General features: G+C 50.8%; 2 protein-coding genes across 2 annotated transcripts; one reads left to right on the top strand and one right to left on the bottom strand.

The window, feature by feature from the left end:
• Positions 1 to 19,723: 19,723 nt before the first annotated feature.
• On the bottom strand, positions 19,724 to 69,537 carry Abcc6 (ATP binding cassette subfamily C member 6). The gene is given in 36 exon segments (XM_028880202.2): positions 19,724 to 20,339; positions 20,639 to 20,832; position 22,511; positions 22,596 to 22,762; positions 22,847 to 23,005; positions 23,609 to 23,755; positions 24,800 to 24,901; positions 26,178 to 26,304; positions 27,647 to 27,846; positions 28,459 to 28,769; positions 31,684 to 31,891; positions 32,804 to 32,930; positions 35,843 to 35,876; positions 35,879 to 35,917; positions 38,415 to 38,589; positions 40,146 to 40,313; positions 41,994 to 42,170; positions 42,288 to 42,414; positions 43,921 to 43,993; positions 45,676 to 45,723; positions 45,726 to 45,762; positions 47,583 to 47,729; positions 47,902 to 48,105; positions 49,875 to 49,967; positions 53,349 to 53,510; positions 55,158 to 55,335; positions 56,476 to 56,673; positions 57,169 to 57,300; positions 58,109 to 58,170; positions 59,366 to 59,425; positions 59,427 to 59,492; positions 60,825 to 60,953; positions 61,083 to 61,126; positions 61,129 to 61,207; positions 68,382 to 68,564; positions 69,426 to 69,537. Coding segments are annotated over 36 exon segments (4,521 nt in total). The 5' UTR covers positions 69,480 to 69,537; the 3' UTR covers positions 19,724 to 20,230.
• Positions 69,538 to 72,490: 2,953 nt separating this feature from the next.
• LOC114700538 (nodal modulator 1) lies at positions 72,491 to 136,395 on the top strand. Its single transcript, XM_028880201.2, has 31 exons — positions 72,491 to 72,657; positions 77,207 to 77,296; positions 78,077 to 78,122; positions 81,519 to 81,619; positions 82,778 to 82,884; positions 85,085 to 85,157; positions 87,289 to 87,441; positions 87,901 to 88,038; positions 88,955 to 89,044; positions 91,525 to 91,633; positions 91,803 to 91,953; positions 97,155 to 97,329; positions 99,236 to 99,377; positions 100,317 to 100,448; positions 101,316 to 101,452; positions 103,499 to 103,586; positions 105,122 to 105,185; positions 105,692 to 105,787; positions 109,110 to 109,307; positions 109,387 to 109,469; positions 110,498 to 110,657; positions 110,771 to 110,897; positions 115,103 to 115,216; positions 119,744 to 119,871; positions 121,741 to 121,882; positions 126,642 to 126,725; positions 128,334 to 128,444; positions 129,847 to 129,948; positions 131,285 to 131,404; positions 135,421 to 135,513; positions 135,818 to 136,395. The coding sequence occupies exons 1-31, from the start codon at positions 72,508 to 72,510 to the stop codon at positions 135,947 to 135,949; spliced, it is 3,636 nt and encodes a 1,211-aa protein (XP_028736034.1). The 5' UTR covers positions 72,491 to 72,507; the 3' UTR covers positions 135,950 to 136,395.
• Positions 136,396 to 141,271: the final 4,876 nt, after the last annotated feature.

The following is a 141,271-nucleotide window of genomic DNA, read 5'->3' as shown; positions in this document are numbered from 1 at the left end:
AGTACTGACCACGAGAAAAGTGGAAGGTGACTGGTGGATAAACACAAGGTGGCCGTTGGTAGAGGGGAGGACTCCTCAGTGGATAAAAGGTGAAGCACCAAGACAGACTAAGACAGGAATGTGCCTTGGCAGCCTCTGCCCCACGAGAGAGCAAGCACAGAAGGCCACGCAATGCCCAGTCCACTCTGTGAAATGTCAGGAGGAGCAAATCCAGGGACACATTTTTTTCCTTTCTTCTTCTTCTTCTTCTTCTTCTTCTTCTTCTTCTTCTTCTTCTTCTTCTTCTTCTTCTTCTTCTTCTTCTTCTTCTTCTTTTTGGTTTTTCGAGACAGGGTTTCTCTGTGTAGCTTTGGTGCCTGTCCTGGATCTCACTCTGTAGCCCAGGCTGGCCTCCAGCTCACAGAGATCCGCCTGGCTCTGCTTCCAAGTGCTGGGATTAAAGGCGTGCACCACCACTGCCCAGTGTAAATTAAATCTTTTTTTTTTTATTTTTTTATTTGAGCTGAGGACTGAACCTAGAGGGCCCTGTGCTTGCTAGGCAAGTGCTCTACCACTGAGCTAAATCCCCAATCCTAAACAATACTTTTTTTTTTTTGTTTGGTTATTTTCAAGACAAGGTTTCTCTGTGTAGCTTTGCGCCTTTCCTGGAACTCACTCTGTAGACCAGGCTGGCCTCGAACTCACAGAGATCGCCTGGCTCTGCCTCCTGAGTGCTGGGATTAAAGATGTGTGTCACCACCGCCCGGCAGGGACAAATTCTTGATTGCCAGAGTCTGGGTACTTGCTGGTGTGGTATCTCCTGTGGGGCACTGAGAAGGTTCTGGAACTGGACAAAGAGGCTGAACAAAACCGAATGAAACCAAGGCTTCAGGGTAGTACACTCCCATGTGGTTAAAGTGGTAAATGTTGTGTTATATGTCAATTAGCAAAAACTCCAGCCAGGGGGTGCAGTGTGGGAAGAAGCTTAGGAGCCAGTGAATGAAATGACTGTTACCATAATTTTTGGAAATCCAAAGAAATGATCAATTGTAGTTTGAGGCTGTCATGGCCACTGTCCAGAACTATTGAGGATGCCATTTCATTCTCAGGGGTTTTAAACTTTCTTCTTGAATTTTGTTACAAAAGTCACTCTTTTGAGGATACATTTCTACAAGGGTTTAGTTTCATTTTCTTCTTTCTTTTCTTTTTTTCTTTTTTCCCAGTTAGAGGACTGGGAACGGAACTCAGTGTGGTGGTCTGAATGAGAATGGCCCCCATAGGCTCACACATTTGAATGTTTGGCCCCTGTCTTAGTCAGGGTTTCTATTGCTGTGAAGAGACACCGTGACCACGGCAACTCTTAAAAAGGAAAACATTTAATTGAGGTGATGACTTACAGTGCAGAGGTTCGGTCCATTATCATCATGGTGAGGAGCATGGCGGTGTGCGGGTAGGCATGTTGGCTACATTTTGATCACAAGGCAACAGGAAGTGGACACTGAGGGAAGCTTAAGCAAAGGAGACCTCAAAGCCCACCCCCACCATGACACACTTCCTCCAACAAGGCCACACCTCCCAAGAGTGCCACTCTCTATGAGCTTATGGGGGCCAATGACATTCAAACTGCCACAGGCCCCAGTAAGTGGAGCTGTTTGGAGAAGTGGCCTTGTTAGAGTAGGTGTGACGCTGTGAGAGGAAGTGTGTCACTGAGGGTGTGAAGTTTCCAAAGCTCCAACAGGCTCAGTCTCACCCTCTCTGCCCACTGCCTGAGGATCAGGCTGTCAGCTTTCAGCTACTGCCCCAGCGCCTTGCCTGCTTGCCGGCTGCCATGCTCCCCGCCGTGATGCCGTGATGGCCACAGACTAACCCTCTGCAGCTGTGAGCCAGCCCCCAGTGAAATACTTTCTTTTATGAGTTGCCTTGGTCATGGTGTCTCATCAGAGCAGCGGAACAGTGATTACGTCACTCACAGACGTTCACATGCTAGGCAGGTGCCTTACCACGATCCGCACTGGGCGTGGGGTTCTAGGCAGGGGCTCTAGAGCTGAGCATTGACCCTAACTCCATTTCTATGAGTTCTGACAGAATTATCACCACACTCGGTACTGTGGGTGTAGGTTGGGTTCCATTTCTGATGCAGTTCTCTTAAACTGGCTGGCGGTCACACCCTGCCCTGAGCTCTGGCTGTTGGGGGTTGTGTACTCCCTGGAATTTTTTTCTAGAAGGTCGTGTGAGTGGAGCCCCAGAAGTGCCTCTTCCTCTATGTGCCCACGTCCTCTTGTGTGAGACATGTCCATGGTGGAAGAGTCAGCAGTTTGTTTCTGGGTACCACTTCTTTTCAGGGATGCAGGGGATTGCTTCTCCATGTGTCCACTGAAGGTCATTGGGTAACTCTTCCAGTTCTAGGAACAAAGCTGGATTTGAATGTACATTCATTTTCAGTTCTCCAGAACCTTCTACCTCCCAGAGGCTGAGGCAGGAGGATTGCTAGAGTTTAAGGCCAGCCTGGACTACATGTCTCAAAAAGAGAATCAGATGCCTTGTTAGGGAGGATTATGCAGGATTGGGAGGACAGAGAGATTTATCTCTAATTCTAGAGACCCCAGAAATGCAGTGGGTTCTTCTGGCTCCTTCCAGAGGCTGTGCATACCCACCCACTCCCAGCCCCCAGAACAGATAGGGGTCTCAACAACAGAACAGACAGGGTCACAGCCGAGAGAACCCTCGGGGCCACTGCTAGTCACACTGAAGGCTAGCAACATGAGGGCTGGGTCAGCATCCTCACTTGTGTTGAGGTACACCAAACCCATGGCCTTCAAGTCATCTTTCATGTAGAAAGAGCTCTTCCCTGAGAATGTTGCGCATCTTAGCATTGGACAGAATCAGTTTGTGGCACTGAAAAAAAAAGTTCGCACTCTAGTCTCTGACAGGCAGGGTGTCCCCAGCAGCGAGGACACCCTTTTCCCTGTAGCATACCAGCCACTTTGCAGACCTCTTCCAGGGAAACGGAAGAGGCTGTTTGCTGTGTCCTAGTTTCTGAGAACTGGTCTTAAGTGCTCCTGCCACGGAAAGACAGCCACGCTGTTACAATCCCTTGTAAGCTGCTTATAGCCTTCAGTCTTTTAGATGAACTTTCCTTACACTCACCCTGTGGTACTAGGAGTAAGCTGCCACAGTGGCACAAAGCATATTGCGTTTGGGAATTCCTTTTCATTCTCATGAGAGGCATTAAAAACCACACCGATGGCTGGGCGGTGATGGCTGTGGCGCACACCTTTAATCCCAGCACTCTGGAGGCAGAGGCAGGTGGGTCTCTGTGAGTTCCAGGTCAGCCTGGTCTACAGAGTGAGTTCTAGGATAGCCAGAGCTACACAGGGAAATCCTGTCTTGAAAAAACCAAACCAAACCAAGCCAAACCAAAACCAACAAAACCAAAACAACACTACCGATGAATGCCAGGTACAGAGGCATGAGCCTGTACCGAGTGCTTGGGAGGCTGAGGCAGAAGGGTTGATGTGAAGCCAGCCTGAGCAATTTAGTAAGACCCAGACACAAAACAAAAAGCTAACTCTGCCTCTCCCCCTACTCGTGTGCACCCCTTCCCTTCTAAGATGTTAAGCAGCTCTTTAAGGTTTGGGGTTTTTTTTTTTGGCAATTGGAAATTAAGCCCATTTCCCATCAAGCAGCCTCAGGCTGCCCTTAAATTCACTTTGTAGTCCATGTTGGCCCCCAAGTAGTGGCAATCCTCCTGCTCCAGTCTCCAGAATGCCCGTGCCACCGGGTACAGCCTTTCATTCTTCCTTTCACACACACTCACCTATGATGAGGGAGCCAGACAGGCTCGTGGATGTCTGCCCTCGGAGGGCTCCCACTTCGCAGGGGGAATAAAGTAAGGAGTTAGTGAACCGGCCTTAAAGGCAGACCGGGAAGAAGTGCAGTACACTGGCATCATGAGCTGCTGGAGAGGTCTGCTCCAGGAGCTGCTCAGGACCGCCAGGCACGGTTCCCATCACTGCGCCACAGGGCTGACAGAAGCAGCCCGGGAAAGCAAGGGTCTCTTGGCTCACAGTTTGAAGATACAGTCCAGCATGGCGGGAGTCAGGGCTGCAGGAGGCTGAATCCCATGGTTATGCTGGATCCAGTCAGGAGGCAGAGCAGTGAATGCTGGTGGTCAGTTCGTGGTCCATTTTTCCCTCTGTATTTGGTCCGGGACCCCAGTCCATGGGATGGTGCTGGCCACATTCAGGGTGGGTCTTCCCTCCCCCCACTTAATAACCTGGAAATGCCCTCACAGACATCCCCACAGTTGTGTCTCCTAGGATTATAAATCTAGTTGGGTAGAAAATAAAGATTAACCAGCACAAATCCACCCGTCCTGAGCTTGAAACACATCACCGCAGACTTTAACATTCTGCCCAGGCACTACAGTCTCACGATCACAGTGCAGCGAGGCATTTAGTCTGTCTCTAACAATCTCCGGCGTCTTAACCTTTCTAACACTTCAAAAGTTTAAGTGCAGAGTCTCTGTGAGACCTGGGCAAGCTCTTAACTTTAGCCTCTACACATCCAAGCTAATATTTTCAGTACGCGGTGGTATAGTGTTGGCATTCAGTTCAAAGGGGGGATGTGAGCACAGCAAGGAAAGATCAGGCCAAAGCAAGACCAGAACCCAGCAACGTGAATACCAGCCCTGCAGCTCCATTCTTTATCCGGGCTCCAAGTCTTCGGTACCCTCCTCCCCCACCCCCCAGCTCAGTTATCCGCGTACAAGAGACCTCTCTCTCGGGCTGGCTCCACTTCATGCCTGCAGCTGTTCTTGGCAGATGTTCCACATTCCTAGTACCTCCGACATCCTTGGATTTCCACTGCAATTTAGGTTTCACTTTCCTTAACAACTTCATGCAGTGAACTCCCAGGCCACCTTATGGAGACTCTAAGTCTGCCACTTATTGCTTGGCCTCAGCAGCTTTCTACAACCTTGCCTTAAGCCTCCACGACCCATGTATATTCCATTCCTGTGAGACGAGCAGTATGTGGATGACTCTGCCATGTGGTGATACATTGTGTACCCTAATAAACTTGCCTGAGGATCAGAGGACAGAGTGGGCCACTAGATTAAACAAAGAGGTCAGGCAGTGATGGCATATACCTTTAATCCCAGCACTTGAGACCTCATGCCTTTGCTTGGGAAGCACACAGCCTTTAATCCCAGGAAGTAATATGGCAGGGCAGAGAAAGGTATATAAGGTGTGAGGAAACAGGAACTCACTCTCTTTAGGCTGAAGATTATGAAGAGGTAAGAACTGGTGGCTGGCTGTTCTGCTTCTCTGATCTTTCAGCTTTCACCCTGGCTCTGTTTTTTTTTTTTTTTTTTTTTTTAAATTAAAAGACCTTCTAAGATTTGAACAATACTGCCCAGTTATTTTTATTTGTTTTTGAGACAAGGTCTCACTATCTAGTCTGGCTGTCCTTGAACTCATAGAGATCCACCTGTCTCTGCCTTCTGCCAAATTCTGCCACCAGCTCCAGATAGAGTCTGGTGCAATGTTCCCACAGCTGTAGTGGCCTTGGTGCATCTCAGCAGCTGCATTAGAGTTCTGTGGAGGAAGAGAATCGACAGAATGAATATATTATAAATTTATACAGATATAGGGACATAAGTTACATCATATAGCTTATAATTCAGGTTACTAGTCACATTGAGTGTAATTGTTTAGAGGTGTGATAGGATATGTTGGTTTCCAGAAACCAAGTGGTGTTTTTTTTTTTTTAAAGATTTATTTATTTATTACATATACATCATGTATGACTGCAGGCCAGAAGAGGGCACCAGATATTACTGCAGATGGTTGTGAGCCACCATGTGGTTGCTGGGAATTGAACTCAGGACTTCTGGAAGAGCAGCCAGTGCTCTTAACCTCTGAGCCATCTCTCCAGCCCACCAAGTGGTGTTTTATTTTATTTATTTATTATATTAAAAAATTGTTTTGCAGCAGGGTTTCTTTGTGTAGTCCTGGTTGTCCTGGAACTCGCTTTGTAGACAGACCAGGCTGGCCTCAAGTTTACAGAAATCCACCTGTCTCTGCTTCTAAATTGCCAGATTAAAGGCACACGCCACCACTGCCCAGCATCAAATGTTTTAATCAGACAGAACTTCAAGATGGGTGGGATGTGGTGATGCACACCTTTAGCCCCAGCACAGGAGAGACAGAGGCAGGTGGATCTCTGTGAGTTCAAAGTCAGCCTGGTTTACATAGCAAGCTCCAGGTCAGCCAGAGCTATATTAGCCATATTAGTTGAGACCCTGTCTCAAACAAACAAACAAACAAACAAACAAACAAACAACCACACAAAGAACTTCCAGTGGTGCTTCTGCCATCAGTTTAGAGACCTTGGCCCCTGCACCTCATCTCAGGCATGTCAGGACATTTGCAGACACCACAGCCAAAGCCCTTTCTGCATCCTGTGCAAACCAAGTCAGCCCGATGCAGCTGTGCTCTGTGAACTTTAACAGAAGCCGAGGCTCCAAGATGGGCCCTGACGTTCAGAGGGAGACAACTTGCTGGTCCCAGGTCCCAGCCGCTGTGTCCTGGAAGATTCACTAGCCAGGCTTTTGCCCCTGGCTGAGGTGTCTTCCTGACTCAGCTGCCCTGTAACAGACTTGACCAGCAGCCTGTGGCATGAGGACAGATGTGTGCACCAGCTGGTCAGGCAAGGCGTGGCTGCGCTTCATCTCCCAACCTCTCCTCAGGACACTTGTTTGTACACAACGCTGGGACCCCGGGGAGCCTTCCCTCTTCGGTTCCTATCTACCCTCCTTCCCTTTTCTGCTTCTCTCTTTCATAGACTGCCTTAATAATAGCTTTTCTTTCTTAAATGTTATTTTTATGTGTGTGTGAGTGTTTTGCCTACACGTATGTATATGCACCGTATGCATGCCTGGTTCCCTCAGAGGTCAAATGAGGGAGTCAGGTCCCCCAGAACCGGCATTATGGATGGTTGTGAGCCACCATGGGAGAGCTGGGAACGGAACCTGGGTCCTCTGCAGGAATAAGAAGTGTTCTTAACCACTGAGCCAGCTCTCAGCCCCTCCTGTTTCTTGTCTTCTTTCCTAGTGAATTCTGTTGACGGAGACTTCTTTAGAGATCAATCGACCCGACAGGGAGCTGAGAGGCAGAGGGAAGACAAAGGGTGCAAAGAACAAGGACAGGAAGGCGATAAGAGAAAGACGTCTGGACATAAAGCAGAAATGCTGAGCAGCAGAACTTAGGCTGTTACCGGACAGGGAAATGAATAGGAAGAAGCTGCGGTCTGGAGGTGACGCTGCAAACACCGACCGAAGCCTGTTGCCAGGTTGGTGTGACTCATTCCCACCTTTGGTTGTTGTTGTTGTTGGCAGAAAACACAGTCGGCCACTCATCAGGCTGTGGTCAGAATTCCAGAAAACCCCAGTGACTCCACGGATGTGAACCATGAGTCAAGTGGGTTCTCAGTACACAAGATGTCACACAGTGCGAAAGGGTGCCACACAGGGCAAGACAGTGCATGCAGAACAGGAGAGGCAGTATCACAAGGGCAAGGCAGAGCCGTGAGGACAAGGCAGAGCCGTGAGGACAAGGCAGAGCCGTGAGGACAAGGCAGACAGAGCCGTGAGGACAAGGCAGACAGAGCCAGAGCATGAGGACAAGGCAGAGCTGTGAGGACAAGGCAGACAAGCAGAGCCGTGAGGACAAGACAGACAGAGCCGTGAGGACAAGGCAGAGCCGTGAGGACAAGGCAGACAGAGCTGTGAGGACAAGGCAGACAGAGCCGTGAGGACAAGGCAGACAGAGCCGTGAGGACAAGGCAGAGCCGTGAGGACAAGGCAGAGCCGTGAGGACAAGGCAGAGCCGTGAGGACAAGGCAGAGCCGTGAGGACAAGGCAGAGCCGTGAGGACAAGGCAGAGCCGTGAGGACAAGGCAGAGCCATAAGGAGAAGGAAGCACCGTGCAGGGTAAGACTGTTTTCAGGAACCACAGTAGACAGCTCTGTTGATGGTTAAAAATAACTGTTCCCATGAATATTTTGACACTTAGTCATTATTATCATGGTGGATATGCTATTTTATTGCTATTACTGAATTTCAAGATAAGCATAGATCTTAAACAAGATTATCTATGGGACGTATAAACAGAAATTATATTCCATGTAGCTTTCCAAAAATAAATAAATGAATGAGTAAATAAACAAATTTGGGCCACCTTGGTCATAGACCTGCTTACAAATCACCTAAAGCTCTAATTCCTACTTTTATGCTGGTAGAATCTAGCAAGTAAGCATGTTTAGTATGTTTTTTAAAAACACACAGCCCCATTATATTGTTGTTTTGAGTCAGGGTCTCTTTACATAGCTCTGTGTGCTAGCTAGTTTTATGTTAACTTGACACGGGCTAGAGCCATCACAGAGGAGGGAGCCTCAATTGAGTAAATGATTCCAGCTGGGCGTGGTGGTACATACCTTTAATCACAGGCAGAGGCAGGCGGATCTCTGTGAGTTCAAGGCCAGCTTGTTCTATATAGGAGTTCCAGGACAGCCAGCCAGGGCTACACAGAAACCCTGTATTGAAAAAAACGAACGAACGAAAACAAACAAACAAAAAAACCCAAAACCAAATGAGAGAGAGAGAGAAAACTATGTTTTTATAAGATCTAACTGCAGGCAAGCCTGGAGGTCATTTTGATTAGTGATTAATTAATTAACCTGAAGGGCCCAGCCCACTGTGGATGGTGTTATTCTTGGGCTGGTGGTCCTGGGTTCTGTAATAAAGCAGGCTGAGCAAGCCAGTAAGCAGCACCCCTCCATGGCCTCTGCATCAGCTTCTGCCTCCAGGTTCCTGTCCTGGGTTGAGTTCCCACCCTCACTGCTTTTGATAATAAATTGTTATATGGAACTTCAAGTGAATAAACCCTTTCCTCCCTAGCTGCTTTTGGTCACAGCAATAGTAACCCTAACTAAGACACCCTGGCTGTCCTGGAACTCACTTTGTAGACCTGGCTGGCCTCAAACTCAGAGATCCAGCTGCATCTGCCTTTGAGTGCTGGGATTAACGGCATATGCCACCACCTCCAGCACAGACCCACCATATTAACGTTAATATTTTTTCATATAAAAAGTGAGGATTGGATGATCACAAAGCTGCTAGTCCCACAGCAGGCTGGACCTCAGGGATCTGAACTGAGCTGAGCTCTGCACAGACACACAGCTGATATGAAGAGCACAGGCATTCTGGGGAGACATCCCCCTCGTCTGCCTTTGGGAAAGTTTCTGAACCTACATGAGCCTGTTGCTTATTTCTCTAACAACGAGAGTGGTCCAGTCACCTCTAATGATTATGAGACACAAGTAGATTACTGAACGGAGAACCTGTATGAGGCGCCTGGAGCACCCACCCATGACTGAGAGCGGCGACTGTCGGTATCACCACCATAGCAGCAGTGACAATGTTGAAGCATGAGTGCAACATTTGCCAGCCCACTGCGGTCACACCTCACCTCACAACAAGGACATGCCTTCATCACGGTGCAGAAGTCACAGAGCGTATTTACACTAAGGGAGATGCTTCAGTGTTAATAGGAAGTGTAATCTCATCATCACACACACATGAAGCTGTGGACTGGAAGTACAAGTGTGCAGGTGGCTGTGTGGCTGCACGATTGTACACTATGTGACCTTGTGATTGTGAAACAGTGTCCTGCATGACTGTAAGTGTGTGGCTACATGACATGTTCACTGTGTGACTGTGTGTCTGTGGTGCTGTGTGGTTGTGACTGTGTGTCTATGGTACTGTGTGCCTGTGACTATGTGTCTATGGTACTGTGTGGTTGTGACTGTGTGTCTACGGTACTGTGTGTCTACGGTATTGTGTGGCTGTGACTTTGTGTCTATGGTATTGTGTGGCTGTGACTGTGTGGCTGACTATGACAGTTTGTTTGACTGTGGCTGTGTGTCCTAGTTAAGGTTTCAATTGCTGTGAAGAGACACCATGACCATGACAACTCTTACAAAGGAAAACATTTCATTGGGGCTGGCTACAGTTCGGAGATTTAGTTCGTTATCAACAGGGCCCGGAAGCATGGCGCATGCAGGCAGACAAGGTGCTGGAGAGGCAGCTGAGAGTTCTACATCTGGATCTGCAGGCCTGAGGGAGGGATCGTCACAGTAGGCATGGCTTGAGCATCTGAGACCTCAAAGCGTGCCCCCAGTGAACACTTCTTCCAACAAGTTCACACCTACTCCAACAAGGCCACACCTCCCAATGATGTTACCCCCTAGGGGCCTATGGGGGCCATTTTTATTCAAACCACCACATTCCACTCCCAGGCCTACATCAGCTCCTGCCTCCAGGTTCCTGCCCTGTTTGAGTGCCTGTCCTGACTTCCTCCAGTGATGAACAGCGATGTAACTGCCCAAGTTACTTTGGTCATGGTGTTTCCTCACAGCAATAGTAACTTTAATTAAGACACCTCCCTCAAGCTGCTTCTGCAGGAGTGACAGAGCATCTCCCCAGGCAATCTGCAGAGTAATGAATGATATGTGTTCTAGTAAAGCAGCAGTCACGGATATTCAAGTACAGATGCACACCGATGGATTATTATAGAAACATATGAAATGTAATACTGCGGCAGGACTAAGGAGTATAAGACATCCGCATTCATGGAAGTACTAGCCAGGAGCACACAAAGATACTCTAGTACAGCTGTCCTCAACCTGTGGGTCATGAGCCCTTTGGGGGGATCGAACATCCCTTTCATAGGGGTCTCCTAAGACCATCAGAAAACACAGCTATTGTGATCCATAGCAGTAGAAAAATCACAATTATGAAATAGCAATGAATTAATTTTAGGGTTGGAGGTCACCCATGACATGAGGAACTGTGTTAAAGGGCTGCCGCGCTAGTTACATCTCTGCACATGAATGTACTAGTCGAGCGGCACAAGCTCATCTATTCCTAGAGCACCACCCAATGGTGCAATTGCAAATACCGATGGATTGCTAGGGCAGCGTCAACAGTGCATTTACAGCAGCCGGATGTATTTTGTATGGCTCTGCACATGCTGAATTTGAACGGCAGCAAATGCACTTTTAGGAGTAGAACAGTAGACCAGGATGGACAAGTACACAGTGTGCAAGTAGAATTAATGGTGCAGCAAAGAGAATGGCTGTATTATAACACACCACACACAGACGTGCTGTACCAGAAGGGACCATAGGTTTGCTACACAGCAGTGTGCATGAGAGTATTATTATAGCGGTACACCTGGACACTGTAGGACCTGTGCAGGAACGGAGCGGTGCAAACTGATGTCCTGCTATCTGTATGTGGTGTATTTACTAGCACATCAGAACAAATGGGCTTCCGTGAAAAACAGTACACATGGGGTACTAATTCAGGAGCACACAGGGATTCGATATCACAGGATTGGTCACACACGTTCTCTAAAGCAGCACACATGGATGTCTCAGGACAGCCCTACACAGATGTACTGTTACAGAGACACACAAATCGAGTCCCACCGCAGGACTTATGGATGTACACTTTCAGTACTCATGGAAGTACAAAACAGGAGCACACAGGATGTACGAGCACATCACTACCCACGAATGTACTAGCAGAGCACTGCACACACTTCTGTTACTAAAGCCCTACACATGGCAGATTTACACAAGAGTACACTACTACAGCAAGCTACAAACTGGTGTGCATTTACAGCATGCACAGCTGATCTAATAGCAGTGTGTCTGTGGTCATATGTAGTTTGTGCTGAAATATGGTGATATTTTATTTGCACTTTGATAGATAGATAGATAGATAGATAGATAGATGATAGATAGATAGATAGATGATGATGATGATGATAGATAGATAGATAGATAGATAGATAGATAGATAGATAGATAGATAAAAATTTGTGCTTGCCTGGAGATCAGAGGAAATAGCAAGCCATTTTAAGTAAACAAAGAAGTCAGGCAGAGGTAGCACATGCCCTTAATCTTATCACTTAGCAGGCAGGGTCTCTGTGTGTTCAAGGCCACACTAGGGAACAGAGCCAAGCGTGATGAGTTCTGGGGGTCTGTACAGACAGGAAGTGACAGAACTGGCCAGGAAGAGGAAGTGATGTAGCTAGACAGAGAGCAAATCAGATGGCAGAACAGCAAGGCATATAAGCCTGGGTAGACAGGAAGTCGCTCTCTTTGGAAGCTGCAGAGTTGGTGAGATGAGGTTAGCTCGTGGTTTGTCCTATTCCTCTGATCTTTCTCTCGAGCTTTAACCCAAATTTCTGGCTCTGTGTTTTTTATTTATTAAGACCATTTAGAAATTCGTCTACATGTGTCCATGTATTTACTAGTAATCAGAGCGCACGGTTGTCTGTAAAGCAGCATTCATGGAAATACAAGTAAGGAGTACACACGGACTCAGCATCACAGCAGTGATCACTTGTGCTCTCCAGCAGCACACATGGAGTGATGGCACAGCTGTGCACAGATGTGCTAACACAGAAAAGCACTAGGCAGGAGCCCAAAGGACGTGCTATCACATCACAGCTGTGCACAGATGTGCTAACACAGGAAAGCACTGGGCAGGAGCCCAAAGGATGTGCTATCACATCACTGTTTGTTAGTGGCCGGTAGCACACTGTTCGCGCATCTCTTACTAACATGCTATACAATGGCACCTTTGCAAATACCAGTGTACTACTCACTGCTGCAGCGTCAGCTCGTGCGTTTACAACAAAGCAGACATGCACAGCTCCGCACATGTCTGAACTAGAGCAGTGGTGCACCCAGACGACAAGTACACAATGCAAGTGGGAATAACGGTGCAGCAGCAAGGGCAGTTGTGCTGTACCAGAAGTGATCAAGGATTCACAAGCGGGCAGCACACATGGGATATTATCACAGCAGTGCGACTGGACACCGAAGTTCTAGCGCGTGAGCACAGCAGATGTTGTGTGTCCTGATGCCGATGTCCTGGTATCAGGATGTCTAGGTGCATATATTACTAAAGCACCACACAATGGCCTGTTTAGAACAACCGGTTTACTACTGCTGCTGCCTACACTGACGCATATTGACAGACAGCAGAGCAGACAGATGTGCAGCTCTGCACTGTGCGAACTACAATAGCAGCACAAACGATTTTAGGAGTTGAAGCAGTGCACCGGGATGGACAAGCACAGGCATACACAGATGTGCTATTACAGACGTGTGCCCACATGCCATTCAACAGCAGGACTCAGGGATGAGTGAAATCAGCACTCATGAAAACACTAGACGGGAGCACAGGAGATACATTAGTCCATCGCTGCACGTGAATGCTCTTGTAGAGACTGCAGACACATGCATTACTAAAACACTCCACAATGGCGTCTCTGCAAAATCAATGGACTACTACTGCAGCACACACTGGCGTGTATCGACAGCAAAGCAGATGGATGTGCTTGTTTAGTTCTGAACTCCAATCAAGTAGAACAGCAGTGCACACGTTTTTTAGCAATAAAGCAGTGCACCATGACACACAAGACCACAGTGCAAATGGAAGCAGCATCCAGCAAGAACAGTTTCCCTAGCAATGCACCATGCTCAGCTGCGCTGTAACAAAAGTGGCCATAAGCTCACTATAAAGCAGCATGCATGGGAATGTTCTCAGAGCACAGCCTAGTGCAGAAGCAGACAAATGCACACCAATGTCCCAGGATCAGTGTGTAAATGTATTTACTAGCACATCCGAACACATGGGTGTTTGTGTACATTGCTTGAATATGGGTGTACTAGTACAGCCATGCACACAAAAATACAAGTAAAGTGGCATACATGATTTTTAAACTGTAGGAATGACCATGCATTGTGGTGATATATTGGGTATCAAATAGAGCTTGCCTGAGGATCAGAGGACAGAGCCAGCCACTAGATTAAACACAGAGGCCAGGCAGTGATGGCGCACACCTTTAATCCTAGCACTCAGGAGGCAGAGATCTGTCTGGATCTCTCTGAGTTCAAAGCCACCCTGGACTACATGAGATTGATTCAGTCTAGGAGAGAAACAGAGCCAGGCAGTGGTGGCACACACCTTTAATCTCAGTATATGGGAGTCATATGCCTTTAATTCCAGCACTTGAGATTTCATGCCTTTGCTACAGTATTTGGGAAGCACACACGCCATTAATCCCAGCACTAGGAAGGAAGTGAAATGTCTGGGTGGAGAAAGGCATATAAGGCTTGAGGAGACAGGAACTCAAGCACTTTTTGTCTGAGGACTCAGAGGATTTCAGTCAGAGGATTTGTGGAGTTGGTGAGGTGAGAAGTGGTTGTGGTTTGTTCCTTTGTCTCTCTGATCTTTCAGCATTTACCCCACTATCTGGCTCTGGGGTTTTATTAAACCAATTAGGATTCGTGCAACAATGCATATTCTCATAAAGCAGCACACGTGGATGTCCAAGTACAGGCGAACGCAGACATACTGTTAAACGCCCACACACGTAAAACTACGGTAGGAATCGTGGTAAAAGGACTAAAGGTGTGCGCCGCCGCCACTGCCACCACCACCCGTCAATGCATCTACTTCTAAAGACTACACAATAGTGTCTTTGCGGACATATTACGTCCATGTGTAAACCGATGGCATTTACAGCAGAACAGGTGTGCGGCTCGGCATGCTTCCGACGTAAAACAGAAGCACACACAGTTTTAGAAGTAGAGCAGGCCACCTGGGTGTGCAAGTGCTCAGTACAAACGTAAGCGACTGCACAGCATCAAATACGGTTGTGTTCATCACGCACTGAACACAACAGCTGCACTGTAACAGGAGTCATCGTAGACTCCCTAAAGGCAGTGCATACGAGGACGATGCCGCAGCAAGGCACGCGGATACGGAAGTCGCTGTCATATTACCGGTGTGTCTGTGTGTTCACTACCACACCTGAGTGCATGAATGCCGGTGAACAACAGGCATTCATGTAGTGATACCACACGAGGGTATCACTACAGCACACACCTGGAGATACGACATTACAGGAGTCGACACATGTCCCCGTAAAGCAGCACAAATGGATGTCCAGTGCAGCTGCACACAGGAGTAGGCTTGCAGACTCGTGCACTGGAGAACTACAGCAGGAAGGACTCACGGAGGTATGGTGTCAGCACTTAAGGTGTACTAGACAGGACACACGGGCATCCCGACACATGAAGGTACAAGTAGAGCTCGGCACACACATCTGTGACTGAGGCACTTTTGTCTTTGTAAAAACCCACACACTACTCCTGCACATATACTGATGTGCCCTTACAATTCGGCAAACAGCTGGACTTGTACAGACCTAGGCGAGAACACCAGTTCACACGTTTTCAGGAGCAGAGCGCCGCGCAGGGATGAACAAGGACAAGGTGTAAATGGAAGCATTGGTCCAGCAGCGAGGAGGGCTGTGCTGCCATTGCACTGCTTACAGATGCACTGTAACAGAATGTATCATAGACTCCCTGCACAGCAGCCCCATTGAGAATATTATCACAGCAGTGACCTGGACACGGAAGTAGAGGAGAGCTCACTGCTGTCCTGTTATTGGTGTGTAGCTCACTGCTGTCCTGTTATTGGCGTGTCCGCACATTTACTAGCACATCAGAACATGTGGATGTCTGTAAGCAGCAGTCCCACACCATGGGTGCAGAATTACAGCAGCACACATAGAAATGTATGTAAAGGAGCACGCAAGGATTCAATATTAAGTGAATGAGCAAGAATGCTCTCATAACGCAGCTTGTAAGGATGTTACTGTACACAGTGCACAGATGTGCTGTTACAGAAACATACCCAAATGTAACAGTACAGCAGGACTAATGAACGCACAGCATCTGCACTCAAGGACATGCTAGACAAGAGCACACAAAGACATACTAGAACATCACTGCAAATGAATGACTAGTGGGACATTGAACACACATTTGTACTAAATCCCTACACAGTGGCCTGTTTTCAACCACTGATGTAATACTACTGTGGTGTAAACTCATGTGATTTACAACAAAGCAAATGGATACACGTCCTGCTCTGCACATGCCTGAACAGAACTGCCACGAACTAAGGGTAGATCAGTGTCCGTTGTGGACAACTACACATTGAAAATGGAAATGTTGGTCAGCGAGCATCAATAGCAGTTGTAATCCCAAGGCACTGCACACAGATCTACTTGATAGAGTGGTCGTAGATTGACTCGAAAGCAGCACACAGGAGGATATTATTACAGCAGTGTGACTGGAATGGAAATAGCAGTACAGAGTCGGGCCGCGCCCAGTGATGTCCTAGTACTTGTGTGTCCGTGTATTTACATCATAACGCATGGATGTTCGTGAGCATCAGTCCATACTGATGTACTATTACAGGTGCACACACGGAAAGAGAAGTAAAGGGGTGCACATGGATTCAATATTAAAGCAGTGGTCACGCATGTCCTCGTGAAATGGCACAAAGACCCTGAATACAGCCACAAACTGCCCTCTTGCCTCTCGCTACCTTTAGCTATCCATCGCCAGGGCAACCAGCCTCCGTTCTGCTCCCATGCTAGGGTGGCCAGCCAGTGGCTGTGCTGCTGATCTTGGTTGGGTGTGGGGTGGGGGTGGGAAGAACAGCTAGCTGTTGGCTGATCTACTTGGCCTCAATGAGACCAATGCCTATATTTTCCACCCCAGAAGACTGGCCAAGCGTGTTGTCATGGTGATGGGAGATGTATAAGAATGAGCATGCTCAGAGTTCATTCTCTCATCAGGCCTCTACCAGCATCCCATTGGCCAAGGCCAGGCACACATCTGAGCCCAGCTGGTGCTGCAGCCCCTTCAGTTCCTTGAGATGCATGGATACTGGGCACTTTTGCTATCCTTTGTCATCTGTACCATACTGGGCTGATTCTTCGAATATCACCTCTGAACCTTGATCTGGGAATGATTCTAAGCTCATTTTCTGCTCACCGGGAAGGGTAGTGTGATCGATTAGTAATGTCTGCCATGGGCATGGCTATGAGGAATGGATTTGTTCCCCTGCCCAAAGCCTCCCAAACTGTCTGCTAGCCTTTTCCCACCCAAGACCCGGTTCAAGATCAGAGTAGTTCGAGGCCCTGTCCTTGTGCTTTTCTCCCTTTCTAGCATCAGGCAGTGCCAGCTCGTGTGCCTGGCCTGGGCTCTACCGAGCAAGACAAACGTTCTAGTGTTGGATGGGGCCACAGCAGCTGTGGACCTAGAGAAAGTTGACCTCATTCATTCCATCATCCAGACGCAGTTTGAAGGCTCTGCTATGCTCACTCTTGCCCACCAGCTCAATACCATCATGGACTATACAAGGTGAACCTGTGGACCTACAGGGTTGACCCTGTTCACACACATGTGGGGTGTGTTTCTGAGTTCCAATACCAGGCCTCAGAGTGCTCACTGAGGAGACAGCTGGGATGGGCACTGGGTGCCGGGGTCCAGTTTAATCTGCTCTGTGAAGAAGCAGTTTGGGGAAGCAGCAACCAAATTCTCAGATGAGGAGAGAAGGGGCTATCTCTTCCTCAGGGCTCCCAACTTCTGTCCTTGACATCACTCAGTCACACAGTCTGTCGTCTGCCCAGCAGCCACACTGACCCCATGAACACGAGTCAGTGGTATAACTGTCACAACCCTCCTGTGTCCTCTCCCAGGTCTGTTTCACCGGCCTCTGCTATCTGTTCATTCCAGGCCATTTCCTCCTCTAGAGAGCCTCACACAGCTCCCACACAGAGCCAGGGTTCTCAGATGGGACAAAACATAGGCCTGTTGTCACCAGGGCCTCTTGAACCTAACCATTTAGGTACTGCAGATCCTGCATTGGTACCACAGAGGTCATCACACGGCACTGGCGGGGGTTTAATGAGTATGCAACAATTCAGAAAAAACCACGTGGTACAGGGCCTGGACCCTGAGACCACCTGCCGATGGATGTGCTGTATTCACTAGTCCCTGGCTCACCCATCGGTGTGCATTGAATAACCGTGCTGTGTACTGGGCAGGCTCTGGAAACACACGGTAGACAGACCTACAGCTTCTCAAGCAAGTCTCTCGGTTTAAGGAGGGAAGGAAGCTCACCCTTAGCCTCTGCCCTTGAGGGGGGGGTCTAGGCTGGAAGTCAGTTCTGAGCACATGCTGAGGAGGCAGGGAGGCCTGCTGGCTGGGAAGCTGGGCAGAGATTGGCACTAAAATGCCCAGGCCTCGGTTTTCTCTTCTGTCAAAGGGATTCAGTGACTGTCAAATACATCCACCAGGGGATATAGGAGGGATGGGGGCCGAAGGCCAGCGCCTGCCTCCTCTGAGTCACCCGCATTCACAGCCATGCCTGGTACACAGCTGTATTTGCAGTGAGGAGGAAGACTCTGGTACAGCTGAGACACCTTCAGTGTCAGGCAGGGGGGTGCATGGATCAGGAATAGTGTTTGCCAGGCATGGGTTCCATCTTCATCACTACAGAAAAGCAAAAGGCCGGCAGGGACAGCGAGAGGCTGAAGATGTGTGCCTGCGGCCTGCTGGAGCTGATTTCTGTTCCTCCCGCAGGCTGGACCCTGCTGGCAGGTGACCTTGGCGGAGGGACTGATGGGCTGGATCACCCTGCCAGCCTGCCAGGTGTTCCCATGTGATGGCCACCCTGTGAGCCAGGCTCTATTCCCAGACCAAGGCAGGGCCTCCACAGAGTCTCTCCAGCATCCCAGACACACAGCAGCCTGGGTCCCAGGCCAGACAGCTGAAGGGCGGCAGGTCAAGTGCTGTGTGGCCCATCTCTGGTTCCTCCAGCGCAGAACTGCCCACAGGACCACTCAGCCTGGGCGATGAGAAGCCTGGGGTAAGTTGTCACTTGGCCACTGGGTACCCCATGTCCCCACTTTTCAACTTCAGTTTCTTCTATTGCACAACAAAAGTGGCCCTGGTGCTGAGACTGGTCCTTGCCATGTGGAAGCCTCGGAAGGAGCTGCAGGCTGTACGAGCAAAGGGGATCACTGTGGGCTGAAAGGAACCCCCCAAACCCTGTATCAAGGCGGCCCATCAGGGAAGGCTCAGGATACAGGGAAGAACAAGCCCTGTATCCTAGAATCAGGTAGGAGTCCTCTCCTCTCCTGACCCAACATAGCCATTGACCATGTATCAGGGAGTCATGGGTGGTACTGGGGCCAAGTAAATCAGTGATGCAGCCCCCCCAGGGGGGACCATGGCCCTAGCTTTGCCACTGCTATAGAAGGGCATCTCTGAGCAGAAACCAAGGAGATTGCTCAACCGCTATCATCACAGCCCTGGCCCACAGCCAACAGTGGCAGTAATGTTGCTAGGTAACCGTGAGGAGTCAAGGTGAGTATGGTGGCACATGCCTGTCCTTCCAACACTCTGGAAACGGAGACAGGAGGATCCTGAGTTTGAGGCCCCCACACAGTGAGAGACCCTTCACCGTAACAATTCTAAATAGGTGTAGAACTGAATCCAGAGCTGGGGGTGTCATGCAGTTACTAGAGTGTTTGTCAAGCACGCATAAAGCATTTGGTTTGGGACCCACAAAGAGGGTGTGGTGACACAGACCTGTAATCCCAGCACTTGGGAGGGAGGCAGGAGCATCACGAGTTCAAGCCATCCTCAGCTACAAATAAAGCTCAAGGCCAGCTTGGGCTATGGGAAATTTTTCTCAAAAAACAGTAAGAAAAAGTACTGGACCCATACACAGACACACAGGCAACAGAGGAAACGTGAGCAGACTGTTGGAGTCAGTCAGTGTCAGTGTGCTGCTTGATCTTGTCCTAGGGTTGGACAAGGTGTCACCTCCGGAACAAAAAGGGCAGAGGGGCCACAGGTTCTCTGTGTGGTTTCTTAAAACTGTGTGGAATCTACAATGACATCAAGATAAGGAGTTAGGGGAATGTGCACACCATCACCCAGGTCCAGGGCGTCCAGCCTAATCGGCCTGGGGTGGGTGTGGCCTTGAAGTAGAACTTGAGCTGAGAGTCACTGTCCACTTTGGCTGCAGAGTGACCATGGCCTTGCTCAGGCCAACCTGGGCATGCTGGGTTCTTCTGGGTCTGGTATTCCAATCTTCTGTCACTTTCTCTGCCATCTTTCTCCTAGAGAGGAGTCAAGATTGGACATCCTGCAGAGCCCCAGGGGCCCCTGGGTCTCTGGCTTTCCCAGCCACTGCAGGCACTATGGCTGTCTCCAAGGAGGCTGTCAAGAGTCCCGCTCAGGCAAGGCCTGACTCCTGGGCTAGCCTGTAAAACAGGCCTTGCTGGGCCAGCAGCTGGGCTGGACTGCCGCTCTCGGCCACCTGGCCCTCATCCATGACCAGAACCCTGCAAAGAGGACAAGGAGCAGTTCTTGTGACAGTAGCTGAGGCCCTCGTCAGCTGAGAACCTTCTCCACTTTGAATTTACACCCCAGAAGTCTTGACTTTCCAAGCTGTTTCCTGACCCTCCCAGGTCCCTGGGTGCACACACAGTTCCTGGGCCCAATGCCTTTCCCTGGGGACTTGATCATGCCCCCCCCCCAGACAGTGGGCCCTTCATGGTCCATCTCAGGACACTTGCAGATGAACACACTGTGTACCTTCTTGTGCCTCCCAGGCCCTGTGCGTCACTGAGGGGCGCCTTACCTGGCACAGTCCATCACAGAGCGCAGGCGGTGAGCAATGAGCAGTACTGTGCACTGAGCAAACCAGCGCTCAAGGGCTGCCTGCATCTGCGTCTCCGTCCCTGGGTCCACAGAGGCGGTGGCCTCATCCAGGATGAGGATCTGGGTTTTCCGGAGAAGAGCACGTGCCAGGCAGAGGAGCTGTTTTGACCCACGCTGTGAATGAGCTGCATGGTTAGGCTAGGTAGGTGTCATCAGAGTAGGCCTGTCTACAGCAGGCCCTGCGGACAGCAGCTGACACTGTCTGTATGTGTTGTCCCCACCACGAGGGTCAAAGTCTACAGGGTTTGGGGCAATTCCGGTTCTGCTGTCTTGGCATAGGCCAACTGTGGACAAGTCATTCACACCTTCTGTGCCTTGGTCTCTCTACCTGTGAAAGCCTGTTTTCCTTTTTTTTTCCCTGCATGTGCATTGTGGGGACATGTGGGCACTTGTGGGGACACACATCTGCAGGTGCATGTGTGTGCACATGTGTGTGGAGGCCAGAGGATGGCATCAGGTGACATTCTCAGTTACTCTCCACCTTAGCAACAGAAGTGGAGTGTTTCCCTGGACCCAGCCTGGGCTGTCATAGCTAGCATGGCTAGCCAGCTTGTCCTGGGGGTCTCCTGTCTCTGCCTTCTGAGCACTGATATTATAGGCTAAGTCCACCTAGCATTTGCATGGGTTCAGGGGATCCGAACTCTGGTCCTCGTACTTGTCCATGGAGCATCTATCTCCCCAGCCCCCATAATGAGTATTTGAGTAGATACCAGCCACAGAAGGTGGCTATTGACTCTTTTTTGTTTTATTTGTTTGAAACGGGGTCTTATTATGTAGCCCTGGCTGGCCTGGAACTCACTATGTAGACCAGGCCTCACGCTCACAGAGATCTGCCTGCCTCTGCCTCCTGAATCCTGGGATTAAAGGTGTGGAACACAGTCTTACTTGGTTTTGGTTTTTTGAGACAGTGTCTCACTATGTAGCCCAGGCTGCCCTCAACCTTGAACTCTTCTTGTTGCAGCCTCGTGAGTGCTGGGATCCCAAGGCCGCACCTCCAGGACCAGCTGTGCACAACTGTGCTTCACGCTGCTAAGCTGCACATTCAGGAAAGGCCAGGGCTGGACAGCAGCGCTGGAGTACTTCTCAGCATGTGCACAAGGCCCTAGTGAAGGCCGGGCTCTGAAAAAAAGCACGACGCATCTCCCCAGCCCGTTTATGTTACGAGTGTTTCATCCTTAAAATACTTTAGCAAAAGGCATTACTTGAGAGATGCCTCAGTCAGGAAAACGCCTGCTGGACAAACACGAAGGCCTGAGTTCAGATCCCCGGAACCCTCCTAAAAGCTGGGCGCAATGGATCTGTAATCCCAGCTCCAGGAAGGCAGAGACAAGAGGATCCCTGGGAGCCTATTGAACAACCAGCCTAGGAGAATCAGCGAGCTACAGGCTCAGTGAGAGACCCTGTCTCAAAAAATAAGGTGGAGAGTGATGGAGGAGGACACCCAAAGTGGACCTGGCCTCCACACACACACACACATTTTAGGGAAAGAACACACATTCTCACTTAGCTGCAATGAATCTGAGATCAGTGTCAAACATCAAGCACGATGTTTTTTGCAGCAAAATAAATACTGAGTGGGACAGAGTCTAGGCTGGGCTTTGCCATGGGAAAAGGAACACAAACACAAGAGAAAAAAAAAAAAAAAGGAAAGAGAGAGAGATCCTGTGGCTTGGGACTGCAGGGAAGGACTGTGACCTGTATTAGTAGATGGGGATGGGTGTGGGGGGTAGGGTGGGGGGTGGGTGGGGGGGACTGGGTGGGTGGGTGGGGATGGGTGGTGTTAAGAGAGTACACTCAGAGTCTCAGATGCTCAGAGCCCAGACTGCCCCTGCCCTTGCCCGCCTCGCTCTGACCCTGCCACTGGCGGATGGCCATACCTCAGGTCATCTCCCTGGCCTGCACACTCGTACTGCAGCTGGCCGGGCAGGCTGGCCACAAAGGCCTTGAGCTGCACCGTCTCCAGCGCCGCCCAAATGCCTTCATCTGTGTGTTCCTGAAGCAGGTCCAGGTTCATCCGCAGAGAGCCTGGGAATAGGACAGGGTCCTGGCCAGAGGGACACTGGGTCAGAACAGGGCCATGCCGTAGCTCGCTCCTCTGCCTCCCCTTTCCCATGGTCCTAGGCCTCACCTGAGGGATGATGGTGATTCGGGACCGCAGCGTGTGCAGTCCCACGTGGGCGATGGGGACTCCGTCGATCCAGATGTCACCCTCAGCGGCCTCCTGAAGCCGCAGCAGGCCCCATGCCAGGGAGGACTTCCCGGCCCCTGTCCTGCCCACGATGCCCACCTGCCAGGTAACAAGAGTGAGGCCCACACCAAGCAGGTCTGCCCCAGCCCTGGGGTTCGTGGATACCTATTTGAAAGGTCTTTTTTTTTTTTTCCTGCACAAGACTTGTCTCTGCTGAGCCTCCGCTGAGCATGCCCCCTCAACACAACTGCTCATCCTTCCATTCCACCTTCCATCTGTGCTCGCTCTAGCTCCTCCTCCTCCTCCCGACATTTCTGCCCCTTGCCTTTCCTCTATGTCCTAGCCACCTCCATCACTTCCCATCCCTCCAGGTGAGCCCTCCCAGTTCCCAGAATCCCCTTCTACATCCTGTCCTACCTGTGTCTTCTCCTTCCAGTCCTTATTCTCTCTTCTACCCACTGATCAGTTCATCCATCTTTTCTTTAATTCACCCCACCCAGTCTCATCCTTCCCCACACTTCATCCTCTGTTCCTTAGCCATCCTTCCAGGCAGCCCAACACGCCCCTCATTCAGGGACGTCAAGGTTTATAGGAAGCCACCCCCAGAGGCAGATCAGGACCTGGGAGATGGAAGCTAAGAGCTGGGCAGGGTCTCAGACGTGGAGACTGGTGCCCACACAATGCAGTGGGAGGGCTGCTCACCTTCTCTCCTGCGTGGATCTTCAGGGTCACGCCCTGCACAGCCAGCGGCAGCTCTGGTCGGTATCTGAGCCCAAAGTCCCGGAACTCAATCTGTCCCCCGCTAGGCCAAAGAGGTCGGGCTGCACAGGTGGTCAGCTTCCAGGGAGCCTGGGGCAGGGGGCAGGCCTGAGCTCACAGGTCAGAGGAGCTGTCCTCAAGCTCTTCATGGGTGCCTGCCCCCCAGACCTCAGCTTCCCACGTAACACACTACACTCTTCATTTGGAAATTGCTCCAGCGCATTCTAGCAGCGTTTCATTGTTTTAGAACAAGGTCTCAGTATATAGACAAGGCTGGCCTCTAACATGCTACATAGCCAAGGCTAGCTTCTAACTTTCCTGTAACCCAGACTAGCCTCCAACTCACTATTTAGACCAGGCTGGCCTCCAAATCACTATTTATCCCAGGCTATACTCCAACTCTCTATGTAGTCCAAAAATAGCCTCTACCTTTTTATGTAGCTCAGGCTAGGCTCCTGCTTGCTTTATATAGCCAAGATTGGCTTCTAACTTACTATGTAGCCCAGGCTAGCCCCTAACCTACTATGTAGCCCAGGGAAACTTCAAATTTTCTACCCAGAGTACCTTCTCACCGTGGAGCTCAGAGTAGCCTTAAACTCACTACCCAGACCAGGATGGCTTCCACCTAGCAGTAATCCTCCTGCCTCAACTTCCTGAGTGCTGAGGTTTAGTTGTGAGCTGCTGCACCCAGCTTGACGCCATGTCGTTCACCTTGCTGCTCTGTTCCTGACGTGTCATGTGCCCCCGGTCTGTCCTGGGCACACGGCAGCTGTGTGGCTGTTCTGTCCCTGGCTTGCTGTATGTTAATATGTCACCCCAGCACCACTGGCCTGGGTGGCAGTCTGGGCCCTGTCCTGTGCCCTGCTGCGTGGCTGGAGCCCGGCTGCCCCCTTAGTGCCATCCCTAGGCTGGGGCAGTGCCCTTCCTGCCGCTGCAGTGTGACAGTCACTCTTGCTTGGCATCGGAGGCGTAGCCTGGCTGCTCCAGCAAGAGAGCAGAGCTCTACGCTCTTCGCTCTCGCCGTCACCCTGGCTGTGACTCCAGCCCACAGGGATGGGGACGCTGCTTGTGGGAAAGGAATGGGCGGGCGCCGCCCTGGACCCACCGTCCCCCATCCCGTCTCCCTTTTATCACCTCTTTGGGGATGTGAGCGTAGTCCTGCACACGCTCCACCGCCACCATGCTGTTCTCCAGATCCGTCCAGCTGCGGACCACCCACTGCAGGGTCTGTGTCACCTGGTTTGAAAAGACACCTCAGAGGGGCTCCTCCCCAGACACGTGCCCGGGAAGGCAAAGAAAGACGGGCTGTAGGGACAGGGACGTTGAGGACCTGGGCCCTCAGGGGTGGGACTTGGCTTCAGCCAGTAAGACAGCGAAGAGAGCAAGCGGGTGGCACTCTCCCACACCTACTGGCCCAAAACAGAGAGGCAGGACCAGAGAGGGTGCCTGGCCTTTCCGGACACACAGAGACCTGGGTCTGTGGGTTCCATTCAGGTAGCTTCCACAGAGGGGCTAGGCCTCCCCTGGTTCCCATCCCACAGAGCCTCCAGGTGCCTTGCCAGGACCCAGGAGCAGTTCCACGGCGGCCCTGCTTTCCTTTCTCTCCCTCTTCTGGCTCACCCTCTCCAGCTGTGCCTGCCCGCCACACCCCCCACGGCCTTTCCTGCTGCTGATTCTGCCCAGGGCGCTGACCCCAAAGGAGATGATCAGCAATGTATGAAGAACCTTCTTCAACTGATGCTGCTGTGTTAATGAGACAGTGTGTGCATGTGTAAGAGTGTGCAAGATACAGTGTAAGACTGTGTATAAGAGAATGTGTGTGTAAGAGTGTAAGTGTGTGTAAGAGTGTGCAAGATACAGTGTAAGACAGTGTATAAGAGAATGTGTGTGTGAGAGTGTAAGTGTGTGTAAGAGTGTGCAAGATACAGTGTAAGACAGTGTATAAGAGAATGTGTGTGTAAGAGTGTAAGTGTGTGTAAGAGTGTGCAAGATACAGCGTAAGACAGTGTAAGCGAGGTGAGAATGTGTGTGTAAGTGTAAGATGGTATGTGTATGTGTGAGTGTGTAAGAAAGTGTGCAAGAGAGTTAAGAGTATGTATATGAGAGAGGAGAGAATGTGTAAGAGTGTGTGTGTGTGTAAGAAAGAGTATGTAAGAGTGTGTATGTATGTGTGAGAGAGTGTATGTGAGTGTGTGTGTTTGTGGATGTAGATATTCTAACCCAACACTGCATTATTATTATCAAGTGCTAACAACCAACACTCCACTGGAAACCCGCTCTCAGCATCCTTCGCCTGTCTCAGCTAATCAGAAGCGGCAGAGTGCTGGCCCATTACTTGGATGAGCACACAGAGGGTCTTGAGCCACTTGCTTGAGGGCACACAAGGTTCCCCGTGAACCGTACTTCCCCAGTGCTGGGCAGTAGAGACTCAGAGCCATTGGAAATACTCCAGCAGGAGTCCATCTGTTTCGGTTCTGCCACACCTCCAGCCAGGGGTGGGGTGCTGGAGTACCTGGAGGGCAGCGGAGACTGAGAAGCCCACGAGGCCGGCGCTCAGGTGAGCCTTGCTCAGCACAGCACACATAGTGGCCACGAACACCAGGCCATTCCCCAAGAGCTCCAGGTTGGCAGCCAACCACCTGTAAAGAGAAGCAGGGCTCAGCAGGGCCAGCAGGACCAGCAGGACCCACTTCTCTGGTCATGGTAAATGCTCAGCACCAGCGGGGGGCCCACAAGGGGACCTAACTGTAAGAGGAGAGGTAACGCTCTTCTGTCTTGCCTAATGACCCTGACAAGGGCCTGGAACATGCCGGGTGTTCCAGAGAGCTTCCTGTTTTGGAGATGTGTATTTTCTAGCCTGTCCCCTCCCTGGTGGGTATGTGGCTACATGTATACATGTGTGTGCAAGCCAGAGGACAATCTCAACTGTCATTTATTGTTTTACCTCTGGCTGCACCTTAATCCACTGCTACTTCAGCCAGCAACTGAGACTCCATGGTTACTGGCCTGCTTCTGTGTCAGTGGCCTGGCCACTCAGGCTGCAGTCTGGTGGGAAATCTGTTCCCGCAGGCATGGGCTCTGCCTCTGCTAACGGTAGCTTTAACTAAATCTCCATCATTCTATTTACAAATAAAACTTGAGATTCAAAGGCTGGGGTGAAAACCTGCTAGCTCAGAGGCTGAATAGCAACTAGCTAAACTTTTCTCCCAAAGAGAGCCTCCTTCCACTCGGCCAAACAAAACTGCCTCACCACTCCAAACCCCTCCCTACTTCTGGGGTCTCTCTCTCTCTTCCAGATGCCCTGGGATGCTCTTTGGTCACTGTCTGTCAACCAGTCCATAACTCAGCCTCCTGGCACAAGGTTAATTTTGTTTATTCATCTAACGGATAGCGAGCACGTATTCAGAGTCCGGCATGCTCAAGGAGCTCGGGACCTAGACTGAACAAGTACCGATCATGTCACTGGGAGCCTCACATGTCCTGTCCTGCTGCTGCAAGGGAGAAGATACTGTTTCCATTTGACAGCTGGGGAAACTGAGGCTCAAGAAGGGCTGGAGCAGTACCAGGCATGGGATCAGCATGTTACAAGTACTCCCTGTAACAATTTAATCCGTAGAGCCACCTTGAGTATGACAGCAGTTGAAAAAAAAATGAGGATCAGAGAGGTCATGTAACTTGTCCAGGGTCTAACAGCTTGAAAATGGCAGAGTAGGAAGTTGAACCCACATCTTGCTCTTGCTTAGTCCCCAAGGGAGATTAAGGATGCTTGACATCAGTTGCCTTGTCGCCAAGAAAACAGAGGTTGGTACTATGGTCTGGCAACCATACTTCTCTCTGTACCTTCAATCCACTGGATGTCAGGGACTCTGGCTGTTCTGTGCATCCAGATGCTCTGAGTGGGACTCAGCCTCAGACTGTCCCCAGCTCAACTCTTGGGGGGAGGGAGGTTCCAGGTCCACTCTGGTCCCTGGCTCTTCCTACCTGTCAGCCACCAGTCGTGGGAAACTGACCCTCTGGTTCTCATCCATAAGGGCGTCATGCTGTGCCGTGAAGGGTCCCTGGGCCCGGAAGGCCCTGACCACCAGACTGCCCTGGAAGGTCTCCGCCATATGGGAACACACAGCTGAGTAGCTGGCCGACTCCAGGCGTCTCAGCTGGCAAGAGGTGGCCACATAGAGGCTCTGTGGTGGGAGAGGGGAGGAGGGACAGAGACAAAGAGGGAGCACTCAGAGAACAAGGCACAGCAAGTGTCCTCTGCTGTCAGCCTGCTTGGCCCGCCAGCTTGGTGGTGAGGCAGAGCAGAGGTCAACTGAGGTGAGTCCACTTGTCCCCTGGCAAAAGTGTGTATAAACTGAGGTCTGGCTGAGCTGCTCTGAGCTTCTCAGCAACCGGCAGGCAGAGTGTTCTGTGCCGCCCAGACTGCCAAGGCTGTGGTGCCCACTCGGGCAGCAAAGCTCTGGAGCCGGCCTCCTGGCTCAGGTTCTGATCTTGGCATTAGGCCAACTTCAGGAGGGCCTCTGGCCCTGGCAAAGGAAAGCAGACATCTTAACACAACATAATCGGCCCCCTGCAGTACTGTGCCTGCCAGTGCGCAAACGTGAGGCCGGAAGTTGGACGTGACGAACTCTAGGGAGTGACTGAGAGAAGACAGGGACAGCTGTGGGTTCTACAGGGCGGGGCAGGGCTTCTAGCCCCCCTCATTCCATGCAGACCCTCTCCCACCAAGCCTTGCCCAGAGGCAGGGAACTGACAGAGGAGACCTCAGCTCGACCTGGGCTCTGACCTCGCCATACCTGAAACCCGGCGTAGAGGACCACGAGCGGCAAGATGGCCACAATGGCCAGAGGCGTGGCCATCGACACCGCCAGGCCGACCTCCAGGAGGCCGAAGGCATAGGTCAGCAGGGACCTCAGCTTGTCCGGGATGTCCACGTCCACCGTGTCCGTCTCCTTGGAGAAGCGGTTCAGCAGTCTCCCGACAGGTGTGCTCTCGAAGAAGCCGATGGGAGAGCGAGCTACATCCCACAGGAGGCTCCGGAAAAGCAGGCCTGAGGCCCGAGCGCCACCCAGGAACACCGCAGCCATGGAGGCAAAGAGTCCGATGGCTGCAGAGGGGGGGTCGGAGTGGAGCCTGCTGCTGGGCTGCGGCAGGTCTCCCAGCACCCAGTGACCACGGTGACCACCGTAGGATGTGACAGACCCACTGCTGGGGGCGGGGGGTGAAGAGTGTCTCCCCGAACTCAAGCCCACCTCAACCTCCAAATGAAACCTTATTTAGAAATACGAGTTTCATGGGTACAATAAAAGCGTATGGGCCGGGTGAACCGTGGCGCACACCTTTAATCCCAGCACGCGGGATGCAAAGCCAGGCAGATCTCTGTGAGTTCGAGGCCAGCCTGGTCTACAGAGTGAGATCCAGGACAGACACCAAAACTACACAGAGAAACCCTGTCTTGAGAGAGAGAGAGAGAGAGAGAGAGAGAGAGAGAGAGAGAGAGAGAAGAGAGAGAGAGAGAGCCCAAAAATAGAAAAAAAATTCTAGATTTTGGGTGGGGACTACACCTGTATCCTTCTAAGAACTGGGCACAGACAGGAGGCAGATGCGCAAAGACTGGAGTGGCCACAGCTAAGGGGAACGAGGGGTGCAGAAGCCACCACAAACGGGGAAGCCGTGGCAAGGAGAGGTCCTGCCAAGGGGACACTACTGTCAACCATGGTCCCAGTGTAGCGTAGGCAGTCACATGACCCAGCTAGCCAATCAGAGCACACCAGCGATGGGGCTCACTGTGATTGGCTCACGATGGCCGCCTAACTTGTAAAGGGCCAGTCAGAACCTTCCCTGGTGGGTGAAGCCTGAGCTAGAGCAAAGTGCTGTGTTACAGGGATAGGGGGGTGGTCTGCTGCAAGCAAGGTGGTCTCCTCCAGTCTCCTCCAGGAACCAATTCCTGTGGTTGCTGGGTTTAAGATATTGCGGGGAAAATCTGTTTCTGTGACTCTAGAGACAGTCCAGTTCACAGATGTGTTTTGTTTCTTTTGAGATGGGGTGTGTGTGTGTCTCATGTAGCCCAAGCTAGCCTTGAACTTGTAATGTAGCAGAGGATAACTTTGAACTCCTGATTCCCCTGCCTCCACCTCCAGAGTGCTGAGACTTCAGGGGTGTGCCACAACCCCAGCCTAGCTCGAGGTAACCAGCATGCAGCTGTGTGCCACCCAAATGGGAGTTCAAGTTCATTCCAGCTTGGCTGACTGACAGCTCACTGTGGTGGATTAAGTAGCCATCTGCGTTCAATCAGCTTTTCCCAGCTAAGGCAGCCAGGTCTGCAAACTCCCAGGGTCCCTGAGGTCAGGGGGCTCGTGGCATCTTGCTGATGTGGCTATAGTCGTAGTGAATCAGGCTGCCGGTGCCTTTTGTTTGCAGTGCTGTGGACCCAGGGCCTCACACATCTAGGCAAGCATTCTACACTAAGCTACATCCTCAGATCCCCCCTCCCTTTACTTAAAAATTACATGTTTAAAGTAAAGAAAGTCCTTTAAGTAAGTGTGTGTGTCCGTGCCATAGCATGTCTGGAGAAGTCAGGAGACAACCCGTGGGAGTCTGGTCTCTCTTACCACACGGCTCCCAAGAGTTAAACTCAGGTCAACAGGTTTGGTGACAGGTGCCTTACACGGAGCCTTCTCCCCAGTCTGCTTTAACTTATTTCCAGATGGTACCTCACTAAGTTACCCGGGCTCTCCTTGAGCCCAGGGTGGTCATAAACTTGCAACCGTTCTATTCTTCAGCCTCCCGAGTAGCTGGGGTCACAGGCACGCGCCACTATCTCTGGAGAACTCGAAGAACTTTGATGATGGGGCCCAAAACCACAGTTCAGCGGCATTTCCCTTTCACTGTGGCCATATTTGAAATGTAGTCAGGGGCTGAAGACAGTGGGGAGGCTGACCTAGGGCGGATGAGGCTGTACAAGGGCGCCACAGATGATCTGGGCAGGGACATGAATGCTCAGGAGCCTGAGTGTGGAGGTGGTGAGGACATCTCCATAAACCACAGAAGAGTGCCACTCCACATCAAGTCCCGGGACTGGCCTAGTCAGCATCCCTGATGCGATATGGCAGTATCACTTTGCAGCCTGGTGTCCTTGGCAGAGGGCACTTGGGAGCCCTTTGCACCTTGCCTTATGGCAGAGGTGAGCCTGCAATCACTTCAGGAATTATTGTTATTTTAATAGAAGGGGTTGAGTGTGGTGGTACACACCTGCGATCCCAGGACTTGGGAGAGATGTCGGGGGATCTTGAGTTTGAGGTCAGCCTGGACTCTGAGGAAAGACTGCCCTGAATGAACAATAACTTAAGTTGGGCGGGGAGCAGGCTCAGCAGGAGGACTTGCTGCAGGGCTAATGGCTGAAGCATCCCCACCCTGGGATCTGCACAGGAGAAGGAGAAAACTCACTCCTGCAGGTGTGATCACACGTGTGCTGTGGTGTCCATGCACACACCAAAATAAGTAAATAAACAAATGTTTTGTTTGGTTTTTCGAGACAGGGTTTCTCTGTGTAGCTTTGCACCTTTCCTGGAACTCACTTGGTAGCCCAGGCTGGCCTTGAACTCACAGAGATCTGCCTGCCTCTGCCTCCTGAGTGCTGGGAGTAAAGGCGTGCACCACCTCTGCCCGGCTAAACAAATGTTTTTTAAAAGTAACTGAGAGAGAGAGAGAGAGAGAGAGAGAGAGAGAGAGAGAGAGAGAATGGGGGCAGTGAAAGAGAAGTAGAGTGCATTGGGGAGGGGGTGTGGCCTGGGCTGAGGTCTAAGTCTGGCTTTGTCTGGAGGTTTGGGGCGAGAGACTGAGGTTATTAGCTAACTTCACTGATACCTTCTTAGTAGGAAGGAACTGTCCTCAGGCCCTCATTCCCTCCAGGCCACTTTAAGGACCTAGGGATGGTTGGTCCTAGGATGTTCTGGGCAGACATTCAAGGACAGGAGGGGGTTGGGCAGGAGGCAGAGCTTGAGCTCCCTGACACAGGTTACCTTGGAGACAGCCAAGGAGTCCAAAGACCCAGCCACGCAGGGCTGCGTGCATCTGCCGTCCATCCACGACCGGGTCGTCGGCCCAGAGGCTCAGCCAGTAGCCCTGGCAGAAGGATGCCACTTGCTGGCAGAGGAAGAGGAACAGGGTGTAGGTGCAGAGGGGTGTGCCCACTGCCTGCAGGTAGCTCAGGTATGTGGCGGCCTTCACCTGTAAGACATGTAGAGGAAGGGTGGCAGAGAAGGGGGTCAGAGGAGAGTGAGTTGGGTCTAGGTTAGGTCAAATTCCCAAAGGCATCATTAGCAGAGTCTCACCGGGCACGCCCTCTCCCCTACAGATCCCTGCCTCATTCCCTTCTGCTAGAGACCCATGGAGGTCATAGGAAGCTGCAGCTACCAGTTGATCTGGGTGGGCAGGTGAAGAAAGAACAGGTGAGGGGACCCACACATGGGTTAAGGACAAAGGCAAGGCGGTATGGAAGAAGAGAAACGGTACTATGTAGTTCAGATTTGGGCTTCCCTAGACTGGAGTGTTGGTCTGGAAGGTCAACTCTATACACCCTGGCTCCTTCATCTTTAAAATGAGGCTGTTGCCGGGCAATGGTGGCGCATGCCTTTAATCCCAGCACTCAGGAGGCAGAGCCAGGCGGATCTCTGTGAGTTCGAGGCCAGCCTGGGCTACCAAGTGAGTTCCAGGAAAGGCGCAAAGCTACACAGAGAAACCCTGTCTCGAAAAAAAACAAAAAACAAAAAACAAAAAAAAAAAAAAAAAAATGAGGCTGTTACCACCAGGCGGTGGTGGCACACACCTTTAATCCCAGCACTCAGGAGGCAGAGGCAGGCGGATCTCTGTGAGTTCGAGGCCAGCCTGGTCTACAGAGTGAGTTCGGGCAGCCAGGGCTGCGCAGAGAAACCCTATCTCAAAAAATAAAAAAAAAAAAAAAAAGAGAGAGAGAGAATAAAAGAGGCTATTGCCATCTAGCTTTCCGGGAAGTGGGGGGTGAGGTGGGAGATTGTAAGGATTAAGAAACAGGAAGGTTAGAAGCCCATTCGGCCCATACATAGTAGGTGCTGAGAAAGGTGCGTGCCTTCCCCAGGCTGAAGCAGGAGCTCTGGTGGTTACCCGGCCAGGCTGCACGCTGTCCTCGCCTGCTGTCAATCCTGTCCCCTTAGGGTCACCCAGAGAAGGCTCCGTCTGTCCCTCTGAAGTGGTGCTGTCCTTCACAGGGGCTGACTCGATGGGCCTGCGCCTGCCATTTAGAGGAAATCAAAACATGTTATTGTATCTTCCTGTGGGGGACCATGAGCTTCTTCAGGTGGCAGCCTATGAGCTCTGTAGCATTCTTCCTAGCTCTTCATTCATTCACCCAGGAAGGAGGGAGGGAGGTATGCAGTCATGGAGGTGTGGGTGGATAGATACATGGATGGATACATGGGAGGATACATGGATGGATACATGGGAGGATACATGGATGGATACATGGGAGGATACATGGATGGATACATGGGTGGATACATGGATGGATACATGGGTGGATACATGGATGGATACATGGGTGGATACATGGATGGATATATAGGTGATACATGGATGGATACATGGTGGATACATGGATGGATATATAGTGGATACATGGATGATACATGGAGGATACATGGATGGATACATGGATGGATACATGGGTGGATACATGGGTGGATACATGGATGGATACATGGGTGGATACATGGATGGATATATAGGTGGATACATGGAAGGATACATGGGTGGATACATGGATGGATACATGGGTGGATACATAGGTGGATACACAGATGGATACATAGGTGGATACATGGGTGGACACATGGTCTAGGCACCATACTTCCTTCCTACATGGTACCCAGCTCCGTCACTCTAGAGTCAAAAAAGCCTGTCCCCTGATGCCATTTTGTGAAATGAATGATCGTCCAGACAGGAAACTGTCTTCTGGTCTCACTTTGGCCTAAGCTTTGTTCCAGCTGTTGACCCTCAGACTCATCAGTCCAGCTTGTCTGAATGTCAGTTTTTCACACTTGTGATGCTAAAGATATCTATCTGTATTCCTGTCATCTTTGGAAGTTTAGACTGATTTAGCTGTTCTATGCCTCAGTTTCCCCAGCTAAAAATGGGAATATCTATCATTTAATACCTGTTTATTGTCTCCCTAGCATCATCAATCATTTATATTCACCCATCCTTTCTTCTGTTCATCCACCCCTGCTTCTTTCCTCCCCTCCACCATCCACCTCAGCATCCTTCCATCTGTCCATTCATCCATGTACCTAACCATCCATCCTGTTCATCTGTGTATCTAACCATCCTCCTCCTGTTCATCCATGTATCTAACCATCCTCCTGTTCATCCGTGTATCTAACCATCCTCCTGTTCATCCATGTATCTAACCATCCTCCTGTTCATCCATGTATCTAACCATCCATCCTGTTCATCCGTGTATCTAACCATCCATCCATCCTGTTCATCCGTGTATCTAACCATCCTCCTGTTCATCCGTGTATCTAACCATCCATCCTCCTGATCATCCGTGTATCTAACCATCCATCCTCCTGATCATCCGTGTATCTAACCATCCTCCTGTTCATCCACGTATCTAACCATCCATCCTGTTCATCCGTGTATCTAACCATCCATCCATCCTGTTCATCCGTGTATCTAACCATCCATTCTGTTCATCCGTGTATCTAACCATCCTCCTCCTGTTCATCCGTGTATCTAATCATCCTCCTGTTCATCCGTGTATCTAACCCTCCTCCTGTTCATCCGTGTATCTAACCCTCCTCCTGTTCATCCATGTATCTAACCATCCATCTTTCTGTTCATCCGTGTATCTAACCCTCCTCCTGTTCATCCGTGTATCTAACCCTCCTCCTGTTCATCCATGTATCTAACCATCCATCTTTCTGTTCATCCGTGTATCTAACCATCCATCCTGTCCATCTGTGTATCTAACCATCCATCTTGTTTATCCGTGCATCTAACCATCCTCCTGTTCATCCATGTATCTAACCATCCATCCTGTTCATCCATGTATCTAACCATCCTCCTGTTCATCCGTGTATCTAACCATCCATCTTGTTCATCCGTGTATCTAACCATCCATCCTGTTCATCTGTGTATCTAACCATCCTCCTGTTCATCCATGTATCTAACCATCCATCCTGTTCATCCGTGTATCTAACCATCCTCTTGTTCATCCATGTATCTAACCATCCATCCTGTCCATCCGTGTATCTAACCATCCATCCATCCTGTTCATCCGTGTATCTAACCATCCATCTTGTTCATCCGCGTATCTAACCATCCTCCTGTTCATCCGTGCCCCTTTTCATCTTCCCTTCCACACATTCGTTCATCCAACCATCCGCTCTTTCATTCTCTTTTCATTCTACCCATCCATACACCTGTCAGTTCATGCTGAACATTTCCCCATCACACATCCATCTCTCCATGCATCCCCACATCTACATACGCACTTCTACCTGATCTTACTCAGGTTCCTGTGCATCACCCTGCAGCTCAGGAGCACTCTCAGGGTGGCCAGCCAGCATGATGTCAGAGGATCCGACCCCATCCTCAGTATCCACAAGGCCCAAAGACCCTCAGCTTCCCTTGTATGCTCTCCCACCTGCTGGTATAGAAACCCACACTGCCTGGCACATGGTGACCTGTTGTCAAAGTCCAGGTCCACAGTGGGTCCACATGTGCCCCGGATACAGAGGATTGGTAGGAAAGGGGGACAGTGAACTCCCTCTTGGTGCTTCTACCTGTGTGCTCGGCCAGACTCCAGCCCAGCCTGCCCTGCAGAATGGAAGCTGTACTGTCTAGCACAGTCATTTCCAGCCATGTTGAGGAGCTTTCCTGGAAGCCAGCCTGCCCTGCTCTACTGACTGGCATTGACCCATTTGAAGTACTTGTCTTAGAACTGACCACGTGGCTTACCACTGTCAGTTAACTGATGGATCATTTGGGGTGAATGACTTATCCATCACTGAGCCCATAGGGCTCTTCAGCAGGCACCCCATATATGAGTTTGGCCGTCCTCTCTGCTGAGGCACGGTAGCCATAGCAGATCCTGTTTTGGCCTCAGCCTGGCCCTCCCTTGCTCAGCACCAGGGAACCCACCTCTCTGGTGTGTGCTTGGGCCTCCCACTTCCGGAAAGCCTCCAAGGTCATCACTGGTGGCCTCAGCGTGTGTACCTGCAAGGGTCAAGGATATCAGTGAAGGCGACACCAGCGATTCCAGATGTGGGCTCTGACACTCACTGCTGCGGTGCCTCCTCTCGGAACAAACATTTCCTAGCATGGTTCCTGCAGCTGCTCTAGCAACCTTTCTCTGCTCTCACCCTTTCCCCTGGGGTCACTCAGAAGCATCATTCATTCATCCTTATTCACTCATTCATTCAGAAATACTGGCCACATGCTATGGATTTGGAAAAATAGCAAGTTGCTTCAGTATCCCCAACAGACTTGCTTAGGCAGTTCATTGTGCCTAGAATGTCCTGTCCTCACTAACTCACATGAAATCTCAAGTGCCAGATCCCCCAAGAATAATCTCCTATCTGATGTTTCCCAGGTTGGGCCAGAAATCTAAGCAGAAATATAATTGCTTATCCCCAGACCTGTGAACAAGAAGTAACTGTTATTACAAACCACTGGAATATGGGTGCTGTTTGTTATGCAGCATGGATGGTCACAGTAAAAGCTGTCCAATACAAATGTGCAAGCTCCGTGCTCAAGGTCTCATCTTCACGCTCAAAGGCAATAACACAGTGGGTCAACAGCTAAGTGTTGTGGTGGTTTAAATGAGAATGGTCCCCAGAGACGTGGCATTTGAATAGTTGGCCCCCAGCTGTTAGAACTATTTGGAAAGGATTGGGAAGTGTGGCCTTGTTGGAGGAGGTATGTCACTGAGGGCAGGCTTTGAGAATTTTCAAAGCCCAAGTCATTCCCAGTCTGTCTGTCTCTGTCTGTCTCTCTGTCTCTACCTCATGATTTATGTCTCAAAATGGAGCTTTTTTCAGCTGTCATGCCTGCCTGCCTGCTGCCATGCTCTCTACCACAATGGTCATGGACTCTAACCCTTGGAATTGTAAGCCTCAAATAAACTCTTTCTTCTGTAAGTTGCCTTGATCCTGGTATCTTATCATAGCAACAGAAGTAACTAAGACAGTTTTTTTTTGTATCTGTATGTATGTGTAGTCGTGTGTGTGTGTGTGTGTGTGTGTGTGTGTGTGTGTGTATACACATATGTGTGCATGCATGTGTATTTGTGTGTGCACACATGAGGAGGCTAGAGGACAATCTTGAGTGTCATCTTCAGGAATGTTGCCTACCTTGTTTTGTGAGACAGTCTCTTACTGGCCTAGAACTCACTAATTAGGCTAGGCTGACTGGGCAGCAAGTCCTACAGATAGATCCTCCTGTCTCGGTCTCCCCAAAGCTGAGATTACAGGTGTGTGCTACCATGCCCAGCATTTTACCGGGGTGTGGAGAATTGAACTTAGGTCCTTCTGCTTGCAAGGCAAACACTTGGCCAACTGAGCTATCTCCCCAGTCTATCACTTAGGGCCAATGCTGTGCAGATGTTTCTAGAAGAGGCAGAGCCCTAGACCAGGGGTAACATTAAAGCATGGCTTGAGGACATGGGGAACATGAAGGACACCAATGGCCGACGAATTCAAAAGCATGTTCTCTGGCATCTTGTAGCTTGGCTTTGTGGCCCAGCACGGTTGCCTGTGAGTCAAGATGTAGGACTCTCAGCTCCTTTTCCAGCACCATGTCTGTCTGCATGCCACCATGTCCTACCATGATGGCAATGAACTAAACCTCTGAAAATGTGAGCCACACCAATTAAATGTTTCCTTTTTAAGAGTTGTCATGGTCATGGTGTCTCTTCACAGCAATAGAAACCCTGACTAAGACAATGTTTATGGGCGATGTTACTTCCGGAAGTTTGTTATTTACCCTCTTGAGTGCAGAGGGACCCTAGGATCAAATGCTCCCTGAGGTGTCTTCATGGCATCTTTGAGTATAGACACTGGGTGGGACGCCCTGAATTCTGCTCTGGGACCACAGACAGAGGCCTCAGTTTGCTCTGTACAAGAACAGTTGGGGTAGCCCCCACCTCAGAGGACTCTTATGAGGATCAAAAGAAATAAAGTACAGTTAGGGCTGAGGAAAAGGCCAAGTCAGTCAAGTGCTTGTCTCACAGGTCTGAGGACCTGAGCTCCACCCCCAGAACCCACATAAAAAGCCAGGCAAGGTAGTGCATGCCAGCACCGGGAAGGTGGGGGCCAAGGGTCCCTAGAGCTCACTAGTCAGCCAGCCTAGCTGAATCACTGAGCCCTGGGTCCCAATAAGAGACCTTGGCTCTAAAAGCAAGGTGGACAACTCCAGAAAATGAAAGCTGAGATTGACCTCAGGCCTCCGACCACACATGCATGCACACTGGCGCATATATGTGCACCTACACACACAAACACACAAAGAGAACCAAAAGTATGAGGAGAGACACTGTGAGCCCCAGGCAACGTCCTTGGCTCTTCATGGGGGTGGGGTGGTCTGTCTGCAAGGCCAGCGGTTGCAGGCAGGCCCTCAAGATGGGTGTGGTCAGCACACTCTACCTACATCAGAGGGACCCTTGCAGCCTTCTCCCAGAGCCGGGCACAGAGATTCAGTGATGCCCAGCCAGTACCTCCTTCTCCTCCACCTGCCGGCTGTCTGGCTCCATCCAGAAGACCCACCAGGGCTCCGTTCCTGTGCAGAAGGTCCTGGTAAGAGCCCATCTCTGCGACGGTCCCATTGGCCAGCACCAGGATCTGGTCAGCCTGGGGCAGGACGTGCAGCGTGTTCGTCACCAGGATCCGAGTCTGGGCAGGAGAGGGGCAGAAGTGACATGTGCTGGAGTGTCCCCAGGTCAGAAAGAGGGGAAGGCGCCCCTTCCTGTGCACCTGCCCTTGTTCTGGAGAACACCATATCCAAAGAGAATAGTGGGGTATCTCCAATCGAGAAGATGTGGGTTAGAGTGAACCTTTGGGAGCCTCTCCTTCTGATGGTGTTGTGGGGTGATCTGAGAAACCCACGTTAAGACCAAAATAGAACAAGTGGAAATACATTAAAAAATCTTTTTTAAGACAGGGTCTCATGTATACCAGGCTAGCCTTGAACTCACTCTGTAGCCAAGTGTTCTCATTTCATTTCTGTTGCCATGACAAACGCCAGGACCAAAAGTTACTTAGGGAAGAAAGGTTTTATCTGGCTTACACTTCCAGGTCACAGTCCATCACTGAGGGATGTCAGGATGGAGCTCGAGGCAGGAGCCTCAAGGCAGGCCTACTTGTTCCTCCATGTGGTGTTAGCTCCCATTAGGGAACTCACAGCCCAGGAAGTACAGCAAGATCCACGAGGATGCTGCTTATCGGATGGCTCCATCACAGCACCATGCTTAGCCAGCTTCACTGTACAGCCCAGGTCCACCTGCCTAGGGATAGCAGTGCTGGTGTCCACACTGGGCTGGGCCCTCCTACATCAATTAATAGACACGCCCACAGGCCAATCTTACCTAGGAAATTCCTCAGTCAAGGCTTTCCTCTCAGATGACTGGGCTATGCTAAAAGTTAACAGTTAAAGCTGGCCAAGACCCAAGGATAACCTTGAATTTCTGACCATCCTGCGTTCATCTCACAAGGGGTAGTGTTACAGGCATGCACTGTGGCTACTCATGAAGTGTTGGGGGTGGAACTCAGGGCCTTGTGTGTGTAAAACCACCACTGAGCGGCACCCTGATAGGGGAATACATTACATGTAACACATCGAGCATCAGAGCTCAACTGTAAAGTGCTTCTCAGAGCTGGATTTTTCCTCCTCAAGATCACACAGCAGATGGAACCATGGTCCATGACCACCAACTAGCACTATGATAAAATATTGCTTCCCAGGAAAAGATTAAAATCTTTAAAAAAATAAATCTTAAAAAATTAAATGTGGCTGGAGAGATGGCTCAGTGGTTAAGAGCACTGACTGCCCTTCCAAAGGTCCTGAGTTCAGTTCCCAGCAACCACATGGTGGCTCACAACCACCTGTAATGAGATCTGGTGCCCTCTTCTGGCCTGCAGGGACACATGCAGGCAGAATGCTGTATACATAATACATCTTAAAGAAAAAAAAAACACAAAAAAAATTAAATGTGGACCACTTTTAGATCATCATAAAATTGAAACATTATAAATAGTTTAACTACAAATCCCCTAAGAAAGAAGTAAGGGTAAGTCAATAGGATTTGAGGAGCTGTTTGTTACACAGCATTGTTGCAGGAAAAGCTGATTGATACAAAGAAGATAATTGACTCAAGAAGAGCTGATGAGGCAATGCTTGGTTAGGACAGAACTCTCAGGACTTTCCCAGCTTCACCCTGACACTCACTTACCGTACCCCGGAGCAGTCCACTGGGCCCGATGACCTGTTTGAAGACATGCTGGCTGACGTGGGCATCCAGGGCCGCCAGGGGGTCATCCAGCAAGTACACAGCAGCCTTTCTGTACACAGCCCGAGCCAAGCTCAGCCGTTGCTTCTGGCCCCCGGAAAGATTCATGCCCTGGGAACATGAGACAGGGACTCAAACACACATCTGCTGGTGACATCAGAATGACCAGGTGGTGGTGGTGGTGGTGGTGGCACCCACGCCTTCAATCCAAGCACTCTGGGTAAGGGCCAGAGGCAGGAGGATCTCTGTGAGTTCAAGGCTAGCCTGGCCTACAGAGCAAGTTCCAGGACAGCTAGGGCTACACAGAGAAGCCCTGTTTTGAAAAACAAACAACAATAACAACAAAACCAGAGTGACATGGGTGAGGGACACACCTGCTCATTCAGTGTGGGGCAGCTCAAGGTGACTCTGTCCTTGGGTCACACTTGTCTCTAAACACTGAGCCAGGATCCTTGCTGGCCTGAGCCTGCTTCTCCCCTTCCCAGCGTCCCTTCTGCACTGTTCAGTCTCCTCTCTCTCTCTTCCAGTTCAGACTCCATCCCTCTCTGCCCAGTGCTTCTTCCCTTTTCTCCATTGGTGACATGTTCTCGGAGGACACCACTCACTCCCTTGTCTAAATTTCTAGTCCTTATTTTCAGTCATTCACTTACTCAGCTAATGTTCACCCATGGCGACTCTACTTGGATGTACTTGGCTGTAGGGAATCTAGCAGTGACAACCTGCTCTCCTGACCCTTTCATCTAATGAGCATGTGCTGGGAAAGGTGACAAGATCAGGCCTGTCCTCAAAGGTGACGCAGGGCATAAGCCCTGTGTGTTCCATGGAGACAGTGTTCACAGGCCCTGGAGTATGAGTGTGCTTGCTGGGGTCCCTGTAGCTGGAGAGAGCAGGAACATGGAAGTATGACAGGAGATGAGGTAGAGCGAGAAATGGGGTCACATGGGGGCTTTCTGGGGCTGGTCAAAACTTTGACTCTGACTCTGAGGGAACAGGAAACCCTGAGAGTTCTGAGAGGAGGGAGGAGTGACTTGACCTGTTGGCACAGTGCTCTCTGTCTGCTGGGCTGGGATTGGTCTAAAGGGAGAAAGGATAGGAACTAGGGGCCTGAGCCAGTGGTGGCACATGCTCATCATCTCAGCACTCAAGAGGCTGAGGCAAGAGGATCACAAGTTCTGGACCCTGTCTCAAACATAAATAAACGAGAGGCTGGAGCTCGTAGTTGAAGCAGTTGCTCAGAATCTGCAAAGACCTTGGTTTGATCCCCAGCATTGATTCCCAGTTCCCTAACCTAGGGGTCAGCCCACATTTTCTAGGATGGGTCATAGAATAGCACTTGTAAAGTTTGAGGGCCATTTGATGTCTGTCCCAATTGCCCAACTCTGACCATTGAATGCAAAAGTAGACATAGGCCATAAGCTGTGGATAGATGACTGTGTCCCAATAAAACTTTATTAATAAAAACAAGTAGTGGGCCAGTCCTTAGCACATAGTTTTCTGATTCTATCTGTTCTATAGCTTCAGAAGCTTGTGTCCTGTGTGGAGACCATCTGGCTTAGATTCTTTGGTGAGGCCAAGAAAGGGGAAGCAATTTGACTAACAGTACCCAGCAGGGCATTCTGCTTTCCTTTTGTTTGTTTTATTTTCGTTCAATTCAGTTTCTCTCAATAACTGAACAGCTGCTATATGTTTGGCCTTGACCTGGGGCCTCCTTCCCTCCCCCTTTTCCACCCCTACTGTCCCCCATCATACTGCCCCAGATCAGGGAGGCATATGGCCCCAGGGACTCCTCACCTGCTCCCCTATTGGGGTGTGAACTCCTGCAGGGAAGCTGGCCACATCAGACTCCAGGGCACAGGCTTCCAGAACTTTCTGCAACCAGGGCAGGTCCAGCTCCTGCCTGAAGCACACATTCTCCACCACCGAGGTATTCTGGACCCAGGCCTCCTGGGGCACGTAGGCCATGGAACCCTGAAACACGCCTCACTGTAGGTAGTTCATATGAGAGTAGGAGAACTGGGTGCTGAGAGGGTGGGAGGCCGACAGCGAATGGCTGCGAGGCGGGCAGGGAGGAACGGGTGGCCTTACCTCAATGCTCACAGACCCTTCTACCTTCAACAGCTCCCCAAGCAGGGCAGACAGCAGGGAGGACTTCCCAGCCCCCACTGGACCCACAACAGCCAGCAGACAGCCCTGGGGCACGGTGAGGTTGATCCTGACAACCCAGGGGAGATGCAGCCCTGAAGGTCCAGCCTGGGTGTGTACAGAAGCCGGGAACCCTAGACACTCCCACCCCATCCTGCTGTTCAGGCCTTGGGGAGACCATTAAGAGAATATACAGGGCCTTCCCTCCCCTGATCCTTGTCTGGCTATCTGAACTGCCTTCCCTCTCACACCTGAGCACATCACATGTACACGTGTGCCTGCCACACAAGCACTTACAGACATGCCACAAACATTAGTACACACAGTCACATGCACAGCCAGTATATAGATGTAAGCACATGCATGTGCCCACGTGCACCACTGCGTGCATATCCATGCACACATGCACACACAGAGGGGATCACGATGTGGGTTGCTTGGCTACTGTCGCCTCTTGCTCAGGCCTTTGCAACGCACACCTTGCTGCTCTTCCTGCCTCGGCCCTGCCCACCCCTGCCCATCTTCCGCTGTCAACCCTTACCCAGCAGTCACGGGGACCTATTAAAGACCAAGCCAAGGCTGGGTGTGATGGAGCACACCTCCTAGCACGTGAGAGGCAGAGGCAGGCAGATCTCTATGAGTTTGAGGCCAGCCTGGTCTACAGAGTGAGACTCTGTTTCAAAAAACAAAACCAAAAAACCAAATCGGTTCCTAACCCTCCCAAGCTACACCATCCAGCATTCCAGTTTGACTGAGGGCTAGAAGGAAAGCCCTGGTGAATAGAGTTATGACCAGGCACACTCTTCGTGTTTCTCCAGAGGTCCAGTGGTTCTCAGCAGGGGTAACTTTGCTCCAGTGGGGTGGGGTCACTTGGCAACATCTAGAGGTATTTTTGTCACACAGCTGATTGGGGCTAGAGTTCTTCAGCACTTAGTTCTGCTAAACATCCTACAAGGCCCAGGACGGCCCACAGTAGGGAATTCTCAGCCCCAAACACCGACAGGGTAAGACTGAGAACCTGGCCATGCTCCTGCCTCAGGGTCTTTCCACAGTTTCAGAAGCCTTCTCCTGACCTCTGGACCCTCAGCTGGAATGCCAACCTTCCCACACTATGGGCTTTGTCCCTTCCCTAGGCTTTCCACTGTGTCCATGCCCATCCAAATGCCACTCCAGGAGAGCAGAGCCCTGGCCTTCCCTCTGTCCCCAGCATCCAGAACAGAGTACACACAGCAGGAGGCTGCTCAGTGCACACTCCTGAGAGTGTGGGAGACGGAGACAGAAACGGCCAGACTTCCTTCCTCTTGGTGGGTGACAATGGCCTTGGAACTGATTCCAGAGGCACAGAAGGAGGTCACAGCTGATGAGGCTGGGCCTTGAGCCTCATGTTAGTCAGGTGGGGAGCAGAGGAGTGCCTGATGGGGGTGCTCAGGTACTCTGTGTCCCTTCTACAGGGCTGTGGCATGCAAGAACCCTTGCCTCCCTGCACAGAACCCCAGCATAGCCTAGCCTATCCTCTAGCCCCAGGTCTGACACCATTTCTCAGAATCTAAGAGCATCTTTTGGTGGGGTTTCATACCCGTGCAGGCAGGGAGGGCTCTCCTGGGACCAAGCGAAAGTGCCATTGTGTACAGAAATTCGATCCATTGAGGCTGCAGGACATAGAAAGACAGTTACAGGGGCTGGTCCTGCCCTCCTGGCATCCCAGGTTCAGTGTCTAAGACCTTGGCCCTTTGCTCTACCCTCAAAGCGTCAAGTTTCAGCTAGGAGCCTCACAAGGCCCTGTCCTGCTACCTGTGGACTTGGCAGTGACCCTGTCATAGTAATTTGGACACTGGCAAGCCTCAGCCGGGGATTCAAATCCTGTTGGCTGCCTTTGTTTGTTTGTTTTGTTGTTTTTTATGAAAAAAAAAAAACTGAACTAGGCATGGTAGCTCATGCCTGTAATCCCAGAACCTGGGATGTTGAGACAAGAGGGTAAAGAGTTGGAGCTAGCCTGGGCTATAGAGCGAATGTGATGCCAGCTTGGGCTATATAATGAAGATCACTAATAAAGTTATTTATTCTTATACTTAAGTAAATAAATATATAATCTCAGTGTGATGGCTTGTGCCTGTAATCCTGGTATTTGGGAGGTGGAGGCAGAAGGATCATGAGTTCAAGTTCAGCCTTGGCTACACAGCAAGTTCAAGTCGAGCCTTGGCTACAACGCCCTGTCTCAGAAAGCCAGAAAAAGGGGCCAGAGGGACGAGTCGTGGTTAAGAGCACTGGCTGCTCTTGTAGAGGACCCAGGCTCAGTTCCCAGCACCCACATCGCAGCTCACAAACCATCCAGTTCCAGAGGATCTCACACCCTTTTTGGACTCCCTGGGCATCAGGCACTCATAGGTACACAGACACACATGCAAATGAAACACCTATACATATAAAGTAAAAATAAGTAATCCTTGCCCCAATTTTAAGACAAAAATTTAAATAAATGGTAAATAAAATGCATTAATTTTGCATATGTTCTAATCTAATTGTAGTACTTAAATTAATGTGACCCCCAAGACAACCCCCTGCTGCAAGCACTTGGATCCTGAAGATGGACACTGAAGCTCCAAGAGGTTAACACATCAGAGCTGGGGTTCCAATGTGTCCCTGGGGTGGGACATCCATCCCAAGGGCAGGATTTTATGTACTATGTGGGTATGTTCTAGATGACCAGGTTGACCAGATGTCTCAGTTATATGAACTGGGTGGGAGGCCCTTGGCTGGGGACAGGCTATTCTCTGCCCTTCCTCCACTCCCTGCGGCAGCTAATGTCACACAGGCAGTAGGTGACAGTGGCAGGACTGAGGAGAGGAGCCAGCTAACTAGAGCTTGTGAGTTCCCACACTGATGCTCTCACTGAGTCTTCTTAAAAATAGTTTATTTATTATTATGGACATTAGTATTCTGCCTGCATGTATGTCTGTGTGATGGAGTCGGATGCCTGGAATTACAAACAGGTGTGAGCTGCCATGTGGGTGCTGGGAACCAAACCTGGGTCCTCTGGATAAGCAGCCAGTGCTCTCAACCACTGCTCCATCTCTCCAGCCCCTGATCTGAGTCTTTAGCTTAATAATGTGTCCATGGTTCTCTTCCTAGACTTCTGCATAAGGGTAAAGACTTGATGGGGTACCCACTCGAGTGTCTAGGTGGCACCCCACGGTGCTCCACTGGCTGTCACTGTACAGGTGGCAGAAGCAGAGGCTTCACAATGTTGGGTACCAAGGGCCATGGCTGGTGGTGGAATCTGTATTATATGTGCTGTCTTTGGCCCCTCCCCCCTGCCCATTTCAGCACTCACAGCATCTGGAGGGACTTGAGTCCATGCCACTGGGGTCTACTTCTTCCAACACAGGAAGGCAGCCAGCCGGTCAAAGGACACTCGAGCCTGGAGATACAAGAGTGGGCTGGTCACCAGGCCAGAAGGACTTTGGGTGGGTCCCTGGAAATGCCAGGGGGAGGCTTCCTGGGGACCCAGCCCAACACTTTGCATTTGCTGGATGTTGGGACAGAGTTTTGTAGGTCATAGAAAAGCAATGACCTTGACAGGGGTGGGGACTTCTCTCTGCCCCTCAATCCAAAAGAGAGAGACTGAACAAACCAGCTGCCTCCAGCTAAGGCCTGGGAAGAGGGCAACACCTTTCCAACAGCGTCCAGCAGCAATGTGGAGTAACTTCCAACTCTGTCCGTTGGGGGCACCTTCTTGAGCACCCATTGCATACCTATCCTGGTGATTGGCGGTGACCCTTAAAATACAGGTGGCCTGGGGCTGAGGAGATGGCTCAGTGGGGTGACGTGCTTGCTGTGGGAATATGAGGACCTGAGTTCAAGTTCCCAGAGCCCACATAAAAGCTGGGCATGGCAGTCCTTGTCTGCCATCCTAACATTTGGAGAGTGGAGATAAGTGGATCCCTGCAACTCTCCAGCCAGCCAGTCTAGCCAAGTGGATAAGCTCTGGGTTCAGTGAGAGACCCTGTCTCAAAATTTAAAGTGGGGTAGAGGGAGGAATAGCTAGAACTAAGGATTTTTGAAAAAGCCACAGGGAAACCTGCTACTTTAGAAGCTTCCATATGTGTGTATACATGCATTTAATTGGAGTTACTCTACACAAGGGATAATGCTTCTCTCATAAAACATGTATTACCTAGTAAAATGCCTAGTGTCGGATATGGGAATACCTCACCTCTGACCTAGAGAGACCCCTAAAACACCAGATGCCCACCAGAACTTGATGGTAAGACCCTATGCTGAAGGCACAACAAACTTTGGTCATAGGGCATGGAGAAACCAAGCTGATACTGGCTGGGCAGCTTCCTCCCTGCTGGCTGGCTTTTCTAGTACCAGAAGGTGCTAGGCAGGCTGCTAGAGGAGAAAGTGACCAACTCTCTTCCCTAGCTGTGAATCCTGTGAGCTACAGATGACTGCCGTGGGAAGATGTGCTCATGGGTACAATAGCGGCTTTAATGTGATGGGGTAAACAACAGTTTTCTGATGGGTCTAAGGCCTGCTCCACAGGTGGAAAGGCACATCTGGAACTAAACATCTGGCCAATAAACCATGGTTGGTGAGCTTATGGATGTTCTGTTGGAACCTCCAGCTCGCCCCCTGCACATTCTGGGAAGCCCCATTCCTGTCTGTCTTTCCAAACCCTGCCTGCTCAGTCTCCAAACACAGGAAAGGGGCCCAAAGCCCAGTTCTGCATTCTTGGTGGCTACGGCAGCTCCTCCCCTGAAGCTGCCAGCTGCCCAAGTCCTCGCCTAAGCACCCAGCTTTTGACCATACTTGGGCACAAACCCGGCTTGTGGCAGAGAAGGCCATTACCCCTCACCTGCACACACACACACACACACACACACACACACACACACCAGAGGACAAAGGAGGAGGAGGAGGCAGTTCAATTTCGCAATCTTCCTCCTTTTTAGCATCCCAGATACATGATGGGAAGGATAGAATAGGCAGAGAAATAAAAGGCTCTGCTCAAGGAGGGGACCCAGGATGAAATCTTGAATGTAGAAGTGACTCATTCTCCAGGCATGCTTGCAGAGACTTCCCTGCACCCTCTGACCCACTTCTAATGGTGACTGGCTGAACTCTAGACCTTCCCCTTCCCCTCACTCCTCTGCCAGCAGTGGTCCAGGGGTACTGAGTCTAGGCCAAGCTCCCGGAGCTCCTTTGAGCCATCCTCGGTCCCTCCCCTCCCCTCACCTGAACGATGCAGTGTACAGAGAAGGGCAGGAAGGCCTGGGCTTTGTTAAGGATGCTGAGCACTGTGAGGGTCACAAAAGCCTTCTCTGCATCCATGGCGTTGTCCTCTGCCACCAGGGTGTGGACAGCAAACACAACCAGCGCCACCTGTTGAAGCACATGGGTGACACTGAGTCTGCTGTCCTTTGAGGCAGACAGAGCCCGCTGGGGTGTCTCTGGGGTCTGGATGTCCAGGCTGTAATGCTTCCGGCACAGCCTGTCCACCCCAAGCATGCCCTCTCCCAGCCCCCTCTCAGCAGTGAGGCCAGAATGACGTCACCAGAAATGTAGACACTTGGAAGGACACGAGAGACACAGAGAAGAGGAGGGTGGAGGTCTTCAGAGCGCCTAGCTCCTGGCCCCGGATATGAAGGAGTCTTTCCAGGAAGGCTTGCTCCCAGCCATGGCACTTGATGGTTCTCATAGTTCTGAGTATGGAGCTGGTGAGCCGCGCTCGGGAGGCCTTCTGCCTCATCTGCTCTTCCTGAGACAGGAGAGAAGAGGCAAGAGAGGGACCAGCCTGGAATTCTCCATCCCTGCGGCTCCAGACTCTTTCTCCAAGTCACACACCAACCCAGCTTCTTCACCAGGGTCCTGAGCCACGCCACCCTCACTCACCCTGGACTTTCATCCCTCCCCAGAGCTGTCTCAGCCTCCTGAGCCTGCTTTCACTGTGCTAACAAGAAGCCACCAGTCAGTGTGGTGGTGCTACCAGGGAGGCTTTCCTGGAGGCGAGGGTGAGCTACATCCTAAGTGAGGAGGGCAGGAGGCTGTAGGTACTGAGTGCATAGCAAATGGGCAGCTGGAGTGGATGCAGAGAGGAGAGGGAGACCTTCAGAGAGGGAACAGTGTGACTCAAAAGAAATCCAGGTAGACCACGGGAAAGGGAGACAGCGAACAGGGTTCTTCAGGGAGAGGGGTGACCGCCCGCCGCAGGCTTGAAGGTCAGGCGGAAGTGTTTGGGGTTTCATGTCCCATGCACGAGACCATAGCACAGCTGTGTGAAGAGTATCTCTGAGGCTACCCAGAGACTGGCCAAGCTGGTTAGCAAGGGGAGAGACGGGGCATGGACCATCTGCTGGGAGGGTGTCCAGGGATCTGTACAAGCAAAAACAGGGAGGCGGGGTGCCCGCCTGGAGGGGTCAGGAAGGCTAGCGAGGCAGCAGAGTGGAGTGAGGCCAGGCGACAGTGAAGGACGACGGGACAGCCGGGAGGGGTGAGCTCATCCACCGCCCTTCCTGCGATTCACCACCTTTACTGGACACTTTCCTTCCACCAACACTGGGTCTGCTGTGCAGTCCAGGCTGGCCTCATCCTCCTGCCTCAGCTTCTCCAGCACTGGGACAACAGGTCTGTGCCGCCACAGCAGGCTTACTGAGCACATGGTATTTATTTATTTATGAGTATATAGACAAAAATATGTATAGTAGTAGACCAGGCTGGCCTCAAACTCACAGATTCCCCATATCTGGCCTCCCCCACGCCCCACCCCCCACCTGCCAGGCTGGGATTAAAGGTGTTCATTACCATACCCAGCTCAACCGCTTTTGTCTTCACACAGTTATCTATATGTTTATTTATTTAATACGTGTTTGGGGGTGCGCATGCCACCATGAGCATGTGGAGTTCGGGGGACAACTTGAGAGGGCTCCTTTCACCTCGTGGGTCCTGGGATCACACTCAGGTGGCCGTGTTTGTCAGCCTTTATCCGCTGAGCCACCTCCCCAGCCCCACCTGCTGCCCCAAATGCCGGTCAGCCTCAGTCCTCGGCTCAGCAGCGTCTAGTCTCAGGGCTGTGAGCTCAATACTGGGACAAGCGCTCTAGAAACAAAAACTCAAGGCAAAGGAGACTGGCTTGCAAGACTGGGTGTGGCTGTGTGAGGAAGCAGAGCGGGGTGAGGGACAGAGGCAGGGGACAAGGGCAGGTGACAGCGGGCCATGGCGGGGTCTTAGGCTTTGACACCGAGCAACATCAGGAAAGGAGGTATGGCTTCTCGGACTGCCACACATCCCTTCTGGGTGGTGAGTGGGGATGAGGGGCAGAAGCAAGAGTCGGCAAGGACAACTTGGGGCCACCATGGGAAGGGCCACACTCTAAAAGGAACAGAGGCTTAGCCAGGGACCACACGTCTGAACACAGGAAAGGCAAAGCCAGGACTATAGCCTCTTCTTGCCTCTCCCTATCTCTGTCCCCAACCAGAATCCCCATGGCTGTTCCTCTGCCCAGGATGTCCCCATTCCCAAATGCCAAACCTGATGGTAGCTCCTTTTCTTGGTGATGAAGAAATTCAGAGGGAGGAGGCTCAGGAAGACAGCGATGGCTGTGAGGGCAGAGGGTCCGAGGAGCTAGGGACAGAGGGGCAAGGTGTCATGAGACTCCAGGGGTTTGGTCACCACCTCCCGGGGCTGGGAATTCAGGCACGTGCCCCTGCGCCCGGCTCTCTATAAAGGTTGCGGGGATCTCAACTTCCGTCCTCATGTCTACACAGTAAGACGTTTGTTGTCTTCCCTCCCTGATCTTTTAAATGTGTGTCTATTTTTATTGGGGTGACATGGGCCCCAGCACCATGCAGAGGCCAGGAGGTGACCTTGCAGTCATCTCTCTCCATCCACATTTACATGGGTCCCCAGGATCCAGCCTCGGTCCCCAGGCTCGTGTCACCAGATAGCAAGCACCTTAAATGACCCCCTGAGCCGTTTGCAAGCCCCTTTTGTGGTTTGTTTCTCTGGAGACCAAGTCTTAATCCAGGACGGTCTCAAAGTCACTATGTTGCTGAGGCCGACCTAAAAATCCTATCCTCCTGCCTCCACCTCCCAAATGCAAGTGTTGCAGGCATGTGCCCCACACCCACCTTCCGGGCTCACTGTTAATTTAGCCTCCATCTCACCTCTTAGTAGGGAGTCAGTCACCAGATTAACAAATCAACACACAAATTTGAGGTTACACACACACATATACATACATACATACATACATATATATATGTATATGTGTGTGTGTATGTGTATATATATATGCGCCTGGCATAAGAATGCCCCATGCTAGGTGTCTTTATGGTTAAGAACACTCACTGGCTGCTCTTCTCGAGGACCCAGATTCGTTTCCCAGGGCCCACAAAGCGATTCAAAACCATCTGTAACTCCAGATTCAGCGGATCTGTCCTCTGTGGGCACTGCATGCATATGGTACACAGACATACAAGCAGGCAAAGCACCGTACACACAAAAACAAATACATTTTTAAATGGGGCTGGTGAGGTGGTTTGGGGGCTAAGAGCACTGGCTGTTCTTGCAGAGGTACTGAGTCCAATTTCCAGCAACCACAGGGTGGCTCACAACTATCTATAATGAGATCTGGTGCCCTCTTCTGGCGTGAAGGCATACATGCAGGAGGAATCCTATACATAATAAATAAATCCTTTTAAAAAAATAATGCCCAGGCAATATTGGAGATGTAGTTATACTGAGCAATTATTCCGTTTATTTGAAATTCCCATTTAACTGGACCTCTGTTTTGTTTGTCGCTCCCTCCACCAGCTTTGGAACTTTGGGGGCCTTTGGTCTGGGTACCTGGGAGATGTAGTGGTGGGGAGAGAATAAATGATTTTATAAAGTATAAAAATTTAAAAAAATTATTGAGCTTTTTGAGATTTTCTCCACCCCAACTGCAGTCTGTGTTTCTTCTCTCAGAACAAAGGAACTCTTCTATCCTCTAATTCCCCGGACTAAAGCGGTCCGCTTGCTTTATTCATGCAGCAATCCCACCACCTAGTGGCTCCATGGAGAACTGCCCGGAAAGCAGAGAACAGCCTGGAAAACGCTCCTTGGGAGAGCCGACGCCCACCCCTCATCTCAAATGCTTTCCTTTAGCATCCACAGTGCCCACCATCCCGGTAAGGTTAGGACTGCACGGCCGTCCTCTGAGGCCCGGGCAGAGGCGGCGTGGGGTGTTATCTGTGGGTTCTGTGGTCTCGGAACACTATCAACCTCGGTTTGCTCAACACCCCGATTTCTTCACAGCTCCTTCCCCCTTCCCTTGCTCCCCTGCAATAACAGCCAGCTTGGATACTGCACACAGGTGCTGCTTGAATGTCTGTGTGTGCTTGCTGAACACCTACTGTGTGTAAGCCTTGGGGTGGTCAAATGTCAGTGCTCATAAGTAGGATTTTATCCGGGCATGACAGCTCATGTCAGAACTCACAGACTCCAGCCTTTCTATACAGCAAGGTCAAGGGCAGCTTTTAGTGAGACTTGTCTCAAAATTTAAAAACAAAACAAAACACTTTTTAAGGACTGGAGATGTAGCTCAGTGGAAAACCGCTTTGTGGCACACTCAAGGTACCACGTAGATAAATAAGGAAACACACAGTGGTCCTCAGTGATGGTGGTAATGCCTCCTCCTCACACATCAGACAGCTAACAACACTACAGCAGGTGAGTACCGGATGCTCGTCAAAGCACCTTGCGCACTCAGCCTGAGCATCCCTAATCCAAACACTGAAAGTGAAGAGCTCAAAAATCTGAAAGCCTTTGAACACCAACACGATGTCACAGTGGGAAACTCCATACCTCATCTCTCAGCAGGCCACAGTCAAAGTGCAGGGCTGTTAAAGACATTGGTCAACATGACCCTTGGGCTATTTCCACAAGGCACCCACAAAACACATGCAATTTTCTTATTAAACTTGAGATAGATCCTCAAGATCTCAAGTGCATTTCTAACTTTCCCGAATCCAAAACCAGAACCACCCCCGACCCAAGCGCTTCAGACAGAGGCTGCTCAGCTGCTGTCAGCCTGTCTGGCTCACCCAGTAGGACCAGGAGCCTATTTCTAATTAGCATCTGCTTTTAGAGCTGAGGAACTGGAGCGCAGAGAGGGTGAGTTACTAGTGTGAAGTTCTAACAGCAAGCAAATGGTAAGAGCAAGATTTGAACCCAGGCAGTTCCCACAGAGTCAGAGCCTGTCATCCTCATCCTCATCATCCTCATCATCACCATCCTCATCCTCATCATCACCATCAAACAGAAGCTTTTGTACCATAAAGCAGAAGGAAGAAAGTCAAAAAAGCTTCCACAGTTGATGCCGTGGCTCTGTGCTTTCTGCACATGGAGCAATCCCTTCCCCTGGCATTATGGAGTTTTTTGTTTTTTTGTTTGTTTGTTTGTTTGTTATCTCGATTCAGTGACACCAATTACTCCAAAACATAATGGATTCACCTACTGAGTGCCTTGTGAACCCACCAAGCAGTAGTAATGGTAAGGATCACATCTGGATGGGTGTGGTGGCACACTCCTGCAATCAGCACCCGGAAGGTGTTCAAGGCCAGCCTCAACTATGTAGGAGTTTGAGGTTAGCCAGGGCTATACAAGGTTTTGCCTCAAAATACCCAAACCCCAAATGAAACCAAACTAAAACTCCAAAGTGGGGGACAAGTTCATCAATATAACCAGCAGCATTTCATGAAAGAAGGAACTGAGTTCCAGAAAGGGCTAGCCTCTGCTATAAGTCAAGCCAAGGCCACTCAGTCCAAGACTCTTCCCATTACGTCATCTTGTACTCTGCAGATGGAGACTGGGCTAGAGGAAGAGGAGGAGAAAAGGAAGAGGAACCAGAAGAGGAAGAACCAGAAGGAAGAGGAGGAGAAAAGGAAGAGGAACCAGAAGAGGAAGAACCAGAAGGAAGAGGAGGAGGCTATGGAAGCTCAAGCCCACTTCTCTGCTCCACACCTGCCACAGGTAGACAAAGCAGACTATGATCCAGAGGAAGAGCAGCCACAGCGCATTGAGGTAGAGGACACTCTCCGTCAGCCGCTGTATGTCCACCGACACCAGGTTGACCACATCCCCTGCTGCACTGGACTTCCTGGAACCACTGGACAGCACCAGGACCTGGGCAGGTATGGAGAAGAGGGCATGAGGAGGGAAGGACGGGAGTGGGCACTGAGTGCAGGCCCAGCCTCAGTTTACCATCTGTGCAGCGAACCTGTAAACTCCAAGCCAGCCTCGCAAGGTGGGCATGAGGATCTGGGATGGAGGAGCACATTATTGAAAATAAAAAAGCTAGACAGGTGGTGATCTTGGCTCATTCGCCTTATGCTAGAGATGCCCGTGCCCATACTGAGAGCAGCCTCCTTTCCCCAGATGCCAGGGCCAGAGCCAGGCTGCACTGCGCTCATCTCTCTCCCCCAGACTCTAGAGTCGCTTTGGTAAATGCAACTAGGTCTGTGGTTACATTGCACCTCAAGGGTTGTTAAAAAGTAAAAAGCGATCCTGAATCAATGTGGTCCCTATTTTACAGCAAAGGAAACTGAGGAAGAAGAAGCAGAGCAACTTGCCCCAAGTCAGAGAGAGACCTGTAGGCCATGAATTCAGGACCCCTGGGCCATGCCACAGGCAGCACAGGGTGCTGGATTCTCTCTGAGCCCCTCTGGCTCCAACACCTTTCTCTGGCGGCCTCTGATCCATCTGATCCTGGAGTCCCGGGACCCCTCAGCATGATGAATGCTGCTTCTCCCTGCCCTTGATCCATGGAGTGTAGAACTCTCCACTCAACACGTCTTTACAGAGGCTGGCTGGCGCCCCACCCACAGTGACTCAGCACTGAAGCTTCTACCCCCGACTCCCCGCCCGCGGCCTCCTGAGAACTTCAGTGGAGACAGGCTCGCTGGCACAGCCCGCAGCAGAGCGCGAAGGTGTTTATAGTTCATTTCAATGGAAGTTATGCCAAGTGCCAGGAAGGTGTCTCCCTGAAGGTCAGGGCAGGTCAGATCTCTGAGGATCAAAGGCTACCTTGCTGGGGTAGGCAGTATTTCCTCTTGAGGTCAAGGGAAGTCAGACATGGAGACTCTTGTGGGATGTCTGCATCCTCACAGGAATGCACCTAACCCGCTGTTGAAACAATGGACCCCTTGAAACTGGCATTTCCCCGGGAGTCTCATGCTGGGAGAGTGAAAAGACTGAAGCCTGAGGGGAACTTGTCTTTGGGAGAGATTTCACAGGGTCCTGACAACTTGCCTGAGCACTTTGCAGAAAAGACAGTTGGGTGAGGTCGCACCCAACCAGAACTGCTTAGCCAGACACACCTCTTACCCTCTGTTTATATCTAAACCTCACAGTCAGGATCCCAAAGATGGACTCCGGGGTGTTGGCCACCGGGTGTCTTTGCTTCTCTTCCCAACGTGGCCACACTGGGTAAACCTCCTGTCTCTGCCTTCCTTGGTCACTTGTCTCTTTAACTGGCCTGTTGGGAAAAATGCCCCGCCCAGCTTTCTGGCTGCAGCCTCGGCTCTGACCACAACACTTCTAGTAACGTTTGTTCTCCCTGCCTGGTTGAGATGCTTCAAGCCCGTGTCTGCTGCAGTCCCTGGCGGCACTCCTACGGAACAAAAGCCAGTGAAGAGGCTAAGAGATGAAGAGATGTGCTTGGGGAAGTCCCAGGGCTGAACCACAGAGACGTAAGAGTGCAGGAAAGAGAACGGCTGTGTGAGGGTCCAGCGCGCAGTACGCATGCTGCACGCTCTGGCCCCGGGGGCTCACCTTTCTGTACACCAGGCCGGTGATGGCTGTGCGCAGCCTCATCTGTAGGACCTTGACTCTGTACATGTGCTGCTGCTCAAACAACGTCTGTAGGCAGGCTGACAAGAACATCAGCACAGCCAGGAGCCAGCCCGTCCACGCTGGGGAGTCGCGGTCGCCCATGAACTCCAGAAACAGGCTAGGGTGCGGGAAGAGGGACAGGCCGTGAGGCCGGGCTGTACCACCTGGGTGCAGAGTCAGTCCGTGGTGGTCTTCTGAACAAGTGGCCACAGTTGTTTCCACCCTGTCCACACTTCCTTTCGATGTGGGAGTCATGTGGTCCAGGCTGGCTTCGAACTCACTATGTCCACCATGACCTTGAGTTTCTGAGCCTGCTGTCTCTACTTCCTGAGAGCTAGGATACAGGCGTGTACCATCACTTCCAGTTTGTGTGGTGCTAGGGATCAAACCCAGGGCTTGGTGCATGCCAGGCAAAGGCGTTACCAACTGAGCTACAGACCAAACTGAAGCCCTGCTTTGGCTTTTGTTGGGGACAGGACGTCATTCTGTGGTTCAGGTCTCAAGCGTGTGGCCCTGCTGCCTCGGGCTCTTGAGTGTTGTGATCACAAACCTGTACCAGCAGGCCCGGCTTTACTTTCTATTTTGAGACAAGGTTTCAATAAGTGACCGGGGCTGGCCTAGAACCCGTGGTGTAGCCCAGGCTAGCCTAGAACTTGCAGTCTTTCTCCTTTAACCTCCTGAGTGGGAAGGACAGCCCCTCACCACCAGGCCTGGCTCAATACTCCATCTCTTAAATCTGGACCAGGCACCAGCTCTGGCTTTTCAGACAAGGGGAGGTAGTTATTGTGCCAACATCAGGCTTTGCCTTGGGTGTGTGTGGCTTTTGTCCTGCCTCCCAGGGTCATATCCAATAGCACTGGTAGGCCTGCGATGGTCTCTTAGGGGATGGAAATTGCATGGAGCAGAGACATGTAGCCTAGGTCACCTCAGACAAGCTCATCTGGGCCTACTCAATCACCAGCCACAAACGCATGAGTGAGCCCCCTCAGTGGGAGCCAGTCCAAACTGCCCATCCACACATCCTGACCAGCTAGGTGAGTGCCTGTGACTTTAAGCCTCTCATCTTGGGGATGATCGGTTAGCCCCAAAAGCTAACTGATAGCAGTCAGGTGACAGGTGCGGTCCTGTGTCCTTCTGGGGGTCGGTCACTTTCTCCTCCATGTCTTCTCCACTCCTGCAGCCTTACTGTCCTGAGTCCCAGATGTCCACACACGGGCAGAAAGAGCCCAAACTCTTCATCCCAGAAGGCTGTCCTCACCTGAGGAGCTTGGGGACAGCGAACCTGAAGGCATCACTGATGACCAGGCTGAGGGTCCCCAGCAGGAAAGTGGACCGGAACACATGCCAGATAGCCCTGAGCAGCGGGCCCCGCTGGCTCCTCTCTGGCTGCAGGAAGGCCTCTGTCTCAGGGGCTCCCACACCACGGTTCCCTTTGCTTTTAAACTCCTTGGAGTGCCTGGTAGAGAGGAGACATGGGTGTGGGCCCACATTAGACTCGTGGCTCTAGCGAGTCAACAAACTCTGGCTGTTTTATTATTATTGTTGTTGTTTGAGACAAGGTCATTCTGTAGCCTGGCTAACCTTGAACTCAGAGCACTGCTGGGGTCCCGGATAGGACTTAGGGGCCCTGGGTGAGCACTGCAGGGCCTCTGGGTCTCAGATGGGCACTGCTTAGGGCCTTTCCACCATGATGCCCACTTTTAGGGTATTGAAGAGGGCCCCCATTTAGAATCTCTGTTAGGTCACACACAGCACTCTGGGAAGAAGTGTGCACCTTGAGTCCAGTCAGTGATCGGCTGGTGCTTGGTGGGAACCACCGACAGGCTGGGCGTGTGTCAGGGGAGCTGAAGAGGGGAGTGGGTGGAACAGGTCGTTTGAGGAGTGCTCTTTGCCAGGCTCCCCGGCTGGAGCGCTAGCTCACCACCGCTCACCACTGCTCACCACCACTCACCCCGGCAGCACACGGCGGTCCTTCCTCCATTCCCTTTCCAGCTGGGAAACGAGCTCCTCTGAAGAGTTTTCTCTTCCAAGTGACCAGAGGTCTTTCGGTTCCAGCAGTTTCCTGTAGCCCCTCCACAGGAGCCTGTGAAAGAGGGGTCACCAGAGCAAGCTCCCCCAGCCGGCCCTGGACAAGAGCTTCCCCTTCGTGTTGTCGGGAAGATCAAAGATCTGAAACAAGTTTGGATCCTGGACTTCTGCCTCCCAGAGAGGGTCTGCAAATGGTTAATTGTTTGGGGGTCCTGGGGGTAAGCGATTTGACATAGAATCTGGGTGACACTCCAGTGTGGCACAAAATAGCATGGCCGGTGAATGCCATGTTTGGGAAGCAGGGTTTGAGGCCCCTCGTGGAGCTATTGGAAGATCCTGTGCACCCAGAGTGCCGAGTCCTTCATCTGCTGAATGACTGCCAGGGGCCAGGCCCTGGGCAAGGGCTTTGCGTCCTGCAGTTCATTCAGATCAAGCTGCTCTGCTTCTGAGGTCTGGCTGGAGCGAGAGCAGGACGGGCCCTGATGGGTGGCTGTGGCCTTGGTTCACAGGAGACCAGCTGGAGCTGCTTTCTCCTCCACCCTGGGGGGTAGAGGCTTGGGCTTTTTACTCTCACTCCTGGTGCTCAGCATGCAGTAGGTGCTAATTAAACCCGGTGCAGTGATGGAAGCTGATTTTAGTCAGCGCCTGCTATGTGCAAACTGAGTATATTCTGCTTGGTGGAGGTAGAGTTATCCCCATCTTACAGAGGGTATGACCGAGGCTCTGGTGTTTCAAGCTCAGAGGCCAGGTAAAGAAGGCCTGGGTAAGCCTGGGAGGGACCTCTGGGGGATGATCAGCGCTGACAAGTGAGAACAGCAGTAACATGGGTCAGGGGTACCACTCCAGCCCCATGCCTCACTCACCCAGAAGCCCACCAGAACATGGCCTTGGAGGGAAATGAGGCCTCAGTCTCTGGACACGGATTCTGGAAAAGACAACAGGCCGGGGAGGAAACAGTGACAGTGTCCACCTGTCGTCCCGGCACTTAGGAAGCTGAGGCAGGAGGAAAGAGAGCTCTGGTCCACCCTGGGTTACATGGTAAGGCCCTATCTCAAAAAAGGACAGGCTGGCCTTGGTCTCACAGCCCATGGTGAGCAGGTGGCCAAGGTTAGGGAGATGGTGAACTGACCATGAGTTCAATGAGTGGTGAAGTCCAGTGTCTCTTTACTACAGAGAGCTATCGGTAAGCTGTCAAGGCAATAAGGGCTGGAGGACCAGGCATGGTGGCTCATACCTTTGATTCCAGCGGTAGGGACTGGCAGATCTCTATATGTAAGGTCAACCTGGCTTACATATCAAGGTCCAGGCCAGCCAAGGCCGCATAGTGAGACCAAAAGGGCTAGAGGGCTAATGGAGTGAATAATGCAGAACAAGAGGTACTCAGAAGAATCGCTGTTACTTTACTGAGACCAGGAAGTTCTCTACCTGGCATAGTAGCTCACGCCTATAATCCCAAGACTCTGGAAGTAGGAAGATTGCTGTGAGTTCAAGACTAGCCTGGGCTCCCTAGTGAATTCCAGGCTGCCCTGGGCTTCAGTGTGAGAGCCTGCCTTAAAAACAACAAGAACAGCAGCAGCAGCAACAACAACAACAACAGCAACAATGAACCTCAAAGCAAGGACCATGTTATGAATATGAGATATGGGGCCCAGTGACAGTGTGTGATGGGGGGGGGGAGAAGGGGTGTTGAGGGCTATCACTTCCAGGTCCATCACTGCTTCCTGTCCCCCTTGGGTGTGAGGAGTTCCCCCACGCAATCCCACCACCCCAACGGAGCTGCTCTCATCACCATGATGGACTGAAAACCTCTACAACTGTGAGCCAAGATAAGCTCCTCATTCAGCCGTTCCTTCAGATATCTGTCACAGCGAGGAGACAGTAACTAATACACCATTCACAAGGAAGATGTGTCCCGTGACTTTGCAATCCTCCTGCCTTCCAGGGCTGAGGTCACAGCAGATGCCTCCAGGATGGGCCATGCTAAATGGCTGAACGAATAACAACAGGAAAACACAACTTGTGTTCTAGGCCAACTGCCTTTGACCACATGGGGGTGTTGACATCAGAAGGGACCCAGCGATAAAGGAGGTGCTGAGCTCAGTACACAGTGGCTGACTTACCAGTGTCTGGGAGTCTTCCAAGAAGAAGGATGGCTGGTCCACCAGACAGGACAGCGCGAAACTGGGCTACCACCAGAGACAAGCAGAGGTAGGTGGCCAGGTGGTCGAGGGGCTCATGGTGGAAGCTCTGTGGGGACAGAGAAGCCCCAGGAGTGGCACTCAGAAACAGTGAAGGGGTTGTAGTGGTCTAGGTTGAGACTGAACATGGGTCCTGAGGCCTGGAGCAATTTCTAGAGAGGAACCAAGCCCTGGCTCATGAAAGCATGGTCCTAGCATCGTAGCCACCCTGGCTCACAAACATGTGCCTTAATGTGTGAGTGAGTCCAGCCTCTGGGGCAGTAACAGGAGGGGCGCTGGGTGTCTTCCTCCTTTCTAGCCCTGCGGTGACTGAATCAGAATGGCCCCCATGGGCTCATATACTCGAATGCTTAGTCACCAGGGAGTGACATTATTCAAAAGGATTAGAAAGATTAAGAGGTGTGACCTGATTGGAGAAAGTGTGTCACTGGGTGGGCTTTGAGGTTTAATAAGCCCATGTCAAGCCCAGGGTCTCTGCATATTGGATGAACTCTCAGCTCCTTCTCCAGCACCATGGCTGACTGGCTGCCGCCATGCTCCCCACCATGATGACAATGGACTCACCTCTGAAACTGTAAGCCCACCTCCAATTAAATGCTTTCTTTTATAAGAGTTGCCTTGGTCTCTTCACAGCGATAGAATGGTGGCTAAGACAAGCCCCAACCTCTTGTTTAGCTGATTTTATCAGCAACTATTCAGCACTGGCTTCTCCACAATCTTACCGTGTCCAACCTGCCCTGATTACCCAAGCACCAGCTGGATGTGATGGTGCACACCTGAACTTCCCACAAGCAGGAGGAGGATCATGAGTTTGAGGCCAGCCTGAACTACAGTGTGAGACCAGTCTCAAAAACAAAACAAAATGCCGGGTGGTGGTGGCGGCGGCGGCGGCGGCGGCACACGCCTTTAGTCCCAGCACTCGAGAGGCAGAGCCAGGCAGATCTCTGTGAGTTCGAGGCCAGCCTGGGCTACAGAGCGAGATCCAGGGAGGACAGAAACTACACAGAGAAACCCTGTCTTGAAAAACCAAAAAAAAAAAAAAAAAAAAAAAAAAAAAAAAAAAAAAAAAAAAAAAAAGGAGAAAAGAAAAACAAAACAACAACAAGAAGAAGAGAGAGAATAAGGCAGAGAGTGGTAGATCAAGACACACACGTCCTCCTGGCCTCTGCACACGTATGTACATAGCACAGCCTCAGACACATCCACATATGCACATAGCACACTGCACCCTACAAATGGTATAATCATTATCTATCAGTTCAAAACATAATAAAATACGTTGGATGGGAGGTACTTGTGGGGGAGGGTGTGTCGCGTGTGGAAAACGGGACAGAACAGAGGTTTGACGCCACCCTGTGGGCTTCCCCAGGGCCCCACTCACCCCTGCAGAGGCCCGCCGGGCGGTGTCGATAGCTGGCAGGAGACAGCAAAGCAGCCAGTACCCAAAGAGCACCCCAGATGCCCGGACTCCCTTCTTCCTCTCCATGTGAATCAGGAAGGTGGCAAAGCTCTAGACAAGAAAGGGTGGGGGGCAGAAGGGGAAGCTCCCAGGGTCCCCACCTTCTCCACGCTCCTGCACCACAGGAAAGCAGCAGCAGGGGGGGGGGGCGAGCTGGGCTCCTGCACAGGCGGTGATTACCATGGTGGTGAGCCACACGGTAGGCTGAAGGAGAAGCTCTGGTGCTGGGGCATCCCCTGGTGGATCCTCCACAGAGGCATGGCCACGTTGAACGTGTATAGAAGTATGAGGGCAAAGCCAAGCACCTGGAGAAACAGACTCATAAGACTGCCAGGGGAAAAAGAAAAACGGAGGCAGACTGGAGAAGCCTGATGGGGCTCTGTCAGTGACGTCATCGATGTGTCCTCCCTGCTCGGGAGGCATTGAGACCCATCCTGACCTTCAACTCATGTCAAAAATGCTCAGCAATAGCTCGCGCCTATCCAGTGTTTCGCAAGCCACAGAAGAAGCCGGAAGAGTGCGTGCTGGGGTGACGTAGGGTGTGAAGTGAGGGTTAGTTGCTAGGTGAAAGATTATGTCTTCTTTGGATGCCGCTTTAGGATGAGTGGTCCTGCCGGGCTCTTTCGGACTTGAGACAGACTGTTTGCTAATCGCAAGCCCCAACTTCAAGTGCTCTTGGGAAGGTGATGTTGAAACACCTGACTGCTCCAGTGGATCCCCACCAGTTAAAGCAGACCCTGGAACGCCTCTCTGCCACACTTTTCAGGACTAGCCTGCTGCAGCTGTGCCCCGGTAGAGCTAGTGACCTCTACGTCTGCCTTCTGGTCCTGGCGATTCTTTTTCCACCTGCCTCAGTATTGTCACCCCTAACACGGTGTTTGGGGGACCCTCATTAGGACCTCTCTCCACTCTTGGCTTGGTCTCTTTTCTCGCATATTTGTGGTGGTGAGCTGATCAACCCACCAGCAACTGCAGGTCTCTGGCTGAGACTGGAGGCCTGCAGGCTGTGACCTGAGGGCACCGTCGTCACCTGTCAGGGTGCAAACTAAGACGTTCCTTCCAGCTCCCGTGGAAAGCCTTGCTTCCTGTTTGCAGTGGATGGACCCTGGCCAAGGGTGCACTTCGGTGGAAACTGAAGGGGGCAGAAAAAGGGGGGTGGCTAGCCAGAAACTGCTGGTGGTCACTCTCCCTCCTGGGAGCCTCCTCAGCTCCTCCCGGCTAATCGGCACACACTGTGGGAGTCCTCCTAACGTTTGCTGTCCCAGTCCACTCTGCCTCTTGGTGAGAGCCATCCGGACCAAGCCTCTGGACCTGAGTTTGCCTCTGCTGGATCTTCTGCCTCCCGTCCAGTAAGTGGAATCTCTCCTTTCCTGTATGAACCTGACTGGTCATCAGAATAATATGGCCTCAAGCTGTAGATTGGCCTGGTGCCTGCAGACAGTTTAGCCATGTGTCAATGGCCATGTGTAGGCGATGTCCCTGTAGAGAGGTGCCTCCGGTCCTCTCTGGGTGACCAGAGTGGCGTACTGACCACAAAGGAACCTCATAGGAACACCCACTCTCAGACCTGTCACGGGACAGTCATCGATGTCCCTCCCAGCTCCCCTCCGTGCTGTGTTCTTACCAACTGCCACGGATTTCACCCTTAGCCTCTACAGAAGAGACATTAAACCTTCCTGTGTAATGTCACCTGCCCACAAAATGGGTATCAGCAGACCCGAGCCCTCCGAGGCACTCTAGACCATCTCACATTCTGCGGCTTGACCTGTTCTATCAGAATCTTTGAAAGTAAATGTGTTGTTGGCTGGGCGGTGGCGGTGCGCACGCCTTTAGTCCCAGCACTCGGGAGGCAGAGCCAGGTGGATCTCTGTGAGTTCGAGGCCAGCCTGGGCTACAGAGCGAGAGCCAGGACAGGCACCAAGACTACACAGAGAAACCCTGTCTCCAAAAACAAAACCAAAAACAAAACAAAAAAAGTAAATGTATTGTAAAGAAGACAAGTGTTCTGGGTCCAGCATGCCGTGGCTGGAGCCAACAGCCAGCGCCCTGTCTAGGTTGCACCACAGTGCTGTCCTCTCTTCCTCCCCAACTGTAGCCAGTTGCTAGCACTTCCCGTCCTCCACGGGAGCAGATGCCCTTTGTATCCTAGACTGTAGCCTCAGGGTTGACGTGCAGACATTTTTAGCTGTCTATTTTTTTCTCTTTCTCTGTGCTTATACTGACATAACTCACTGTCCAAGGTCATCTGTCCAAATTATCCTTACTAATTTTTGCAAAACTGCAACACTCTGAAACTCTCAGACTCTTATAAGGTGAAGGACAAAAGGTATTTAAGAAAAAGCCTTTAGGGCTGGAGTGATGGCTCAGTGGTTAAGAACACTGACTGCTCTTCCAGAGGTTCTGAGTTCAATTCCCAGCAACCACATGGTGGCTCACAACCATCTGTAGTGAAATTTGGTGCCCTCTTCTGGCCTGCAGGGACACATGCAGACAGAACACTGTATACATAATAAGTAAATAAATCTTTTTTTTTTTTAAAGTCAACACTTAAAAAAAAGAAACCTTAAAAAAAATCTACGAAACAATAAAGTCCTCCTGAGACCCACAACGAGTGAAAGCCTCAGAGTTTAGCAATGTGGAACTGGGGGTGGGATTGGAGGAGATACACCTATAAAATCAGCCCTGGGGAGATGGAAGTACACACAGCAGAAGTTCAATGTCAGCCAGAGCTACCTAGCAACTTCCAGCCAACCTGGGCTACCTGAGACCTTATCTTAAAAGAAAAAAAAAAAAAAAAAAAAAAAGCAAAAAGTATAAAAAGTGCCTTAGTCAGGGTTTCTATTGCTGTGCGAGACACCGTGACCATGGCGTCTTGTAAAGGAAAACATTTCATTGTATCTCTCACAGCGATAGAAACCCTAACTAAGACAGTAAGAATGAGGATATAGTTTTGTTAAGGAAAGAATATTAGCTTGGGATGGCAAGGGTTTTGTATGATAAAATTTGAATTTGCTCTTAGGTAAAAATGATTGGCTGCTTCCAAAATAAAAAGGGAAAGCTGGGGGCAGATGACAAGGGCAAGTCCACGGCACCAGGGCAGAGTAAGTCCCGAGCGATGAACCTTCAAGATGGCCTAAGTGTGACAGCTAAACACACTGGCAGACTCCAGGACACCGACATACGACCGCAAGAGGCCTCTCATCAAAGCTTCAGACCCGGATCTGCTCTTGGTGACCTTACAGAAAGCCATCTTAAGGAACAAACATTTTATGTTTGGTGGGAATATTCCTGATGTTTTCTACTAACTTTCTTTCCTGTCTTTTAACTACTTGAAAAACAGTCTTCTGATAAGTTTATCAGAAATCTGTTTACTTTAGTGTACACATGACCGTGAAAACTAAAATCCATTGCCTCCTTTACAAACCTAGCTAAGTCTCTTTCTGAGGGGTCAACAACCAGAATTGAGACAAATGAGGGTAAAGACAGAGGAGAGCCAACACAAGATCAGCTTGGGGGGGGGGCAACAAGCCTTCCTCTCAAAAGGCCCTGGGACCCTGCAGGCCACTTTGTCCTCTTGATTAGACAGGCCACAGACACAAGAGGCCAGGCTCGAACCAGGGTGTGCCAAGAAGAAAAGGATTACGGGGAGAGATGCCCCTGCATGCTTAAGGGAAGCTGAGCTCACATGGGGAGGAAAACTGTTCCGTCCTCAGGTGACGTAAGTATAGAGGAAAGGTAGAGGACCAGGGCCTCCTAGGTCCCTACGAGTGAGCCTGCCAAGCCTTCGGCTGACCTGACGGCCAAAGGGAGAGGGTTAGGGTTTGGCCCCATCATTACTAACAGTATAAAACAAAATTTCACCAGATCCTGACCAGAATTCATATCAAAACCCACTGTAGCTGGGCACGTGGTACTCTCGTGGCTGTTAAAAGAGAGCCACCGGCATACTTAAAGGAGTGTTATCAGGTCCTATTAAGTCCTGACCGGAACGGCTCTCAAGTCCCAGGAAGACAAAACTGTACTTTTCAAAAAGCCTTCCAGGTGAGAATCATGAGAGTTGTACGGGAATGATAAACTGAGGACTTAGATCTCCTTTTCAAAGGAGACTGCAGGCCAGCCAGCTTCAGAGAAGTGAGTCTCTGGGTCTAGGATACACAGCTCTTGTTTTAAAGTCATTAAGGGGGAACAGCATATTCATTATTTTTTATTATTTGTATTATATGTAAATAAATATAACATTATTTACTTACATGTATGTGTCTGTGTGCATGCATGGGTGGGTGTGCAAACACAGTCACAGCACCCATGTGGAAGTCAGAGGGCAACCTATGGGGGAGTGATTTTTCTCCTCTCCCTGTGTGGACTCTGAGGTTTGAACTCAGATCATCAGGTTTTGGGACAAGTACCTTTACCTACTGAGGCATCTTGCTTGTCTGCCCTCACCCCCTTTTAATCATCTATCTATCTATCTATCTATCTATCTATCTATCTATCTATCTATCTATCAAGGTTTTTCGAGACAGGGTTTCTCTGAGTAGTTTTGGTGCATGTCCTAGATCTTTCTCTATAGACCAGGCTGGCCTCGAACTCACAGAGATCCACCTGGCTCTGCCTCCCAAGTGCTGGGATTAAAGGTGTGCCCCGGCTTTCACCCTCTTTTAAATTGGAGACAGGTCCCATTATGTTGACTTGATTGTCCTAGGACCTCTTAGGTAGATCAGGTTAGCCTCAAACTTGAAATGATTGTCCTGCCTGTGCCTCTCAAGTGCTCTACCAACAAATCCTTTCTTAACTTCCCTGAAAATCTCCTCAAGATGTTCTGTTCTTAGTAAAAACCAATTCATTTAGCTTTAAACAAATAAAAATTTAGGGTCCCCTATTTAGGGTGCCCTCCATTACTGAAAAAAAAAAGCTGAAAAAAGGATTCTTCATCCCTGTGTGTCTGTTACATGTATTTCCAGGCTTGACCTACACAGGCCACCTTTTACTCCAGACTTTAAAACATATTCCTTGGGCCAGTGGGATGGCTCAGCAGGTAAAGAGCCAAGCCTAATGAATTGAGTTCGAGCCCCAGGACCCAAGAAGGGAAGGATGGACACTACCCGCTGCTTTGTGGGTCCACACACATTCGCACACAAAATAAAGTTTAAAAATGTAATTTTAAAAAAAAAAGCACTGACTGTAAAAAACAAAGCAAAACACATCTCTTGGCCTCTCTTGTGAGTCTTGAGACCCAGGAGGACCCCCAGCACGTCAGGGTGACAGCCACACATTTACAGAGGTGTCACAGAAAGTGAATCCTCTGCCCCTGTGCCGCCCCCCCCCCCCCCCCCCCCCCCCCCCGGCCAGCCGCCATCTTTCCTCCCACTCACTGCTTCGGTGAGTGCGGTCATGGCCGCCTCTTACCCCTCTGGCAGGCCTCCAGTACCGACTGCTCTGTATTTTCAGTCTTTTAAACAAATCAAGTTTGTTTCTTCCAGAACGCAACAGAACTGACTTCTGATAGTTACACATGCCAAGCATGGCTGCCCATGCCCCTGATCCTAGCCCTGGGGAGGGAGAGGTATGTGGATCTTGTGAATTCAAGGCCAGCCTGGGCTACATAATGAGGCTTGTTCAGAAAAGAATTTTTTTTTTTTTTTTTTTACAACAAAGGTATTAATATTAGCCCATCTTTTCTGAGCTGGATCTTGAAGTTTGGGGTTTTTTTTTAATTTATTTATTTATTATGTATACAGCATGTATGACTGCAGGCCAGAAGAGAGCATCAGATCTCGTTACAGATTGTGAGCCACCATGTGGTTGCTGGAATTGAACTCAGGACTCTGGAAAGTAGTCAGTGCTCTTAACTTTGAGCATCTTCCAGCTTGGTTTGTTTTTTAAGACAGGATTTCACTGGTAGTCCTGGCTGCCCTGGAATTTGTTCTGTAGATCAGGCTGGCTTTGAACTCACAGAGATCCACCTGCCTCTGCCTCCCAAGTGCTGGGATTAAAGGAATTCACCATCACCACCTGACTGCAATTTCTACACTGGACCAAACGGGACAAAACCTCCGGGGGGCCTCTTGTCAATAAACTGGTTATTACTTAAACCAATAGATGCACATCCTCAACATAACCAGCCTGAATACCCACATACATGACAGGGTGTTACACCCACAAAACCCACAACTCTACCACAGAAAGTGCTCTGACAGTGATTCCACCCCCCTCGCCCCAAGAGTCTTCACAACTTTGTCCCTCGGAATGGGCCATCTTAATACGTCCATCCTCAACTCCTGTCCCTCTCAGGGACATCTGTCAGACCGACAATAGACAGGACCACATCTGTTCAGCTGGAAGAATGTACTTAAGGGACCATCACCCAAACGTCAAAGATTTGACATGGTTGCATCTGTTGGGGGTGAAGTGTGGCTGCAGGTTTAGGATGGGTGGTCACATCGAACCATTTCTCACTTAAGGCAGGACCGTCACTGTCTCAAGGCCAGGTTGCTCCCTGCCTCCTCGATTCTATACCATGGTTTGATCTCTCTGTAGAACCTCCCCAAGGAAACGTCCCCCCAGAATGCCCCCACGCCGTCTCCCTGCCTACTCAGTGCCACGCTGTACCACAGCTTATCCAATAACCTCTACTTCTGCCGTTTTTCTGCCCCGCAAATACTTTTAATCCCACATCGCTGGGCTGTCTGTGCTAAGGGTCATGGGCATGGCGTAGGATCTCTACTAGGAAGTCCTGGAGAGGGACGGGGCTGTGCGGATGGCTCAGTGGAGGATGTTTGTTATGTCAGCGTTCACCAAAGAACCGTAAAAGGGTTGTACAGCAATTTTTAAAAATGCTCAGCTGGACTGCAAGTAAGGAGAAAACAAGCATGGAGCTGTTTGGAAGTGTTGCTCAGTGGTAGCTGTGTAAGCACGAGGCTCTGGGATCTACCCCCAATACAATGGGGCAAGGCAATAAGTAAACTGGTGTCTGGCTCATGCCTGTGACCCCAGAAATTGGGAGGGGAGGCAGGGGGGTCAGGAGCTCAGGGTCATCCTTAGCTACATAGTGAGTTTGAAACAAGCCTGTGCTACATAGGACCCTGTCCTAACAAAACAAAACAAAACAAAACAAATAAACAAAATACCTGCTAAAGTTATAAAAAAAAAGACTCATCTTCGTATGGCTCTAAAATTACCATTTGCACCCCAATGTACCTACAGTAAATGAGAAATGTCAGGTCACTGTAGCTATTTGATTTTCTTGGTGTGAGAGTGTGTGTAGATTTGCACAATCACAAAATCTGTTTGTGAGAACTTTGACCCGTGGGTTTCTCTCTGGCCCTCTTCACTATTGACCCATTTGGCTAACAGCGTCCCTTCTCGTCTCTGTCCTGTGTTCTTGCTCATGGGAGGCGTGGAGTCTCTGCCGGGTTCCAGCCTGCCCCCCACACAGCTGGCTGCCTCCCCACTCCCTGGTTCCAGGTTCCCCGTGGCTACCATTTTGACCTTGAAGAGGTGGGACATCCGGAGGTAGCGCCTGCCATGGCGATGGATGTAGAACAGGTAGATGGGGCCGAGGACCCAGAGGTACAAGGGGGGCGCCCAGCCCCCAGCTGCTCTCAGGAAGCACAGGCTGAGCAACCGATGGGCCACAGGCTCCGGCTCTGTCTGGTTCCAGACCTGAATAGAACATCAGGGACGCCATTAGGATGCCGCCTGGGCCTCAATCTCACCGGCCCGTGGGGACGGACATTACACGAAAATATTCCAAGCCCTCCCTGCTGAGCCTTTTCTTTCTCAGCTCTTTCCATCCTGTCATCAACTCCAGAAGGCAGATCAAGTTACACCGACTTAGCTTATGGGGAAGTAGAGGCCCAGAGCAGGTACGGAACTTGCCTAACGCTAGTCAGCTGGGGGGCAGTGGGGCTGGGACTGGCTTTGAACTTGTGATCCTCTGGTTTCAGCTTCCCAAGTGCTGGGCTTACAGATGAGTGACACCATGTCTGACTTGGCTGGTACCCTTTATCAGAACTCTGATGGTAGTTGCTACTGTCCCCATTTCATAGACCAGTAGACTGAGGTACCAAAAGGGAACTGCGCCCCCAAACAGGATGTGGCAGAGCTGATTGTGCCCTCTTCTGTCAAGGAGGGATAATAGAGTCTCCCTGTACAAACTGCCTGAAGCAACCTAACTTGCTGAACTCACAGCACCCTGCACGGAACCAGCCCTCTGTGAACACCAGCTCTGAACTGCTAATCTGGTCTTTATCGGCCGGAGTCCAGGCTCTAGAGTAAGGTCTAGATGAGGAAGGCAGGGACAGAGGAGATGCCGGTCCACTAGCTTTATGTAAATAAGAATCTAAGTCCCCAGTCTTAAACCCTGCTGGGCTCTTCAGGGCCCCAGGCTTTGGTGAAGGGGTCTGGATTTGTCACTGCTCAGCTCAATGTCCTTATTGCTTCCCGAGGGCAAGAATTTGGGGCCTTTCTCAGCAGCTGAGCTCTCCTTGCACCAGGGAAGAGAGAGGGGCAGATGGGACTCACCCTCAGACCGGTGCAGGGCTCTCCAGGCGCGGCCATTGGGCGCCCTCTGTCCATCAACCCTTGGTCTGTCTGTCCCAGAGCAGCCTTCAGAGCCAGGCGCCAGACTGGGGAAGAGGCGGGCCCGGGCGGGTTTGACTGGGATTGGAGCTGGGAAGCGGAGAGGCCCCGGGCAAGGTCCAGCAGCACAGGGAGGTGGAGCTGGTGCTTGGCGAGGTGATTCTGGAACCTCGGTGCCGGGACACTTCCACCTTCCTCTCTGTGGGAAGCCCCTTCCAAACTTCCTGCACACTCTGGGCCCAGCCATCGCAGGAGGGTGCCCTTAGGAAAGACAACAGATTAGTAACTTAAGCGTTCAGCAACTGGGGACCAATGTGGGCTAGATGCGGGCGCTGGGAAGAATGTAAAGAGTCTTACTTTAAAAAGCATTTTTGCCAAGCGGTGGTGGTGCACGCCTTTAACCCCAGCACTCGGGAAGCAGAGGAAGGCAGATCTCTGTGAGTGCGAGGCCAGCCTGGTCTACGGACCAAGTTCCAGGACAGCGAAAGCTGTTGTTACACAGAGAAACTCTGTTTCAGAGAGGTGGGGGTGGGGAAATTAAAATTACTTATTCAAGTGTGTGAATTCATTTGAGAGAATGAATTCAAAGGAAAATCAACTGGACAAATCTCAGGCATACGAGAGAAAAAAAAACCTTCAAAATGTTTTTCTCTGCAAGTGTTAGAATTGGGATGAAAATAAAATGTAAATATCTCCTTTAATATTATTATGAACTTAAATAATACGTTTTGATTAAGAAAACATCATTTAGCCAGACAGGTGGCATATGCTTTTAATCCCAGCACACAGGAGGCAGAGGCAGGCTGATCTCAGTGAGTCTGAGGCTAGCCAGGGCTACCTAGTTAGATGCTGTTTCAAAAATGGCATCATTTTTAACAGAAAAGCCATGCCAACAGAAATACATCCGTTATAATAAAGAAGCCAGATCACAGATTTCATTTCATTATGTGCACGTATGGGGTATGTTGACACAAAACCACAGCTTTTATCTTAAAGGGAAGAAGATAGTTTATTCTGGAGCCATTTTGAGCTGTGGCCCAGGAACGCAGATTTGGGTCACCCCAGATCCCATCTTCTGTCAGTGTTCTGAGTTATATGGGACAGCTGAAGAAAGAGGGTCACTCCAAGATGACTTTAGGCCTCACAGGCAGCCAGGAGGTCCAGCCTAGATGAACTGAACCTCAGACGCCTGTGCAGAGCGTAAACGTTGTTTTTAGAGTAAGACAAGTTCCTCATACCAAAGCCCCTGATCTAATCTGTGTTTTGTGAGGAAAGCATCACACCCTGCAGCTTTGGTCCTTGTTGTGCACTGTTTGAAGTATTCAGTCATGCCAGACGTTCCAGGGCCCTCTTGTGGCTGAAGTCATGCAAAGGCTGTAAAGGTCCTTCAGAAAAACAGCGCGGGGCTGTTTCTAGCCGGGCGTGGTGGCGCACACCTTTAATCCCAGCACTCGGGAGGCAGAGCCAGGCGGATCTCTGTGAGTTCGAGCCAGCTGGCTACCAAGTGAGCTCCAGGAAAGCGCAAAGCTACACAGAGAAACCCTGTCTCAAAAAAACCAAAAAAAAAAAAAAAGAAAAACAGCGCCATACATAGATAACAGAGAATGGTCACGGTTTTCTACAGTGATTTCTTCAAGGTCTAAATACCTCCAACAAACAACTGTATCCTTCTGATGTTGGCCCTAGACACGATTGGCTCTGCTAGATTTTCACTAAGGTCTTCCAACATGCAGCTTCACGAAGTTTTTATGGTTTTACAGAACAGAGAAAGTCATAAATTAAGGCAAGTTTAGAATATGTTGATGAGCATGTCAGAGAAGCAGGTGCATGCAGCAAGATGGAGGAGCCTTTCCTGTAGTCCAAGATGCTATCTGAGGACCTTCTTCAGCACAGGGACGGAGGGCACAGGGGATGGTGTGGCTGTCCCAGAGGGCCAGAACTGGCCCAAGATAAGGCCATTAGCCTCTGGGCCTGCAACATTCCAGCCTCTCCACTACTGACATTCTAACCAGCCAGGTTCTTTTCAGGAGTTTTTGTTCACAGTGTACACATGCATGCAGAGGTCAGGCTCTGAGTGTCATCCTCAGGAAGGGGTCCACAGCCTCTCTTCGTCCTGAAGCTTACCCGTTAGACTAGACAGTGAGCCCCAGGGTCCTCTCGTCTCCACCTCCCCAGTGCTGGCCACCACAGCTGGCATGGTTTGGGGATCAAACTCAGATCTTTAGGTCACAAGGCAAACACTTTGTGCCATGGGCCCAGGATACCCCTCAGTGCTACCCCCACCCACCACCCCTTATTCTCTGGTTACACTGGTACTTCCTGTGTAACCCAAGCAGGGCTTGAACTCATGGAAGTCCTCCTGCCTCAGCCCCATGAGTGCAGGGATTGATTATTAGCCACGTTCAATGTGTACGTGTACCAATGCTGGGGAGTGTTTTTAGGGTCTTGCTAGGCATGCACTGAGCTATTTCCCCGGCCCTTTTAAATATTTTACATTTTATTTTCAGACAGTGTCTAAAGATGTCCAGGTTGCTTTTGAACTTGCTCTGTAGCTCAGGCAGGCCTTGAACTTGTCTGGCTACAACGAGATTTTGTTATAGAGTTAAGGTGGGAATGCAGGAAGGAGAACCAAGTAACAAATGTCTAAAGGGCTTTTTGAAATTACAACTGACTTGTGAAGTATGTGAGTCAAGCGATTTGGGACTTGCTGACTACGTCAATCAACAAAAAAGCTCTCGGTTGTTGACACTGAATCTGAAAGCCTGTCGGGGTCGCTCCTTGCAGAGGCTGCGCGGAGTCCTCCAGGACGCCAGAGGCGCCAGCGGCCGCGACTCCGGGCGGAGCGCGCGTCCTGGCGGTCTTTCTTGGGGGGCGTGGCGCAGGGCCGCGGCGCGCCTGCGCGGAGCGGCGCCGGGGCGTGACCCGGGCTTGTCAGGCCAGCGAGGAGGAGGAAGGAGCCGGCTGCGTGCGGTGTGAGGGGCGGGACCGGGCGGGCTGCGGAGGGTAGGCACGCGGAGGCCGGGCCATGCGTGCGAGCCGGGGTGCCGCGGCGCCGCTGCTGCCGCTGCTGCTGCTGCTGAGCGGCGCGGGGCGGGCGGGCGGCTCCGAGGACATCGTGGTCGGCTGCGGAGGCTTCGTGAAGTCGGACGTGGAGATCAACTACTCGCTCATCGAGGTGAGCCGCCGCGCGTGGCGGGCCGGCTGTGTGACCCCGGGCCAGGCTCTCGGCGGCTCTGCACCCTTCCCCAGCCGCGCCGAGGGGCGGGGACGGAGAGGGCCTGCTAGACCCCGGCTCCCCCAGACCAGGACCCCTGAACCTCAGATCCGCCCGACCCATATTGTAGAACCTGGAAACCACACGTGTCACTCTCCAGCCTGCGAACCCCAGGGTTCGGACCCGTCGTTCCTTCATCCTTCCCGGGGTGCCTTTGAAGAAGATCGATTCCCATCGCTCAGTCCTGACATAGAGCAGTAGAGCAACCCCTGGGGCTGTGAAGCCGCCTCCCCTTCCCCACCTCTCCTTTCCGTTTCAAAGTGCAGAGTTGCTGGAATTACACTAGAGATTTGTGAAGCTATTTTTGACTGAGCCGAAAGTTGTGTGGAATGGTTATCAGCCCAGTGGGATTCTGACCCAGAAAGCCCGTGAGAAGAAGAAGGGGTGGGGTGGGGTGGGGTGGGCAGAAGTAGACACAGGGGCCCGGAGGGAGAGCAAGGCCTGGTTTTCCCGAGGAGACTGGTAGTGGGGCCAGAGAAGGGAGGGGAGGAGGTAGACAGGTGCCCATCCCGGAGGAGAAATGTAGTGCCAAAGAGAAGGGCATGCGAGGCCCCTTTGAGCTGTCCCAGTGCTGGCAATGGCCACCTTTAACATGTCACTTAGGACTGGGGGAAAAGGTGAGAAGCCGTCCCCACCCTGCCTTCCCTTTGGCCTTTGTCCAAACCCCAGTCTGTAAGATGGTGTTAGAAGCGGCAGAACCTAGAAGCATGATTTCCTAAGGCGGAGAATCAGTTGTCCTCTTCCGGGCTTTCCGTGTGTGCCTCGCAAGTTGGTTGGCTGATTTATATTTTATTTTGCAATTTTTTTTGAGACAAAGTTCTCATATAGCCCAAGCTGGCCTCAAGTTCAATATAACCAAGGCTGGCTTTGAACTCTGGACTCTCTTGCTTCCAAAGGGCTGGATTACAGGAGGATGCCTTGGGTCCTTCTACCCAGGGCTCCTTGGGAACTGCTGGTGACATGTTCCCAGGTGCCTCTGCCACCTCCTGGCTTTGCAGAATTGGGCATCTCAGAAGCTGCTTTGGAGAGGCTTTCCAGTTTGGGCTTCCTGCAGCGTTGGGAGGAAGGAGAAGGCAGTGGGGTGCTGTCACCCCCATGCACTAACAGGGAGAAAGAGAGCAGAAAATGGGTTTTGTGGCCCATTGTGAACTGTGCTTCTCGAGCCCTAGGGTTCCTTGTCCACTATGTCCCTTGTCCAATAACGTCTTGAGCAACCATCCTTTTGCAATCTCTGCTTACGACATCAGACATTTCATGTATGTAATCCCCACGTAGATGTATGTTGCCCTTTTCTGATCTGTACTTTATGAAAGATGTACTGTATGATCCAGAGAGCGAAGTATGGCAGCCAGTTCGTCCATCATTAAACGGAGCACTCAACACATCTGGCAGAAATTGATGGAGGAAGTCAGCTGGAGTCCTCAGTACAGTAAAAGAACATTACACCGTATAGAGATGAACCATCAAGTCAAGGGCTTATAGCATCCATCAGAAACAGACTGGGGAGGTTGAGGCGTCAGCCAGAGTCCTGCTTGAGCTTTTTCTCCATGTTTGAGCTTCCCATGGCTGAACTTGTGACTTCCCCAGGCACTTTTGTTTCATGGGATGGACAGTAGTGACATCTGTTAGGAATAGTTCACCTTCCAGCTGTTCTCGATGATGTGTAGTTTTACTCCTGGGTGTTCTGCTGTCCTCTTCCCTCCCTGTCACAGGGATGGGACCAGTCCTTGGAAGACACTTTTAGACAAGCATGCTTAGGTCTAAAATGGGGATAGGACAAGACTGCTCCCAGAGCCAACTTCTCAGTGAGCTCAAACAGCATGTGACAATTGACCAATACAATGCATTTTATAGCATATAAGTAATCTGGGTTTTTCAGTCTCCCCTCCTCCCCCTTTCCCCCTCCCCTTTTCTCCTCTTTTTTTTTTTTCTTCTTCTTTTGAGACATGCCCAGGTGGTCTGGAACCCCTGATCCTCCTGCCCTGGCCTCCCAGATGCTGGACCTGTAGAGGCTGCAGCCACACCTGACTGCTCTCCCATCCTTCTTTTCCCTGTTTCTGCCCGGGGTGCCTTCCTCCAAAGAAACTATGTACTGAGCATATACCGAAGGCTTGTCTCAGATGGGGGGATCTCAGTGCAGAGAAAGGACCAGACAGAGCTCTGGATGTGACATTCTGATCTTTAATAGTAGCCGCTACAGATAACAAGAATTCCAGGGGCGGGAGAGATGTCTCGGTGCTTGAAAGTACTTGCTGCTCTTGCAGAGGACCAGGGTCAGTTCTCGACACTCTCAGGATGGTCTACAACTGTCTGTAATTCCAGTCCCAGGGGATCCACCTCCCTCTGGCCTCTGGATATCAGACACCCATGTGGTGCACAGATATCGATACAAAACACTCATACATAAAAATAAATAAATCTTTTAAAAAAACGATAGGTTCTAGTGGTTTAACAGCCAGAATTGACATCAGAACCAGGTTCTTGGACTCGGGGAGAAAGGTTCAGTCAGTGAAGTGATTGCTGTGCAGCGTGAGGACCCGAGTCCCATCCCCAGAACCCATGTGGTTAAACAGGCCAGCCTAGCCTACTTGGTGAGTTCCGGGCCTTCGAGAGACTCTTGTCTCAACAACCCAAGTGGACAGCTCCTAAGGAGTGGCAGCTGAAGTTACCTTTGGCTTGCACGCACGCACGCACGCCCGCACGCACGCACGCACGCACGCACGCACGCACGCACGCACGCACAGTGTTTCTCCTGATAAGCAGCATCTTCAAGTTGCAGGGCCTGGCTTAGGTGGAGCAGGGAGACGGCGACTCCCTTGGCTGCTGCCTCCTGGTCCTCTAGCTAGTGTCTACTGCAGTGCACGCATCTGGATTTCTTTATGGCCTAGAGCAAATTTGTCTTCACACTTAACTGGCTAGCCGGACTCTAAAGTCAATAAGTCGATGTCTGGGCTGTGTGGAGTGTAACCTGATTATTGCCCAGGAGCGCTACAGTCCATTCCTTCCTTCACACCGCCGGTTCCAAAGAGTGCTGCTTATATGTTTTCTAAGACTCCACTGGATCATATCTGTATTTTTGCCACAGAATATTCTTTTTTAAAAACTGCGTTCATGTGTATCTGTCTATGGTTATGTGCACATGAATGCGGTGCCCTTAGAGGCTGGAAGAGGGCATTGGATCCCTAGAGCTGGAAATGAACTCTGGTCCTCTGCAGGAGCTGCAAGTGCTCCTAACTGCTGAGTTTCTCCGCAGCCCCGACACTCATATTTTAGAGGTGAGGCTCTTTGATGTCATCTGACCCGAATGTGTCTTTACAGATTGGGACACTGAGGTTCCGAGTCATTGAGTCACGCAGGCCGGCTTAGGGAGTTTGCCTGTGACCCTCTGGTGTGTCTCCGCCCGATGGTGCTGAGAGAGAGAGGCAGTACGTAGAACACTCTTGCTTTTGAGTGTTCACTCTGTGCCCGCTGCTTACCGCGCCACTGTGAGTAAGCGCAGCCATCCTGAAGCAGGGCGTCTCTAGTTTTACCAGGAAGAAGCTCGGCTTCTGGAGGTACCATGACTTTGTCAAGGTCACCCAGTGTAGGGGAGTCCCTGATACAGCTTTGTGCCTTTCAGCTGAGAGGTTTGTGTCTGCAGAGGCTTAGGGTGCAGCCATTGTAGCGGGCCTTGAAAGTGAATGCATTGGATGTCTTCCACATCAATCTTGGTTCTGATGATGGCAGTGGAGGGTTTTAGGGGAATATTCTTCTAAGTATCTAGAATCATTTGGGGCCCCCATGCTCATCCTGGACCTTCTGGGTAAAGCCTTTTGGGGGGCAGCTCAGGAATCTGCCTCCTGACTTGCCTTTGTGTCTAAACTGCAGTGCTGGGGGACTGAGGGGCAGGCAGTCATGGGTTTAAACACATGTTATTGCGTGTGTCCAGGGTTTAAACACATGTTATTGCGTGTGTCCACACGTGCTGTGTGAGGTCAGAGAACGACCTTGTGGAGTCCGTCCTGTCCTTCAACCTTGATGTGGGTTCCGTTGATGTAGGTTCCAGGACTTGCATGCCGGTCTCCAGGCTTGTGCAGTAGAGGCTCAGCCTGTTGAGCATCCTGCTGGCCTGGGAATCTGGATTTTCACTGGTGCCTTGCCAACAGCAAAATTAGAAAGCTTTAGACTCGGAAATCTACACAAACAAAAGCGCTACAGCTACTTACGCAAACTGAGAAGCTTCAAACAACAAGACTTTGGGGGTAGGCTGAGGTGGTTTCAATAAAAGAATCATGAGTAACATTATTTTGGGGTGCTTGGTCTTCTTCCCCTCTGTCCCCAAAGCTGTTTTAGCAGCTAGTGTGTAGCAGGCACTCGGCTAACACGGCTGATAGACTGCATTCAGGCGTCACATGCTGACTAATTCTCTAAGACAGTATTAGGACCCTCCTTTCCTTTCCTTACTTTCCAGATAAAGCTGTACACCAAGCATGGGACTTTGAAGTATCAGACGGACTGTGCTCCTAACAACGGCTACTTTATGATCCCCTTGTATGATAAGGTAAGAGGAAGAGGGACTTCAGTCTCCACGAGTGGCTCTTATGATAGGAAGTAATTAATTAGCATCCCCAAATGACTGTGGTGGTCAGGAACGTGGCCTTCCCCCACGTGCAAACACTTACTTGTACTGTAATGATCAGTGGAATGCGGATTTCTCACGCTTGGGTGGATTCAGTGGGGCACATTTGGCAGTACCTCCAGACATTCCAGCCCTCACAGCCTCATGGGGATGCTGCAGGCAACTTAGCAGAGGAGGCCGGGAGCGAGCTGGACAGCTCTCAGCGCTGCGGTTTACTCCAGCGTCACACGGGCCAGGATCGAAAGACTCGGACCTCATACAGTCTTGTGTTTACTTTTCAGAAACATTTATTTTCTGTGTAGGGTGTGTGTGTGTGTGTGTGTGTGTGTGTGTGTGTGTGTGTTTAGATCAGAGGACAACCTCTGGGAATCAGCTCTCTCCTTCTACCTTTTTGTGGGTCCCAGGAATCAGGCTTGCATGGCAAGCTCTTTATCCACTGATATATGTTGCCAGTCCAAATCTTTACAACTCACAAATGGGCTTCCACATGGCAGTCTCCTTGTTGCTAGATGGAAATTTCTGGGTGTCCAGCTTCAGCCGGCTGCCCCTGGAAGGGAATCCAGCTGCCACTGTTTAGAAGAGCCTGGTGTGGGTTTAGTTCAGATGGCGCTGTTCGGGTAAAGTGATCATATACATACAGTATACTCCATCCACCAGGCCCTTCAGGTCTCCTGCCTTCACCTTTCATGGTTTGCCTTGTAGGGGGATTTCATCCTGAAGATTGAGCCTCCCCTGGGCTGGAGTTTTGGTAAGTGAGCTGAGTAACAGAGCACTGTGCAGGGGGACCACACTGCATGCTGACTGTCGTTTTCTTAAAAAGGCATCCTTTGTGGTCTGTACCTCTTTCTGGAAAAGCTGCCTTAGCAGCTTCAGTTCATTACAGTCTAGACAAGAACTGGGGCCTTCTTCCTGTCCCAGGACCAGGGCTGTTCATGCTCTTGGGTCTCACTGTGCAGCCCAAGCTAGCCTCAGACTCGGCATCTTCCTCTGCAGCCTCCTGCAGTCGAGGCTGCAGATGTGTGCTACAGTGTCTGGCTCCCTCCCTCCCTCTAAAGTAAGGGAAGTGTTTAAACATCGTCAGATTTGCCGTCAGAATCCAGATGTACATGGGACTGGAGTTGATGGCTCTGTGGAGGGGAGACTTGTCCTGGGGCAGTGGGTGAACCTAACTGTAGCCTGGGCACGAGAGTGGCACCTGAGGGCTTCCTTACCAAGACAGAAGGGCACCTGCAGCTCCTTTTTCCAGGGAAGCCCTATTTCAGGAAAGCTGGGGCAGCAGTTGCTACATCCCAGGAAACTGGAGGGGGCCAGCCAGATGATGGGAGCAGAGGTCGCTTTCCTGGCCTCTGAGGCTTGTTTCTGCTTCCTCCTGTCTGGGCTTCTTGTGGACTATGCTTCCAGGTACGGGCAGGGACTGTACAGAGTCACTCAGATCTTCTTCTCTCTGTTCCTTCTCTTCTTCTTCTTTTTTTTTTTTTTTTTTTCTTTTTTTGAGACAAGGTTTCTCTGTGGAGCCCTGACTGTCCTAGAACTAGCTCTGTAGACCAGGCTGACCTTGAATTCACAGAGATCCACCTGCCTCTGCCTCCGAGTGCTGGGATTAAAGGCGTGCCAGCTCTTCTCTCTTTTTTTAATGGAGGGCATTTTTACAAAGTGCACATACCTGCCTAGCTGCCAGATAATGAGATAGAACTGTCAGACCCCAGAAACCTGCCACAGTGTCCACTGACGTGCAGCGCTCACCAGTGAGCCTGTCCTCACCTTCCAGAAGGACAGGTGCTCTATGGGGTGACACAAGTTTTCCAGGCTGGTCTTGAACTCTTCATTGCCCATGCAGGTCTTGATCTTACAGTCTTTCTGCTTCACCTCCCAAGTATCTAGGATTGGAGCCTGAACCCCCAGCTCTGTGCATTTTGTTTTGAACTTGAGCTAAATGAAATCATACAGGCTGCTTTTCGTGTCTGGTTTCTTCTAGTCTTGTTTATGATGTTTGTCTTTATTGTGGTGGTTCTAGGTCATTTCCTTTGCTGTATAGAATTCTTTTTGTATGTGTGCCTGAGTGTCTTAGTTAGGGTTTCTACTGTTGTGATAAGCACCATAACCAAAGGCAACTTAGGGAAGAAAGGGTTTATTTCAGCTCACACTCTCAGGTCAATACTCCATCACTCAGGGAAGTTGAGGCAGGAACTTGGGGCTGGAACTAAAGTGGAGACCATGGAGGAAATCTACAAAACGGCTTGTTCTCTGTGGCTTGTTCAGCCTGCTTTCTTATACACCCCAAGACCACTTGCCCAGGGGTGGCATCACCCACAGTGGGCTGGGTCCTCCCATATCAATCATTAATCAAGAAAATGCTCTACAGACTTGCCCATAGGCCATTTTGATGGAGGCATTTTCTCAAGATTCCCTCTTCCCCCAGATATGTCTAGGTTTCTGTCAAGTTGACAAAAATGACCAGTAACCCGTGTGCAGCACCCCACCCCCCTACCCCGTGTGTATGTGTGTGTGACGTCCAGATGTTGACGTAAGGTGTCTTCTTCAGTCACTTCCCACGCTAGATTTTGAAGCAAGGTCTCCCACTGAGCCTGAAACTCACTGATTTTGCTAATCAGGCTGGCCAGTGAGCCCCAGTAGCCCCGCCTCTGTCTCTTCTGCTCTGGGGTACAGATGCATGCTGCTGTGCTGCTGTTCTGGGTCCTCGTGTGTATGGCAAGTGCTTCACCGACCTGGCCATCTCCCCAGCCCTTCTCTTGTGTTCTAAAAGCTCAGCTTTAATTTCTATTGGGGTGAGCCTTGCGGTTTTCTCAAGAAAACGCATTGGGTTGATAGTGAAGAACCACATGGTCTCCCTCAACACCCAGGTTTGTGAGGGAGGGGTTGGGAGCTGGTCAGACAGGTGGGTGGTGTGGTGTGAGTCAGGGTTGCCTTTTTCCCTTGCCGTTGTCCCGTGGCCTGCAGTGCTCATGTCCTCCCTGTGAGCTCCTGTTGCCATGGAGTTGATGGTCCTCTTTAGAGCTGGAGCTAGTGTGTGAGACTGGAGTTGTGTCACACACTCTGGAAAGAGCCTTAACCTTTTCATGACTCAGTTTACTTCTTGGTAAATTCTTGTAGCTCTGAAGAATGCACTGGACTTGGTGCCTGGTCCATAGTGAATTCTTTGGGGCTGGAGAATGACTCAGTGTAGATGTATCAGTCTTATTAAATAAGAAACACAGAACCAAATGCAGAGTCAAAAGCCCAAGAGGTCAGAGCAGTAGCTAAGAGCTGAGACTAAAAAACCTTTCTTACCCTTCGCTCCTGCTGCCGTCCTTCCCCTCAGAAAGAGACCTACTTCCTGTGTATCTTTTTATTGACTTTCTGTTCTGCCTTCTTATTGGTTGTAAACCCAACCACGTGACCTCCTCGTCACTGCCTGTCTATACAGACCTCTAGGTCTTCTGTGGTTGGTATTGAGATTAAAGGCGTGTGTCTCTATGCTGGCTGTATCCTTGAACACACAGAGATCTGCCTGTCATGTGATCGGGATTAAAGGCGTGCACCACCACTGCCAGACTTCTGCTATGGCTTGCTATTAGCTCTGATCCCCAGGCAACTTTATTTATTAACATACAAATAAAATCACATTTCAGCACAAATGAAATATCACCATACCTCAGTTGGTAAAGTGCTTCTTGTGTAAGCCTGAAGATCTGAGTTCAGATTCACGTCAAAGCCAAACATGGTGGTCTGTGTCTGTAACCATAGAGCTGGGCGTTAGAGCCCAGAGCATCCCTGGGCTGCTGTTGAGTCAGCCAAGACAAACTGATAGGTCCAGACGCAGTGAGAGGCCCTGCCTCAAAAGTAAGGTAGGAGCTGTAGAGGAGGACAGCCAGGGTTGACAGCTAGCCTCCACATGCACGGGCACGTACCCACAGGATCATGGACCACAGACACATACATGCACCAGCAACACATCTGCGCTGCGGTACTCGGGAGCCCGTTCCTTCCCCGGCAGAGTGCCGGGGGCAAGTGGGGTGGGGGGAGACTTGTGCCTTGATTTTAGTTCTGATCGTGTAAGGTGTTCATGCAGCAATAGTAGAACGCCGTCTGCCTGGGAAGTGTGTTCCCAGCCCTCATGCTGCCTTGTCTCTTGTCCGATCCCCAGAGCCCACCAGTGTGGAGCTGCACGTGGACGGCGTGAGCGACATCTGCACCAAGGGCGGGGACGTCAACTTCGTGTTCACCGGCTTCTCCGTGAATGGAAAGGTGTGGCTCCGGGCTCTGCCGTGTGTGCCACCTCCTCTCGGCCGTACACAAGTGGGGCTCCTGTGCCCTTAGGTCACCCACAGTGAGCCTCGGGCCTGGGCTGTGTGGAAGCCTGGGGTCAGCTTGCTCGTGGGGAGTGGCCTGTGGGGGGGCAGGAAGGGAGGGGCGCGTGCCCAGGACCCGAGTTGTTGCACTGCTGTGTGAGAGCCAAGTGCAGCCCCTCCAGGGGGGCTCCTGCCAGAGGCGCCTCCTGCTTTAGGAGCTGCTGGGGAGGTATTGGGGACCAGGTAGAGACTGCGGTGTTGACGAGGGTGGGGTGCCTGCCCCCGGCTCCGTGCTCATTAGAGCCCTCATTCTTCCCTCATCCGGCCTCAGCTGGAGATGAGGGCCTGTGCCGGTGGGCTCTGGTGTGTGGACTTACACGCGTGCTTCTGTGCCGAGAGCGAGGCCCCCAGCTGTTTCTCGTGTGGGTTCCTTACCGGATGACGGGGTCTGGGGTAGTTTTCATTCTTAGAGATTTGTTAAAAATAGCGATGTATTTTTAAAAAGATTTTATTTATTTACTTATTTATTTAAAGATTTATTTATTTATTTGTTTATTATGTATACAGTGTTCTGCCTATGTGCAGGTCAGAAGAGAGCACCAGATCTCATTACAGATGGTTGTGAGCCACCATGTGGTTGCTGGGAATTGAACTCAAGACCTCTGGAAGAACAGTCAGTGCTCTTAACCTCTGAGCCATCTCTGCAGCCCAGATTTACTTTATTTTTAGTTATGTGTGGATATGTATATTTGAGTGTGGGTGTCCTTGCAGACCAGAGGCATTGGATCCCCCCTGGACCTGGAGTTAAAACAGTTACAAGCTGCCTGATGTGGGTGCTGGGAACTTAACTGCAGGCCTCTGCAAGAGCAGTGTGCCCTCTTACCAACCGCTGAGCAACCTCCAGCCCCATCGTGATACGTGTTTTGTCACAGATTCAGTGGTGCCGCGTTTGACTGTCCCGTCCCCCCCAGCCCTCCTCAAAGGTCTCCTGACTACATCCTCTTCAAAGAGGCCCTGGCCCAAAGGAAGATGTTGTAGGTGTCACTTGTGGGCAGAAGCGTGAATAAAAACTGCCTGAGCTGCCCGTTGGGTCCTAATGTCCTCCTTCTCACAGGTCCTCAGCAAAGGGCAGCCCCTGGGTCCCGCAGGAGTTCAGGTGTCCCTGAGGAGCACAGGCACTGAAACGAAGATCCAGTCCACAGTCACGCAGCCTGGCGGAAAGTGAGTGCTGTCCTGGAGCCTAGTCTGGCTGCTAGGCCAGGCTGTGGCGGGCACGGGGAGCTTGGGTTGAGGGGGCTGGGCTCAGATCCTGATCTGGCCTCTTAAGCAAGTTCATGCTTTCCGAACCCATGTTCCTCTTGAAGTGGGAGTCATCTGACCCACTGTGCAGGAGGTGGGTGATTCATTACCAGCTGCTGTCTGTGCAGGTAGTGCTCCGGACCTGGGTTTGCTCCTTGGCTTGGGGGGACAGCTTACTTTACCCCTCTGCTTGCTTTTCTAATTGACAGATGAAGGTAATTAGAGGTCACTGGGAAGATCAGTGTTTGCTGACTACAGGCTAGCACAGTTGGGATTAAAGATGACATTTTATCATTTACATGGAAACTATTTAGTAGTTGGACCTGATGGTTGTTTAGTTAACCTTGCAGAATGAAATATAAAGGGCTGTTTAATTGAACTGTGCACTCGGGAGAGCTCAGCTGTAACTGTTAGCATATATATTGGGATTAATACTAGATTAATCAGAGCTGATACTTTTGAAAACATTTAGAGCATTATTCATTACACAAAACCTAACCAAAATGGTACCTGAAGTTGATAGTCAGCTTCTAGTGTGTTATCCAACTTAAAAATTACTGTTGTTGACAGGGGTGTGCTTCTTCCTGGCCCAGCCCAGGCTGAGTGTCCTTCAACCAAATTCTTGGGACCAGAGGGGCCTCAGATGTGGGGTTTTCCAGAATTTGGAATGTTTTCATACATGCAGTGTATTAGCCTTCATGTTTCTGGGCCCCTTCCCCAGTGAGGCACTTCCTGCAGTGAGGTGTCCCCCCCAGTGACACACTTCCTGCAGTGAGGCCCCGCCCCCACCCCAGTGACGCACTTCCTGCAGTGAGGCTCCTCCCTCCATGTTCCCCACTACCTCCCAATAGTTCACACTGTCCTGACTCCAACAGGCTGATCTGTTGGTTAGGCCAAAGCCCTCCCGACCCAGTCACTTCCCAGAGTTCCACCTCTGAACCCTGTACTGGAGAACCAAGACTTCAACACAGGTGCCTTCAGGGATGGGACTCATATCTGAACATGAACTTCACTTATGTGTGCTCCGTATCTTAAGCATGCAGACTGAAAGTCCTCATACAGAATTTTAAATAATTCTTACTCTAAACAGTCTCATGGTATAGAGTTTCCACTTTTGCGGTACTAGTAACTCACAGAGTCTGGATCGTGGATGCCCCAGCTGTCGTTCGTTGCAGACCTTGCTGGGAACTACCTTGATCCTTCTGGGCTTCTTTGCTCAGAGCACATGTTGTGCCCCGGGGTGTAGAAAGGCTAAACTACCAGTGCCAGAAGCCAGTGGTCCCGTCAGCTGGGTTGTAGCCAAGTGGTTCTGAAGCCCTGTCCAGACAGCATTTGAGAGACTGCGGGAGAAGGCAGATACCGCCCGTAGCAAGTTCCCGTGGCAAAAGTAGCTTCGGATTGGCAGGTGCCTTGTTCAGGTTGAGTCTGGTAGGACTCTGGCCGTAGTGTTTGCAGCCCCAGCTCAGCTGGCCTGGCCTGGGCTCACCTGGAGTCTCTAGAGTCCTGTGTGTGTGGGTGCCTTGCCTACATGTCTGCCCGGGCAGCAGTGCATGCTCGGTGCACGTGGGCAGCAGAAGAGGGCATTGGACCCTGGAACTGGGTTACCTACAGTTACGGACCCAAACCTGGGTTCTCTGGAGGGCAGTCAGTGCTCTTAGCTATTGAGACATCTCCCTAGTGCCTACCTTGAATTTTTAGCTCTCCTGTCTCAGCCTCCTGAATACAGTAATTGCAGGTGCATGTCGTCATGCCTGGCTTTAGGGTCATTCTGTGTTAGCCATCCACCCCAGCCCGGGGCTTTGCCTTCTTCTCCCACACAACTCCTCCCTTCCCACTTCTTAGCTTTTAGCTGATTTTTTCCCTCCTCCGCTCTTCTTCCTGTTCATGCCAATCAAACCTGCTGATTGTGAGCGTGTGCCAGGACTCCTGGAGACGCTGGGAGTGTTGGCCCTCTGTTTGCCAGCAGTGTGCATAGTGGCTCCTTGCTTCCTGGCGCATGGGGAGTGTTCAGTGAGTGGGTTTGGACAGAATTGGATTGAGTAGCTACTGGAAGCCTACAGTAATTCCCACATAATCTTTCTTTAAAACCTGGTTAAGTGATGTGCTGTTTTGTGTTTCTCAGATTTGCGTTTTTTAAAGTTCTTCCTGGAGATTATGAAATCCTTGCGACTCATCCGACCTGGGCTCTGACGGAGGTAAGCTCTGGCCCATGTCTGTGTGTGTGCTATAGTTTGGAAACAAATGTGGAGATGAATTTAGGATGTGAAATGAAGTCACAGTTTCTCCAGATTCTGGGAGAACTGGGGTGCTGAAGTGTAGGTGTTGTTAGGGTGAACTCCCCGCCTCAGCAGATGCTTCTGCTGCTGGTTTCTTCTTTAGGTGATGGTTGTGAAGTCCTCATGCACTGTCACCGTATTGAGCTAAGTCAACACCAGAAATTCCCAGTGAATTTGTTCTTTTTCTGCCCCAACCAGAAAACTATAACTATGCTAACTCTTCTAGAGGCCTGTTGCCCGTGCTCCCTGGGGGAGGGAGATCTCAAACAGCCTGTGATTGTTAAGGAGAGGATGGGCTGCATGCCATCACATCTGGGTGTCAGGAACAGCAGGGAGGCGGCTGTGTAAGCCAGAGAAACTCTTATTTCAAGGAGTGAAAAAACAGTGACTTCCTTTTTGGTTTAAATTTTCAACTTTATTCTGCTTTGTATTGAAAATTTAATCAAACGTGGTCGAGTGGTAGCAGCGTTCATTGAAGGAGTATCTGTGCAAGGTGTGATGCCTTGTACCTGTGATTCCAGTACTTGGGATGCTGAAACAGGAGGATTGCTCTGAGTTTTGGCCACCCTGGGCTCCATAGTGAGTTCTAAACCAGCCTTGGCTACAGAGTGAGGCCTTATCTCAAAACAAAAAAAAAAAAAAACAATCAAAAGCCCAAAGACTATCTAAAATGTTATAAGTGTTTGAAGTGTCATACAAAGAGTGATTTATAAAATATTATAGTAATTAAGTATTCTTGAATACAGACGAACAGTAAAGCAAAGCGTGGTGTTGTAAGTGAGGCTGACAGTCATTTGGCAGGGGTCGGTGCCTGTGGCCCTGGCTCTGTTTTGTCATCGTGGGGTGTTGGGTACCCTGAGGGAGCTCGGTTTCTGGGAATTATATTCTGTAGAAAGATGTACTGCAACAAAAAAGGGGAAACCGTTGGAGGGGCCAGAGAGATGGCTTAGGGTGAAGGTGCTTGCTGCCAAGCCTGAAGACCGGAGTTCAATTCCTGGGACCCACGTGGTGGGAGGGGAGACTCCTGGTTGCCCTCCAGCCTCCACGTGTGCTCCCAGGGCCACCCCTCAACAGCATTTCAGATGTAGGAAGGCGGACCGTAAGAAGAGCGTGAGGGAAGGGAACTGTTGGTGCAGTCACCACACAGACAGGCGGTTACTTCCATTTCCCCACACTTCTTGTCATCCATTTTGCGTAGGAAAAAGCATTGCAGGGCTGGGAGATGGCTCAGTGGGTAAAGGCTTGCCATGCAGACCTGACAACTTGAGTTTGGATCTCAAAACCCACGTAAAAGAAGACTGGTGGGTGTATCTGTAATCCTGTGCCCCATGGGCACAGTCTGGTGTGCACAGCTGGAACCACAAGCCACTGCCTCAGACAAGGTGGAAGGCTGGGACAGACGCTGGCCTTGGCCTCTGGCCCTCCACGCGCACTCCATCACATGCCTGTCTGCATCACCAGAGCAGCGGCAGCGTTCTCTCCAGCCAACCCTCATTGGCCGGGGGCTCTGTGTTCATTGCTTCAACCAATCTCAGATTCTACCAGCTGTGGATTGGACATACATGTAGGCATTTTTCTTATTCTTGAGTCCTAAATGGTAAATATTGCTTGTTTAGCCTTGGCCTTGTGTTGGGCATGGTAACTAATGGAGGTTTAGTCTTCAAGGGATGTGCATGGCCTCTGCACACACAGTGTGCCAGTAGATAAAAGGGACATGGGCACCTGAGGATGTCTGAGCCTGGAATTCCAGGGTCAGTTCCTGTGGCTCTGGAGGGATGCCTGTGTCTGTAATTTTATTGTGTAATTTTATTAGGAACTGTGTGTTCATATTGCTTTCTTAGTTAAAAATGTTAGCACATCCTTGTGCTGTTGGATATTCTGAAAGGATTTATTTATTTCTATTTCTTTTTGAGACTGTCACACTGTAGCCCAGACTGGCCTCAAATTCACAATAATCTTCCTGCTCTAGCTTCCTGATTGCTGGTGTAAGCCACTGTGTTGGGCTGTCAGGGTTTAGTGTATTGAAGCTAAGACCTCTTCCTTTTTCTAGGCAAGTACCACGGTGCGGGTGACGAACTCCAATGCTAATGCAGCTGGTCCCCTCATAGTGGCTGGCTATAATGTATCCGGCTCTGTCCGCAGTGACGGGGAGCCCATGAAAGGGGTGAAGTTTCTTCTCTTTTCTTCTTTAGTGAGCAAAGAGGTAAGCAAAGAAAAATGAAGAGCCAAGATCGGGGGTGGGGGGTTGGGGTTGGGGAGTGGCAGGCTGGGGCTTACTGTTGGTTTGTGACCTGGATGTTTAAGAGCACAGTCTCATGGACTGTCTTCACCTCGAGGCTGTGGATTGGGGAGATGCTCGGGCTTTTACCAGGTTCACACAGTATCAGCTTCTAACACCTGCTGCTCTGTGGCTTCTTGGGGTGTCACTTCTCTTCCTTGGCCAGTTTTCTTATTGTTGGGGGGAGCCTCACCATTTTTCCTAAGAGGAGTGCTCATTTTTAACTCTGAGGCTGGGTGTAGAGATTTGGGTTCCGTTTGCCTTCATTGACCCCCTGCATTGACCTTGCAAGAAACCCATGCATTGACCTCTGCAGGTTGGCCTGGCCTTGTGTGTGGCTGTTGGGTAATCAGAACATGGAAATTTCTTCTTTCCCTGACATAGGACGTCCTGGGCTGCAATGTGTCCCCAGTGTCCGGGTTCCAGCCCCCAGATGAGAGCCTGGTTTATCTGTGCTATGCGGTCTCCAAAGAAGATGGCTCATTTTCTTTCTATTCCTTGCCAAGTGGGGGCTACACTGTGGTGAGTGAGTGGGTTTCTATCTGTACAGGACACTATGTGTGAGAAGAGCCTATGCCCTCTGGGCGTTGGGTGAGTCAGTATTCAGTATGATGACACACTGCTTGAGGTAAACCAACCTAAAGGAATGAAGGTTTCTCTTGGATCATGGTGACAGAATTGGGGAGAGCAGAAGAGCTGGGATTCTGACTCGCCCTCAAGGGCACACTGCCAGTGACCTGACTTCCTTCTGTCAGGCCCTGGCTCCGACAGGTGCTACCACCTCCCAGTGGTGCTGACAAGCATGCCTCCAGCACAGGAGTTGACATTGCAACATGACCCTGTTATCTCCAGATGTGTTGGGCCACATCTGTAGCTATCCTGGGACACATGTGGCACACAGGCTGCATGTTGGACATGCCTGCTAGCACATGGGCTTTGGGGCCTTTAAGATCCAGATCAGTAGTAGATACTGAATGGCCAAATGGTGGGCCTGTCATTCATGAGCACTCGGCCTAGTAAGGATAGGTTGAGTGTCCCTAAAACTAAAAAATCCCATATCTAAAACACTCCAAAATCTAAATAACCATTGAGTTTGCCATCAGTCTGTTTGTCTGTAAGGTGTGTGTGGAATGTAGTGGATCTCAAGTTCAGACTTGGACCTATCCACAAGGTGTCTTAGGATGCATATGTGGGCACTCCTACATCTGAACAATTCTGCAGTAAGGAACACCTGCAGTTGCAAGCATGTTTGCCCTGGTGATCACAGCCTGTACTGAAGATGAGACATGGGCTCTTCTGTCACAGTATAGTGCAGGGCTTCCCCTTGACCAGCAGCTGGAGTCACATTCCTCTGGGTTGTTTGGCTGCTAGACCTGGGTGAACACTGACTTAGGACTGTGCTGTACACTCTTCATAATCACTTGACCCCTTCTTCCAGGTGCCGTTCTACAGAGGGGAGAGGATCACCTTTGACGTGGCGCCTTCCAGGCTTGACTTCTCCGTGGAGCACGACAGCTTGAGAATCGAGGTGAAGCTCTGGAGGCGGGCGTTTGGGTTCCCAGCCCCGGGCACAGATGTCGCAAGCACGTCCACCTCAACACCCTGTCTAGAATGGCTACTGGAGGAAGTGGGACTCTGGCTTAGCCTGGGGTACACTGGATCTACCACCTCTCTTACACAGCACCTCCAGCTTGCAGAGCTAGCTAAGCCCTGGCCGGTGCTGCTCCTTGAGTGAGATGTGCCCACAGAATGCCTGTGGCTTGTGCTTTGAGTCTGCTCCACTTTGGCCGCACAGTTGGGGCTTAGGGAGTCAACAGTCTTTCTGGACGTTGCATTTCAGTGATGGGCAGAGCCAGTGCCCGTTTAGATAAGCAAGTTAGTGTGTGAGAAGCGGGTAAGTGCTCTCTGGAACAGAAGAAGGCGCTGTGCAGGGCAGGGACACAGGGCTGCATGTTATGTTAGGAGTCCTCTTCCTGAAGGTAACTGAGCTAACGTCTAAAGGGGAGCAGGTGTTATACCCAAAATTTGTGGTGAATGCAAAGGTCTCAAGGCAGGAGTATGCCTAGAGACTTCAAGGCACCCTGAAGAGGCCAGGGGAGCTGAGGTGGAGGGGAAGACGGAAGCTTGGAGAGGCGATGGCGTAGAGCTTGGCTGGCCACTTTCCTCTTATGCTGCTGGGTACTGCTGAGGAGAGGCGCCATGAGGAAAGCTAGCCTGGGCCGTAACCGTGTGAGCTCAGGAGAGAGAGCATGGCCCATGTGGTAGGAGGGGATGGTGAGATGTTCAGAAGACGTGGTAAATGTGTTCTCATCATTCCTCTGAGTCTTTAATTACAGAATAAAATTACAGAAAGCTGGCAGCTTGCAACATGGAGGAAGTGCCCACGGGTACCTGGCAGTGGTGCTAGGGAAAAGTTATCCTCTGGTGTTTGTAATGCACTGAAGAGCAGTCCAGGAAAACAGCGCAGTCAGGGGAGCTGGCCCCGCCTAAGGTTGTGTAGGACACCTAAATGTAGGCCAGGAGGCCAGGAAAATGAGCATTGAGCTTTTATTACCTGTACAACCTTGCAGGAAGGGTGTGGCAGGTACTTGGGCAAAGTACCCAGACGGTGGTCAAATGCAAGTTTTAACCTGAAGTGTGTGGAGTTTCAGGTGAGGGCCTAGAACATTCCATCACGCCAGGGAAGCCTCCTCGTTTCATCTGTGTGCTTTAGCACCAGGCACATAGTAAGTGTTGAAAATGTTTGTTGGATATGTGAGTTAATAAGTGGATAGACAGCTAGTTCACCACTTCCTTTCAGAAAGATTATCCCCGCATAAAAAGGAAGCCATTTTCTTACTCCTCCTCTTCTTCCCTGGCATTCTTCCCTTTTTTGTTGTGAGGCAGTACCACTGGCCTTAAACTTATGATCTTCCTGACTTAGCCGCCTGAGTGCTGAGATGGCAGGTGTGTGCCGCCTGAGTGCTGAGATCGCAGGTGTGTGCCGCCTGAGTGCTGAGATCGCAGGTGTGTGCCACCTGAGTGCTGAGATGGCAGGTGTGTGCCACCATGCCCTGTAGTCATACCTGGTGCTTGCATTACAAGTATGTTGTCATGCAAGGCTAAAGTTTTGCCACTTTCAGGCTCTCTTTCAAATAATTCCTACATTCATTCATCCGGGAGGTACTTCCTGAGTGCCTGCTCTGTGGCAGGGAGCTGAGGCAGGACAGGCTCCATTGAGCTGCAAGTCACATTTTAATGAGAAGGGAGTGAGATATAGGGCATTAGTCAGGCATGTCAGACCCTGAGGAGTTTGATGGAGATATAATTAGGTTGGTGATGTCTCACCCAGTGAGCTCACCTGAGCAGCCAAAGGTCAGGGGCTTGGAGCTCAGTGTCTTCTAGGAGAGCCCAGGCTTGGTGCTTGGAGCAAACAGGATACACACAGGCAAGGCACAGGGCTGTGTGGTGAGCGACTCTCCAGAGGAAGGGTGGATTGGAAGGAATCTGCCTGGCCCGGGCTCTTAGGTGAGGGCTCTTGGACTTTGAAAGGGCAGGGTCTGTCATTGATCTTAGGTGGCAGTGGTGGAATAGGTTGGGGGTTTCAGGTGGTGCTGAAGGGACATGCTGCAGGTGAAGGGGAAAGCTGTGGGTCCCAGGCAGTGTTGGGGGTGACAGGTCTGGGGTCCCAGGAGGTGCTGTGGGACAGGCTGGGGTCCCAGGTAATGTGGTTTATGTTTAAGGGGCTGGAGACAGGTGGGATTCACTAAAGTGGGGACATACGGATGGAGCTAGGGAGGGAGCAGGAGAAAGTAAGGCTGGGGAACCCCACAAGCCAGAAGCAGCAACCTGTGAGTCGGGAGTGAGTCTGCAGGCTGTTTTTAGTCAACTCTGAGGAGCAGTCCTGCATTGGAAATGCAGCCGAGAAGACAGAGGCTGTGAGAGAGGGAGGGGCCAGCACGTGAGCCGTGGTGCTGGGCAGGAGGGTCTTGGTAACGTGAGCATATGAACACCTTCTTCACTTTGCAGCCCGTGTTCCACGTCATGGGCTTCTCCGTCACTGGGAGGGTCTTGAACGGACCTGAAGGAGAAGGCGTTCCAGAGGCTGTGGTCACTCTGAACAACCAATTAAAGGTGGGTAGGCATGTGGTCCTGAGCCTCCTCAAGGGCTTGTTTTCAGTCATGGAATGATATAGACACAAGTGACAGAATCTCAGTGTAAAACCTTGTAAAAACACTGCATTCTCACGTGTCTGTTGGGATGCAAGCTTTGGGACTCATCTTTTATTCACATGCTTTGGTTTCAGTCAGAACGAAAGCTGACGGCTCCTTCCGCCTAGAGAACATAACGACAGGGACCTACACCATCCATGCTCAGAAGGAGCATCTCTACTTCGAGATGGTCACCATCAAAATCGCTCCCAACACTCCACAGCTGGCTGACCTCATTGCTACAGGGTAAGTGTGCTGTCTGTCAGCGTGACGAGTGACCATGACCAAAAGCAACTGGAGGAGGAAAGGGTTTATTTGGCTAACACTTCACATCACAGTCCATCACTGAGTGAAGTTAGGTAGGGATCTGGAGGCAGGAACTGAAGAAGAGGCCATGGAGGGCTGCTTTCTGTCTTGCTCAGCCTCCTTTCTTATATAACTCAGGACCACCTGTCTAAGGGTGGCACTGTCCTCAGTGAGCTGGGCCCTTCCACATCAAGTTATCAACCAAGAAAGTGAACCACAGGCTTGCCCACAGGCCACTCTGGTGAGAGCATCTTCTCGTTGAGGTTCCCTCTTCCCAAATGACTCCAGCATGTGTCAAGTTGACATAAAACTAGCCAGCCCATGGGCCATGTGCAGTCTTGGGTACATCCCGGCTCCTCTTGGCAGCAGAGGAGAAGAAAATGAACTTTGACTCGACCATATTTCTGTCCAGGATTCACATCCAGTTCTAATAGCTGTCGAGAGTCAAGCTGGCTTTCCTTTGGAAAGATGAGTGCTGAACCTTTTTTTTTTTTTTTATTAAAAAAAATTTTTTAAAGTCAGGCGGTAGTGGTGCACGCCTTTAATCCCAGCACTTGGAAGGCAGGGGCAGGTAGATCTCATGGATTTGAGGCCAGCCTGGTCTACAGAGAGAGATCCAGTACAGGCTCCAAAGCTACACAGAGAAACCTTGTCTTGAAAAAAAAAAAAAAAAGAATTTTTATTTATTTTACATACCAACCACAGATTCCTGTCTCATCCCTCCTCCCACTTCTCCCCAGTCGTCATCCCCCCCCCAAACCCTCCCATCCCCTCCTCCAAAAGGGCAAGGCCCCCCATGGGGGATCAGCAAAGCCTTCAGTTAAGGCGGGACCCCGTCCCTCCCCCGGCATCAAGGGTGAGCAAGGCGTCCGACCCTAGGTAGTGGGCTCCAGAAAGCCAGCTCATGAGTGCTGAATCCTAATAGCTGAAGGCACTTACATGTTGGACACTTAAGATTGCTTTCTTTTGCTTTCAAGTTAAAATGGGTTTGTTAAAGTAGAGAAAGAAGATGATGGTAAATGTGCTTTCTCCAAACCTAACAGCTTGAGTCTGATCCCGGGGAGCAAGCTTGTACAAGTTGTCCCTGACTTCCACACATAAACACAATAAATGACCATGTCTGTCCGTCTGTCTGTCTGTCATTCTATCTATCTATCTATCTATCTATCTATCTATCTATCTATCTATCTATCTATCTATCATATCTGCCTATCTATCTATCCATCTATCTCTATCAATCTATCTATCTATCTATCATTCTGTCTATCTATCATTCTATCTATATCTGTCATCTATCTATCTGTCTGTCTGTCTGTCTAATACCTATCTAAATGAGAAAAAGATCTTTGAGGTTAGCCCTCCTCTGAGAGCGTTTTCCTTGTCTGATCCTAGAGGGCTTTGTTAGGTTCTCTGATGGTATGGAGGTATGCTTGGAGATGCTTCTGGTCATTGGCAGAGTTAATCATGTCGTCACTGATGTCAAGAACGGAAAGAAAAGGGTTCTTAAGGGTTCTCAGCCTACTAGAGGTGTTGCTATGGACAGGTGGTGAGGGGTCAGGTTTGGCGTCACATGACCACTGGTGGCACACTCTCCTAGATGTTTGGATCTGTGTCCATCCTGATTGACACTCCTAGGTGACTCGGCAACTGGAAGTGGAAGGCCAGCATTGTAGGGGTGGGCCGGGGAGCCTAAGTGGGTGAGGTCACAGGAGGGACAGAGGTGGTTGCTGACACCAGAGCTAGGGAGCAGAGCCCCGGCAGACAGCCCATCAGCCTAGTCACCTTTCAGCTTTGAAAGACGAGGACATCAATCATTCTTAGAAAATAACTCTCGGGTTCAAGTCCTGTTCCTGTCCCTCTGCTTTTGTGCTGGAACATCCATGCTAGGTAAGCAGATGTAAGTTCCTCACTGGGCTGCACGTGTAAAGACGAGCTGAGCCCAAGTGGCAAGGACAGGGTTGTCGGCTCTCAGCTCCTGGGGGGAGATGGCACAGAGAGAGGCCTGCAATTTTGTGCCAGGAAGAGATTGGGGAGAAGACCTTGGGTAGATTAGGGTGGGGGTGGTAGTCGGAGGCCTTAGGAGGACCAAGGGAAGAAGATGCAGGGCAGCATGCATGTTCACAGGGGCTGAGCCAGTGTGTCCAGAGGCCGTGATGAGGTCAGCAAGCCTTTGACCATGTACCTGAGGTGCAGAGACAGACAGCCTTGCCACTGAGACCATGGGGTCAGCAAGGGCATGATGGAGATGTGGCCTTCTGCCTGCTGGGGGGGTAGGGATTGGTGGGAAGCCAGGGTGTTGGCAGACGGTGCAGATAGGGGCCTGTGGCAGTTATCTGGAGGAGATGATCGGCTGGTGGTGCCTTAGTGCTGGGTGCTGGCAGGAGAGGAAATAAGAAACAGATGGATTTGATAAATGATCCGATGCAGAAAGTCAGTAGGCACACACTGCCAGGCCCCAGCCTCTTATTTGAACAACTGATGTGTTGTGAATATCTGATAATTTTCTTATTTGAAGTGAAATATTTAAACCAAAGCAAGAAAAAATGACATTTGAGCATCTTTGGAAAAACTCATTGCTTTTTGAAGGGGCCCAGGGACATTCACTTTATTTTTGAATGGTGTTGGGGATCAAACCTAGAACTTTGGGCACACAGGCAAATGTACTGCCACTGAACGTCACCCCAACCCACATCTGCCTCCTTAATGCATTGATATTTCTTACCTTTCTTTTTTAAATTATTTATAAAAATATATTTTTAATTTTTTTAAAGTTTCTTCTATTTATTTTATGAGTGTGTCTTGCTGCATGCATGTCTATACACTATGTCCGTTCCATGCCCTTCGAGGGCACAAGAGGGTGTCACATATCCTGGAACTAGACTTGCAAACAGTTGTGAGCCGCCATGTGGGTGCTGGCAATCAAGCCCAGGGCCTCTGCAAGAGCAACCAGTGCTCTTAGCTAGCCGTCTCTCCAGCCCCATTTTATTTTTAAAAATTTATTACACTTTTTTTTTTTTTTTTAACTCTTTTTTGGGGGCCCACCACCCAGCTCCCAAATAAATCACACACGGAAGCTTATTCTTACTTGTGAATGTCCGGCCTTAGCTTGGCTTAGTTTCTAACCAGCTTTCCTTAACTGATCCTGTCTACCTTTTGCCTCTGGGCTTTTCCCATTCTCTTACTTCTGTTTTACTCTTACTGCATGGCCTGCTGTGTGTGTAGCTGGGTGGCTGGCCTCTGGAATCCTCTCCTTTCCTCCCAGATTTCTCCCTCTATACATTCTCTCTGCCTGCCAGCCCCGCCTATCCTTTCTCCTGCCTTGCTGTTGACCATTCAGCTCTTTATTAGACCATCAGGTGTGTTAGACAGGCACAGTAACCCAGCTTCACAGAGTTAAACAGATGCAACATAAACAAAAGTAACACACATTAAAATAATATTCTACAACATTACACTTACTCATTTATTTATGCGTCAGTCCCTTTCCCTCTCTCTCTCTCTGCACGTGTCTGTGTATGTCTTGAGGCATTCACATGGAGACAGCTCTCTCCCTCCCTCCACAGCATGGGTCCTGGGGATTGGACTCAGGTTCCTCAGGTTTGGCAGTGAGTGCTTTACTCACCGAACCATTTGCTGACCCAAGATTTATTTCTTTTCCTTTTAAGTTAATTTTTATTTTTGGTGTGCACGCCCAGGGAGACCGGAAAAAGGTATCAGGTATGGCCACTCCTAGGTGTGGTTAAGGAGGAGGTTTTATTGTAGACATGAGGGAGGGAATAGAAGAATAGACCAGGCCTCAGGAGGAGAGAGAGCAGGGAGGGGTGGGGGAGAGATGGAGAGTAGGAGAAACAGAGAGAGCAGAGAGGGGCCAAGAGAGCGAGTGGCAGAGAAGCTGGGCCAGTGGAATCCAAGCTCGAGCTCGGGCTGGAGAGGTTGGAGGGTGGGGGTGAGAAGTGCTGAGAGGAGCCCGAACTCTGGAACTATGCTGGGAGAGCCTGTGTGGAGTCTGGTAGCCAGCATCTCCTTTGATAGGTTAGTAGGCACTTCAGCCTTTTGTCCTGGAGTTCTTTGGGACCTGACAGGAATTTCAGGTGGTTGTGGACCCTCTGAGGTGGGTTCTGGGAATTGAACCCAGGTCCTCTGGAGAGTACTGTGTGCTCTTAACCACTGAGCATCTCTCCAGCCCTGATCTTTTTTAGAACCTGTAACCAGTTAAGAATGTAGGAACCTCCCTTAGATGACAATCCACACAGAAGCATGTGGTGAGCCTGGGGCAGCCTCCGCATGCAGGGAGATGACGGCAGCTTTACTCCTCCTGAATGACACAGCCGTCCTCAGCCATTCCTGATCTTGTCCCTGATGTCCAGTTGGGGCAGACATGTTTCTCCAGCGTTTTATTTGGCCCATGATTGTCGGAGGCAGAAAGTTCTTTAGTGTGGTTCTGTCTGAAGCAGCAGCTGACGTTTATATCCTGTGATTGTTTAGAATAAGAAGATTGGACCTTTAGTGAGTTGGAGAGATGGTGGCCTCCAGATGGGGTCTTAGCTGCAGCCGCCACAGATGGAGCAGGTGCTGTTGCTGGTCCCCTCTGGGAGCAGCTGGGCCTGCTGTGCATTTCTTGAAGAGACCTCTTTCATCTGGAAGCTGAAGTTCCAGTCATTCTCATCCGTTGGGCTCTGCCTTTATGAGAGGCATTCTGTGGCTCTCGGAGTTCAGTTTCAACTTTGCATTTGCTCTTACCACCACATGGCATCTAACAAATGAGGAAGATCTGGTAGTTTTATGGCCTGGTTAATGGTACTGGTTTTTTGTTTTGTTTTGTTTTGTTTTGTTTTGCAGGCAGCTGATAGCTCTTCCTTTTATAGGGTTAACCCAAGTTATATCAGCAGTCCAATTCCCTGAAGTGTTTTTATTACCTGCAGAATTACTTCAAATGGCTTCAGTGGAGGTGGGGATGGGGGTGGGAGTATGTTACCTAGAGAACACACAGCCCTGCCCTGGGCCCAGCTGCAGACTTTTGCAGACCGGTCTCTAAAGGGAAAGTCACCAAGTCTACCCGATAGACAGTATTGTCTCAGGGTTGCTGGGAGCCTGCTCTGCCACACCGAGTCTTGCTAGAATGACCAGACTTCTCATTGCAGGTTCAGCATCTGTGGCCAGATATCCATTGTCCGCTCCCCTGATACTGTCAAGCAGATGAGTAAATACAAAGTGGTCCTGTCCTCTCAAGACAAGGACAAGTCTTTGGTCACCGTGGAGACAGATGCTCATGGATCATTTTGCTTTAAAGCGAAGCCAGGGACCTACAAAGTCCAGGTGCATGAGTTGTGTTTGTCGTAGAGAATGTGGGGGGTGACTCCGTGAGTAGAGTGTCTGCCCTGCAAGCGTCAGGACCTTTGATCCTGAGAGTCCCTGTCAAAAGGCAGGTGTGCTGGCATGAGCTTGCCATCCCAGTGCTGGGCGGCAGAGATGGCAGACCCCTGGGGCTCACTGGCCGGCCAGACTTGCCTGCTAGGTAAGCTCCAGGCCACTGAGAGATCATCTCAAAGGCTCCTGAGAAAATAACACCCAAGGGGACCTCTGGCCTCCACACACTCTCAGCCCTGCAGCTGGAGAAAATGCAAGGGTTTTCCGAGTGTTAGGAGCCACAGTGGGACACAGGGAGGAGCCTTTCAGGCCTGGCTCCTGGCTTTGAGGCGTTCTCATCCCTACGAGTGAGTGTTGTGAATAGACACAGGCCTGTCTTTTCTCCTTGGTGTGTGTGCAGGGTTAGGAGCAAGCTTGCCCTCCTCTTCCTTCCTTGCTTCTGGCTGCTCTAGGATGTCCATGAGGGCAAAGCAGAGCACAGCCAGTTCTTCAAGAGCCTCACGGTACCAGTTCCTGAGAGCCCAGACCGGGGAGGCGCTTCCCCACCCTGACTCCAGGACAACCAGCGGGCCCCAGGGAGTCTGCCCATCCAGGCCCAGAAGCAGGGCAGCCCCTGCCTGGAGTCGCCTGCGCACAGCTGGGCCAGCGACAAGACAGGCAGAGGGCTGCCCTCGTGGGAAAGGCCATGTCGCCGTAGCTGGCAGGGCTTGCCAATTGAATCAGCTCTGCTCCCAGCTTTAGTGAGGGAGGGCTGGAGTGTCCACACGCCTGGGTCTTCTAGGGTGGGTCCTTCCTTCTGTAGGGACAAGTGGAGATATTTGGTGGGTGACAGCTCTCATTGTGAGCCACCTGCCCAGCTTATCTGAAGATGGCCACATCGACAGCTCTTGAAGTTCTGTCGGGAGCTCAGAGTTGGGCAGTTCCTTACTGGGAATAAAGTAGGGGACCTCTGCCCCCTTCCCCATCCTTTTCTGAGCTTGGGAAAGATACACAGAAAAGGAGCCAAGTGTGATAGCACATGCCTGTAATCCCAGCACTGGGGAGTTGAAGCAGGAGGAGTGTGAATTTCAGGCTAGCCTGAGCTACACAGTCTCTCTCTCTAAATAACACACAAGAAAATAAGTACTTGGAAAAAGAAAATGACCTAATTCTACAGGTGCCTGTGGGAAGGCATCAGACAGTCTCTCTCTCTTTTTGAGACTTGGTTTCACAACAGCCCAGGTTGACTGAGAGGTGTTCTTTCTACCTCAGCCTCCTGAGTGTGGGATTACAGGCTGGTGCTGCCATGCCTGACTTAGTTATTATACTATTACTGTGTTACTATAAAAGTATCACTTCTGGCCGGGCATGGTAGTGCACACCTTTAATCCCAGCACGCAGAGGCAGGTGGATCTCTGTGAGTTTGAGGCCAGCCTGGTCTACATAGTGAGTTCCAGGACAGCTAGGGCTACACAGAGAAACCTTGTCTTGAAAATAAATAAACAGTTACTTCTTAAATTTGTTATGATTACACATCTGGGCTCAAAGTGAACCTTCACCCTTCTCTATCTGCATACTTTGAGGCCCACATGAAGGTTCTAGTGCCTCATGGGCTGGGGAGAGATGCTCTCTGCAGCCTCTAGTGCAGTGGTTCTCAACCTGTGGTCACGAACCCTTTGGGGGGACGTCACACATCAGATTTCCTGCATATCAGATACTTACATTATGATTCATAACAGCAGCAAAATTATAGTTATGAAGTAGCAGCAAAAATAACTTTATGGTTGGGGTCCCCACTGCATGAGGAACTTAGGGTTAAAGGGTCGCAGCATTGGGAAGGTTGAGGACGCTGCCTTACTGTCTCATGTTCTCACAGGTGGTGGTGCCTGAGGCCGAGACCAGAGCCGGCCTGATGCTGAAACCACAGACGTTCCCTCTCACCGTGACCAACAGGCCTGTGATGGATGTGGCCTTTGTGCAGTTTTTGGCGTCTGTTTCTGGAAAAGTCTCCTGTTTGGGTGAGGTGTCCACTGCATGGGAGAGCCTCTAGTTGAGAGAACTGGACAGTGGGAGGAGCTGGGACCAGGCCTTTCTGAATGGGGTGGCAGTAAAGGCAGTGCCACTTCCGGGGAAGGGCTGCAGGATTCCAAGGCGCCCTTTTGTGAATGGTGATTTCTCAGTGACTGCCAAGCTACCAGGCACCTGGATTGTTTCTATTTCATTTTCCAAAGGTTTCTTTGTAGGCTGAAATCAGACCCTGCTTTCAGTATTAGCTGGGGTGTAGGTCAGGACGCAGTGTGTATGGACATGCTGCACATATGTGCCTGTAATGTGGAGGCAGAGGGAGTACTGATGTCTTCCCTCGATCCCTCTGCACTGTTTTCTAGAGGGGACCCGAGACTCGCCGGTTCAGCTAGGCTGGCTGGACAAAGGGCTCCCAGGCCCCTGCCCACCTCTGCCCACTCCAGTGCAGGAGCTGCGGGTGCACACTGCCATGTCAGCTTTTGTGTGGGATTGGGGGGCCAAACTCAGAGCCTCACGTTCATGGTGCAGGCAGCTCCCCAGCCTCGTGTGCGTGTGCGTGTGCGTGTGCGTGTGCGTGTGTGTGTGTGTGTGTGTGTGTGTGTTTTATGGTTTTTTTGACACAGGGTTTCTTTATCGTTTTGGAGCCTGTCCTGGATCTTGTTCGGTAGACCAGGCTGGCCTCGAACTCACAGAGATCCACCTTCCTCTGCTTCCCGAGTACTGGGATTAAAGGCGTGTGCCACCACTGTCTGGCCTTAGTGGGTTTTTTGAGACTGGGTCTGGTGTAGTTCTGGCCAGCCTCTAACTTGTACAAGGCTGAGAATGATCTTAACTTTCTTGCCTCCAGGGCTTATTGCTTAGGCTAAGCACTCGGAAACTTGTCAGGGCTTGTGATGGCAGTCATGTGAGGTCCTCTGGCCTTTCCTCTACAGATACCTGCGGTGACCTGTTGGTAACCCTGCAGTCCCTGAGCCGCCAGGGTGAGAAACGCAGCCTCCAGCTCTCCGGCAAGGTCAACTCCATGACCTTCACGTTTGACAAAGTGCTGCCTGGGAAATACAAAAGTAAGATGGAGCATGATGCATCCGGGAGCTATCCCAAGCCTGCCCCGATTTGTGCTTGTTGTAGGCCTTTCCATGGGGACTCTGTCTTGGGCCCATGTGCATCTGCTGTGGGGAGCGTGCCCTGACCAGTCATCTTAGTTTTCAGTGCCAGAAAGAGCGGGCCAATTCTACTCTCACATCTGCACCTTGCTCTAGAGTGACCTTGGGCAGTCACTCTCTCCTCGCCAGACCATTTCCTCATCTGTGAAATGGTACAATATCCTCTCTCAAGAAGAGACTAAGCAAAGCGCAGAGCCTGGTCAGCAGAGCAGTGGCCCACGCAGGTGCCCTTCCTGTCCTCAACAAGTCACTCCCGCCTCCTGTTTGGACTAGACTTCTGGCTGGTGGAAAGTAGGCTTCTCTCTCTGGGGCTCTTTTCTGTCTCAAAGAGCTGCCACACCCATGTGCATGTACTGACCATTGCTGCTGACCGGAAGCCTGGTGCTGGGGAGGCTGAGGAGTTCAAGGTCAGCCAGGACCACATACCGTATAAACAACAACAAAAATCAGTTGAAAATATTTACCAAGTCTGGTGACCCCTGGATATCTTGTAGCCTGGCATCTTCAGCCCATATGGATTTCTTTGTGAGCAACCACAGTGGCCACTGTAGTCAGTTTTTCTCTGGCAGTGACCTGTCCTAAACATTGTTGACTGCCTAGGTGTTTTATAGAAAACATTTTCTTTTTAGACAGGGTCTCACTCTAGAGCCCAGGCTGGCTTTGAACTCTTCATCCCCTGCCTCAGCCTTCGGAGTGCCGGGATTGCAAGTGCACAGCACACGTGCAGTCTGCAGCAGCTAGGCAGCAGGTCCCGGGTTTGTTTTGCAGTAAGCATCATTCATGAGGATTGGTGCTGGAGGAACAAGAGTCTGGAGGTGGAAGTTCTGGAGGACGATGTGTCTTCGGTGGAGTTCAGGCAGACGGGCTACATGCTGCGGTGTGCGCTCTCACACGCCATCACTCTGGTACGCACTGCCCTGAAGGGTCGAAGGGGGGGGGCGGAGGGGGGCGGGGTGCTGGCAAGATGGCTCGGTGCGTAAAGGCACTCGCTACCAAGCCAGATGGTCTGGATTTGATCCCCAGGACCCACACAATGGAAGGAAAGAACCAGATCCTGCAAGTTACCCTCTGACCTACACATATATACAGTACACACACACACACACACACACACACACATACACACACCCTCTGACCTACACATATGTACACTGCACACATTGACACACATACACCCTCCCTCTCTGACCTACACATACGTACACTGCACACATGGACACACACCCACACACACCCACACACCCACAAAGGAATGTCTGGCTTATAGCAGTTGCCTGAGCCTGGCACAGCAAGACTTCATAATGGCAGTCGAGCCAGGCTCCTTCTCTGCCCTGAGTTCCCACCTGCTAGAGGGTGTGTGTGTGTGTGTGTGTCCGTGTGTGTGTGTGTGTCCGTGTGTGTGTGTGTGTGTGTGTGTGTGTGTGTGTGTGTGTGTCCGTGTGTCCGTGTGTCCGTGTGTCCGTGTGTGTGTCCGTGTGTGTCCGTGTGTTCCTCATCCTGTGGGCAGAGGGGCCGCTGTGCTGTGGTGCGTCATCAAGCCCCTTGTTTTTCCTGCAGCTTTGAGATCATGCGCACTTTGCAGGCTGTGGGGAGGGAGGCTCAGCAAGCTGTGTTGTAGTTAACTTCCTCGGCACAGCCAGTGTGCTGTTTACTAGGTAGCTGCGCTTCTCTAGGCTGTTGCTTCCCACAGTGGGAACAGCTCGCCGTCTTATTCTCTAGTGTTTTGTTTTTATTTGCTTTTGTACTTCTGGGGATTGAACCCAGGGTTTCAGATATACTGAGCAAGCACTTATCATTGTAGTGCCGGCCCTTAAAACATTTTTTAAGTTATTATTATTATTTTATTTACTGTTTTTTGAGATCTGGTCTCTATATAGCCCTGGCTGTCCTGGAACTCACTGTGTAGACCAGGCTGGCCTCAAACTCAGAGAATCAAATTCAAATGTCCATGCCTCCCTAGTGCTGGAATTAAAGACGGGCAGTACTGTGCCCAGCCTCAATTATTGCTAGGTTACGGTGTGTGGGGGTGTTTTGCCTCTGTGTCTGTACTGCTGCCCGTGTGCAGTGTTCATGGAAGCCAGCAGAGGGCACTGGAGCGCCGAGGACGGAGCTGAGTGGTTGTGAGTGTCCATGTAGGAATCAAAGCCGGGTCTCTGGCAAGAAAAGCAGTGTTCTTCACCGCTCAGCCATCTCTCCAGCTCCCTCTTTTTCACTCTCTGTTTTCGAGACCGAGTTTTACTGAGTCGCCCAGGCTGGTCTTTGTGTCCTCCTGCTTCTCTCCCAAGCTGGTGGGATGTAGGCCCGTGCTTGTCTGCTTGGCTGTGGTCCCAGGGACTCCAGAGAAAGGATTATCTCTGTAGTTTCCACAGGGGTAGTAGCAAATGTCCTTGTCAGATCCCAGCGAGAGGCAGATGAGTGTCATGGCTGCTTGTGACCCTGGACCTCAGCTGCTGACACTGAAGCACCCACTTTATTGCATTTTGAAGGAAGATGGCAAGGGACCTGGGCTGGCCTCTCCCACCTCTCCCCCCCCCCTTGTCCACTCGTGCTGGGCCCCAGAGCTCTAGCGCTCTTCTCTGTGGTAGGTGGTGATCTGCTCACTGCATTTGCTTCTCTGCTCTGTCTCCCTACCTGAAACCACCCGCTCATTTGTTGATTCGTCGGTTTCCCAAGCTGAAAGGTCACCACCCCACCCTCCTCAGAGCAGGGGCCGCACGATGCCTCCCAGGACCCCGACCTGAGTCTGTTCTGCAGCAGGTACTCAGTAAATAGGAGCTGACTGAGTGCAAACAGCGCATTTCAGAAAGTTTGGAGGTTTTCGGTTTTTCTGTGGCACCCAACAGCTCAGTGATTAGTGGGCCAAACTGATGACTGGCCCAGAAACAGGAATATCACTCCTCACCGCACTGTCTGTCTGCCCACAAGTCACTGTGTTGGCTTTGGCCCCACAGGAGTTTCATCAAGACGGAAACGGCCCCGAGAATGTGGGGATTTACAACCTGTCTAGAGGAGTCAACCGTTTCTGCCTGTCCAAGCCTGGTGAGCCTGGGAGCCAGGAGGGTGGGGCCAGGGTGGGCCTGGAGGGCAGAGACCCTGGGTCCTTTCGCCTTCAGAGCTGTTAACGAGGTGGCTGGCCAGTGGCCTGTCGTCCTCCTCTGACTCTCTTAGCTCTATTAAGATAGAGTTTACACAGCATGAAGTTCACCTGTGTGGGAGGCTGGTGGTGGAGCACCAGCCAGTGTGTTCTTAGGGCCTGGGCGTGTCCCTGGGGCCACACAAACAACCCAGTTCATTCAGTGACACGTGTGCCAAGTGGTGTCTGGCAAGTTTACCAGCTTGTGTGGCCATCACTGCAGGCCCCGCCCGCCCTGGCAGTGGCTCAGTCATGCTGGCCCGCTGAGCCTGACTGTGCTGGGCTTCTTATGTCTAACAGTTTGGAAGGTGGGCCACACTGTAGTGTACCAGTGCTTTGTTCTTTGTTGAATGATATTCCACATTCTGTGTGTGTAGCCATTTGGCATTTGAGGTGCCCTGAGATGGCTGCCATTTGGGGTATTAGGAATACCATGGCTGTGAGCTGTGTTCATAGTTTTGTGCCTGGGTATTTTAGTTCTTCTTATTTAGGTTCCTAAGAATGGGACCTCGTAATCACATGGTAAATTTATATGTAACTTGTAAAAAAACAAAAAACTGCCAGTTGGTTTCCAGAGAGACCACACCATTTGGCGTCCACACTACCCTGCTTAAGGCATGCTTGTGATCTTTTGTTGTGTTTTTGTCTGTTAGGGTTTTGGAGCCACCCAGTCCTCTCTGGTTGGTAAGCCCAGTGGAGGCCGGCCCAACCTGCTGCCCTCCCCAGTGCGGTGGGCACCCCACGTGGCCACCCCGTATAGTGCTGGGCTGTGGTGGGGGTCCGTCAGTGTCTGCTGACGAAATGTCGAGTGGGTTGCTAATCATGACCCCCGAGGCCCACTGCTCTGGCCTGCTGTGCAGGGAAAGCAGGAAGGGCTTGAGGCTTCTGCAAGGGTCTGGTCACCCGAATGAGCTGTGAGGGGTTCAGTTGTTCACTTTGCTCATCCTCAGCCTGACCGCATTCCTCCAGAGGGGGTGTTGTGCCCTGACCGAGGCCTCACTTTCCCCAGGTTATGCTGAGAAGTGTGTGCTTTTGCAGGCCTCCTCTGCCCTGTCCCTTTACAGAACCACAGGCCTGGTTACCCTGAGGCTCCCTGACTGAGTCTTCTAAGATGAAGAATCTCCTCAGTCTGGTTCCAGGAGAGAGCTGCTTCTCAGTCCTTGTTGGCTATGTGCACGTTAGCTGCGTGTGAGCGGGTGCAGCCACAGGGAGTCATTAAGTCCCAGACGGTGAAGGCACACTCCTGAGCAGGCTGTGAAGGGAGGGGTCTGTGGCCCAGGAAAGCAGCCTGCCTGCTGTTTCCAGTCCCATTAGCTCAGGTTGTGATGTGCTTGAGCTTTCAAAGAGGGGAGCTGCCTCCTGAGCACCCGGGTTGGAATTGGAGTTGCCTGACAGAATGCATTCTGTTCTCAGCAAACTGCTTTTGGTCTTCTCTGTGTAGGTGTGTACAAAGTGACCCCTCGCTCCTGCCACCGGTTTGAGCAAGCCTTCTACACCTATGACACGTAAGCCCGGAGACAGTGCTTTTTTGGGGGGGTGTTCTGGGGGGGTGGGGGGATATTTACCTTCCTCCTCTCCGTCTTTGTGTCTTCTTCATGTGAGCACACAGGTGTATTTCTGTTGGGTTTTTGTCCTTTTGGAAGAGGTGAGATTAGGCATGAAGGTGACTTTCTAGATACGTGTTTTATGGTATTTGGAAGTTACTGAGGAAATGAGGCAGGCTGTCCCTCCTGAGAATCCTGTAAACTCAAGGGCTGACAAGAGGGCGCACTGGGTAAAGATGTTTGCCGAGCCAGACTGGAGACCAGGGTTCAACACCTGGAACTGTGGAGGAGAGGATGGACCCACAGAGCTGCCCTCTGCTTGTGCTTGGGAGGCGGCTCCCTGAGCTGTCCTACTCCAGCCTGTGGGCTGGTCTCAGTGTGTCGGGGTGGGCAGGGCCCAAGGCAGCACGACACCGCTGGAGTCTGGGATTGCTGCCAGCAGCTGCTCTGCTCTGCCCTGATTGTAGGTCTTCACCCAGTATCCTGACACTGACGGCCATTCGCCACCACGTCCTGGGAACCATCACCACGGACAAAATGATGGACGTCACGGTGACCATCAAGTAAGATGGGTGTCGTGGGGGCGGGGCGGGCTGGTGCCGAGGCCCTGGGAGACAGACCCTCAGGGACTCGGGGACGATCGGAGCCCTTCCTCTCTTACAGTCAGGTGATACAGTTGTCAACCCATAGCAGTGGGATCCCTGACAGCTGGGCTCCGCACCTTAAGTCTGTTGGATTCTTGATGCTTTTTGCTAAGGGAAAGAACTTGGGGGGTTTGTTCATTATAGCTCAAGTGTTTCAGTGACTTTTAAGAATCGCCTCTTCTCTGGAGATCTTGAGGCCTGGAGGAGTGGGGGTGGTTCCTGTGTGGCTGGAGGAGGTGCGTGGGAGACAGGCCGTGCTGGGGGTATGCATGCTGGGGTGTCTGACACCCCAGCTTTCTCCGGAAGTGACAGACTTTTCACACAGATGGAATTCTGGGAACTCGCTCCCTCCCCTCTTCAGTTGAAGTTGGCTTTGTCTCCATCCAGTTCCCATGTCCTGCCCATCTGCCACGGATGCTGAGAACAGTCAAACACACAGACGTGTGCACACACGTAGACATGTCCACACAGACACACACACAGACAGGCACACCTGCACAGAATAGTTTGCTGGTTCTTGTTCCAAGGGCTTGGCCCGGAACCCAGGGCTTTGCACGTGCTGTGCAGTCGCTGTGCCCTGAGCTGCACCTCCAGTCTGTTCTTTTGTTCTCACTTGGAGACGGAGATCAGCCAGGTTGTCCAAGCTGACCCTGAACTTGCCGTGTGACCATTCTCTCTCAGCATCCTGCAGAACTGAGATGGCCAGACTGTGACTGTCCAGAAAATACGATTGAGAATTGCCAGGGTGCCGCCCTGGGCTTCCTAAATACTCATGTACCTACCGACAGTCTCACGGGGAAGCAAACACGGGACTATAAAGTTATGACCTTTGAACATGTGAGGAGGAAGGCTGGCAGGCCTGGCCGTGATGAGGGTTTTTGCCTTTGACCCATACACACCGCTGTCATGGTTTACATAGTGTGATCCAGGCCTGTTGAGTGGAGAACAGACCGAAGAGGCTTAAGAGGGGAGGAGCTTGAGGCACGGGGGGGGGGGGTGTCTCTCTGCAGAGGCCCAGTGAAGGGACAGGGTCTCAGCCAGCTTAAACAGTGGTACACAGGGCAGGGGACACGGAGGCTTGGTGAGGAGGCCGGGGATGGGGAGCCGACAGCTGGACTGGAAGAAAGTGTTCCTGATTTTATGAGTGGTGGAAACAGGTCTCTTTCTGCTGTGGGACCTAGAGCATGCCACCATCTCCTGGGTTTTCAGAGTCCGGTTTACTGGGCACAGGCCTGCTAAACGGAGATACAGCACTAAATGGAATAGGAGGAAGAGCCTGTGCCTTTTGGCTGCAGGGCTGGAGAGGTGGGATGACCTGAGGTCATGGGGGAGAGGAGCTAGGACAGTGGTCGGCAGGGTGATGTCCAGAGTGACATTCACTGGGTGTTCCAGAGATGGCAAGATCAAAAGCCTGGGTGGAAGACTCATGGGAGGGCAGACGGGTCAGAGAGGTCAGAGGGGAAGCAGGGGTCACACATACTTCTAAGCACTCAGGAGGCAGAGGCAGGTGGATCTGTGAGTTCCAGGACAGCCTGGTCTACAGAGTGAGATCCAGGACAGGCTCCAAAGCTACACAGAGAAACCCTGTCTTGAAAAAAATACAGTGAAAGCATGTTCAGATGTTCAGATGTCTTTCTGGTCCAGTGCTCCACTCTCCGCCCTCTTCCCACTCCCCATAGCTTTGGGGACCCAGTGGTCTCCACATGGTGACCTTTGCAGCAGCCTCCTGCCATCCTGTCCCGGCTGTGCCTCATGACCCAGTGGTCTCCACACGATGGCCAGAGTGGTTCTGCTGGTGTGGAGATCAGTCTCTCCTCCACTGAAAACCCAGCAGTTTCCCACCGAGACTCATCTAGAGCCCACACAGGACTTAGAAGTATGTGTGACCCCTGCTTCCCCTCTGACCTCTCTGACCCGTCTGCCCGCCCATGAGTCTTCCACCCAGGCTTTTGATCTTGCCATCTCTGGAACACCCAGTGAATGTCACCTTTGACATCACCCTGCCGTCCACTGTCCTAGCTCCTCCCCCCCATCACCTCAGGTCATCCCTTCCTGCCACCCTTTGCCCAGGGTCACCTCCTCGGGACCTTGACGGTGCACCGTGCCCTCCACTCACTGTGTCCTATGGCTGCTTTGTCTTCTCCGTGCATTGTGTCTGGAAGGCCTTTCCTGCCAACGTCCTCTCCTGCCTCCTGAGTGTGATTTCTCAGGGCCAGGGAGTGTGGGCTGGTCCTTCAGCCTGGGGATCCCACTGCTGCTTCTCTTTATTTTCTGTTTGATTTTTTTGAGACAGGGTTTCTCTGTAGCCCTGGGTGTTCTGGATCTCACTCTGTAGACCAGGCTGGCCTCGAACTCAGAGATCCTCCTGCCTCTGCCTCCCGAGTGCTGGGATTAAAGGTATAGACCATGCCCAGCTCCTCATTTCTTCAGATTTGAGAAAGGTGTGAAAGGGCAGAGGTCTGGAGCATGAATCCAGTCGCCATGGGGAAACAATAGTTTTTTATCAAGTTGTAGAGTCTTGTATTCCAGCCAGTTCTGCCAGCATCTTCTTTGATGCCACATCAGAATGCTCAGTTTTTATTTTTTTATTTTATCATTTTGTTTGTGCACGAATGTAGATGCAGGTCCATGTGTAGAGGTCACAACAGTCAACCTCAGGTGTTGTTCTTCTACCTTTTGGAAGCCATCTACCTTTTGTTTGAGACAGGGTCTCTTAGTGGTCTGGAGATTGCTGATCAGGTTAGGCCATCTGAGCAGGGAACCCCAGGGGTTCACCGGTCTCAGCCTCCCAGACACTGGGATTATCAGCACATTGCCACCACATCTGGCTCTTTGAAAATGTGTGTTTGGGGGCTCAAACTCAGATCTTCATGTTTATGTATCAAGCAAGCACTTTCCTCAACCCCATTTTTTACTTTTTGCTAAACTAATTCATGTTTATTATGATTTGATTTTAGTTTCTGTATATGGGATGTTTTACCTGCATGTATGTCTACCATGTGCATGTAGAGGCCAGAAGAGGGCCTGGCGTCAAACCCAGCTCCTCTGGGAGAGCAGCCAACAGCTGGTCCTTCTCTCCAGCCCCAGTTAATGATTTTAAACTGAAGGATTGTGCTGCTGTGTGCCACTGTAAGGTGTCTGGCCTTTGCTCGTGAGTCCCCAGTTGTGGGACTGTCACGTTCCCATTCAGTGCAGGATGAGCACCACGTCCCATAGCCGAACTCTTCTCTCTCGTCTCCAGGTCTTCCATCGACAGCGAACCAGCCTTGGTCTTGGGCCCTCTGAAGTCTGCACAGGAGCTGCGGAGGGAGCAGCAGCTGGCAGAGATCGAGACCCGCAGGCAGGAGAGGGAGAAGACCGGCAGGGCCAGGCCTCCCGGCCAAGAGATGGTGGACGAGTTAGAGGGCCCCTTCTCCTACGACTTCTCCTACTGGGCCCGGTAAGTCCTGTGCTCTCCCCTGCGCTCTCTTCTGTGGATAGAACCAGCCAGCCAACCTGAGCCCTTCTGACTCCTTCAGGTCTGGAGAGAAAATCACGGTCACACCCTCATCCAAAGAGCTCCTCTTTTACCCCCCGTCCATGGAAGCCACTGTCAGTGGAGGTATGTGTCCACTCCGTGAGCGAGTGTCTGCCTTTGTTTCTCTTTGGATGTGTTTGAGTGAGTTTTGTGTTACATTTGCGCAGCCATGTCTGTATGCCACCCAAAGCCTCTTTGTACTTGGTGTCGCTAATAGATGGACCCCATGGATGGATGGTCGGCTGCATGGATAAAGAAGGGAATGGGTGCCGGGCGGTGGTGGCACATGACTTTAATCCCAGCACTCAGGAAGCAGAGGCAGGTGGATCTCTGTGAGTTTGAGGCTAGCCTGGTCTACAAAGCCAGGGCTATTATACAGAGAAACCCTGTCTTGAAAAACCAAGAAAGAAACGGAAAAAAAGAAGTGAATGGTCTAAGTGAAGGCAGCTTCTGTGAGTGTAGGTGAGGTGTTTTTTGGAGAAGGACCTGTCTTCCTTTGATTTGATTGATCCAAAAGGTAAAGGAGAAGCCATACCACCGTTACCAAACCTGCTTGAGCTTGCTGCTCCTGAATGGTTTGGGCAGTTTGTGTCTTCCTTTTCCCAGGTGTGGAGGGAAGGTCTTTTCCAGGAACAGTTATCCCAGTGCTTGCCTGTGGAACATTTGTGTGGTGTGTGTTTAGGGTTGAGTATGCCGGAAGAGTGAGTTTCTGGTGTGTGCGCCCCACCCCTTCCATCTTCCCACGGGTCTGAGGTGAGCAGCACCCCTCAGAAGATTTCAGGTGTCTCGCTCTGTCCCCACCTTACTCTCGTGAGATAGGGTCTCACGGAACCTGGAGGCGGACTGGCAGCCGTGTGCCCCAGCCATCCATCATGTCGCCTTCACCCTCCCTCCCTCCCCCACCCCCAGGGTTATAGGCACTTGGCTGAACTTGGCTTTTGACTCGTGTACTGGGGATTCAAACGCGTGTCCTCACTTTCAGAACTGTACATCTCCCCAGCCAGAGCTTCCATCTTTAATGGCTCGGGTCTAGGTCCTCTTTCTTCCGAGATCTCCAGCGGGTGCCTCTCCTCCCTCCGTAGCACCAGCCCATCCTTTTGTTTCCTCCTTAGAAAACTGTCCAGGGAAGTTGATTGAGATCCACGGGAAGGCGGGCTTGTTCCTAGAAGGCCAGATCCACCCAGAGCTGGAGGGAGTCGAGATTGTGATCAGTGAGAAGGGAGCAAGTTCACCCTTGATCACTGTCTTCACTGATGATAAAGGTGCCTACAGGTATGTCCCCAAGGAGCCTCCTGAGGCAGGTGGGGCTCAGGCTTCCTGGGGAAGGCTACGCTTTCTCTGCAGCTGCAGACAGCCATTTGTAGTGTTTGGCTCTCTTTCTGCAGCGTTGGCCCCCTGCACAGTGACCTGGAATACACTGTGACCTCCCAGAAGGAGGGCTACGTGCTAACTGCCGTGGAAGGAACTGTGGGAGACTTCAAGGCTTATGCCTTGGCCGGCGTGAGCTTCGAGGTAACGTGTCCCAGGCCACTTCATTGAGGGTAATGCACGTGATGAGAAACCACACAGGAAGCGCAGTCAGTTTTACACACGCTCACACATATCGCAGACACCACCACTGTCAAAAGAGCAAATGTCCTGTCCCCGTTGTCCTTCACGCTGAGGCTGATGTCACCTGTTTCTGTCAGTGAGTTGCCATCTTTCGGAGCTTTATGTAAGTGGAATTGTGTACCATGGTTTCCTTCACATGGGCACGCTGTGGAGAGACACGGACTTTCACATGCTTGTGCGTGTTTCAGCTATCACTTTTTTCCTTTGGAGGCAGGGTGTCTAGCCCAGACTGTCCTCTAAGCCTCTAACTCCCTGTGTTGTGGAATGTATCTCTGAACCCCCAATCCTCCTGTCTTTATCTCAGGTTCTGAGGTGACAGGCCTGCACATCCACACCCAGAGCTTTGCGCATGCTGGGCAGGCGCTCAGCCAGTCACGCCATCTCCCTGGCCCTAGGTTGCCGTTCTCACTTGCTCTGTGTTCCCATGGTGATGCCTGGTGTCTGTCTCTCGTCCACTAGTCCTTTGTGCAGTGTATTGTACTGCACAGGCTGTGAAATAGTTGAGTGTGACTGTGTAAGGCGCACACACACACAGCCTGCAGCACCATTGCTGAGGGCGGGTTAGAACAGTGAGGAGGTGCAGACGTGCAAGAACTATGCCCCATAGATGACATCTGTGGTTTATAAGACACTCCCAGAGTGACCGAGCACACACAACCTCTAGGAAAAGAAGACCACAGACGGGCATCCATGGAAGTAACTCGATGACTGGAAAGCTGGGGGACACACTCTGTGTGGGCAGCCACTGAGGAAACGCTCTCTGGGGGACGGGCTTGTAATAATTAGGCCCAGTCTGTAGTTTGGGGTGCACCTGTTTTGCCATGGAGAGGTAATTTATGGACTGCTGTGACAAGGATAGGAGGATTTGTTGAGGTTCAGGGTTGAGGGTTCAGTCTGGGTGGGGAGGCCACTGGCTCCCATCTTCATAGATCCCGAGGCAGAGGAAAGGCAGTGTTGGTTATGCTGTGCTGCTGCTCCTCATGGCTGGCTGCCGCCTGCGGAAGGAAGGAGCGGAAAGGAAAGAAAAGGGCGCACAGAGGGCCCACCCGCTTTTTAGGCTGGGACACCGTCGCAGGCTGATGACATAATTAAGGACAGAATCCTTACATCCCAGACTTTCGCTTATTATAAAAAAGCAGGTAGATGGGAATAGGGGCGTCGTTCCTCTCAAAAACTGCTTCCAGCTGACTTTTGGACGTCCGTTGGCTCTTGGGGGAATGGAGAATGGGAGTTTTCCGAGGTAGACAGGTGTTGTGGGATGCTGTCTGTCATTTGTTTGCTCTGGAGACATGTATCCCTCTTGGCTGTGGCTGGGAACTTTTTGTTTGACAAGATACTGGTGACACAGAAAAAAATCTTAGAGAAAAGAATCATTATTATTTTATGTTGACATTTATCTGAGGTAGATCCAGCCTGTCCCTATGGATTTTGAAACATATTTAGCTTTATCAGAGACAGATTATTTTAAGGCACCTGTTTCCTTTACTAGTTTGGCATCCAGGAGACAGGTGATTAATTGTTAAAAGCATCTCACAGTAATAGATGTTTATATTAGTCTTTTTATAGCGCCCAGACGCTTTTGGGTCTGGGGGTGTAAATACCTTTAGCTGTTACAGTTTCTTATTTGATGATCTCTGTTCTCCGGTTCTGTGGTGGTCCTGTACCATTAGCTGAACAGTGAGTTAGAACAGGGAACTGGGAAGAGAAAAGCTTGTGGTGCATAAGAATTTATTTTTTTGGAATTAGGAACAAGGCAAAGATCAGGGCCCTGTCTGTATGCACGTGAGAAACACAGGCAGTGGATCTGGAGTGAAGCACTCCACTATTTTAGGTGGAAATCTTCTTTCATTAAGTAACTCTGAAAGTGCAATTAAATCTGGTGAGGTGGGTAAGGCTGTTCTCCATACCTGACAATAAAGGAGAGGTGACATCCCAAAACTCCCAGAACTGAGTCAGTGACTCTGGTGTCCTGAAGGAAAGAAAGGGATCGCTTCCCTGTTGCGTTCTGGGTTCCCTGTCATGTCTGTAGCCAAGCCTAGGTCTGCTGGAGGTCTTAGCTTGATGTACCCATGCGTCTTGGCGCCTGGGGGCAGTCAGCTGACTGGTTGTCTTTCTAGGCGGCACTTTTAAAAAGGCTGTTGATGGCCTGGCAGGGCATTCGCTAGCCCGTGGCCTTTTTCCTCACTTAAAACAGGGACCCAACAGCTTTAGGGAGTCAGTGAGTGCCAGCACTTGGCAATTTTGTTTTCGGGCTTTTATCTCTTCCCTGGCACACCTTAAATGCCACAGATGACTCTCTTGCTTGTGGGGTCAGGAGCCTTGCTCTCCACATGCTTAAGTTTTAGTCGGGGAGGTCTGGGGAACAAGAGACGGATCTTACTCCATGTCCTGAATTTTTTTTTTCCTGATGATTGATGGCTTAAGGACAGCTTTTGGAAGATCTGCCAGTAGGCAGACTATAAACCGATCCTTTTGGGAGACTTGTCTGAGGCTATAAGTTAGCCGCTTCCAGACCATCTGTGCTTCTCAAGGCAGTTTGAGAATGAGTGGGTGGAGTTAAGGTGAGTCAGGGCTCGTCGTAGAAACCATCCAAGCCTGCCCATTTGAGCCTGCCCACTGCCGGCGGAAGTCAGACAGAAAAGGTTGCACGTGGCAGACGCAGAAGTGGGGAAGAAGGGTTTAGAACTTTAGTAGAAAGCTTGGAGATAAAGTAACTTTTTATTTGCCCGTTTGCTGGCAGAAGTTCCCGCGACGCTGTTCTGTCCAGTAAAAAACTGTAACAGCTAAAGGTATCCGCCAGTGTAGGTGGCAAAAGTATCCACCCCTTTGTCCACCCCTTTGTCTATTTTTCTCTGGCTATAGCCTAGAGAAAAATAAAAAATTAAAATAACAAACTGGGATCAGACTACAATCTCGGGCGTCCCCAAGAGTGAAGAAAGATCTATGCATCAGCTCAAGTCACGAGTCCTCTTCGTCAAGGGATGTGAAGGCTGCGACTGTACTGCAGTTGGTCCACCATTGACACCATTTCCCCTGTCAGGAGTGAAAATGTGCCTGCCGTTGTCAGTACAGCCCAAGGACAACCCCCCGGGGTGTCTGTCGCAAAGAATATAGCTCAGACTACAGCCGCGAGAATGGCAGACTCACTGTGGTGACGTCAGCGGTAGCTGTGTGGGGGTACAGTGGAGGTGGCGAGGGATGCGTGCTCGCGGTCTCGAGGTCTCGCTGAATGGGGGAAGAGGAGGCAGCGGTCGGTCACAGCAGGTCCTCCGTGTTTGGTGGTGTATCCGAGTCACGGCACCAGTGTTGGTTAACCAGCATGCTGCTCGGGCTGGCCGCTGTGCCAGCGGAGGAGAGTGCTGATAGGAAGAATCACATCTTTATAAAAAGAATAAAAGCTTTTTAAAGCTTTACTGGGAGGAGGGAGGCAGGGGGCGGGGTAGACAGAAGGAAGGAGTGGAAAGGAAAGAGGACACACAGAGGGCCCACCCACTTTTTAGGCTGGGACGCCGTCGCAGGCTGATGACGTAATTAAGGACAGAATGCTTACAGGTAGCCAGTCCCATCCTCTGTCATGGCCCACCCCCCAAGTTTGCACATCCTCCTAAAACATCACCTGCCGTTGGGGAGCAAGTGTTCAAACGTGAGCCTGTGGTGACATTGGCACCAGACCGTAACAGCAGCTCCTGGTGGTTGATTGCTCGGGAAAAGGTGTACATGTTGGGGACATTTTGGTTGTTTCCCCTTTTGTGCCTCAGAAGCGTGCAGCTGGCCCCCTCTGCTCCAGAGTGTTCTGATCAGTTAAACAGCTGCAAGGTGGGGCTGTCAGAACTGGGTGAGCCATTGAGAGCAAGTTGCAAAGCTCCATGCACAGCCTGCCATTTCTGCCCCCCCCCCAGCCCAGCATACCCCCAGCCCCTCGATAGATATACCAGCATTGTGAATATGGGCCATAGAAAGAGTTCTGGAAGCTTCCACAGCATCTTACCACGACTTGTGGGAGGAAGAGAAGAGTCCCCTGTCCTTAACCACTCCCTGCTCCCTTGGGAAGCGCTGCCTTTGTGGTTATTAAGTTTGACTTTGTTCTGTTGTTACTTCCTCCCTAGATAAAGGCTGAAGATGACCAGCCCCTCCCTGGGGTCCTCTTATCCCTCAGTGGTGGTGTGTTTCGTTCCAACCTCCTGACCCAAGACAACGGCATTCTGACGTTCTCCAACCTGGTAAGGCTGTGTTCTACAACGCCCCCGTGGGACACAGCAGAGGCGTGTGACACAGCAGAGGCGTGGGACACAGCACAGGTGTGTGCTGGACAGTGTAAGAACAGACTGCGATGTGGGTGGCTTAGGCTCCAGAGGTGCACCTGCTCCAGCCCGGCTTACTTAGGACTCAGTGCTGCTGATCCATGTTGTCTTACACATGCACCGCCACCAGCCGGTAATCAGTTGTCTGACCACAGCAGCTCCTCCCTAGACAGCCCTTGGCTTTCTGTTCTTGTGGGACAGTGCCTTGCTTGCCTGTGTTTCTACTTCGAGAGTCCACTCCATGTGTAAAGGGGTGAAGTACCAAGTTTTCATTGGAGGTGGGGTCCAAGGCCAGTGGAGTTGCACACGCGTTGGCTTCGCTCCTGGAGTGAAGTGGGCTAGCCTGAACCTGCTGCAGGGCACCTAGACGGTCACAGGCTTTGCACGTCCGCCGCTGCTCCCCTGCTGCTTGTGTGCTGAGTCATTGCTGGCTCTTCCTGTCGGTTCTGATTCTTGTAGTTCAGGTGTGACTTCTGCTTCGCTGAGGTGCTAAAGGTGGTAACAGCAACTCCCTGTCCACATTGCAGGAATAGGGTGGCCATTTCTGTGTGTCTGGAGGCTCTGACGCTCTGTCCTGATTGTAATGATAGGGCATGTGGGAGGCCAAGATGCCCCAGTGGGTGAGGGAGACATGCCATGCAGACATGGTGGCAGTCAGCATAGCACGGTGGAAAGTTATTCATACCCCAGGCACAGCATCCACAGAAGTTTATTATAGTAGAGAGAGAGAGGGAAAGGGGGAGAGAAAGAGGGAAAGCAGAGACGTTCACACCTCATGGCAAGAAAGGGAGGAAGGGTCTTTCCCCAAAGGAGGCCTTACGTCAGGACTCTCGGGGCGGGTCCCCAAGGGGTGGGCCAGAATGCCAACATTCCTCTGTTTTGATTATTGTAAAAAGGCGAGTTCTGTGTAGCAAGTGAGGGAATAAGGGTGCTGAATTCTTGAGACTGCTTCTGCTGACAAGGAGTGAAGTGGGAGGGGGACGTTGGGAGTCAGGTCACGCATAGTGGGAGATGTGAGTGATGAAGCATTCAGTTGGCTGTCAATCGTGAAGACCTCAGGTGTGGAGACCTCAGGCATCTGTTCTTTGGGGGAGCTGAGAAGGCAGGTTGCTAGGAGAAAAAGCAGATTGTTATCATTGGCCTCATGAGTGGGCCCAGCCATGGGAAGAGTGGTAACTGCCAGAAAGAATGGAACAGAGAAGTGCCCTCATACAGAGGAGGCAAGGGTGAGTGTGTAAGACACAAGATGTCCCTCTATTGGGACATCTTGGAAAACCATGTTCTGGTTCCTGGGTAGGTGCATGTTTGAGCCTGGAGAGGTGGTACCCACAGTGAATTGAGGGATGATGTGTTTTTTTTTTTTGTTGTTTTTCGAGACAGGGTTTCTCTGTGTAGCTTTGCGCCTTTCCTGGAGCTCACTTGGTAGCCCAGGCTGGCCTCAAACTCACAAAGATCCACCTGCCTCTGCCTCCCGAGTGCTGGGATTAAAGGCGTGTGCCACCACCGCCCGGCCTAGATGATGTGTTTTTTAAGAGCACATGAACCATCATATCTGTTGTTTCTCTGGAGGTGGGGGTGCATCCATCCCAGTTGGCGTCCTCTGTTGGTGGTTGGTATCCTCAGAGCTGGTGCAGGGGCCGGTGTATCTGGTGGACCCTCTGTGGATTGGCCTTGGCCCAGGCAAGAGTGAAACTGCAAATTATGCTGGATAATGGGTGGGGTCAAAATGGGCTCTGGAGACTGTAGCAGAACTTTTCCCAGGAGCCTGCAGGTATCTGTCAGACAGCTGGGACAGATTTACATCCTGGTGTCATGGCAAAAGGATTAAAAATTCATAGAAATTTAAGGACTCTTAAGAACTGTTTGTAGTCAATGCTGTATCAGTTTATCAAAACTGCATTTATCAATATTAAAACTTTGAACCTCCAGTTATGTCTGAAACCAGTCTATCCTGTACCGTGAAGTCTGTGAATGAGGCACACCTGTCTGTATTTTTAACAGGAAACTTCCTAATGAGCTGTCAAGGAGCTTGTAGCCTTGGGATTGGGACTGTTAAACTGGTACCCTAGTCATCAAGCATCATCAGATCTAGAAGGATAAATTTTAGAAGAAGTGAGACAGCTTTCCAGCTACCTAGGCAGCAATCCCAAATCTTCTCTCTGTAGTTGTTGGGGGACAGAAGCCCCAAAAGCAGCACCTGTTCAGCTGCTAAGCCCAGAAGATCTGACAGATTATTTTTTGTGGAGTAGGAATTTGGGGAGACTGATCCACCTTGACTTTGTAGCATGGGCCAAACCAGTCCTCCATTGTTCCACTTATTTACAGTCTGGACGGGCTCTCAGCTTTTCACTGTGTGGCCAGCCTTGCCATAAGAAGAACTTCCAGGTGGAAGTTCTTCTGTGGCCATCTATCTTGGAGAAGATACAGGATGCTGCCAGGAGCTGACATGTCTCTCTATCATTAAAAGCTTTTATTTTAAATGCCATATTCTCAGATCTCCAAAGGTGTTTGAAAACTTGGGGAACAAAATCTGTTAGGTATATGTAAATCAACTCCGAGAGCATATGTAAGTTAAATCTGGATGTAGTTTTCCTAATCAGTTACAGCTTACCAATGGTAGCAAAGACAAGGAGGCTAGACATATATTCTGGTACTGTTATTTTTTAAGGCCCAGTAGTTTTGATCTTTGAGTACAGCCACATTATAATCCTGAATGATTTATATAGAAATAATAATTTCTTAAGGTCATATAATACCTTTTTGGTTCTGCATAAAGAAGATCAAGTGTCTTATCTTATTGCAGAACCATTTTAGTTAATAAATCTATTAATTGACAACTCTGGGCCCAGTTTTTTAGGATATCAATGGGCATTATAGGTAGACATTTTGTCCCCTATACCAGGGAGTTTTTCTTTGATATAGCCTTTTAGCCTGTTTTTGGGGGGTGGGAGGACAATATACTCTCTTCTATAACTGCTTCAAGCTGAAATAGGGCACAGACGATCAGAGCCTAAGGAGGCCAAGAGCCTAGTCAAACCCAGGCAGTGGACTGCTATCAGAAGTATGTGGCCATCTGACCTGGCTGTAGAGACAGGGAACAGTTATGTTTGACTGGACTGGTCCCCATCATATCAGCTTTCAGCAAGTCTAGAGCTTGTGGTCCTCTGGGGCAGATTGCAGTCAGTAATTGGCGCTTGGATGTGTCTGCCAGCCAAGTGGAAGCCTGCTGAAGCAGACAGACTAGAGACATTTAAAATTGTGAACTTATTTGGAACCTTTAGGCCCACAGCCTTAGTAAGTGGGAAGGTGGGGAGTTTGGAAACTCAGGCTGTACTGTTGGACTTATGTGGAGTCTTTTTGACCTCTGTGAACTGGATCCAATGGCTTCTTTTGATCCTCCGAGACTTATATGAATTCTTATTTTAGAAAAGGACATAAAATATATTAAATAAAATAAAAGGACATAGATATATTAGTATTACCAATCAGTATTGAAATCCAAATTGTAGAAAAGCAGACAAGGAATATCTAGGCTCATACCTTTAAGTCTTAGCAAGATTACAGGTTTGGGTTAAAGGTATGTATATTTTTTGTTTAGAAAAAGCCAGGTCCAAGTTGGACAGACTGTCTTTGGCCTAATGAGAAGTTTATATTTAGAAGACAACCAAGAAAAATTTAAAATCCTGAGCTTGTCACCCAAGTAGTATCAGAATTCTATTAATGATAAAATCTGGACTTTTGAAATCTTAATATAACAATATCATAGAATGGGAAAGTAATCTGAAGCATTTAAATCTCTCAGATGTCTTCATGCAATATCAAAAATAAAGTATTCTCTTTTATTTTAAAAGGAAGAAAATATGGCATAACCATAATCAAACCATTATCATCTGGGTGACTCTTAGATTATAAAGTTTGGTTGCCAGAGCAAGTTATATTCTTGTGTATAAAAGCATTGAGGTGCAGCTTTAATATCTTATTAAATAAGCATTGTCTTATTTTCCAGTGTTAATAGTTTTAATTTTTTAAATTCTAACAGATTTTTAATCATATCTAATAAAATAAATTTATAAATCTTAAGGTAGAACCAGTGTGTGCTGAGCAGGTCGAAACTGGCCTCTTTATTTCTGACTCACATGTTGTAGCAAACTGTAAAGCTGCAAGAAAGCGATCAGAAAGTTTATTATAATAGACAGAGGAAGGAGGAGAGGGAGGGCGGAAAACAGAAAGGGAGAGAAAGGGAAAGCAGAGGCGTGCACACCTCATGGCAAGAAAGGGAGGAAGGGGGGAGGAAGAAGGGAGGGGTCTTTCTCCAAAGGAGACCTTACGTCAGGACGCAGGGCGAGTCCCCAGGGGCGGGCCAGAATGCCAGCACTGATTGTGCCCCGTTGTGACTTGAGCCACCCGCAGTGTGGGGCCATGGTGATTGTGCCTGTCTCTTGGCAGAGCCCGGGCCAGTACTACTTCAAACCCATGATGAAGGAGTTCCGCTTTGAGCCGTCCTCGCAGATGATAGAAGTTCAGGAGGGGCAGAACCTGAGGATCACCATCACTGGCTTCCGAACTGCCTACAGGTGCGTGCCCTCCCCAGGCCGTAGGCGGGCCTCCCTGGGCTCAGATCTGGAAGGGCCCCCACGCTTCACATCGACTGAATCTGGGGAGGATTTGAGATCAGGTAGAGACCAGGAGGGGACTCTTCTTCCGCGCAATGCATAGGGGACTGCTGTGCCTCCTCCACGTGTCCCCCACTTCCTGCCCTCCTCCCAGTGCCCCCCACTTCCTGCCCTCCTCCCAGTGCCCCCCACTTCCCGCCCTCCTCCCAGTGTCCCCCCACTTCCTGCCCTCCTCCCAGTGCCCCCACTTCCCGCCCTCCTCCCAGTGTCCCCACTTCCTGCCCTCCTCCCAGTGCCCCCCCCACTTCCCGCCCTCCTCCCAGTCCCCCCACTTCCCGCCCTCCTCCCAGTGTCCCCCACTTCCCGCCCTCCTCCCAGTGTCCCCACTTCCCGCCCTCCTCCCAGAGCCCCCCACTTCCCGCCCTCCTCCAGTGTCCCCCACTTCCCGTCCTCCTCCCAGAGCCCCCCACTTCCCGCCCTCCTCCAGTGTCCCCCACTTCCCGTCCTCCTCCCAGTGTGTCGCCTGCTGTCCAATCACCAGCATTTTTTTTTAAGATTTATTTATTTATTATGTATACAGTGTTCTCCCTGCATGTATGCCTGCAGGCCAGAAGAGGGCACCAGATCTCATTACAGATGGTTATGAGCCACTATGTGGTTGCTGGGAATTGAACTCAGGACCTTTGGAAGAACAGCCAGTGCTCTTAACCTCTGAGCCATCTCTCCAGCTCACCAGCATGCTTTTTGAAAACTAGTCTGTGGAAGCCTAGTGCCTTACTACAAAAATGCATGTTTAAAAAAAATGTTTTAACTATGATTACATTTTTTTTTTTTTTTTCTCGAGACAGGGTTTCTCTGTGTAGTCCTGACTGTCCTGGATCTCACTCTGTAGACAGGCTGGCCTTGAACTCACAGAGATCCGCCTGTCTCTGCCTCCAGAGTGCTGGGATTAAAGGCGTGCGCCACCACTGCTCAGCTTCTATGATTACATTTTTAAAGAGGAGGAAATATAACTCAAGTAGAACTTGCAAATGTTGGAAAAGGGTAGACAATGGAAATTACCTTTCTTGGCTGGGCATGATGGTACACTCCTTGAATCTGAGACATAGGCAGGTAAATCCCCAAGTTTTGAGGCCAGCCAGTTTGGAGTTCCAGGACAACCAGGGCTACATAGAGACTTTGCCTCAAAACATCCCGAATCAAATGGAACCCAACAACGACAACAAAAAATCCCTCCAAATAAACAAGTAAATAAATAAATGACATTTCTATTCTTGCCTCCTTGATCCCCAGCTCCCTGCCAGGAGACACCCAGAGTTTCCATTTCTTCTCAGTACTCTCAGAGGCGATGTATGCAAATCCTAACTACATGAGTTGAGTGGATGGATATTCACTATGTATAGATGGACAGGATAGGTACAGACTGTATACATGTACACACACACACACACACACGTTAACATGGGTTTACAAAAGCATTTGGGATGAAGGATAATCAGAAAGATTAGGTGTACAAAATGGACCATTTCAACCAATTATGTGGTATGAAAATCCTCATGAGTTATTTACATCATTGAATGCTTCATATTTAAATTGAAGATTAGCAAGGATGAAGACAGTTTAGCCCCTGTGTCAGCCTCCTGGAGTGGACTTCCAGATGGACAGGAGCAATGGCTTACAGCATGTCCTGCTGCTGGCCAGGTCCCGCTGCAGCGCCTGGCTGTGGACGTGTCCCCACAGAGCGGTTCTGCCCTGTCACCCTTGGTAAACAGTCTCTTTGCTTCCGAGGACTGAGGGTGCCACGTGCCTCTTCTTCTCTTGTCGCACCAGCTGCTACGGCACAGTGTCCTCTTTAAACGGAGACCCTGAGCAGGGTGTCGCGGTGGAAGCCGTCGGGCAGAAGGACTGTAGCATCTACGGAGAAGACACCGTGACGGATGAGGACGGAAAGTTCCGGTTACGTGGACTGCTGGTGAGGGAGGCCATGTGTTTTGTTGGGGTTTTTCCTCTCGCTGTCAGTGGTGTCTCTGTGGGACAGTGGGGCCACAGGATGGGGGTGGGACTCTAGAATCCCCGGTTGTAGCTGCCACTGTGTGTTAGGCCAACATGGCTGGTTTGGTCTGTGGGAAAATAGGGCCTCTAAAGGGGGATTGGTGTAGCTTTGCTCGGTGCTGAGTGCTTGTGGTGTATGCCAGGGCTATGAAGCCGAGGGGCACTGGGAGTGATTGGCTAAGGTGCTGGCAGACGGAGTGGTCAGGACTGGAGGGCATGGCACAGGTAAAGGCCTGGGCTTGTTGCTCAGCTCCAGGTTATGCTGACTACGAGTATGAACAGTGTTGCCAAGTGGTTAGAACTTTTAAAAGAGAAGCCTTCTCATCATATTTTGTTGAAAAAAATTCCTTAACTACCATCTCTACACAGTCCCAATTCCTGATTTTTAAACATTAACTAGTTAAGGAAAAATAAAAACATGGCTTTACTGTATGGCACCAAGGAGCCACTTATTCCTGGGACCACTGAGCCACAACTCTTGGCTTTGAGACTGTGGTGCCTTTATCCTGGAGTTTAAGTTGTTTACACGTTCATCTGCTTGTGTGGTGTTTGCAGAGTCCCTGACAAGGACTCTGTGCTCTGTGTCCGCTCTGTCATCTATACAGTGGGGTGAGAATATTGGCCCCGACAATTTACTGACGTGGCTGCCCGTCAGTAAATGGTAATGTGCCGGACTGAGCAGAGCCTGCCTCAGGTGGCCCTCCCTGCACTGAGCGGCGCTTGCTTCTTGTTCTTGGCTGCCCCCGCCCCGGCATGCTCCGCTTTCTTCCTTCCCGGGTTTTAGAGTGAGAACTGTGTATCACCTTTCTTCCCCCGGGTCCTGCTGGCCTGGTTTGCTCTCAGTTCCCAGTTAACACATTTGATTTAATTAAATGACCCCCTTCTCCGTGGTGGTAATTCCTGCCATCGCTGCCGCCTCCACTGATGCCCACCACAGCTGTCTCCCCCGTGTTAGTTCATTGGTATCCTTCAGTGACTTGCTCATGGAGGCAGAGTGTGCTTCCACAGGGAAGACCTCACAGCAGGTGTGGGTCTTCTCCAGAGCGGGGCAGGCCGGAGATGCCTTCTGAGGTGACGGATTTCAGCTCACTTAGGTGGTGAGCGCCTGGCTGCATTTGTCCATGTCACCTCGACGGCCAGAGTGCCTGTGGAGGCGTCTCTGGAAGAAAGCTGCGCCTTTAGACATGGCCGCTCTCGCAGTCAGGGTTGTTTCATCACCAAAATCAAGCTGAAGAGGAAAGCGTTTGTTTTGCTTATATTTTCACATTACTGTTCATCATCAAAGGGAGTCAGGGCAAGAATTCAAACAGGGCAGGAGCCGATCAGAGGCCATGGAGGAGTGCTGCTTACTGCCTTGCTTCCCTCACGCTTTTCTGTACCTCAATGTACTGGTCTTTCAGCTACCATCTGCGGCCCCGTGGTCCACAGTCAGCGCCCTGCCAGCCAGTCAGACTCATGGCTTGGAGGACTTCCAGTCCCATGGCCCTGGCTCTGCTGCTGTCATGAGATATAGGTTTAAGCCAAGTCTCTATCATTCTATTTACCAACAAAGACTCTGAAGTCAGATGTGGGGGTGAAACCTGCTAGATCAGAGAAGCCGAGAGGCAACCAGCTGACCTTCCTTTTTGGACAGAGACCCAGCAAGAGACATGTCTCTCCACTCATGCCAACCCAAAAAGAAAAAATCGAAACTCCAAGCCCCACCCTACTCTGTCCTGTGCGGCTCTCTATCCAAATTTCTGGCTCCTCTGGACTCTTTGGCTAATTCCAGTCAACTAGTTCCTGACTCTACCCCCTGAACCAAGGTTGATTTTATTTAATTAATGCAAATTTGGGGTTCACAGTGTGATTGAATATATCCCACAACACTTCCCTCTGGCTTGCTCAGCCTGCTTTCTTCCAGCGTCCAGGACCACCAGCCCAGGGATGGCACTACCCACTTTGGACTGGGCCCTCCCCATCAGTCACTAAGAAACTGCTCTGCAGAATGGCCTGCTGGCTAATCTTATGAAGGATTTTTCTCTTCCTGAATGACTAGCTTGTGTCAGGTTGATATAGGTGGCCAGCACACACAGCTGCCAGAGGCTGTAGGCACACCCCTGGGACAGCTAGCCAAGGCTTGAGAAGGATTGTAGCCTAGCCCTGGCAGGGGCAGTGGCCACTGTTCCCAGATTTAATAGTACCATCTCTCCTCTCTTTGAGTCTCTTCCCCTCAAGCTGCCAGTAACTGTCTGACTAGAACTCCTAGGCCTAATTGAACACATGTCTAATTGTGGTCTTACCTTTACCTGGCTTCACAGTGTGTTATTTTTAATAATGTTTTATTTATCCTTTGAAAGTTTTATACAATATATTTTGATCATATTCTTTCCCCCTCCTCCAACTCCTCCCTGATCCTCTCTACCTTCCTACTCACCCAATTTTATATCTTTTCTCTCTTCAAAAAGACTCCCAAAAAAGCTGAAATAAATTATGGGATTCAATTTGTGTTGGCTGACTACTCCTGGGCACAGGACATGACCTGGAGTGTGGTTGATGTACCCAGTGTCACTTGATTGGAGAAACCTGGTTTTTCCTCATCCTCAAAAGTACCAATTGCAAAGAGCTTCTTGGTTATGGGTGGGTTTTTGTCTGGCTTACACAGTAGGTCTTAAGCATTCTGTCATAGTCTCTGAGTTCATATGCATACCCACACTATTGTATCCAGAAAACTGTTTCCCTGAAGTCATGTACTACCTCTGGCTCTTAAGTCTTCCTTTTCTCCATAGGCCTCTGGGCCCTGAGGGAGGGTGTGTACAGACATCCCGTTTAGGGCCGAGACTCTGGGCACTGAGGGAGGGTGTGGACAGACATCCCGTTTAGCGCCGAGACTCGGAAGTCTCTCACTGCAGTTGTGCAGCGGTGAGCTTCCATGCTAATTACCGTCTTCGCGTGTGGGTTAGTGCAGCCTGACCTGTGACTACAGCAGAGTCATCAGGAGTCATTTGATGGCCGAGTTCATTTACATTATAATAGCAGTCGGTTTCCCCAGGCCATGACTGTGTCCTGTTGTGTCAGATGTGGGTGCCGGCTGTGGAGCAGCCCCTAAATCCAGAACTAGTAAAATAAAGTAAAAGGTGACGGCTTACTCCTAGTGCAGGGCTTGTAGTTAGGTGAGACTGGTAATGACCTTTCTCCTCTGGGATTGCGCACAGCACCTTCCAGCCCTAATAATGCCAGCCTCTAGAACGAAGTGTTAAATGGTCTGGTTAATTAAAAAAAAAAAAATAATAAACAAAAAAAAAACCTGGGGCCAGATATCAGGGTGAAAATCTGAGAGATCAGAGGAATAGGAAAAGCCACAGCCAACCTCACCTTACTTCACCTTACCAACTCCTCAGCTTCCAAAGCGACCTACTTCCTGTCTACCCATGCCTATTTGCCTTTCTGTTCTGCTACCTAACTTCCTCTCCGCCCAGCTACATCACTTCCTCTTCTGCCCAGCTCTGTCACTTCCTGTCTGTCTGTACAGACCTCCAGACCTCTATGGTTAGTGCTGGGATTAAAGGCATGTACCACCATGCCTGGCTCTGTTCCCAGCGTGGCCTTGAACTAACAGAGATCCAGACAGATCCCTGCCTCCCGAGTGACAGGATTAAAGGCGTGTGCTACCATTGCCTGACTTTTATGTTAATATAGTGGCTGCCTTTTTCCTCTGATCCTCAGGTAAACTTTATTGGGGGACACAGATAAAGTGTCACCATACTAGCCAGTAGGGGTGATGCTTGCAGGTGAGTACCACCTAGATTTCTCCCTGCCCTGAGACATAGGTAGGTGGTGTCTTAGTAGTAGGTTCTTACCATCAAGTTGTAGAAAGAAGCCATTAGCAATGGTTATGTTTGGGGGTCTGTGGGACATCTTTGGCATAGTGTTTTTATTTTTTTAAGTAAGAGATTTATTATCTTTGTAAGATCTCATGTGCTCTTTGTAGAATTCAAGCAACATATGAAAAACATGACCGTAAAGGGAAAAAGGCCTAGAGGCCGCTGTGGGCTTGAGGCCCCTCACTCAGCCCGTGCACACAGCGGTGCTCAGAGCTGCAGAGCGCTGCTATCCAGTCTGTGCTGGGTTAGAAACAACTGTCCACCCTGGGTTTTTCTCCTCCCAGGGGCCCCAGACACCTGAGGCCTTAACCCATGCTTCAGAACTTGACCCTAGAGCTGTGCTCTTGGTGGCTGGAAGCTGATACCAGAGCCTTTCCAATCTTCTGGTCCTGTAAAATTGAGTAATAAGAACGTTTACTTTATTTTTATTTTTCTAAGAAAAAAGCCTCAAATCCTGCTTGCCTGAGACCTTGTCTCTGGTAAGGATCAGCAGTGTGGTTCCAGTCACCACTGGACCCGTGTACAGGTCAGGGGTGAGCACAGAGGAGGAAGAGTCTAGGAGACTAAAGATAAATGCTTGAAATCAGGAACAGGCCACGGTTAGTCCTCTGTGAGTCAGGACGTGTGGGTGAACGACTGGAGAGACCGCAGCAGTGATGGCGTCCGAAGGGCCTCCTCAGGAAGTGGGGGTGCGAGGGGGCTGGGAAGTGGGGGCAGAGATGTCCCATGTGGTCCCAAGATGTCCCACCTGCAGCAAAGCCACCCTCAGGTCGTGTGACAGGCTCTGTAGAGAAGTAACGACCGGTGTCTTCGCAGCCAGGGTGCATGTACCACGTGCAGCTGAAGGCAGAAGGCAATGACCACATCGAGCGGGCGCTGCCCCACCATCGGGTAATCGAGGTAAGTACCGCTCCTGCCGTGACTCGGCCTCGGCTTCCCTGATCAGAGGCCCTCCAGTGCTCCTCGGGGGTAGGGTTGGAAACCCCAGTTCAGAGAGCATCGCATGAGTAGGGCTCTTTCTTGTGCATGTGTGTGGGTGTACACATAGGAAGAGGTGCGGGGAAGCCACAGGTGATGTCGGGCATCTCCCTTGATTGCTCTCTGTTTACTGAGGTAGCGTCTCTTGCAGAACCTGGAACTCATGGATTCAGCTAGCTTGGCCAGCCAGCTTGCCCTGGGGATCCCGTGTGTCCCCTTCCTGGGTGCTGGGGATTACAGGTTGGCCACCACACCACCTGTCTTTTACGTGGATTCTGGGAATCCAGACTTCAGTCCCGACACTTAGAGAAGTGTCATCTCCACAACCCTTAGGAGAGGGTCTTTTTAAAAGACTTTTTAACATTTTTATTTTTGAGAATTTTGTGCATATGTACAATGTATTTTAATTATATCTGCCTCCTCATCCCCTCCTTCTAACTCCCTCCAAATTCTCCTCTGTACCCCTCCCAAATCCTGTCTTTTTATTTCAATGGCCCACTGAGTCAGTGCTGTCCACACACATACCTGCTGTGTGGCCATCCCCTGGAGCAGGGCTGCCGTCGGTGACCACGCCCCCAAAGGAAAGTGACTCTTCCTTCCCCAGGAGCCGCCGGCTGCCCACAGCTCCTGAGCTAGGTCTTGGGCTTTGTAACTCCACCCTCCTGTCTGCGCTACAGTTTGACTGGCGTGTGGCGTGCAGCTGTTACAGCTGCTGTCAGTTCATCAGGGCACTGGCCGCCTCACGCCAGAAGACAGCACTTGACGGCTGTCCATCTTCTTCCATTCCTCCCAGTGTCCCGAGTGGCGGTGGGACTTGAGGCAGATGCCCCTTAGGCAGGAGCACTCACGGTCGCTGGCTCTCAGGACTGTGATCAGTTGTGAGTCTCTGCTTTAGCCACTGTCCACCACAGAAACACGCTGCTCTGGCCGAGGTTGAGAGCGGCACAGATCTGTGGGCATGAGCAGGTATTTGGAGGGCAGTTTGGCAGCATGACTACTTGGTAAAACAACAAGAGCAGGGCCTCTCAGCTGCGGGCTTTTGACCCAGGTCATTCACAGGAAGCAGCTCAGACACCATTAAAGTGTTCTTCTGCCCCCTGGCTGGACTGGAGGGCTTCTGGGCCCAGAGCCGCCTGTAGAGGCCCGAAGGCACTGGCATGGGGGTGGACCCTGTGGGACTTGCTCATCTGGGAACTGGGGTGATGGCATCTGCCATTGTAAACAACCGGGCAACTGCTGCTCACACCAGAGTGCTCCATGGTTGGACTTTCCGTGCTCTGGTGGTTCAGGCCAGGCCCTCGGGCAACAGTGTAGACTAGTCAAAGCAGATCTGAAAGAAAGGTGAGGACACCACATAGGGTTGGCATGAACAGCCAGACAAGCTTTGAAAATAAACACCACACTCGTGTAGTACTGCTGTGTCTGTGGGCCAGGCAGAGGCTGCTGCTGTGTGTGACCGTGGACAGACCCATCCCTTCCCTAGGTTGGAAGAAGCTCCTGTAGATGTTAAGTGCCACCCTCTCTCTTCAGGTTGGAAACAACGACGTGGATGACGTGAACATCATAGTCTTCCGGCAGATCAACCAGTTCGACTTGAGTGGAAATGTGATTACTTCTTCTGAGTATCTTTCCACTTTGTGGGTAAGACCAACACCTTCAGAGGCAGAGATTGTTCTCTCAGATTCAGTGGGAGACATGTCTGTCCCAGCTGGCTCTGGCTTTAGAGGGGCTGGCCATACAGCCGCCACACCTGGATTTGGAGCTGATTATTGAGTGATGGGGGGTCCAGTTTGGGGTGGCAAAATGTCAAGTCTTTAATCTGGCAGTAAAGCCCCACGAAGGCTCAACACAACGGAGTGCCCACTGAAGGATAATTTTAGACAGTGTGCCTCATACAGGTCATTCTCCTAGTCTGGATACTGAACATGCCTAGTCAGGCAGTCTGGGAGCTGCTCATCTTGCTGTCTTGGCTACACATAGCACTCCCATGTGCCTTGGTTCTTTCCTTTAAAACTAGAAACCTGGACACGGTGGCCTGAACCTTTCTCCCAGCTCTGACGAGATCCCTGGGAAATGAGAACTTTTGTAACAGGCCTTTGATCTCTGGGACGTTAATGGTTTGTCCCTGGTCTGGGCGGTACACTCAGAACACAGTCAAAGATTGGGCCTCTCAGCACCTTAGTCGGGACTGTATGGCATGGGTGTGGGGTGAGTGGATGGATAGTGTCAGAATGCCCCGGAGGTGAGTGTGAACTGAATGGTCACACTCCTGCCGGGGAGGGGCTGGTGCAGGGTGAGGATGGCACCACGGCCTCATGCCACCTGGTTGTTGCCACGCTAAAATTTTGGCTCAGAGTTCAAATGACTTTCAATTTTTTAGAAAAGCTAGAAATCAGAGTCAGCTGAAATCACCTAAAGTTTTAATGTAGCCAATGAATTAAAATTTACCTGTGATACTGAATGCAGCCAGAGAACACAGACATGGTCTTAGCATGGCCCGGAGGCAGGCAAGGATGGAGTCCTCATAGCCTCTGCAGTGGGCCAGGACTGTGGCTCCCTCCTGCACCCCAGTCACGGTAGAGGATGGCCACTGTCCCTGCAGATCAGTGCAGAACTGGAGCCTGTCTGGAAGCAGCTGCAGACCCAGAGGCTACAGCACACACTTGGAGATCAGGTCCCAGTGGGTTAGGTGACATGGTGACATAAGCTGGGGGAGGCTGACCCCGCCTCAGGATAAGTCCTTCAGCTCTCCGGAGCTCTGTGGAGGGATGCTCCTTTGTCCTCAGGACCGGCAACGTTGTGTATAAAGTGCTTGTTGCACACTCAGCACATGGAAGCTGCTCTTGTCCCTCTGCCATGATGGCGCTAATGGCTGTTTAAAATCCGCCTGAACTTGCCATCTCTGCTGTGCTCACACTGGAGTCTTGGGTTGGGAGGGATTGCTCACATCAGCCACATTTCCCATCCTGCCTGAGAGAGGCTGTCCCGTGTGAACGATGTCCCCTCGGGGTCGTAAGCACTGCCCCTTCCTTTCTGCGCGCAGGTGAAGCTGTACAGAAGTGAGAATCTTGACAACCCCATCCAGACCGTGTCGCTGGGCCAGTCGCTCTTCTTCCACTTCCCACCGCTGCTCCGGGACGGCGAGGTATTGATTGCCAGGCCTGGGGCACCCGGGCCTGTTATGACTCAGTCTAAACACTGCTGTCTGCCTCTCAGGGCCGAATCCTCAAGTCACTGTTTTTCTATTTCTAAAAGCAATACGTATTCCTAGCAGGAGATTTTGGAAAGAATTTAAAACCATCAGACATAATCCCAGCATCCAGAAATCAGGAGTGACAGGGTGGTGATTGGTCTGAGTATTTTTCAATGTGTGTGCACGCATGTGCGCGAGTATTAAAAAGTACGGTTGTGCCAATTCAGAGCTGCCTCTGCTCTGCACGTTTTTGTAGTCTGCGTTTCAGGGAAGAGTCTGTGGTACGTCCGCTCCCTGTCATCCGCTCTCTCATTACGTGCTGCCCGGTGTTTGCTCACGGCCCGCTGTTGGGAAGTATCGTAGTTGAAGCAGGGCAAACCTCTCTCTTAGCACTTGGGCCTGCTGCCCATCTTTCTCTAGGGCTTCCTTGGCCTCCTGATGGCTCTTCTTTCTCTCCTGTGTCTAGTCTCTTGCTCTCAGGTTTCCCCTGTTGCTGAGTATGTACGAGGGCCTCACACGAGCTCTGTGCTGCTGAGCAGCACCCCATCCTGTGTGGCAGTCACAGTGTGTTACAGTGTGTCTCCGTTCTACCATTTGGCATGTTTTGAGCTTCAGCGGGCGTCTGTCTCCACCTCAGTTGTCAGTTACTGTCGGTTCACTGAGGGGCTTTGCAGAGAGCTTGCTGTCCATGGTTTTAGCTTGAGGCTGTCCTCTGTGAGCCTCGGGTGTGGTGCTCCTTACTGTAGCTCCTCACTCCCCAGGCGGGCTGCTCCACAGCGCCCCTTTGTGTCTACACTAGTGGCTGGCGGCTGCTCTCCCTGCCTGTGAAACAGAGCAGTCTCCCCGCGTCACAGTCAGGGTGCCAGAGTTTGGCACAGGCCTCGGTTTCCACCACGACCGTCGTAGAGATGCTGCTTTTCTAGAACTTGCCAGTTATGAGCCAATCAAGTCACATCCCGAGCCCTCAAGCTCGTTTTACGGCACTGCCGGCTTCCACGGCTCCATCACACCCTTTCCACCAGAATCACCTGTAAGAACTCGTGTGTTTCTTGAAGCCGGTCCTTGAAGGACTGTAATTACCCAGGCAGAATATGTGTAAAGAAGTACCGAGGCCCATCCGTCTAGTCCGTAGAAGAGGCACTGGAGGCCCACGGCTGTTATGGCCTGAAAGTTAGTGACCTTGGTTGGGTTAGATGCAGAGACTTGGGCTTCTTTACAGAACGTAGAGTGTTGTACGTGGTTGCATGTGTCTCCTGCTTCGCCTGAGCTGTCTGTCCTACACCAACAGAACTACGTTGTGCTCCTGGACTCCACGCTCCCCAGATCCCAGTACGACTACGTCCTGCCGCAGGTGTCCTTCACTGCAGTGGGCTACCACAAACACATCACTCTGGTTTTCAGTCCCACGGTGAGTACGAGTGTGGAGTTTAAAAACAACAACAAAATCCATGGCTGGAGGGTATGAGCAGAGCCGTCATCAGGGCTCCGCGACTCCCCAATAGGCCATTTCCCCATCTTGGATCTCCCTGGACACCTTTCTTCCATCCCCTGCACTGATGCCTGTGACGGGAAACTAGTCACGGAGGGCAGAATTGCTCGGGTCAGTGACAGGGAGAGGGACGCTGTTTCCCTGTGAGCGGTGGCTGGCATTCCTTCATCAGGACACTCCAGTCTGGCATTCCTTCATCAACACTCCCCCCCCCCCCCTCCCCCCCCCCCCCCCCCCTCCTCTGCATTCCTCATCAACACTCCAGTCTGGCATTCCTTCATCAGGACACTCCAGTCTGTAGCAGCAGTAGCTGCAGCTTCACAGGCAGTGCAGGGACTGTTTGTAAATGTCAGCAGGCGTGGATGTAGTTAGTACAGCCTGAACAATTAGACCAGTACACACTGCAAGAGAAAAGAGCAGACAGATGCCCGCGGGAGAAGAGCCTGGTCAGGGAGGTTTTTGCCATTTCTAAATTCCCATTAGGACAGGTGTTTTTCCCTCAGGCCTTCACCTGGCCCAGTCCCCCAGTGGGTTGCATTTGCTTGTCTGGGTGCTCAGGACAGAGCTTATGCCAGAGGCAATCACCCCCAGGGCTACACTCCCTCATCTCAGGGAGTCAGTTGAAACAAAGCTTTCTCAAAGAGATGCTTTCTCTGACAGAAAAGAAAGCTTTACTCCTGGATAGTTCTTTTCTGCCCTGGCTGGGCTCTTTCCCCAGACAGCATTCTGACTCAGCAGCACAACTGCTTCAGACACAGTTCAGCTTTACTGTTTTCCCAGAAAGGTCCTTACTCTGAAAGGAAAGCTTTTTCTCAAATTTCTTTTTGCAGCTGTGGACCTATCAACCCGGGACTTGTAGGAAAGTGGACAACTGTGCCGTTCCCACCAGCTTTAGCTTTGTTTGTTCATTAGCAATCTTCCCCTGGGTCCTGCACCTTCCTGCCTCAGCTCTGTGCTCCAGGAAGTTTACAACTGCAGGAACCCTAGTATCCCCGAAATGCAGTCTAACTCAGAGACGCTGGCCAGTCGCCTCTGGGTTTTTGCTCAGAAGTGAGGATACAATGCTAACAGTTTGCATTGCTTCAGGGGATCTTTGCATTAGGACGGTGAGGAGCACCTTTTCATTCTGAAATGCTCACTCAGAAACAAAACCCTTGATGCCTCAGCTCGGCTGTAACTGAAAAGCTTGGCTTTTTTGCTTTTCTCAGGTAAAGTTTCCTGCCCTTTTGGGCTCTCTGTAGCTCTTCACCCACACTCTCCCAAGCGTTTCCCCTCAGGGGACTCTGACCCACTGTCTTTTACTAGCTTGAAGAGACAGAGCTTAGAAGAGGTTTTTAGGAACTTGTTCCTGCCTCCTGCATTGCAGGGAGGATTGTTAAAGCTTGAAAGAAAACTTAGAGGTTTTGCTGTCTTAAGTTTGTTGTTTTCCCTTAGAGCTAATCACAGGTGGTCCCCATACTAATATCTTCAGGTGATTCTAATTTGTCCTTCAGAGAGAGTGTTCTGAAAGGCTTTAGTTTTTAAGAGAGCTTTTAAGATTAAGGCTTTTTAGAGAGATTTCCACCCAAAATTTCCAAGAAAATCTTTATAGTTTAAGATTTTTTTTCCCAGAAGAAAGAAAGACCAACTTTCCCCAAAACTTCCCAACTTTAAACTTTGACTTTTTACACCCCCATTTTGCCTCAGGGAGAAATCACTTTCTCCTGCCGCTTGGACTTAGCATTTCAGCTGTCCCCAGGACAAAAGCTTCCATAGGAAACTTTTTCTTCCCCATAAGCTCAAAGAAGAGCTTTTTTACTACCCGTAAAGCCCAAAGAAAGATTTTTTTTCCCAGTTTGCGTTCATAGCCCCCAAAGTTAGATAATTGAAGAGTTTTTCTGTCTAGTTGCCTTACTTATTTTTTCCTACACAATCTTACACTTCTAAGTTTTTCCTAAACTACATTACTACCCTATATCTTATACTTATTTTTCACAGATAGAAATTGAGAAAGGGATAGAAGATAGAAAATTTTGACAGAAGCGAATTTCACTGCAGCATCGGACATCCTTCCAGTCCGCTTTCCTTTTCTCTCGAGGATAAAACCCCTGCCTCTCAATAATATATATATATATATATATATTTTCATAACACCGGCATGCCTTTCCACTGGCAGGGCTGACTCACACTTTTGCCAAAAACTCTGTAATAAAACTATTATTTTCCTTTATCTTTAGTCCCTATTTCTTTGTCGTTAGTCCCTGTTCATTTGTCTTTAGTCCTCCCTCTTTTTTAGTCCCCCCTTTTTTTCTTTAGTCCCCCTTTTTTTCTTTAGTCCCTGTTCATGGCGCCATTCTGTGGGGCGTTTACCCACCACCCCTACAGTTCCCCAGAGTTTTCTTGAGTGCAATCAGCAGGAAATATTAGATAGAAGGATTTATAGTGGAGAATCTTGCGGAGATAAACAGATAGAAAATAAAGGATAGCCTCGAGAGGGCCTGGAACTTTTTTCCAACGGCCCCGACTGTCTCTGCCCCAGGGTTTTTATAGAGACGCCAAGGGGTGGAGCAAAAGACCTCCTCCCCCAGCACAGCCAAGTGCAGACCATCTCAGACACCTGCACTCAGGCCCGTGGTCCTGATCATCCTCTATTCGGACCTGCTGGGTAAAGCCACGAGGAACCTGAGACCGGGCTCCCACACCTTCTACCTTTTGCCTCTGGGCTTTTCCTGTTCTCTTACTCTGTATGTCTTACTCTTACTCTGTGCCTGGCTGTGTTGCTGAGTGGTTAGCCCCTGGATTCTACCTCCTTCTCTGGCTACTTCTTCTCCTCCCCGATTTCTCCCTCTATATATTCTCTTTGCCTGCCAGCCCTGCACATCCTTTCTCCTGCCTTGCTGTTGGCCATTCAGTTCTTTATTAGACCATCAGGTGTTTTAGACGGGCACAGTAACACAGCTTCACAGAGTTAAACAAATGCAACATAAACAAAAGTAACACACCTTAAAATAATATTCTGCTACACGTTGCTTCTGGGAAAAGTAAGAATTTATGTTTCTTTGAGATGCCTAGGGATCACTAGATTTCCTAGTTGCATGGTCCTCATTGTATAGAGGCACCGTGTCTCTCAGTCTGTTCAGGGTGCTAAAATTTCCACTTTAGACCAGGTAACTGGCAAACAGCAACTGGTCCTCGTAGTTCTAGAGGCTGGGATCCGAGACTCCGCTGGCAGATAATGAGTGCCCAAGTCCCCCTGCTCCGTAAATGGCGCACTGTGGCTGTTCCGCACCACAGATGGGTGAACTAGTTCCTCTCAGCCTGATCTCTGAGGGTGCTGACCCCATTCATGAAGGCTCTTCTCTCATTACTTAACCACCTCCCCAAAGCGGTGTCCCCAGACCCTTGGTCAGTGCGTCACACTAGTTCAGATGGAACAGGTCTCAGCAGAGGAATCTGGGGGGACAGTGTTCCTAGCCACAGCACACAGTGTGCCCAGCTCATCCCCTGGTGTGGACATGCAGCCTGCTGCGGGTTTCTGCTGTCGTGCATGCGTTTGAGTGCTTGTCAGTCAAGGCTGTGCAGGGCTGGGATGTAGCCCTGCTGGTACATACAGAGTTCTGCGTTGGATACCCAGCCCACAGCAACCAGGCAAGTTGGTATACACCTTATATCTCAGCATCAGGGGGTAGAGGCAGGAAGGTCAGAGGTTCAAGGTCATCCTCAGCCAGAGTGAGTTCATTTGGGATAGGAAGAGGGAGTCTTTGGTCACTGGCGTCTCCTTGTGCCTGGGTTCCAGATCTGAGTCAGGATAGTCACACCCACACCCTGGTTAGTGTCTTTTTGGTATCAAGGGATTATGGGTAACTTTGGTGCCGGTGTACTGGTGGCTGAGAGGGTTGAAGCTCTGGGTGACAGTGGTTGACGTCATCACAAGGAGTCATGGTTCTCTGTTGCAGAGGAAGCTGCCTGAGCAGGATATTGCCCAAGGCTCCTACATCGCCCTGCCCCTGACGCTGCTGCTGCTGTTGGCGGGCTACAACCACGACAAGGTAGGGCCAGGGGTCAGGAGACAGACCACAGTGGTGGGCCTAGTGTCTCAGAGAAGGCGAAGGGGCCCCGCAGCTGTCCTGGGGTCCCATGTCTCCTCCTGGGGTCATTAACTCCAGTGGCATCATTTCCAACCGGTAGGCCCAGCCCATCTAGGGAGGTGTTGCCCTGGAGAGAGGTAACTAACACCCCTGGGGTCAAATCTCCCTGCCAGCGTTCTGCAGGCCCTGGAAGTGTCCATAGCAGAGGCCGGTGCCTGTGAGGGCAGGGCCGTCCCGGCCTCACGGTCTCTCTCTCTCCTTCCAGCTCATTCCTTTGCTGCTGCAGCTGACGAGTCGCCTTCAGGGAGTCAGAGCCCTTGGCCAGGCGGCCTCTGAAGGCAGCGGCCCCGAAGACATGAAGAGACAGACCAAGAAACAGAAGACCAGACGCACGTGAGGAGGAGGGAGGCTTGTTCCCTGCGATGGTACAGCCAGGGCTGCCCCCCCAGGGGACAAGGGCACATGCTCCCTCACTTCAGGCAGGCCCCGGGCCCTGTGTCCTCTCCTGTGCAGCCTGTGGCGCAACGCGACGAACGGACCCTCCTGTCACCCTGCTGAACACAACTTATTTTCTGGGTCGAAGATAATTTATTATTGTTATTTTTGTCAGAGAAGTATTTAAGCCAAGCTGGTGGCGTGAGAACGTAATTCAAATCTTCCACATTCGTTTGCAAAAAGAGTCCAGTCAATTTGGCATTGTCTGTGTGGTGAGGTACCTGCTGGACTTTTCCCAAACTCCCCTCTGCACTTGGCCCTCTGGAAGCCGCAGCAGCGTCTGTCCACACAGAAGGATCTGTCGAGAGCCGAAATGAATAAAGTCACCCACTCATGTGTTGTAGCTCATCTCAGGTCATCTTCAGGGCCTTGGCAGAGTGCTGGGTGCATGCAGAGCGGGGGCCGTTCAGCCACAGCGACCACACAGAAGACACAGGGAATAGGGGACAGCCGACCTGTGGCTGGGCTTAGGCTCCCTGTGGCCCCCTGGAGTGGATGTTCTATAGTCGAGAGCCAGAAAGACTTTTACTGCTAGGCTCTAAAGTTATGTTACTTCTTGATGTGTGTGTGTGTGTGTGTGTGTGTGTGTGTGTGTGTCTGTGTGTGTGTGTGTGTCTGTGTGTCTGTCTGTGTGTGTGTCTGTGTCTGTGTCTATATCAACTGGCCACTTGACACAGACCATTGTGTGGGTTTGCTTGCTGCACAGGATGGTGAACCACATGAGCCTCTGGGACAGATGAGACATCCTCCACATCCAGTGTGCTTCTAACTCTCACTCCAAGTGGATACTGCCCTGAAAGTTTAATGGTGCTTTTTATTGACACACTAAAGCTTAAAAGCTTGTGAGAGACAATTAAATGTCAGTGGGCTCCGTCCAGCTCCAAAAGTGGTCATCATGTAGCAGCTTCACCATGTCACTCATGGGTCACCATTGATGTTGGTTCAGCCCCCTTTCTCAGTCCATTTGAAAGTGGGGCTTGTCCTGTTCTGACTTCGTGCATTTGTTGGATCGATGGGTAGAGCACTAGTTCCCCTGCAGTGAGTAGCCATTTCTGAAAGTTCTGACCCACTGTTCACGAGACACTGAACTGTGTTCAGCTCCTGGAGGGGGTGCGGCTCAGTTGGTAGAGTGCTTGCCTGGCACTCACAAGGCTGGGCAAAATGGCCTGGTTGTGTACACCCTGTGATCCCAGGACGTGGGAGGTGGAGGCAGGAGGATCAGAAATTCAGGGCCATCCTTAGCTGTTTAAAATGTAGAGTTTGAGGCCAGCTCGGGCTACATGGGAAAACGCCTTGAAAACAACCCTCACCCCCAGCTGGGGGAAGGGCACCTCAGAAAGCTGGCCGAGCCCTTCTAAAGCCACGCCACACATTTTCCCTCTGCTCTTTCCTGTTTGTGGGGAAGGAAGATGAATGAAGCAGAATGAAAGAGAGGTATCCCTTCCTGGCTTCACACAGGCTCATTGTGGCCCCAGCATTGATGAGGCTGAGGCAGGAGAATTAAGAGTACAAAGCCGTCTTGGCCTTCAGAGGGAGTTCACCAGCCTGGGGGACTTAGTGAGACCCTGTCTTAAAAAGAGGGCAATGATGTAGCTCAGAGTGTGCCTATCCAGTGCACTTGAGGCCCTGGGTTCTGTGCTGGGCCCTGGTGTGAAGCCTCCAGGGACCTTGATTGTCATCAGCTTGTTCTACAGTTAGAGCCGGAACTTAGATCCAAGAGTCCCTGACCACTGTGTTCTGCCTCTGCCACATGGAACATAAAAATGTGCTGTGTGCCAGTGTCTAGTAAGTGGGTGATGTGTGCGGGTGGATACAGTGACAGGTGGGTCACAGCTGCAAGTGGCCAAGGACCTCCCTTCCACTGTACCATCGGCTTTGCTGGGGAGCAGTCACATGAGTGAACACCCAAAGACAGGAAGAGGCGCATCCCTAAAGGTCAGAGTAGCCCAGGAGAAAGTTGGGCAAGTTCAGGGGGGCAAAGCTGGCTTAGTTACTAGGATGGTTTATCTTGATTGTCAGCTTGATGGGATTTAGAATCCCATGGAAGCAAGTCTCTGGAGGGAGGGCCTGGGTCAGTTCCCAGCACCATGTGGTGGTTCACAGTACTCCAGTTCTCTTCAGGGACCAGCAGTGAATACATATTGCTCTTCCAGAGAATCCCAAATTCTGTGCCAGTACCCACTGTGTGTGTGTGTGTGTGTGTGTGTGTGTGCAAAAACCACAGCCAGCAGAGTGTTATTCCAGAGGAGGCAAGAAGGAAATCCAGTTCAACACAACTCAGCCAGTGTTGGTTCAAACCCAGAGTCTGACCCCAAATAGGCATAGTAAAGGACACGGTATGTTGGTGGAGTTTTCCTGTCCCAGGAACAGCTTCCAGATTACCACATAGAGGCTTATATTAATTGTAAATGCTTGGCCAGTAGCTCAGGCATATTACTAAGTAACTCCTACATTTTAAATTGACCCATATTCCTTCTTTACACTCTGCCACGTGGCAGTGCTTTTATTAGCATGGCACATTCATCTTGCTTCTCCGTGTCTCCTCTTGGCTTTGACTCCACCCTCCTTTCTCCCTTATCCTTAGTTTGATCGCCCACTTATACTTTTTGCCTGGCTATTGGCCAGGCAGCTTTTATTAGTCAGTGAACATAATGCGTATTCATAGTGTATAAGAGGGTTGTTCCACAGCAACAGTACAATTGGGAAATGTTCCTGGTGATAATGAGCATGATAGTGAGGCTTAGGACATGACTCAGTACAGGCGATGGCCTGTCAGTTAAGGAAGGAGGCTCAGGGTAAACACGCTCGTAAGTGTCTGAGGGAGAGTAGTCCTATAGATAGATCAAGATGAACAGGCTCAAGATAAGCGTCTGGGTGGAAAACAGGTTGTACATCTCTCCCTTTGAAGGGACAACCTTGTGTGTTTAACATTCCTGGTTCCCCTAGTGCTTCTCTGAGCACAAGGACCTCCATACATCGTACAAGTACCACATCTGGTTGCCCAGCCAGCGAGGGAATCGGATGCCTCTGAGGGCACCTGCACTCATGTACATGCCCACACACAGACACACATAATTAATAAAAATGGAAGCTTAAATCTTTTTAAACCGTTTTTAAAAATAGTTCTTTGAGAATTTCATACAATGTCTTGATTGTATGCACTCCCAGCTTCTCCCAGAACCACCCCCACTTCTTGCCTCCCCGAATTCATGTCTTCTTTTTTAAAAAAGCCTCATTGGACCTGCAGATACCCTCGTGTTTCCTTCCACCAAGGTGAGGTTTTACCATCGCTGAGCCTCCTCACAGTGAGATCAAAGCCCTTGTAACTAAGCTGTGAAGTGGCTGTGAGGATTGGAGTACTGGATGTCTGTCAAGACCGGAACAGCCACTGAATGTTACCTTAGCTATTGCATGACGAAGTGGAGGGTGTTTTTGTTACTTCTCAAATATTGCCTTAAAAAATCATCTCATAGCTGGGCGGTGGTGGCACACGCCTTTAATCCCAGCACTCGGGAGGCAGAACCAGGCGGATCTTTGTGAGTTCGAGGCCAGCCTGGTCTACAGAGCGAGATCCAGGAAAGGCGCAAAAAGCTACACAGAGAAACCCTGTCTCGAAAAACAAAAAAAAAAAAAAAAAATCATCCCAGGACAGTGTGGCTCAGTTAGGCATGCTGTGTGCACCAGCTGCGGTGGCCCTCTCTTCTCCCACCCTTCATCTCCTGAGGAAGAGGCTGAGGAGCCGGGGCCCAGACATTGTATGCTGGTGCTCTTTCTGTGAGCATAACTAATCGTTTCGGGACATTTCTGCAGAGCCACCACTCCAGCATCCTTTAGCCTGGGTCTTTCCTAGCTAGGATAGGGACCTGTTTTTCCAACAGCAGGAGCCTGCCTCTGTCCCAGGACTGGGAAGCAGCAGGGCTTCTCTAAAGATGCCACAGGGAACATACTACCTTGAAGAAGCCAGACCCAGATTTTGTGGGGTCTGAAGGTCAAACAGTTTGAGATCTTTTAAGAAAAATGGTCCCAAGGGTCTTAGAGAAAATTCCGTTCTGATATCCAGCACGCGCGCGCGCGCACACACACACACACACACACACACACACACACACACACACACACGAGATACTGACATGGTGGTGTGTATCTGAATGTGCCTCCCGGCTAAGGAGTCCCTGGGTTAGCAATTCTGGTCTTTTCCCAAAGGCAGCCCAGCCTTTGCCCTGGAGGGAGGCCTTGCAGTCTGAAGCAGCAGGTATGTCTGCACCCATCAGCCTGGTCTCCAGACATCTTCGTCAAGATGGTGTGGGACAAAAGCTGACATAAAGGGTTCAGAGATGCAAGAGGAGAGTGGAGAAATGTCTCCAACAGACTCGCCCAAGGAAACTGAAATACAGGAACATGGTTTATTTATGGTACAGTAAGAATCCAAAAGTATTAGGGGGAGAGGTTAATCAGACTGCAGTTGGACCATCTTGCCACTTCTAAGAATGTTCTGGAAGATCTTGAAATGAGAAAGAAAAGATGTTCCATGTAAACTGCAAATTGAAAACAAGTCAAAGTACATAATTTGAATTTTTTTCCCTAAGTGTGTGTGTGTTCACGTGTATGTGTGTGTGTGTTCACGTGTATGTGTATGTATGTTTGCATGGAGAGGCCGGAGAACAACCTCACCCTCCATTCCTTAGGCACATTCACGTTAACCTTCGGAGACAGCACCTCTCAGCAGCCTGGAACTCACCTATTAGAATAGGCTGCCTGCCTCCCCAGCCTAGTACGAAGTGAACACGTTCCTTTTATAATAGGGTAGAGGGAAGTGGGGTGAGGGTGTGGGGGACAGGTGCTTGAGCGCAGTCCTGGGGGAGAGAGGCATGAAAGCAGAGCAGGCCAGCTGAGTAGAAACTGGCTGGAGGACACGGTGGGGAGCGAGGGGAGCGGGAATAGTGCTGGGGACATCGGAGATTGCTTTGGAGTTAGGAGACCCCCCTGTCTTCTTGGTTTAGAAAGATGGAGTCAGGGACCAGCTGGGGAGGCAGTCCACCCCTGTAATCCCAGCACTTGGGGGGTAGAGCATGCCAGGCTTGCGCAAGCTGGAGAGCAAACCCAGGGTTAAGGTGGAAGTTCCCCCTCAGCCCCCCTCCCCATCTCTCTCTAAACCCTGTTCCAGCTCAGAAAGCCCGCCACAAGCTCACGACCACTCCTACAGGGTATTTAAACCGCTCCGGAG

Source organism: Peromyscus leucopus, chromosome 1, assembly GCF_004664715.2.
Source record: "Peromyscus leucopus breed LL Stock chromosome 1, UCI_PerLeu_2.1, whole genome shotgun sequence".
Classification (NCBI taxonomy): domain Eukaryota; kingdom Metazoa; phylum Chordata; class Mammalia; order Rodentia; family Cricetidae; genus Peromyscus; species Peromyscus leucopus.
Note: the sequence above shows the minus strand (reverse complement) of the source record. Positions and strands in the feature narration are given on the sequence as shown.

Excerpts from the sequence above, each read along its gene's own strand:
- LOC114700538 (XM_028880201.2), top strand. The coding sequence starts at position 72,508 with ATGCGTGCGAGCCGGGGTGCCGCGGCGCCGCTGCTGCCGCTGCTGCTG. Across the intron at positions 78,123-81,518 it reads TCCCCTGGGCTGGAGTTTTG|AGCCCACCAGTGTGGAGCTG; the intron begins GTAAGTGAGCTG and ends TCCGATCCCCAG. Across the intron at positions 110,658-110,770 it reads GATGATAAAGGTGCCTACAG|CGTTGGCCCCCTGCACAGTG; the intron begins GTATGTCCCCAA and ends CTCTTTCTGCAG.